At 34.7% G+C, this 144179-nt stretch overlaps 1 protein-coding gene across 1 annotated transcript; it reads left to right on the top strand.

Moving 5' to 3' along the window:
* The first annotated feature begins 49373 nt into the window (after positions 1–49373).
* On the top strand, positions 49374–100227 carry LOC149563650 (diacylglycerol O-acyltransferase 2D-like). The gene is made up of 9 exons (XM_089826811.1): positions 49374–49651; positions 50004–50078; positions 53086–53171; positions 83321–83427; positions 83611–83766; positions 84099–84185; positions 84360–84457; positions 99361–99448; positions 99560–100227. Exons 1-9 carry the CDS (start codon positions 49476–49478, stop codon positions 99659–99661), a joined length of 975 nt encoding a protein of 324 aa, XP_089682937.1. The 5' UTR covers positions 49374–49475; the 3' UTR covers positions 99662–100227.
* Positions 100228–144179: the final 43952 nt, after the last annotated feature.

Genomic DNA, 144179 nt, shown 5'->3' with positions numbered 1-144179 from the left:
CTAGTACAGGCTAGGATGGGAGTAGAGAGGATGCTTGATTGTGACCTTGCCTTGTTAGTATGCCTTGTTTGTAAGAAATGATACCGATGTTGCATAGAGTCAGTAGGGGGTGAAAGTTTAGAGAGACTACCAAGGTAACATTAGAGTTGGTTCATCTGATGACACTTGCCCACTTACATAGTATATTTTCTACGTGTCTTTATTTCCTCTAGGATTAGATGTTACTTGTGTCTTGGTACTCTTGAGATAGATTGCTATCATGTTTTCCTTGGCCTAGATTAATGTTATGACTTTTGGGATTGATATTTGTATGGGACTTGAGAGTATCTCCTTAGCATGGTGGGAGTGGGCTATTTAGGTTCCACAAGGTTAGGTGGTAGTGTTTCCTATACCATTGAGATCCAATAGTTGGGTGTCATTGCTAGATGTACTTGTGCAGTTGTTCCTTTTATTTTGATCTTGTGTTTATGTTCAATGGTTATATTCTATCCTACTCTACTTAATTATAATAGATCTTAAGAGATGTTGTATTTAATTATGATGTATATTATTTGAGTTTATCATCCCCTATGACTTGTACATCATATGATTATGCATTTTGGTTATAATGTCATTTGGTATCTTATGTAATTGTATATTATTTCATTGGATTCCTATTTATAGTTACTCTATGATGTGGATTTTGTTATGTATCAAATTCAGTATTGATAAAAACTTATGAATGTGATTCAACATCATGGAAGCCTTCAGAGATGTAATATGTTTATGGATTGTTTGTATGTGTGTGAGTTATTGCTTCCGCTATATTATCTCTTGTTGTTTTATTCTTTAAAAAAATGTTAGGAAAGCTTAGTGACATGTTAGGTTAATTTATTTTGGGTTCCCTAGTGGGGCATTAAAGTTGACCTAGGTTGACCTCTTCCCTGGTGATTTCAAAGCACAGGGCCTAAAAAGTCTTGGGGTTACAAATTATTAACTCTTACTCTCCAGTCAACTCTGTTATTTTTACACCAAAAATAGTATATAAGGAGGCTTGTAGGATTCATTTTGTAACCATTCTCTAATCATAAACTTTCATGCAAGCTATACTTACTCAAGGCATTCAAACATTCAAGAAAAGGAGTTTTCATCAAGCATTGAAGGATTCTTTGTGAGCATTTCCTCTTCAAGATCTAGCATATTGTTGGCCATCAAGGGAGGAGATCTACATTAAGGCATTCATCATCTTCTTCATTGATACACATTTACATAAATAGCTCCATGATGTGATTAAGGTAGATCCATTGCAACTTGTGGAGATATCCTACATTTACATACTAAATTTGACATCTACAACATACATCAAGGCAAAATCCTTATTGACAGGGGTTTATACAAGCAAGGTGAATACTTAAATTTATCTTGTTACATTCATTTTAATTTCTCAACTAAATTTTTTTCCCCCAATCTATGGCTTGACCAAGGAAAGACCTTATTCACCAAACAACAAAACTTTGCTTTGTGTGTGTAGGAGCAGGAGAGAGATATTGTGATTATAGATTTGGAAATAAGTCTCTGAAATATTTTCAAAAAATCTAGGTTGACCTTGTTATAATGTCATGGAAATGTGGTGATGTCACATGAATCATTCTAGAACAATCACCACCAAGTCAGCCTATTTTTCACTCAGTTGAAAAATCAATTTATGGGTTTTTCTAAGCTTTTCATTTTTTTTAGGGGTCTACAATCATATTTGCAATTACAAGTCTGGATCTACACTTTTTAGAGCTAAAATAAAATTTACTCTACACATTTCAAGGTGAGTCTTCTATCTTTTATTTTAATTCATAAATTTAGCATAAATTTGTATCTTAATTGGGGTGATTGTATACACTTGACATCTAGATCTACATAATTTAATCAATTGGTTCAATTTTGCATAGACATTATCACACATGGGAAAAAGAGAGTATTTCCTCATATTGCATTCCTTTTCACAATTTAAATTTAGTATTGATATCCCTACCTTTTGGGCCTTGATAATCTAATTTTGATTCACAAGGGAATCATATTTGGAGATTCTCCCTTTCCCTACACACACTCATATTTGAATGCTTAGTGGTGTAAAGTGGAGGCCTACATCCTATTAAAATGCATCCATTTCAACCCTAAATATATTAAAGACTAAAATGGTTATTAAACCTTGAAATTTTTTACCTAAGATTGTTACTCTTTTGCAACCAATTTAAGGGAGTGGGTTGTTGTATTTTTGTTTTTTATCGGTAAAAAGCCGAAGCCAAATTAATTATTATGATTTGTTGTATTTAATTATTATTTTTATTATTTATTAATCTTGAGTAGATTTGAACCCCAAGACCTCCAAATAAGAGTCTCATAATTTATTGTTGTCATGTATGATCTTGCCTTGAGGGAATGGGTTGTTACCAAACCCAAAATTGCTTGTTCAACCTCTTAAACTTTTTCGTAACACTTTCTCACCACAATCTTCCCATACCAATGATATTGAGGAAAAAGAAAAGGTATTAAACATTGAAAGTGAGTATTGGGAATAAAAAGGGCATACCCTTAGTGAGAAGTCAAAAAATATAGAAAATTGCAAGAGAAACTACTAATGGATGGAAAAGAAAAACTAGACTCCAACATTAAAAATTAGAAATGAAGTTCATCTTCTAGAATATAAGGGTCCTTAAACATCCCCAATAATAGTATTCTTTGAAGGACAGTATTAAGAATTTTTATGTGGTCATAGCTCCTGTTCAAATAACCAAAATGACTTCTTGAACCCTTTCTCTTCTTACAAAGAAAGTGTGGTATCAATCCTCATTCCTTATTAGTAATCATAATGTGGCCTCAAGTGGCATTATAATTATAGTAAATACCAAATGGGGTCAACAAAGTACTCCATACCCTCTCCCTAACCTTCTTAGTAGTTTCCATATCCGATGGTGTCCTGGAATAAAAAATAATCAATATTTATGCACCAAATACTCTTTTGGGAAGATTGATTCTTTGGAAGGATGTATCCTTCCTCATGTCCAATAACCCTAACTATTTTTTGATGATGGTTTGAAACTTTCATTTCCCCTATTTCCTTCTAAAAATATGTATGGGGCTATGGAATATTCAAATAACATGGTTAACTTATCTAAATTTATCAATAATACAGGGCTTTATGATTTGGATTCATTGGATTCCTCTTTCACATGGTAAATTTATGCTTAATAACTTAGAATATTTTTTCATCTCCACCAATCAAGATTTAGGTTGAAATAATGCATTCAGAAACCCTCCATGTATGCTCTCTGATCATAATCATTTTCTATTATATTGGATTAACATAACTCCCTTGAATTTGATCTCATTTAGGTATGAGGTCATGTGGTCATCACATATTGATTTATAAAGTTTCATTCAACACTAGTGAAACATGACTATAAATGGAACTTTTTATCAACAAGGTGTCTCAAAACCTGAATTTATCAAAAGCTAGGTAAAAATATGGACCAAAATTATCTTTTGGAATATATTTTTAAAAAGGTTACTTCTCAAAATTGGAAAGTTTTCCAAGATGTTATTACTAAAGGGGATCATTCTCTTCACCTTGAAGAAAAATGTTGGCATTGTACTATCTTAAAGTGGATGCATTTTATTTTGAGACCTTTTAGTCCCCCTTAGTTTTATTTTGGTCTCTTTTCTTTCTCCTCAATCCATCTCATGATTCTATATCATCTCTTTCCTTTCGATGTGGGCCTCTAATTATTTATTTGCCACTTTTTTTGTTATATCTTCTAGTAGGTCTTGTATCTCCACATTCCATTTGCACTCTCTCTAAGACTTCTGAAGGCCCTATTTATTCCCATCTCCAACAATAGGTCAACCTATTCTAGAATAGTTTGACCTAGTCTAGAAGAGGTAGACCAAGGTCAAACCCTTCCCTAGTAATTGCAGGGATCATGGCCCAAAGTGCCTCAGGGTTCCAATTATTAACTTTCCACTTCCCAATCAACCTATACTATTTTCTTGCCTAAAAAATACTATATAAGGAGGCTTTGGGGCTTCATTTTCACACCATGCATTCACAATAATTCCACAAGACATAAATTAATCAAGGGAAGGAGTTCAAGAAATAAATCAATCATCTTCAAGCATTCATAAAATCTAAGAATTTTCTCTTTGTATCGAGCTTCTTCCTTCAAGGTAGTAGTGGATTTTGGCTTCAAAAGAGGAGATACATCATTCCCAAATCATTCAATATTCTTCTATAATTCATCATGGAATGTCACATACATTCCTATTCATGAAGTTTTGAGTTCATTGACTTACCTTTTGGTTTCTTTGATTCAAGGCTATTACATTTACATACTTGATCACATATCAAATGAAATTACATCTTAAAAGGTAATTGTATCTTTCATTTGATATTATTTAGTCCTATTACATGTTAGGATTACATTTATATTCAAGGTTGGTTCCTTAATCTAGTTCATGACCAAGGAAATCCCTCATCTACAAAACAACAAAAACCTCTACTTTATGTGTGCAGGAGTAGGATAGAAAAATTGTGATTGCAAATCTAGAAATAACTCCCTAAAATCTTTCTAAAAAATCTAAGTCAACCTCATTAAAATTCCTTGAGAACATGATGAAATAATGGGATTTTTTATAGAATGATTACCACCAAGTCAACATGTTCTCTGCTCCTCAACCATTAAATCAATTTTTGGGTTTTTTTGGGTTTTTCATTATGTTTAGGGATCTATAGTTAGATTTTTAGTTATAGGTTTGGATTTGCACTTTTCAAGGAAAAAATGCATCTTCTTCTACATAATTCAAGGTGGGTCTTCTATCGCTCATTCCAATTCATAAATTTAGCATAATTATGTATCTTAATCGATCTAATGGTATACACTTAACATCTAGATTTACATTACTTAATCAATTAGGTCACTTTTTCATACATTATCACAAATGGGAAAAATAGAGTATTTCCCCATATTGCATTCCTTTCCATAATTTAAATTTAGTATTGGCATCCCTTCCATTAATTTGAGCCTTAATCTAATTTAGATTCAAGAAGTAATCATATTTGGAGATTCACCCTTATCCTACACACGCATTTTGAATATTTTAGCAAGTAAAGTGGAGGCCTATATAATATTTAAGTACTTCCATTTTACCACTAAATATTTTGGTGAACTTGACATCTTACCCTCTTTCATGGAGTTACAGCTTTCTTTCTTGTGATATCTCTTATTTGGCATCGATTCAACCTAAACATTTTGGTGAACATGACATGTGCCCCTTTCTTTTGGAGTTAGATTTTTTTGGCTATTTACCTTCTTTTGGTGAACCCAAAATGTCCCCCCTTCTTGTGTATTTTGGAGTTATATCCCTTAATTTATCTTATCCCCCTTTTACATTGGGTTTTTACCTTATTTTTGGGAGTTACATTTGATACACTTTCTAAACATCAAATTTCCTAAGATCCTTATGTGCATCATCCTTTTTATGGTCATTATTGTCATTGAGTTTATTTATCATGCATGTGATGTTTATGCAAGTTTCTCTCATTTCATACTATTCATGTCTTACATGATTTTTCTTGGATATGTTCTTTTAAGGATAACTAACACAAGTTATCCATATAAGGAATATTTTAAGGCAATCATTAGACTTTCATGTGGCTTATTCATTCATCTTTTAGATGGCTTAAGAGATTTCATTAGTAATGTTGCTAATCCTATTTCTAATCTTCCTAATGCTCAACCTACATTTCAAAAAATCCAAGGTGTGGTTCATGACCTCAATATTTATCAATCCTTAAATGGACCATATCCTTTATCACCTATATCTCAATCTCTTATCCATACCACCTCTCCTATAATTCCTTCTTACACTAAATTTTTCTGTAGCTTTCCTTAAAAAACTTTCTTTCCTTCCATCCTTCATCATACTTATACTCCAGGTTATAACATCAGCACTCGACAAGGTTATAAGGGTTTTGATATCAATGAGCATGGTATTAAGAAACCTATTAATCGTCCTACACATAAACATAAGTCAGGTGTTGACCACATATCCCCTTCTAGTGACTCTTCTTCTTTTCATCCTCCACCATGACCTCCTTTACACCTTCTTCCAATTCCAAATTTGTCTCCTACTGACACTAATGAAGCTTTAGCATTACTTGTTTATCGATACCTTTTACAAGATTCTACATTATAATACCAAGCATCCATTTTGAATGTTGTTTCTATATTTAAATGTCCTTATTGCTACACTTATGTACATTATCTTTGTGATTGTATAGAATTCATTATTTTTATTCATGATAAAAATTTAAAATGATTAACTTTCTTACCCACAAGATACTTATTCTCTTCTTCATAAAAATACTTAGCATTTACAATCCATATTGTGATTGATACCTATTAATTTTACATAATATGTTTAGAGGTGGTACAATAGGCCTTTCTCCTTGTTCACCTTCACTAGAGGAAAGGTTCACATTTCTTGGGATCTATTTTTCCTACTCAATAATTAGATATCCTTTCTTGCAAAGAGCATATTTGGTATTAGAATAGCCTAATATGTCACCCCTTTCCTTTTTATCCCTTTTGGAGTGTATTCTTTAAATATGTCTACACTTATTGGTTGTGTTACATTTTTATGTGCAACTTTATCTTTGTATTTTGCATATTATAAAGGATCTCTCCTAGGAGGATGTTCTTATCTTCTTTCCTAATGTTATCCTTTTATCACACATATAACATGCCTTTTCTTTATCCTTTCATTCATTTCTCTATAGATTTCATTATTTTATGGAATATTTTTATCTTCATATACAAAAAGCTTTGTTACATGCAAGAATATTGTGTGTCTATGCCTATAAAATATTATTTTACAACTTGGATTTTAATGCTTCTCATTTAATAATCATATATAGTTAACTTTATATGTGATATCTTTTATATCATCTCATGGTATTTGGAATTGCATATACTATGATGTTTATTACTTTAAAATTCTATGATATTTCTTATTGGATATGGGATGTTTATGTTTTGTGCATGGCTATTGGTTTTTTCTTATGACTCATCCTTATATCTTATGAAATATTGTTCCATAATCCTAGCATAGGATTTATATCTTGTCTCGTGTTTGGGGGGCAAGGCCATTTGTAAATTCTTTACATATATTGGTCTAAGGATCAACTTTCCTTAGTGTAATGGTTTTTTTTTATTATGTGACATTATTTTCCTATAAGGTATAATGTCTTGATTGTGACTCTTTCTTATGCAAGAAGTGTATTTCTTTCATCATCACCTCTTATTTATTTGAAAAACTATGTTCATTATAAACACTTTCCCTTACTTTGCACTTTATAGTTTTTCATCCTTCATTCAAGTATCCCTATTTCACCTATACAAAGGGGGTTGAATGGGTATATTATTGTTCTTCTCTTCCTCTTGTATTGAAGTTGTTATCTTTGTTCATGACACTCCTCTTGAAGATAGATTTCTTTCACACAAGATCTTTTCCTTTCAAGGGTCTCTTTTCATAAGATACATATCCTTTCATGATTATCTATTTTCTTAGCTGATAAGAGTCAATGCTATTTTCTAAGTTTGTGGCATACACTATTGATAGTGTATTACTCCATGTTGATAGAAGTAGTTATTCTCAATTCTTTTTCTTATGATTCCTATGGATACTTAGTCATCCCAAGGAAACACATTTCTAAATCTTGGGTATTAGTGATACTTCTCAATCCAAGAGAGACATGCATACATACACTTTCTAGTGATATTGAGAAATTGATCCACGAGTATAAACACATACACATACGTATTTATGCACAAGTCACTGACAAGGGCATGTGATTGACTATTGGGTACACAAACCCATTAGACCATTTGATCCTATTTTTTGTTGTATTTATAGGATTAACTATTGGGGGCACAAACATGCTAGGCCATTCGATCCTTCCTTTCTATGATACATGTTAAGGCACACAAATCATAGTAGGAAAGATACTCTCTCTCTCTCTCTCTCTCTCTCTCTCTCTCTCTCTATCTCTCTCTCTCTCTAGCTGATTTAGGCTTTAGTGCTAACTCCTTTTATGTCTTTTGAATTTGTTTCCTTTTTTTTTTTCTTTCTTTTTTTTTGTGCTCTTATGAATGGGAATGGAGTTAGAATCCTAGGTTTGGAAGATTATGTCCTCAAGATTACTGATGTTATATCTTGATGTGACACATTGTCCCTCTCTTCTTTTCTCCCTTTACTGAGAGTATGACTTGCATCATACTCCCACTAAAGTGGGAAAAAATGTATCATCTTAAAATGAAATCACTTTATTTTGAGATATTTAAGCCCCCCTTAGTGGTTTTAAATCTCTTCTATTTCTCCTCAATCCATTCCATGCTTCTATATAATCTCTCACCTTTTGATGTGGTCCTCTAAGTATTTCTTTGTCACCTTTTTAGTCATATCTTCTTGTAGGCCATGAATCTCCACATTTTATCTACACTCTCTCTGAGCTTTATGAAGGCCCTATTTTTTCCCCTCTCTAGGAGAAGTTTGAACTATTATAGAAGAGGTCAACCCAAGTTTACCTCTTCCCAGTGATTGTGGATCTTGAGGCCCAAAGTGCCTCGAGGTTCCAATTATTAACTCTTCACTTCCTAGTTGGCTTGTACTATTTTTTCACCCAAAAAATAGTATTTAAAGAGGCTTGGGGACTTCATTTCACATAATGCATAAAAAATACTTACATGTTACATCAATTAATAAAGGAAAGGAGTTCAAGCAAGCATCTTCAAGCATTCATCAAATCTAAGTATTTCCTTTTGTATCAAGCTTCTTCCTTCAATGTGGTATTGAAGTTTGGCTTCAAAAGAGGAGATCTATCATTCCCAAATCCTTAAATATTATTATATCATTCATCATGGTATGTAACATACATTCCTATTCATGAGATTTTGTATTCTTTGATTTCCCTTTTGGTTTCTTTGATTCAAGGCTATTACATTTACATACTTGATCACATATCAAATGCAATTTTATACTCAAAGGTAATAGTATATTTCATTTGATATTTTTTATTCTATTATAAGTTAGCATTTCCTTTATCAATTTGAATTCAAGGTTGATTCCTTACTCTAGGGCATGACCAAGGCAAGCCCTCATCCACCAAATAACAAAAACCTTTGTTTTATGTGTGCATGAACAGGATAGAAAATTGTGGTTGTAGATCTATAAATAAGTCTCCAAAAGATTTTCGAGGAATCTAGGTTGAGTTCACAATGCCCTAGGAACATGGTGACATCACATGAATTATTTTGGAATGATTACCATGAATTTTACTTATTCTCTGCTCGGCCAAAAAATCTATTTTTGGTTTTTTATGGGCTTTTCATTATATTCACGGATCTACAACCAGGTTTCAATTACAGGTTTGGATCTACACTTTTCAAGGAAAAAAAAAGCTTCTTCCACATAATTTAAGGTGATTTTTCCAGCTTTCATTCCAATTCATAAATTTATCATACTTATATATTTTAATTGGGCTAATTGTATACACTTAACATCTAGATATACATTACTTAATCAATTAGTTTAATTTTGCATACACATTATCACACATAGAATAAAGATAGGATTTCCTTATATTTCACTCCTTTCCACAATTCAAATTCAATATTGGCATCCCTTCCTTCATTTCGGCCTTTCTGGTCTCATTTAGATTCAAGAAGGAATCATATTTGGAGATTCTCTCTTACCCTGCACACACATTTTGAACATTTTAGAAAGTAAATTAGAGGCCAACATCCTATTAAAGTGCTTCCATTTGACCATAGGCATAACAAATAAAAGCTAAATCTTGAAAGAGGGGAAATTTATTGGAAGCAAAGTTCCCATGTTCAATAGTTGAGAGGAGATAGGAATGCATTTTTATTTCATACATTAGACACCACAAAAGAAACATGGTTCAATACTTATAGAGTATCCAAAATAAAGTGATGAGTGATAATGAGAAGACAAGATAGCTAGAAATGGATTTTTTGCAAGGGGACCTTTTGTGATAATTATCCTCATCTAAATGACAATGGGGAAGTGTTTCTAGGACCTATCCCTATGACTATCACCATTGAGGAAAATGAACAAATTATTTCCTAGGTTACTAGTAGTGAGGTCTAGACTGCTATTTTTTCAATGGGTGCCTGCAAAGCCCCTAGACTTGATGACTTCCCCCTTCTTTTGTAAATATTTTTATGACATAATTGGCTATAATATCACCTTCACCACAAAGGACTTCATTAGGACTATTAAGATGATAAGAAAAGTTAATAGTACTTATATATCCTTTGTTCCCAAGGTCCCATAGCCTAAAAATTTAACTAATTTCATTTGTATCAATATTTTCCATACCTTTTATAAAATATTTTCCAAGTGTTGATTAAAAGACTAAATTTTATTCCTTGAAGCTATTATTAGTGGTTAGAAAAAAGGGTTTGTTCCTAGTAGACAAATCCTTGATGTTGCTATCTCCACTCATGAACTAATTTACTCCATAGAAAAATTCAAAAGAGCCTAGTACGACCCTCAATCAGGATATTTCTAAGGTCTATGATAGGTTCAAGAATTTTTTCATGTTCAAGGTTTTGTCCAAAATTGGCTTTAAATATAGACTAATCAATCTCATCTAGGAGAGTATTAGCATAGTTAAATTCTCTATTCTCCACAATGGTTCTCCTCGGTGTTTGTTTGCTTCTAATAATGGGATCTGATAGGGGGACTCCCTTTACCTTTACCATTTTATCAAAATTGATAAATTCATTGGTAGAAACCTCTATAAGTTGGCTCAAGAGACAAGAATCCTTAGAGTTAGATTTGCTTCTACTCTACTCCTCTCCTTTCTTTAGTAATTTGTGGATGACACTATCCTTTTTGGAAGAATATTTTTTATTTAGCCTAGGTTATGGAATTCTTTTTTGGACTTAGTGAGTCAACTTGGCATGATTAATGATAAAAGGTGAAGACTAATGTCTGACATTATGACACTATGAGTACTTTACATTGATTGGAAACTGGTTAGAGAAGATGAAAAGGTTTTAAGTTAGTACAACCACTAGTATAAATATGCATCAGTAATGATGTGCAAAGGTGACTTAATCAAAGTCATGACAAGTAGACAAGTAAAGTGTACAACAAGTCGATGATCAAGCATATAGGATCCTTAGTGATGTGACAAAATAGAAGGACAACCTAAGGAAGTGATGTAATAGATTTCCTAGTTAGAAAAACCATAGGACAAAAGGATATAGACTTGGAATAGGGTGACTAATGGACGGGTAGGCCTATAAGTCTAGGTGCATATGTATATGTGTCACGTGTATACTATGACATGCTCATCAATTTACAATTTCAGTAGGATTTTTTAGTTGAGTATTGACAGCCAAATTTTATTTTTTTTAAAAGGAAGGATTTAAACACCTAATTAGTGGTGTGTTTTTGGTGTTTTGAGAGAGAATAGTTACTACAAGGGATAAGAGAATAAAACTAGTTGCAGAGAATAGATTCAAACAACAAAAAAGTCATGTGTACCAAGAGTGTTGTGGCAAATGTGGACAAGTGATACAAAGGGATCACAGGGTAAGCCAATATAGATAGAGAGAAACTCAGAGAATTTTCAAGTTATTTAAAGAATATCTACAAGGAAAGGTGTGCCACATTTTAGATCTAAACTTTAGTTTTATTTCTCATAATTGCAACTATTATAATACTTTAACTGGGAAAACTTGAGTGCGATTCTTCGTAAATCCTCTAGCAAGGTGTATCTCATAAAGAGATCTTAAATACTCTAATAATGTAGCCTTAATGAGCTTTTATAAGCCTAATAGATTATGTACATTCCTAATAAGATATGTTCTTAGAAAGAAATTTTTTAACCTTTAACAAGGCATCCTTTTATTTGCAAGGAAAGGCTAGTGAGTATATTACTCCTACTGTGGTTTTCACTCTCTCATCAAGGGTTTCCAAATAAAAGAATCTATGTGTCACTAATGTATGCATCTCTATGTGAGTTTGTATGCTTTTATTTTTCTACTTTCATCATTGTACTATTAGAAAAATAACTAGTATAGATAGATTATTTGGAGTGATAACTCAAGTGACCAATTTGAAAGCCTACACTAATTCATGCTCTCCCCATCTCAATATTGATTTTTGACAATAATTGGTATCAAGGATCAAGCCTTAACAACTTAGAAGATCAAATGGAAGCCTCTAGACTGCAAAAAAACTTGATGAAGCCTTTGACACTATTAAGGATTTGAAGGACAAATTAAAAGAATCACTAAGAAAGATAAATCTAGAGAAGCCATAACTCATCTCATGAAAGAAAATGAGAACTTAACCAATAACATGACATTGATAAAGAAGGACAAGAGGGAACAATGATTAGAATGAGTATAGTTCATTATGAGAAAGGCAAGGCCTTTTAGGAAAGAGATGAAGCTATTGAAGCACTAATAATAGCCCAAGAAACTAAAAAGCAAGTTGAAGAAGTGTTGAGGACAAAGGAAGTTGATATGACTCAAATGGAAGAAGAACATCATTTTATTAGACAAGAAAATAATTCCTTGTAGGTGCATAATCATGAAAACAAAGAATGGATTAAATTTTTCACTAAGGAAAGAAAGTAATTAGCTGAAAAAATGAACCAAATAATTGAAGAGATAAAGAACACAGATGAAAAAAAAATTAGAAAGATTGATGAACAAATCAAAGCTTAGAGGAAGACTGAGAAAACAATCGGTCTAGGATTTCAAATAATCAACAAAACTAAGAAAGGAAAATCTTATAGAATAAAATTTTTGGACTTCAAAAAGGAGAGAAGAATGTCACCATGAGGTAAGAAACCTAACAAACCTACTTTTTACTATTGTGGCAAAGTAGGACACATTGTAAATGTATTTTGGCATAGACAAGTTGCACCCAACACTCAATACATCTTCATGGGTTACTACAAGAACTACGATCGGTATGGTCATGACACAAAAGAGTGCAAGGCTCATCAAAATGAGAAAATGATAGAGAGGTATTATTACTATTGTTAAAAATATGGGCATAAAGAAAGAGAGTGTAAATCAAAGGTTCAACCAAATTAGTTGCCTTTAAAGGACTTTAGGACAAACTAGATGGAACAATTTTTTTACATGGGTTCGTTCCACATGTAGGAATTATGGTCATCTTGCATCTTACTAGAAGTTAGGGACTAGTCAAAGAAACTATACTAAACCATAGAGAGGTGCTAGTATATCTTGCTACTAATATCATAATATTAGGCATCTCGCTAGAGACTATTAGTCAAGAAAAAGATCAAACTTCTAATCCTTTGATAAGAAGGGGAAGATGAAGATCATTGACAAAGAACAAGTCAACAAGGGCTTTGTAAAGATTTGGAACAAGAAGAGTGTGGAGGCTAAAGAAGTTAAATCTATAGCAATTGTGATCTCATTGGTGAATGGTAAGACTTATGAATCAAACTTAGCTATCATAGCTTAATGGATTATGTAATCAAGGAAAATCTAACACCTATCTCCATATCTAAACCAGTAAAATACCTTCAGTGATGTCTAAAGGTAGTTGAGTGGTGATCATCAAAAAAACATGATTTACCTATGATAAAATAGGTAGTCATCAAAATCATGATGGTTGGTGACATGAAATAAGCATTAACTATATAGTGTGAGGGGTAGGTTAAAAGCTTAGTTACTATTGTAACCCTAACATTATTGTTTTACCCTATAAATAGGAACATCACAAGATTATTATTACTTTACAAAATTGAAATCTCTTGAGTTTTTATAACTACTTAATGTAGCTAATAAGTGTGATGTATGTATGAGAATGTTATGTGACTCTATTTAAGTGAAGTAAGTTAAACTAAGAATAGTGATGAAAAAAGGCAATTTGTGAATTTGTAGAATAAGCTATCAAGAATACAATTAACGAATTGTACAATGTGGAGTTAATTGGTAGAAGGAAATGTGAGACACTAGAATACACAACCATCATGATGAATGTTGATGATAAGAGTATTTTAGAAGCACACTCTGTGATCCTAAGTGATGTTCTCCTCATTGAGAACATAAGTGCATATCTAAAGGTGAAGATTAATGAGTTAGCTAAAAAGAAATTTTTGAACTATATCAAATGTTCTATTACGAAGGAGCCTTGAAGCCACAATTAAAAGAATTTGGAGACAACTACCCTACATCATGTAGTTGACATTCTTAATTCCTTTCATGATGACTAGGTCAGACTTGTGTTGATAAAGATGCACAATTAATACATATGGTTAGACAAACCCTACAAAAGTACAAAGGATGTGATCCAGAGGGTTATAGGATCCACAGGAACTAGAAGGGAGCTAACCATGAAGAAATTCTCACTAACAAAAGTAGAAAAGTTGACTAGATATCACCATGATGGACGTATGTGCTCGGTGAAGGACATCACCAATGTAGAGATGAGGTTCACAAAAAATGGTGATTGCCTACAAAATTTACTACTCAAGTAGGAGCAACAATGTTCCAAGTGGAGTTATGTATGGAGCACATCACATTATCAAAAATATTGCAACACTTGACCTAAGAAAGTGTTTGCAAACACAAATACAAGAAAACCTATGAAAAATCAAAAGGGAATACAATAAGAACATTCTAAAAGATGGTATTATACTTGTGTGTATTTTCTTTTATTTAAGGAAATAATTCCTTAGATTCAAGAAGTTTGAGTAGAAAAAATAGAGACATATTACTTTCCAATCACCAGGTTGTACAAAAACTTGGAAGGTGATGGAGATGAGTTGTTGGAAGAATAATTCAAAAAATTCCAGCAAGAGATGCAAAAAAGGGAGAGGATCCCATTTAGAATGGTAGAAGAGTACAAGAAGGAAGTATGCTTCCTTGCTAATACTTATGTATGATTCAATCGGTTTACCCACAAACCCATTTACTAATAGAGCTACCATATGAAGTTGAAAAAGTGTCAATAGGGCTTACATTGAAAATCTTTTTGTAATACCCATTGACCCAAAGGGAAAGACATCTGGAACAAGTGTAGTAATCAAAGAACAAGACAAGAAACAATAGAAGATAGTTTCAAAGAGAAAGAGATTGAAGGGGAATAAAAAAATCCATGTCTCCAAACAATATAAAAAAGAAAAAGATAAGGAGGTATAAGTAGAACTAACCAAGGAAACTAAGACTTTCCATCAACCCATGACTTAAGAGGAGATTGAATTTGAGTCCTCACTAGAACCTAACTTGGCAAGAGACTCCATCGGGAGGAGGAACTTGAGCATTGTCAAATCCCCAATGGTTGAGACTTGTAGAAGAAATAAGATTGAGAAGGAAGGAAATAAAGCTTCACCAACCTTGTAGGCATGTGTATTATCAAAATAAATTGAATTTGAGACCCTGAAATCATAGAAAGAAGGTAACAAGATTAATTTTAATGATGTATTAAATGACATCTTTCATAATGACAACTATGATACTTTGAAGAATAGGTTCTCGAAGTTCAATAAATCCAATAGGAATAAAGTAGTAAATTTTGTTTTGGTAAGTATGAGAACATGCAACATAATGCCATTAGATGTTAAACCATTTGTGCCCAAATACTTTGACATGATAATTGCAAAGAAATAGAAAGAAGGTATTGTTAAGTTAAGAAAATGATAAATAATTCATTACTTGAAATGGGATCAAAGTATACTCAGGAAGAAAAGGTGGCTCTAATTGTTGCATATAAGAAGACTTCAAGATGCTAGGTAATGTACCTATGGTCACCACTAGTGAAGAAAAGGAAGCATATGAGAATGATAAATATATATGATCAAATCTTATGACTAAACTGGAAGAGTACTTCAGGAAAAGGAAAGCATATCAAAAGAAAGAAGAACTAGACATAGGCAAAGGAAAAAGTGAAATGCCTGAAACAAAGGATCCTAAGAAACAAAGGAAGAGGGAACCTATAGGGACCCTAATGATGATGATATTGAAGAATTACCACAAATGGATAAACAATCAAATAAGTCAAGCACAAAGACCACTCATGGAGAGGTAGAAGAATATGAATAATCCATAGAACTAGTCAAGGAGAAGTCACCAATTAGATCAAAAGAAACCAAGGATGTAGAAGAAAAGGAAAAATCAACTAAGTTAAAGACCTACCAAGCAAAAGATGACACATATGTGAGAGAAAGTCTTCTAGTTATGATTAACATACCAGGGATGGACATAGGTCCATTTGATGAAATTGAATGATAAAGTAAATGACCTTCATACCATTCTCTAATTGGTGAGAATTTAGAATAAATAGAAAAATAAAAAGGATGGGTCCCTATGAGGGAAGTTATGCCCAAGAGACAATAGATGGATGAGAAAGAATCTACTCCAAAAGAAGAACCAACAAGGGAAGGGACCCTAGAAGTGGAGCAAGTAAGAGGACAAGAAGAAGTTACATCTTCTAAGAGAGACAAGACACTAGCAAAATATAGGTTATCTATAAGCATGTCAAAGGGATAGAGGAGAATTAAGAAGACTAACATAGTTAAAATAAAATTACACCTAGAAGAGTAATCTAATAGCCAAAAGAAGTAGAAGAGTGGACTGGAGTGACCAACTCTAGTATCATCATCCATGTTTGAGGATGAAGGAGAATCATATGAAGAAGATACCAAAGATGAAATTGAAAAGAAAGTCATCTTTGAGAAAATGAAGAAAATGGAAGCACATCTTGATGAATCATATCACAAGGAAATAAAAAAGTGCACATGGTTAGAAGAGAAATATCAAAGGCTCAACCTAGCCACTAAAATATATGAAAGGGAAAGTACATTACTTAAAGCTCATGATCTCATAAGTTAACTAACATCAAGAATCTCATATGATCCTAAAGTTGATCTAATAAATAAGATTAAGGTATTTATTGATCATCTCTATATGAAAAGGTAAAATATTTCACAAAGGTCATTGCACATGATATTCAATTGACAAGTCTCTAGAAATAGGAAAGTCTTGTTGAAGAAAAGAAAGGAAATTTGACAAAAACAAAGGATGAGATGTCATAAGCACTCTAGGAATTCACACCAATATTCCTTAAATTATGAAAATCAAGCACCCTTACAGGTGACATAGCACTACATAAGGAGAAATCTCAACAAGAGCTTCATGAAATCACTTAGACATGACCCAATAATAGGATCATCTCAAAAGAACATAGAAAAACTCCAAGAACCATTCATATGGTTAAATAGCTATAAGAAAAGGAAGATAAGAGATAAGTTTCACTATGGGAGCTATGTCATTTCTTATCACCATTGGTAGGAATAATCCAAGAATGCATAAAAGTTACAGAAGAACAAATTGAAAATCCACCAATAGACACTATGAAAAACTCAAAAAAGAGAGTAAGAGATTTATGAAGTGGGACACATGCTCTTAGAAATGTGAAGCAGTCATGGGAAACCTAGCTCAACACTAAAAGAGAGTGCTTCAAAGACATCTTTGAATTTTTTTGGCAACAAGGATACTCTTTGTCATTGAATGGAAATTAAAAGGGGAAGAATACTATAGAATGATATGATAGAAAGTGGGAGACTATTAGAGAAAGGGGGACATGACTAGTGTAAAAGGAAGAGATAAAAAGGGGGAGATGATTACTACTAGGAGGAGATTCTAGCGTTCGAGAATATCATTTCTAGGGGGATTCAAAATAGAGGAAAAGAATAAAACATTACAACAAGAGGAGTACAACATGAGGAAGACTAGACAAAGGAGACTATGACAAATAAGTCTCATTCATTTTGACTAAATCCACATTGGCTAGTTAGAATAAGAAAAATGATTAATAGAGGTTTGTAGTCAAAGTTTGATAAAGGTTTTTTCCTTAATGCCAAAGGGGGAGATTGTTGGACTTAGTAAGTCAACTTGGCATGTGACCAAGAAAAGGTGATGACTAATACCTAGCATCACAAGACTATGAATGTTGTCACTGATGGGCAATTGATTGGAGCATATGGAAATATTATAAGTTAGTGCAACCACTAGTAGAAGAATGTACTAGTTAATATGTACAAAGGTGACTTAGTTGAAGTCATGATAGGAAAACATGCTAAGTGTATAATGAATCAAGGGTCAAGAATGTTTGATCTTTAGTGATGTGACACAATAGAAGGATAGTCTGAGGAAGTCATGTGATAACTTTCCTAGTCAAAATGGCTATAGGACAGAAGGATAAAGGCTAGTCACATGGTGACTAGTAGACATACATGCTGACAAGGCTAGGTTCCTATGCATAGGTGTTATGGGCATACTATGACATGCTTATCTATAGGATTCAAATTTTGAATTCATAGTTTGAGTAGGATTTTTTACTTGAGTATTGGTGCCCAAATTTTACAAAAAATGAAGGAATTGAAAATTTAATGGTGTGTTTTGTTTGTATTTTGAGAGAGAGGAGTTTTTATAAGAGCTAAGAGAAGAAGAATAGTTGCAAAGAATAGATTTGAGCAATAGACAAGTCATGTATACCAACAGTGTAGTAGAAAGGATGGAAGAGTGATACAGAGGGATCACGGTGTTGGTCTCAAGTTGGTTTTGACAATTGAGTGTCAACACACTTAACCAATTCTTAAGTTGATGCCAAGTATAATATAGATGTCGAGCTACAATGTCTGTTGAGCCAAAGATCCAATAGGTGCCACGTGAGCTTCAGGTGCCAAGTGAAATTTAGGTGCCGAGAAAAGTATAGATGCTGAGCAAAACAAAATCACTATAGGAGTCAAGTGAGATAGAATTCCTACATATGTCAAGCATCAACAATTAGTAAGTTTCGAGTAACACAGAATCAACATATGAGTTTGTGCCTTCACAAACTCAAATGTAAACCATTTTTTGAGCTGACTTAGGATGAATCTCGATGGATCTTGAAGATAAGATCAAATATTTTGCATTACCTATGTAATCAGCATGCAGCCAATAAGAAAAATGGAGAAGGCATGCAACCAATAGGAAAAGTGAAAGAATTGAGTGGGAAACAAAGAATGAATATTGATCATAGATTCATACCTAACCCTAAGTCTTTGAAGCCTTTAAAAGGAGGATGAAACCCCATTGTATGCATGCATGAGTAAGAGATTATGGGAGAATGCTAGAAAAGTGCAAAGGGGTGTAAAGAGTTAGAAAGAACAGAACAACATTGTAGAATTCAATTGATCAAGAACAGAGTATCAAAGTTTTGAGAAGAGACATATCAAATCAAGCAAGGATCAAAACATATAGAGAAAAACAAGGATCTGGAACAACAATTAAGGATTGCAAGTCACCAAGTCAAGAATTTCTAATACTCTCTAGGAATTGTATTAGGAATGAAAATCCTATGATGATAGCTTGGTTTAATAGCCATGTTGTAAGCCTTTCAACAAGGTGATAAATTCTTTAACAGGGTAACATTCCAAGTGAGTGTTTGTAAATCCTTTAACCAGGTCACTTTTAATAGGGTGTAATGTCTTTAACAAGACAGGCCTTTCATAGGGCAGACCATTGGAAGTGGTTAAATTTTGTAACCTTTAACAGTTACATATTGTTGCAGTCATACTTTTTGGGTGTCATCCTCACCCTAGTTTTACCTTCTCATTTTGGAGGGTTTCTAAGTTACCAAAATCTTGTGTTATCTATTTTCATGCATGTCTTTACTTTTATGTTTATTAGATGAATTTGATGCATGTGAATGATTTCAGCTAAGAGGTCTTGAAAAGTTTAAAGCTTGTTACTTTTGATTCACCCCACCTCTCAGAAGTAAATCTTCCCACTTGTAAAATCTAACAATTGGTATCAGAGCCAAGTTCTCACAAGGAGGAGCCTTACAACTTGGAGAAAAGATCTAGAAATGGAAGTCTACAAATTTGGGAAGATCATAGAGAATTAGGCAATTGATATACAAATTTCTCTACACACTTTAGAAGAAGCAAAGGAGGAACTGAGGAAATCCTTAAAGAGAAGAAGAGAGATTTCCATAGTTGAGAATGATATACAATACAAGGAGATTGACACCTTGAAATTGTTTGAAAATGGAGATTCCAAAGAGTTTGATGTAGTAATAGTAGACCTAATGGAGAAGAATAGAGCTCAAGCAGAGGAAATCAGAAAACTCAAGATTGAACAAGAATCACAAGCCATAATGCTTTGTGAGATGACTGAACAGAAGAAAAGAGCCATTGAAGATAAGGCTATGTTAGAAGAAGACAAGAGAAACCTTGTCAACAGACTAGAAGAAAAATCAACTAAGCTTACAAGAATTTCAAACATGCAGCTAGACACCCTAAGTCAGATGATGAATGCACACCATAAACTGAATGTCAAGGACATTGAGATCTCTACATTGAAGATGAAAAATGACTTTAAAAGAGAGAAAGAAATTATAGAGAGCTTCAAAAAACCTAATGAGGCCATCAAGTACTTTGGGCAGCTACTGAAATCACCAAGGGTTAGCAATGATACTTTAGGACAAGGATGCACCAGCACTGAACAAGGAGAGTCATCCAAGACTGTAGAAGAAATGAGTAACAAAGATAAGAACACTAAACCTACTTGTCATTTATGTGGTAAAAAGGACATACCTCTAATGTATGAAGGAGCAAGAATGCTCATCAGCATGACAAACCTAAGAATGTGAGACATTTTCATAAGTGCAACAAGCAAGGACATCAAGCACATGATTGCAGGACTAGGACTATCAAAGCACCAAGATTTGAAGGTCACTGCTACAATTGCAAGAAGTATAGAGATTTTGAGTGCAGATCAAAATCTATGTGAACACCTAATCAGCCAACAAGGGAAAATAGCCATGGACATCACTACAATTAGGACTACAACACCAGGTACAACTATCATTATTGTTAGAAATATGGATACATTCCTAAAAATTCCATAAGGACACATTTTAGTGGAAACTACAGCAGATGGTTGAGTCAAACCACATGTTTCAGTTGTTTAAAGATTAGTCATATCAGCAAGAATTGCCCAACAAGGTCAAAGGCACTCAACTCAAAGAACAATGAAGGTAAAGAGAAGGTAGATGTTGAACACATCAAAGGAGAAATGAATAAGACATGGAAGAAGAAAGATGGGAGTAACACATCAAATGAAGGGATCACTTCACCTAAAAGGTTAAGTGGTCACACTTCATCAAACTAAGCAAAAAGAAGGCATGTGGAATTGATATACAAAGCTTCATCATACATCAGTTCCTACACAAGCAAGTACTGAAAAGAAGAGATCAACATGAATAAAGATGCAAAGTTAAAATTTCAAGATTTCATAAGTGTTGCCGAGTTGTTCTAAGATGTCGAGTAAAATTCTAGTACAAGCCGAGTTGGTAGTGGAAGCCGAGTAAAGAGAAATTTCAGTTGAAGCCAAGTGAGGGATACTCCTGTGGATGTCGAGTAGTGAAAAGGCAATGGAAGCTGAGTAATGTAGAAATGCTTAAGAAGCTGAGAGGATAGTTGTAAATGCACTAAGAATTAAATGCAATGAAAATAGGGTATATTATCACATTTTAAATCATTTTCTTCATCATGAACAAAGAGCAAAGATGAAGAAGAGTGCAGAACGAATTCAAAGCAAAGAATCCAACATTTGAGCCAATTTCAATAGTGATTCAGCAAAATTTCATTGAATTCAAGGTATTTACATTTGTGTCGAGTTATGCAATTTCACATTTTCTTCATGTTCAAATCCTAGATCACACAAATGGCTTCCAGCTCTAGGAAAACATAGGAGAAAGAATAATTTTAGGTTCAACTAGTGTCCAATCAAGTGAAACAACCAAATTTTTGGCCAATCCCTGAAGAGGCATATAAAAATGACCTAGCTAGAGCCCTATCTGTCATACCCCCTAAGGTAGTTATGGTCCAAGATGTTAGAAGATGTTACAATTGCAAAATTGGAGATATAGGAGATATGGAGATGAGGGAAGCTTATGAGAAATTATGTGAAAATGGAGTTTTAAAAGAAGAGTATCAAATTGTTGAGAACAAGGGTTTGACACATGCCCTAGAATTCCCCACAATTTTTGAAACTAAATGGATCAGGATAGTACTTAGCAAGATACATGATGAAAGTCTATGGTTGGAGGATGGTCCAATAAAAATTACAAAAAGGGTTGTACATAGAGTGACAATGTACCCAACCCTAGATCAGCCAAAGACCCTTAGGAGTGATTCTAAGGAAACAATTGAAAAGAACATTGGTGCCAAATGGAACAAGAGAGGAATGACAATAAACACTATTCAAGACCCTCTTGTTTACTTTGCTATTAGGACTACTGCACACAAATTCTACCAATCCAGTAAACTTAATAGTGTTCCTTGCATTGCAATGGATGTGGGTTACAAATTACTAAAAAAGGATCATACTTATGATCTTGCAAAACTGCAACTGCAACAAATCAATGAGAATTAAGCAACAATAAGAAGAACCAAGGGAGCACAATGCAAGTTTGGTGCTATTTTGATTTGTATATTCTTCTATGTACAGAATGAGTTTCCATCTTTTGGTAAAGTTTTTTGGAAAGAAAATAGGTCTATCATAGCTCAAGTTAATGAATATATAGAACAAATGGGAGCTAATTTTGAGACCCTTATGACTAGCTATTTTGAAGACTTCAAGAAGACCATGAAGCAAAGGCTAAGAATACAAGTTTCATTGGTAGAAAAGCATGCAAATGATACATGTTTTCTTGTAGATATCGATTATACATACATATAGGCTGCCATACCAAGAGTTAGATGGTTAAGACCTCTTGGTTATGAAATAAATATAGATGAGGCATCAGTAGCTATAACTGCACTACTAGCTAAGTGGACAAAAGTGCACCACATTTTGGAACCTATGATGTGGTAAGGTCAAAGGTGGATATGGAGTTGAAGATTGCCTCCACACGAAAGAAGAAGGATAAACTTGTAAAGAAGTTAAAGGCCAAATTTGGTGAGGGCACTATAGAAGAAGAAGAAGAAGAAGGTGAAGAAGCAGAAGATGATGAAGAAGAACACAAACAAGAAACACTTGCCTTGACCCAAGGCATGGGTGAGGATGTAGAACAAGAGGAAGGTGTCAAGTAGGAAGCACCTAGGGCTGAACCAAAGAAGAGAAAGGCACAAAAAAAGCCTATTGCATAGCCCAAGGGGAAGAAGAAAACAACAAAGCCAAGCCCAACGAAGCCAACTACAAGGGTAGATACCAAGGAACCAACACAAGTGGCAAAGGAACAAGGGAAGCAAAAATCCATGGAGTGAGGAGGGCCTATAGAACAAAAGAAAAGAAGAAAATATGTTGCACCCCCAGAGTCAGATGAAGAAAAGACGGTCTAAAAATGATCAATTCATATTGGTAAGACACTCTACCAAGTCTAATTTGGAAAGTATTTGTGATAACATTAGGGACAATGTAGATTTGAATGGATTAAAAGGAATTGGTTTTAATAAATTGTCAAGAGAAGAAAAAAACATAGTGGAAGAGTCTATCTACACTATGATGGCCAAGTTCAAGACCACCCCACTTGAACTTGACAATTCTATGCCTAAGGAGCTAAGCTCCATTGTAGAGAATAAATGGCATTACTGCCTTAATATGGAAAAAGAAATAAGGGAGTCTACATTGGCCCATGTAATGTTAGACCTTAAAAAAGGTCAAATAAGCAAGGCCAGTAAGAAACATTGGAGGAAATTTGCACCCAAATACAAAGCCTTTAGCATCTTACAAAATAAAATAGAGGATGTTGTAAAGAAATTCACACAAATATGAAAATTGATTTATGGATTGACTACTATCAAGGAAGGGTAGGAAGATCCCTTTGAGGGAAGAAATAATGAGGAAGAAGAGGAGAATGAAAAAGAGGAAGAAGGAGAGAAAGAAAAAGAAGAGAAAACAGTGGAGAAGACACAACAAGGTGAAGAGGAAACAGTTGAACAGAGTGTCCAAGACACCCAATTGCCACCACCAAGTGCTCCACATACAATACCTATAGAAATTGTAATTGTCAAAGATGTTCCTAACACCTCAGGTCAGAACATCAATCCATTGACTATAGAGGATCTCGAAAAGATCCTTCACCAAACAACATTGCATTCACAATTGTGCACGAATCCTATTTTGGTGAGTGTGGAAGAATTGCAAAAGGCTATAGTAGAGATTACTAGGGAGAAGGTGAACACACAAGAACCACCTTCACGACCTCCCATAGCTATAGAAGATCAACCAAAAGAGCAAGCAGCACAAGATACAACTGCTAAGGTTGATCCCATAGTAATAGCAACAACAACAACTGCCAAGGAGCAAGCAAAGGAGTAAACAGGACAAGATGTTCCTACATCACAAATCCAAGGTGTAACTCCTCAAATCATTATCATTGATCAAGGCAATAGAGAAGAAGAGAAGGAAGAGGAGAAAACCCCCAAGGAAAGAGAGCAGGAGGCAATATAGACACTGGTAAACTTGCCTACTATGGGGACTCCTACCAAGCAGTCGACCACTAATGCCACTACAAATTTCAGCACCAAGCTCGAGCTCCACCAAAGTAGCAAGGGTACTTCACTATGGAGATCCTACACTTGATGAGGAAATAATCATACCTAGTTATGACTACAAAACAATGAACTTGGCACATATAAATGAAGTGAAAGATGCACTAGAGAGAAAGAAGAAGCACGAGATACTCAGAAATGAGTATAGACAAAAGAAAACATTGGTAGAAATCAAAGACATATTCCTTGATGCATTTAGCTTGCTTGTACCTGATGAAAAAAAGCCCATCATGGAGCAATTGTCCAACATAGTGGACCAGGTACAAAATGAAGACCTTGATACAAATGTTAAATTATTAGAGTGGTCTGAAAAGAAATTTCAAATGAAAGTTAATGAAAAGATATCTAGTGAGATAGCATTGTCACAAGTTAAACTGGCCAAGAAAGTTGAGAAAGTGAAAATAGTACTTGAGAATATATTCTCATTGTACTCCAAATTGTGTGACTCATCATTTTTCACACAAGAAACTAGCCAGAGAATATTGAGCTTGGAATGCAATCTTAAATATCTAGCACACAACTACATAAAGATCCAGCTCAAAGTGAGAAGCATTTTGTAACAACACTTCACACTCAGGAAGAGTTAGCTATATTGATAGTAGAAGAGGCTAATGTTAAGGCCAAATTAATACAAATACAATCTGCTATTACCCCACACTTGGAAGTACTACATAAGGAGGTGGCCAATGCAGAATTTTTTTTAAAGAAAGATCCTAATCTTTCTACCCTAGAAGGCCTAATACATCTTGCAGCAAAGACAACCATCCAACACAAAGCATTGGAAATTGCCTTAGACAATTGGGATGCTTCTCTAAAGATGATAATGGAGGTAAATAAAACATTTTTGGCCAAATATTCTATTTATTCTTAGGACCCTTTAACATAAGTGTCAAAAAGGGAGAGATAATGCATTATGTAAATAAAAGGGGGAGATATTCATATAACACAATTTTGAAGAAGAAATAAGGGCATAAAGCCAATAGGATGCAAAACCTACAAGAAGATGTGAAAGGGGGAGCAGAAACAAAAGGGGAGTACAAACAAAACAAAAATAGGGTACACAAAAATGGAGGCAAAGGAATGATAAGGAAGATAATGAAATATCAGCATGAGATAAATTTAGCTTCATGGAATTTTGGTTACAAAAATGGCACATCAGCTCAGGGGGAGTTACAATTTTTTTAGGTATATAGTCTTCTACAAAATTTGGAACAATTTTTTGAAGTCTTGTACATATGTCGAACAAAATGTGTAGTATACTCATAGAGATCGGATTCATAATGCTTAGTTAAGTGTTTTTGCCACTCATGTCAAAGGGGGAGATTGTTGGTCTCAGGTTGGTTTTGACAATTGAGTGTCAATACACTTAACCAATTCTTAAGTTGATGTCAAGTATAATACAGATGTTGAGCTACAGTGTGTGTCGAGCCAGAGATCCAATAGGTGCCGAGTGAACTTTAGGTACCGAGTAAAGTTCAAGTGTTGAGTGATAAGTGATGCTGAGTCACTATAGGTGCCGAGAAAAGTATAGATGTTGAGCAAAATATAATCATTATAGGAGCCAAGTGAGACAGAATTCCTAGATGTGTCGAGCATTAGCAATTAGTAAGTGCTGAGTAACACAGAATCAGCATATGAGTTTGTGCCTTCACAAACTTAGATGTAAACCCTTTTTTGAGCCAACTTAGGATGAATCTCAAAGGATCTTTAAGATAAGATTGAATCTTTTGCATTACCTATGTAATCGGCATGCAGCCAATAAGAAAAATAGAGAAGGCATGCAACCAATAGGAAAAGTGAAAGAATTGAGCAGAAAATGAAGAATGAATATTGATCGTAGATTCATACCTAACCCTAAGTCTTTGAAGCCTTTAAAAGGAGTATGAAACCCCATTGCATGCATGCATGAGTAAGAGATTATGGGAGAATGCTAGCAAAGTGTAGAGGGATGTAAACACTTAGAAAGAACATAACAATATTGCAGAATTCGGTTGATCAAGAATAGAGTATCAAAGTTTTGAGAAGAGACATATCAGATCAAGCAAGGATCAAAGTAGACAGAGCAGAATGAGGATCTAGAATCAACAATTAAGGATTGCAAGTCATCAGGTGAAGACTTTCTAATACTCTCTAGCAATTGTATTAGGAATGAAAATCCTATGATGATAGGTTAGTTTAATAGCAGTGTTGTAAGCCTTTCAACAAGGTGCTAAATCCTTTAACAAGGTAACATTCCAAGTGAGTGTTTGTAAATCCTTTAACCAGGTCACTTTTAACAGGGTGTAAAGTCTTTAACAAGATAGGCCTTTCATAGGGTAGACCATTCGAAGTGGTTAAATTGTGTAACCTTGAACAGTTACATATTGTTGCAATGATACTTTGTGGGTGTCATCCCCATCCTAGTTTTACCTTCTCATTTTGGAGGGTTTTTGGGTTACCAAAATCTTGTGTTATCTATTTTCATGCATGTCTTTACTTTTATGTTTATCAGATGAATTAGATGCATGTGAATGATTTCAGCTAAGAGGTCTTGGAAAGGTTAAAGTTTGTTACTTCTAATTCACCACCCCCCCATCAAAAGTAAATCTTCTCACTTGTAAAATCTAACACATGAAGCAAGCCAATATAAATAGAGAGAAGATCAAATAATTTTCAAGGTATTTGAATAGAAGATTTAGGAAAGGTGTACCACATTTTAAATCTGAACTTTAGTTTTCTTTCTCATTATTGAAACTATGGTAATCCTTTAAGCAAGAAAGAATTGAGTGCAAATCTTTGTAAATCCTTTATCCAGGTGTCTCTCTGAAATAGAATTTAAATACTCTAACAATGGGGCCTTGATAAGTTTTTGTTATCCTAGCTGATTATGAACATTCCTAGCAGGATGTGCTCTCAAAAAGAATAGTTGTAGCCTTTAACAGGACACCTTTTTATGTGTAAGGAAGGGTTAGTGGGCTTATTACTCCCACTATGGTTTTCACTCGCTTATTGAGGGTTCCATATACAAAAATCCATGTGTCATTGATGTCTTTGTGCAAGTTTGTATGCTTTTATCTTGTTTCTTTCATCATTATGCTATTAGTAAAACAACTGGTATATATATTATTTGGAATAATAGCTCAAGTGATTGATTTTAAAGTTTGTGTTGATTCACTCCCCCGCCCCTCTCAGTACTAGTTTGGGACAACAATATTTTCTCACCCTCTATATTGATGTCTCTAAATAACATATCAATAATAGTAGTATATCTATCTACTTTTTCAATACTAAGGATGATTTAAGGATAGCATTATAAATATCCTTGGATGCCAATGTGATGAGCTTCTAGGGTTGTGCCTTGACCACCCCCTCACTATCAAGGATGTCACTGCCAATTTTATAATACCATCTTGGAGAGACTTAAAACAAAATGCTAGTTGGAAGGGAACAATTATGAGTAATTCTAGGAAAATTTGAATCCTAAAGGCTTCCCTCTAAGGTATACTAACCTACTTCCTTTGCAATTTCAAAATCTCTAGAGCTATGGTTCATAGGTTGGAAAGACTATAGTATTGTTTCCTTAAGTTAGGGACTAAGGAGAAGAATAGATTATCTCTTATTAGTTGGAGATGGTTTGTACGCCTAAAAAAATTAGAATTTTAAAGATGAAAAAAATTACAACTCTTAACAAGGCCCTAATTTATAAACTTGGTTACAAGTTAACAAAATATTGATTGGAACCATTTATGAAAGCTAAATACTTGAATAATGTGTGATTTCATAAACTTCTTACTACCCCAAGGATACTACAAAGTTCTATATTCTAGAAAAACATTATCACATGCAAAAATATTCTACAATAGGGTATGAAATGGAAAATTAGGGATGGAGAATACATCAAATTTTGGGAGGATGATAAGTTAGGTATTAGGAGTTTGGATTCTAATGGGAACTTCAAAGGACTCATGGGGTTGCCAAAATATCAATTGAGTCTTATATTAAGGACTCTTTTTTAATGTTAGGTGGAATGATTTTTCTCTTTTTTCTTGGAGATAATCCCCATCTTGGACATAAAATCACTTAATTACATGGGATAATCAATAGATCACATATCCCCTTATTTCCAAAAGTGATAATTTTTTTTTGGAAACTTGACTGTAAAGGTGTATTCATAGTTAGTTCTACATACAAACTAATATAAAAATATGTTGTCCCCTCTAACTATTGGGGGAAGTTCCAAAATAGCTCATTCTTAGCTCTAAACTCAACTTCTTCTGGCGGATTGTCATTCATAATAGGATCCTCACTCAATAAAACCTCATTCATATGGTATTATAGATCCTTGATAGATGTTAACATTGTAAGAAAGAGGAAGGGACTATACCTCACCTATTAATTACTACCATTAAGTTGTTAAACTTTGGAAGAATGTTTTAAACAATCTCATCTTGGATTGGGTTATGAATGCGGGTCTTCACTAGTTTATTGACGAATAATTTGGGTTCATTTCCAACCATTATGTCAATAAATTGTGGAATCTTATATCTCTCCATGCCTACTAGAGACTATGGAAGGAATGGATCAATATGGCTTTTAGGTCATATGAGAGTCTTATACATGTTTTGTTCAAGTCCTTTCTGAAGATTCTCTTTGACAATATTTCTATTTTGAAAATACATAAACCAAGTATCACATCCTTCCTCTTGGGATCTCATTATTTCCATGAATCATAAGTTTCCTAAAATTTATGCCATACTAGATAATTATTTAAAAAATCTCAAAAAACATACTAAAGGGAAACCTCTTGATAAGGGATGGGTCAAACTTAACCTTGATAGATCATTTATAAATGGTAGCTTCTAGGAGTGAAGTCATTCACAATCATGATGGTGTATTGATTGTGTCTTATAGTTATTTATTGTTGGATGTGTCTAGAAATCAAATTAAGTCTTTGGAACTCTTTTACAACATTAAAATTTATCTTTCCATTTGGGTTACAACTCTATTCGTAAAGGGTGACTCCAAACTTGCAGTGGATGCTATCAAAGGAAATTTAAAGATAATTTTTTCTTCAACTTCTATTTTGATTGACATTCAATGTTTGTTATTCAGGTTTGAAGAATTCTTTGTCCATCACATGTTTCAAATAAGGGAATGAGATGGAGGATTCCCTAGCTTCTTTTGGTCACCATACCGCTACCTGTAAATATTGGTGAAATGCAAAGGATCTTCCTCCATGATTTAGAATTATACTTGAAGATGATAAAACACATCATTTATCCCTATGATGTTTATCCATGTGTATAGTTTAAGAACTTTTTTTTATTTCTTACAACCTTAGGTGTAGGGTTATTAAGAGGTTTAAATTCAATTTTTTTATGGTGGGTTTTATCTTGGTAGGTATTTTGTATCTGTCCACTTGGAGGTGGCGAGTGGATGATGACATGTCTGTTGATGTGTCCATTTACTATTCTGTTGGCCATGTAATTATGTATTGGTAAAACAAGAATAATTTGTATTAACACCTTTGCATGAAATCAAGGCATTTGGATTTTGGTATTTATGAGCCTAATTATTTTATGATGTGTGAAGCCATTTTAATCTATAGAAAATTTGGTTTCCATTCCTGAAAGAAATAGAGTGGTATTAATAATATTTTGATATCATATAATAATTATGATATTTCTCAAACGTTCCTTTTATTAAATGTTTTCATTTAATTAGGATCTTTGCACTCTTTTCATTTATGAGTTTCTGCTATGTTCTTGACTAGTTATGCAATCATGGGTGGTGATAAGGTTTGTATTTAGAAAAACAAGCCTGATGTATTTAGTAATGAAATTATAGTATAGTACATTTGTAAGGAAGGTGGGACTCGCCAGTTATTGGAAAATATGATGAGATCCTTTGGGTGCAATTTTCCATTTCTTAGTATATAGGAGGGTCTTTGCAGGTGGCATTAGCTTCAAGGTTAATGGTGAGGTAATTACTTAGGAAAAAAGGATACCCACAACAAACATAAAATGGTGGAAGTGGAGAAGGTGGGACTCGCCAGTTATTGGAAAATATGATGAGATCCTTTGGGTGCAATTTTCCATTTCTTGGTATATAGGAGGGTCTTTGCAGGTGGCATTAGCTTCAAGGTTAATGGTGAGGTAATTACTTAGGAAAAAAGGATACCCACAACAAACATAAAATGGTGGAAGTGGAGAAAGGCCTTTAATATGGAAAGTATGAGCCAATCATTCAGACTAGATGATTATTGTGTTAAGATGCATGGAGGATAACAAAGGGATAAACTTTAGGTGCCTAGGGACTAGGCATGTCTCATGATTATGAAATAGTTCACCCTATATGGTTGTTTCAAGATTTTTCACTTCTACCACATGCCCACTTTTTTAATCACTTTTGTAATAGAAGCTTAATCTCTTTTATTTGTTTGTCTTTGATTCCCAAGAGAAAACTATGAAAGAGGTTGTTGATATTGCTAAGTGTCATGGTAAACAACCAATTCCCCTCCACCAAGGCCTCATTTTTTTCCTTCACCACTTTCATTTGACCTTATTCCCTCCCTACCAAATCTTTAGAAATGAATATCATCTTTCTCATCGCTCCCCTCCCTCTACTAGCATTTTGGACACACCTGGACCTAGTAGGAAACAAAGCTTTCATAATCCTGAAACAAAAACTAGCTCATACCACCTAAGCCTTGAAATCCCAACACACTTCAATTTGGTGGAATAAATTAAAATTGAGTCATCTAAGAAGAAAATAAATATCCCTATTCATTCTAAGGGAAACTTGAGGAACATAAAAACTAAATCCATTATCTAGGAATGTGAATCTGATGAGAAGTTAGTTTAGGATACCACTTAGAGGAATACTCATAGATGATCACTAGGTCTACTAAAAGGGGTAAATACAAACAAATTGAGGACTCTTATAGGAATGTTCATGAAGATATTTTTAATGATGATAATGAGGACAAGAATCTTAGTGAGAATAAGGAGAAGAAAAATCACAAGGGGGATATTGATATTTGGAGAAGGCCATTTACATTAAGGGTAGTGAAGATGACTCCTCTTTCAATGTTTCAAAGAGTGATTGTTCTAAGCCAATTGATACAAATAAAAATAAAATGATGGAGGAAATTATTGGTGGCACAAGGACCTATATTGACAATACCAATGGGACCTGTAAGGGTTGTGTTTCCTTAAAAGGAAACTTTGAAAATATGAGGACTAGGATGGTGGAGTTGGGTAGGAAGGCTACCCACATATCATGTTTAAGTTCAAGGGTTATGCATATATCTACTATATCTATGTGCATGTTGTATAATAATATGCTTGGTCCTAATACTAAAAAATAAAGGATCTATAAGGAGCTCTTTAAATCCCTTACTGGTGAATGGGATGGAGTTATTACCTAGTCTGGTGGACATAATAGCTAGTTTAATACTTTCCTTTCTAGTTTTTCTAAGATTTTGCAATGCCTCTTGTCCCTTATGGTTATACTTTAATATGTTGTTAAAGACTCAACAATTGTTAATGATTTGGGTCAAGACTTTAATGTTGATTATCTTAATTGTTCTTTATATTTATCATGTGACTAATTATATGGTTACTATAGTTACTAGAACTCTAAACTATCTCTATTTGGATACTTGTGCTTTGATTCTTAAGGTTTTTTTATAAATGTACTGTTAACATACTCCTCCTTTCTACTAAGCCTTTTTGGCTTGTCTGAATGGGCCAACACCATTGATTTTTCTTCTTATATTTATCAAAACATTATAAAAAATAAAATAAAACATAAATTTTTAAAAAAAACTTTATTTTACTTTATGAATGAATAAAATTAATAATTAATAACTAAAATATCTTATTAATAGTATTTTTTATATAATCATATTATTTAAATTCATAAAGATGGACTATAAATTATCTATACACAAACTTTACATTGTAGCTCATTTTATAATTAAAATATTTCTTAGTCATTAAACACATGACTAAATAGTTGAGATATTAATGAATATTTAGTTGTATTATATAAATGACCAAAAGAATTAGCATTAAATTTTTAAGTGATATATAGAAATATATTTTGTAAATGATGTTTTTGGTATAAAATTTTGGTTAGTGTTTAGGTATCTAACTATTAAGATTCAGTTTATGTTTGAGTGTTTATTCCCTATTATGAGTTGAATTTATTTTGTAGAATTGATATCTTTTTCTATAAAAATGATCCTTTGTCGTGAATCCTATTGAGATTGGTAGAACTAAATTGTCCACTTCTAAGTATCTAAGTTATCTCTCTGATATATTGAAGTTTTGACAAATGTTATTAGGAGTTTTCTAAGTGGAAATCTTTTTGCTATGTCAAACCTTTTGAATCCAATTTTAAATTACCAAATTAAAAATGCAAGAAACCATACAATGTGACCTAGTTTATCACTAATGCAAATATTAATGCAAGTGAATGATGTAGGTATATAAACATAAGCTAGTAGATAAGAAATCTTATATTCTTTATGCCTAAAGTTGAAAGAGTTTGTGTCCTTTAATACAACAAATACTAGCTCTCTCTTTTTCTTGATTTGTAAATCAACAAAAAGTAAGAAGAGATCGTTTCAGACCATATTTATATTTGCATTTCAAATTATTCATTTAATGTTGTACACATATTTGACCAATGGTACATAGAATTATAAACAAAATTCGTATGTTAAGATAGATAATTAAATTAGGTCTAAGTTAGCTACTAAAATTTACACAAATAATTTCTATTTGTAGACTTATTATTATATTAGGGATAACCGAGTCCACATATATTTTTTTTTTAAAGGGAAAAATGTAACTTATGTTATTTTAATCCTCATGTTTTCTCCTCACTTTGAATAGCCTTTGACATACTAATTTTAGGTGCATCTAGAATCAAGATGAAATAAAATATTCAGTCATAAAATGGATATATATGAGAATGGTCATTTTTCACATTTTGCGATTTTATCTTTAACAAAACTTAAATTTTTCTATCACAAACAATTATCAAGTATATCTTTATCCAACTAGGAATCAATGAAAGATGTTGCAAAGAACACATAATCACACGAAAATTGAATTCTGACATAGAAAACCCAATGTGGGGAAAACCATAATGAAAATCACACTCATTATATGAACAACTTGACTAATGGTTAGGCCATAAGCTAAGGATATCACTACACTTGATATGGACTTGCAACCTAAGGCATACAACCTTTTGTAATTATACAAAGGACTTGCAAGACATGGATGTATTATCCTAAGAGAATATACAATACTATAAAAGATACCAAAATAATTCATTGTATTCTAGAATGAATAGGGAATTGATTAATTGAAAAGATTTAGGATCCTCTGATCATGTTAAACATTTGCTACCACAAAAATTGTCCACTCTTAAGGATATTAACAATTATCACATATGTTCTTCCCTGTTGGTATTGCATTGACTTTACATTTAATCCACACTTAGTGCATTCACGACTTAAGCATCTTCCCACTTATATGTTAGTCTTATCACCAAAAACATCAACTAGGTTGATTAGAGTAAAGATAAACAAAATTTACAAAAATTCAACCAACATGAGCACATGCTCTCAATGTGGGCCATCCCATAAGATAAAGGGCAACCAAACATACAAATGCCTCCAAAATTTGAATTAATGAAATAAAATGCAATGCAAAATCCTTTATTAAAAAAATTATGCATAACATATAGCAAAATGATAAAACATGTTAACTAATCAACCCAAAAATATTATCTAATGCACATAGCTTAATGTGGATCTAAACACAAAATGGTAAGATCTATAGAAAAAAAATCTAAAATCTTCCTCCAAAACATGTCTAGACAAAAAAACTACCATTCAAACAAGACAATCTATTGATTTAGCTAGAGACTATTATATACAATCATGATGGATAATTTGAACTATGAACAAGAGGAAATAACTCATGTATGTAAGACATAGATACATAAAATTAGCTTATATCTTGCCTCCAAATGCACATATAGTTTATTTTAATGTATAGTGTTCCAAATGTTGAGAATCCTTGCAAAATAAATCTTAACACCTCTTATCCTATAGGTCAGAAGTGTTTATGTTCTCAATATATGTGATTGATGTGGGTTTCTCTTTAAACTAGTAGCACAATTTGTTTTCATGATTTTTTTATCCCATTTAGATTGGATTATTTATTTATTTATAGATTTGTAGGATGATTAATATTAATCCAATAAATAGATGGTTGAGATGATTAAGAGGGTTGAATAGTTTATAAACCTCTAACTGACAACTTGTAATTGGTGTATCAAGGGATGTTAGTTAACAAATTTGTGTTGGTTTGAATGGAAGATGAAGATTAAAAGTTATCAAATGTGTGAGGAGGACCATGGTGATGTTTGAATCAAGTGCATTAGACTAATCTCCAATATGTGTAATAATCACATAAGCATTCATAATCTGACTAATAAGGGATATCACACATTTCTAAAAGTCATGTAAAAATGGAAGATGGAGATCTTTTATGATAAATGTATGGCTATAATTTGATCAAATAAATTTTTAATAAGTGGGATGAATCTAGAAAATGATTAATATAAATTAAATATATAACCATTCCATCTCTCACAAACTTGAGCAATTTCTAAGATCTCATAGCGAGATGGAGGATATGAATGGAGTTTGTTATGTTAATCTCTCTCAAACTTGAGTAGTGTCTAAGATCTCATAGCGAGATGGAGGATATGAATGGAGTTCGTTATGTTAATATTATTAGTTGCTTGATGAATATTATACTATGATATTGCTACCAATACATAACTATGTAGTTTTTGAGTCAAACTCATTGACCCATGTTTCATGCGTGGTGATTCACATAAATCCATCTATCATGAGAATAAATGGAACAATTAGCACTCTAATCCTATTTATCAATTGATGAACTTAAGGGAATTTCTAATAAATGGTTCATAAGGCACAATTCTTGGTAAAGGTTTTACAAATAGGGTTTTAAGAAGAGTGGGTTCAAACATGGACGAAATTCTATAGTTAAGTGTGCTCAAGCAGGAGTAGTCCTAGAATGGGTGACCTATGAAGAAGTCCAGGTGCTTCACCTTTGTGAGCATTGAACCTAGATACAATGAGTGCTAATTGTTCTATTTATTCTCATGAGAGATGGATTTTTGTGAATTGCCACTTATGAAACATGAGTCAATGTGTTTGACTCAAAAACTATTTAGTTTAATCTTGGTAGCAATATCACAATTTGACTTCCTGTAGAAAATATCTCCTACTTATCAATTGATGAGTTTAAGGGGATTTATAATAAATGGTTCATAAGGCACAACGCTTGGTGAAGGTTTTTCAAATGGTATTGTAAGCATAGTAGGTTTAGCCATGGAGAAAACTCCATAGTTAAGCGTGCTCAAGCCGGAGTAGTATTGGGATGGGTGACCTCTTGAGAAGTCTTGATGCTTCACACCTGTGAGCATCTCCTAGATCGAATGAGTGTTAAGTATTCTATTTATTCTCATGAGAGATGAATTCATGTGAATCACCACTCATGAAACATGGGTCAATGAGTTCGAATAAAAAACTACACAGTTAAATCCTGGTAGCAATATCACAATTTGACTTGCTATGGAAAATATCTGCTACTTATAAATATTATACTTTACATAATCCCAAAAATAATATTTATAATTTATTTATGGCTAGTATTGGATGAGTACAAAAATATATAGTAAATAGAATCTTTATGTATTTGTGATGAAATTATGAGTATTTCTTATATTAATATTTATATGTTGTAGAGGCTTAACATTTAATTTATATTTGTGGATATGTGGATTGTGGATATGTGGATTGTGATTAGGCAAGTGATGTTGACCTCATAAACCCATGAGTATATATACTTTCATAACGTTTGAGAGTTTCATTAGCTAGATGAGTGCATGTTAGGTTGTGGTAAATTTTTGCAATATAAAAGTAGAGTATAGTATAACTGCTCATGCAATATCTTTCTTTGTAAGTCTAATCTTCTTCATTGGTTTTTTTAATAATAAATCAAGATTCTTTAAATTGTGGGGTTCATATCTTAAAAGGTTTTTTCCACGTAGACCATGTTTTATGGTCTTACCTATTTAATGTTTAGATATCTTTTTATTATATTTGTGTAAGGACCATTCTCTTAGAACCTTTATTCCTTTTAAAATGTCCCTAATATTATCCCAAAATAAGACTACACAATTAGTCATTGGTGATAGATAAAAATCTTCTAAGCATAGACGTGTGTACTGTATCATTTTGACAAGCATTAAAAATCTAATCACTAAAAAGACGTGTACTCAACAACCAGATGTAGATAGATGGAAGTATTTTTGTTGAGGCAATTGAAAAAGATAAATCTGCACCACATTATCTTAAGAAGCTTATGACTTAAACAAATGAAATGCAATATTAAATGAAGATAACAATCTCGAGGATGTCAAAAGAGATTGAATAAATTAAGAAAGATAAATAAATTCTTGAGAAAGCTTTGAAGGAAAATCATATAGATTCCACAAATTGAACATTCAAGTTGGTCATATGCAACTTGATCTTGATGAGACCAAGTAAACTGAACAAGAACTTGAGAAGGTGAATAAAATCCTAAGGAATGAACTTACACAACTAAATTCAAGGGTTAATTCATAATCATATTAAAAAACCTTGATGAACAATTGGAAAGGAAAAGACTAATTGATGATAAATAAACAAGGATTGAGATGTGATAAAAGAGAAAGTTCTAAAATTGTTGATGAAAGAGTGGCCAAGATTGAGAAACATCAAGAAGTATCTTAAAGGGAAAAAAATGGATATAGATTTAATGTAAGATGGTTCACAAGTAACAAATTTGGTCATAGGGAAAAATAATGCAAGGGAAATACTTCTACTACACTATTTATAGGATACTATTTTACATGTTGGCAATATAGATGCAAATATAATTAATGCAGATATAATGTTAGACCTAATGCAAGACCTATTGATGTAGGAGAATTTAGGGTGTAGGGGAAATCTTTCATCACCCAAAAATATTTTTTCTTGTCAATAAGGGCTATCATAGTGCATAGTTACTATTAATGGAATCTTACTATTCTTAGTGAGTTGGTTATTAGAGCTTAGAATGTTCTAATTTCTCCCTAGAGGTTAATTTTAGATATATCATCATGCCAATAAAGTTTCATTTCAAGATCAAGTCTATTTTTGAAGATATTGATTTTTTTGGTATTAACCATATGCTACAAAAACTTTGAACTTTATTGCATGTTAATGATAGTCTAGATCAAGTGAAGTATCCCTAAGTAGCTAGAATGACCAAAAAGTCTCTTAAGTGATTCACACATGTATAAAATGATTGGGGAGATGTCACAAATCTTACTAAAATCCATTAATTAGTAGCCTACCCACTTTACCTTTGAAAGTATCTTAATTTTCTTGCAAGGAGGGGAAAGAATCTCACCTAAAGACACTCACCATATGTATCCCCTTGAGTGTTTTAAATAGGATAATACAATATTGGAGGTCTCATTATGTATTATCATTTGACTATAATTAGCATTGCTCTTGCAAAATGCAAAAACATGGGTTCCCTCTAGGGTGTAACATGGCTGTGTGACCTAAGGGATATCAAGTCGAAATTTTTTATTTATGACTAAGCTAATTCCTTAGGGTAGAAAATAATTGTATTTTCTTTATTGCCACATAAAAATATGGGGTGACTTTAAAAGTTCATTTTTATAACACACACAAACAAAGTATCAATGTCATATCAAATATTTCCCAAAGTCGTAATTTCTTGTCTCGTACAAAGTTTCTTTATCCTTTGCACGACTATTTTTAGAGACATGTTTCAAGAATACCTATTATTCCCAAAAAAATGGATCAAGGTATACATGGTGTAGTTAATTATTTACATGTATATTAAAAATCAATTCTTGAAAATGAACAAATTGACCTAAAGACAAACCAAATAGCAAAACATCAATCTAACTTAGACAAAACCTGAAAATTCACTTGTCTTCCCAATCATCATTTGTGCTTTGACTTCATTATCTTTGCAGATTTTTGTCTGCATATGAGAAATTTTGTCTTCACATAAAATCGATGAGATTCAAGCTTTGCCAACATCTTGAATATATAGTTTTTCAATGGTCTTCAAAATTTGTTGTCCTTATTAGTCAGTTTGTTCCATCAAAAATAAAAATTCCTCTATGTTATGTCTGATTCTATGCAACATAAGAAGGTCAAGGTCTAACAACTTTTATCCTATGAAGAGAATAAAGTATTCAATCAAGATTTCAAGAAGAATCAACATCTTATGAAATCATTCTAATAAGAAATCCAATAACGTGATAAATATGAAAAAATCATCTTGAACAACAAGATTTCATGTTTATGAGAAAACATCACTTGAACCATGCCTTTGTCAACTTTGAAGCATACAAATATACATATCCTTTCTTTTGTCACCACCAACTTGCATTTTCATCATTTCATTTTAGTGGGTCACCCTTAGCCATTTAGTCATCATCCTAGATAGAATTATCTAGTAAAACCCTTGTAGCAATATCATACTTAGAGGATGACCACCAAGTATGATATACTTAGGGTGGTCATCCTCTAAGTATGATATTGCTACAAGGATATACTTAGAGGATGACCACCCTATTATAAGTTAATAATATTCATATAAATCTACACTAGGTGCCTATTCACTCCTTAATTATGCTAAGTCATCCTTTGGATCCTTAGGAAATTCCATCCCTATTACTTACATCCTCATCATATTTAGGTAAGTTCTTTATCATCCTTAGTCTTGTTGTGTATTAAAAAATCCTCCATACATCATAGAACTTGCATTTCATTCCATCGGGTATATAATCAAAGAAAATAAAGGATATGGGTCTTAATCTTACCACAAGTTCCTCAAGCACGACACTACATCCTAACAATGCTATTATCACCTTTGACCCCCAAAACCAAGCACATGTTGAAGAAGTGTACTAGGATGAAGTACCAACTACTAGAATTTTGGAAGCCTTGAAAAATCATCCAAGTGATGCACATATGGTCAGCACTATCATAGAAAACAATTATGACTCTATCATTGATAAATTTGCATGAGAAGGTACTTGCCTTATAAAGGGAACTTGGTCCTATAGGCCCAACACATCCTTTGTACATCACAATGGAGATATATCAACTAGTTATAGATGCCCACATAAGGTCCATCAAAATTGTTGCAACCATCCCCCAAATCATGCATCCTTCTAATACACAACCACTAGTCCATTCTAGACTACTACAAACACATTTTCTCACCCAAAGGGCTTCTTTGGGTAATCCACCATCCATGCCTTTAATGTCCCACAAAGGACCCTCATATAATCCTTTTTTTGTTATAGGAGATTTAATAGTTCCTCTCCCAACATAGGTGATTTTACCTCCATCACAATAATCTTTCTTAGAAGAACCCAACAAATAACAACCACATATCACCTCATAAATGCAGAAAGTACCTTAGTAAATGATGGGGATTCTCCATTCAAGTTCCATGGATCAACCACTTATCCTATAAACAATTACAACCACAACCCCAAAAAAATGACACACAAAAATTACTTTGAAACACACAAAAATGACAAATAAAGAGGGAGGAGGAGATCCCATTACACATATAAAAAAATTTGACATGTCTTGTCACGAGGTTGCTTATATCAAAATTGTCCTTGTGTACATCTTTCCAAATAGCTTAGGGGGAAGTACCTTAGAGTGGTTCTACAATATCCCATATGGAACCATCATTACCTTCACAAAGCTATCAAAAACATTTGTGTCGTGATACACACATTTGGTTGAAAATGATTTGTCACTTGTGGAGCTATGCCAAACTAAATAGAAGGGAGCTGAATTAATGGTAGAAAACCTTTACCACATGATTTTTGTACCACATTCCCAAGAAACATATCCCCAAGATATTCATTGACAACCTACACCCTAAGATGGTATATTACATGCACATGACTTTTTTATACACCTATAAGGACATCCAAGAAAAGGAATTCTTCATTGAGGGAGATCTCCTAGAGGATGAAACCATTAAACATTTTGGAATAAGAACAAGAATGACGCGACTAATGGAGCCACTAACACTAAACACATCTATATTATCATAGGAGGCCCTAAGATAGTTATACCAACTTATCAACAACCAACACCAACTTAGCATGATGAGATGAGAAGTGACATTAACATTATGAAGTTGGATTAGATGCAGGATATCATAAGGGAAATTGAACATCTTAGCAAGACTAATAGAGGTGAGATGACTTTAGGCTAGCATTTGGATAGGATCTTAGAGGTGATTGGGAATGCTAAATAAGTTAAGAACTTGATGAAGAAAGTCCCACCTCTTGAAGCCAAACATAGATCTATGGAGAAAACGGTGAAGGGATGCAGAAGAAGCTAGATATAATGGAGAACAGAGTTGACAGTGCTGAGAATGGGCTAAAGAATTTTGCAGATCAAAGCTACTCCATATTGAAAGCTATCATGAAGAATATCAAGAATTTGTTTGATAAGCTAGAGCAGGGAAGAAACCAAGGCACAAAGGATATGAAAGATAACGAAGGTCCTAACAAGTGTACAATGGAAATGAAAAGAAGACAAAGGTTATGGATGGAAAAGAGATTGATGAGCTAAGGACCTCTGCTATGAACATGGAGATCCTTGCTGATAAGGTTGTTGATCTCCTAAAGACCCTTTAGCTATCTTGGTGCTATCTTTTTCTGTCATTTTTCCTGTTTGATGTTTTAAGGTTTTTTCTTTAGCTTGTCTAGTTTTTGGGTGTTGAGGCATAGTTTCTCATGGGCTTTCAATGCTTATCTACTTGGTACTTTGTAAAAGGTTTCGGGTCCTTTCAAAACCTATTTTTACTTAATCAAAAGAACCAATGCCAACTTACCAACACTTACTGCTAGCTTATCAACCACCATCAACCAAAACAAATTGCATGTTTTTCCCTTAAGGACAATAAAAACAATGAGTCCAATATAATCAAAAGTGTACCTTCACCCCTCTTGGTAAATCTTTGGATGGAATATTTGACAAATTAGCCAAGGCCAACCTAAGTATGTACCCAAGGAATCAACCCTTTAATGAAAATCAACCCAAACCCATGCGGTATAAAGAAAATGAGTATTATAACTATCATCATGTTAAGAGGCACACCATTTTGAAATACATGAAGCTCAAATATTACATCCAAGATCTCATTAATAAAAAAGAAATCATTGTTGAACCTTGTATAAATTCCACCCAATATGAGCCTCCAAATATATCAAAATGTATTTCCTCAACACAACATTGTAAAAGGCTTTTCTTATCCTAATCTACCATGATAAAATCTATGAAAGAGAAAATAAGATAACCATGGTGATTGAAAAAATTGCATCATAGCCTAAATACACTACTATTTTATTTTTGGTTGCATCAATCAATTTGAACCCTTAATTTGTCAATGTAATCCAAGTCAAGGATGCAAATAGTCAATGCATAGACACTATTCATTGAGGAAGGAGATTTGTTGTTGTTCTTACTATTGCTTCCTCCCATAATGCACACCATAGCCTGTTGGAACATTTTAGGAATATTCTTATACAAATCTCCATCTTGGATCTCCTCTATACATCCCCTATCCATTAAGAGATCCTCAATGAGGCCCTATGAGAATCAAATGTCCCTAATAACATTGATCTAACACAATTCTAGGCCCTTTTTGGCCATCTATTATCATCTATCATTCAAACCTTCTCGTATGTCATCTATTGAGCTCGATCATAACCTCCCACTTTGTATTGTCGTTGTCACTAAGGACTTTACTGTCAAATGTGTCATAATAGATAATGGTTTGACCCTAAACCCCTTTTAGTTTTAAATTCATAAAAATATGGAATACATTAAATAAGATATAATGCAAGAGGTGATAATAATAAAAGCCTACTAAAATCTAGAACTTATGTTAGAGGGTACCATATCATTATCGATATAGTTGGGACTAACAATTCAATATACAGTCTACCATGTTATTGATCTTGACCTCCCTTATAATATCCTCCTTTTTCACTCTTCAATTAATTCCATGAAATTCATTCTCTTTACGTTTCATCAGTTTATTAAATTTCCACATCAAAGAACTGAAATCACCATCCACATTGATTGACAACCCTTTGCATATTTCCATGTGTTGAAAGCCCTATTTCCTAAATAATTGATATTGGAACTTTAGTTGTAATTTATTCTAAATCTCATTATAATCTAGACATAATCCTTGTATCCACCCTTTCCACCATGAAAATCAACAATAGGAGTTGTGGAGAGTACAATTCATTAGATATACTTGTAGTTGGAGCCCTCCTTTTGGATCCACACACCCAAAGGTGTTTTTCCCACAAAAATAGTCCACAACAATATGAGCCACAAAAAAAGGAAATGAGTTCCTTTATATTCTTATCCAACAATATTTTGAACAATCAAGAGATGGAACCCAATATCAAAAAATGGTTGTATAAAGATGACCCACCTAAAGATGATAAACTCCTTGATTACTTCAGAGAAAGATATCCTAAGTCACATAGATTAGACACAGAGTGATGGAATTACCAAGGATATGGAATTAGGGTCTTGGATTTGGGTTAATCCCGACAAGGGGCACTAATGTGCCTAAAGTTACCGTCTTGGATATCTAAGGTGAGGTCAAAGATATTCCTTAAGAGGATGCTATGAGATCTTATGATGATATATCCGATGATGAAACCTTTCCATGGAATTATATACATGTCCTTGCATCTAGTACAACCCTGCCAATTAGTCTATCCTAGCCAAATTCCTCCCTTTTCCTAGTCCAAATTGGCACATCATTGCCTAGGTCGACCCCTAGTTAGTCCCCAAATTCCCTAGCATGTATTTTCTAATACTGGTCCTTGGTCTTCTATCCAATGTGTGGAGACATTAATTAGGTTTTGTATATGTCAATTGATAGAAACACATATCTATAGAGATGTAAATCCACATATTGGGTCTTCGGTCAATCCTCTCCCCTCTTCATCATATCAGAGATAATAATTTATTGATACTATCTTTGTGACATCCCAATTTTGACCCAATTAAAAATGTTCATATAGCCATTGAGGTTCACATGAAGTTAGTTGACAGTTAAATTTGTTATAATCCGGGGAAATCGTAAGATGGTTAGTCATTATAATTCCATATGAAGATAACATGCTAATTAATTATTTATCAATTCATGGAATTGAAAAGGCAGTTAGCCTTTATGATCATTTATGATTAATAACTTGTTATGGTAATATGATTTAACTAAGGAGAATTTCTTTATAGGGAACACGTCTAAGAGGTGGAAGCATTGTCATAAAAGAATTGGGCACAGGAGCATCACCATCACTGGGCAAATGAGTATGAATTGTGAATCACCATGGTTGAGGACCTAGAGATTGCATAACTGGATACACACATTAGACACGCATGAGCTATTAAATAAACATTTAAAATATTAATCATTTAGCTTAATTAATGTGTACCTCAAATGGCTTTACATTGACTTTTCCACCATATCATTATAATACATATTTATGTACATACACAAATATAAATTAAAGGTGACATCATAGTATTATTTTTATAAAAGATTTTATCTATTTAATACGTACATTTAAATGCATGTACATGAAAACAAAATAAATCTTCTAAGATGAAACATGTATTTAGATATACATATTTAAAAGGTATGACCTTGGATAAACAATTACCATGTGCTATCTGTATAAGATATATTTACGTGCAAGTAAATAAATATGCTTATAATACTCTTTTGACTTATAACCTTCAAAATCTTTTCCTTATTTATTCAATTCTTTACTTGAAACCAAAATGTACACTTGGCATATTATATGAGCGTCCAAGAAGGCAAAACATTTCTTTAAGAGTTACGGCTTCTTGGAAGCCTTTGAGAAATCAAAAGCCTTTTATTATGGAAGTCGTGAGAGACCAACATGATATATAAGACCATTGAGTCTCATTCCACATATCCCTCTACAATTTTCCTTACATTTTTTCCCCTGCATATTTTTTCCCATGATTTTTCCATTTCATCTATACTTTTACTGAAATACGTGATTGGTAATCACACTAAGATTGTGTTTGGAGTTATTTTCGTAAAGGAGTTGGTTGATAGAGTCCATCCAGGACTCAAATTAATTTCTGAATTTACCAGGTTATGTGGTTGCCTCTCCATATCCAAATGATTATAATATGTTTCATTAGATACTGCTGCATTTGTAATTATAGTAGTAAGATACAGTTCTAGAATGTCATACATCATCCTTGTTATAATATCATCAGATAGTTCCTCTTTAGGAAAAAACTTCTTATGATGAGTCAAGATCAAATATCCATGTCATGATATCATATCTTTATTCTACCATTGAATGTCAAAATCAAATGTTATTTATTTTGCAAGTCTTAAGATTATATTTCTCAGGTCATAGAAATGTGATATGCTGAAAAACATGTAATATTCTTATATCAGCCGAGGACCAATAGAAAGAGCTAGTTACTCTAAGATTCAAACATCTGGGACTCACTTGGCTGTATAGCCAAGGAAAAGGGTGTTGAGGTGAGAGAGAGGAATCTACATTAGCATGAAAATAGAATCATATGTGATGTAACAATTATTTATTATTCATTTGATAGCTCATGCATGTCCAACACATTCTCTGTTGTCAAGTTGAGTGGTGTGATTAAGAACTAGGATGCTCAGTGGCTGACTAGGTGTTCCATGTCTATTCCAGGTAGGGAGGGCCTTTCTAAGAGAAAGTGTGGAGATAAGTTTGAGGTCCATGGTTGGGAGGTTGAGCCCCTAACAATGTTTCCCCTCTCCACAACATGTCAGGAAGTGCATTAGATAAAGATAAGTTGAGCATTCAAACCTTTATTGGTAACAAGTATTTTTACTTTTATGATATTTATACAAGTAGAAGATATGAGGGATATATATATATATATATATAGTTGACTTTAGTTATTTCCTTTAATGAAAGCAACCTTTCTCGTCAACGTAATTGGTAACCATTTAGATCGGTTGACCTTCCAACTGAATATGGAATATATCTATAGGATTGTTATTTTAGTCTTTCATTTATAAGAATAATGATTATGAGCATATCTTCTAATCTTATGTTATTGCCACATTTAGAAATAGGAAGAAAAGTAATGGAATAGAGGTATTTGATGCCCCAAATGATACAATGATATCTGATGTCCTAAACGATACAGTGGTATCTGACACCCCAAATGATACAGTGGTATCTGATGCCCTAAATGATCCAATGATAATATATGCCCTAATTGATACAGTGGTATGTGATGCCCTAAATGATCCAATTGTAATGGATGCCCTATTTAACACAATGGTATGTGATTCCCTAAATGATCTAATGATAATAGATGCCCTAATTGATACAATGGTATGTAATGCCCTAAATGATCTAATGATAATAGATGCCCTAATTGATATAGTGGTATTTGATGGCAATCGTCATTTGGTTTTGAGTGGTATTTATAGACTAACCTGGGTGTTTGTAGAAGCATCCCTAGTTTACTTTTGGTTTGAATTCCATGGTATGTAGATTTTAATTTCCATAATAAATTCATTGATGGTGTTTTCAATTTTGGTTATGAAATTTTGTTTAATTGATTATAACTGATAATCTCTTTTACATGAACATAACTGATATAAGTGTCTTCCTATGAATATGAAGTAATAATTGTTTATCTTTGATATGATAGTGGTTAGTTAAGACCCAGGAAAAGTGGTTGTTACAATCTCCAAATCACTATCTTTGATCCCCTAACCGACATCCCCATAAATGGCATTTGGCCAATTGACATCTTTGCCCCCAACACGATCAAACTCCATAAACTATCATTTGAAAGCATTAAATATAGAATTTAAAAACATCAAATGAAAATTGCAAGGCTAGTTTTTGAGACTCACGAGCGGTCCCATGTCGGCTGACCTCTAAAATGTCCTTACAAACTCGTCCAAATGGTTGCTTTCTCTCTCATTCATCATATTTCTATCATCTGCACTAAATCTTATATTGATCATGATGAAAAATGACACTTCCTAGGGCCCTACATACCTATTTATGGGTCCATCTAGGGGCCCATGTTTTCTCCTAGTTCTCTTTCTCTCTCTTGTTCTCTCTTATCACCCTAATGGTCACACAACTTTTCCTCTTTCCTCCCTTTCCTCTTTGATTCCTTCTTGTTTTCCTTTTTTGAGAAAATTTTACAAAAAATCCCCTTTGTGTTATTTTATCAAGGGGGCCCAACCTCCCCTATTGTTGCTTCAACGTGGCTCTTAGGCACCTAATTTCTTTTGGGGCATCTTATTTTCATTCTTTGACATGACACCACTTGCAACGTTGCATCAAAGAGGGGCAAAAAATAGACATCTTAAATTATTCTTATTAATTTAATTTATTATTAGTAATCCATGTATCATTATGATTAATCTTAATTAATTAATTTTCTCAATTGTATTCCTCTACCCATTTAATTAAATAAATAAGTTCTTCTCCTAAGATATTAAAATTTTGTTTAAATAAATCCCCCTCTACTGTGTTAAATTTATTTAATACATTCCCTCAATAAAATCCCCCTTTCAATAAAATTATATTTATTTAAATCCTCCATATTCTAATATTCTTCTTAACTTGATTAAATTAAATCTAATTTAATTTAATCCTAAACCTAACCTAGAAGCTTAACCTACACCCATCACTTCACTTGTCAAACCTACCCTTTTACTAATCACTCCACTAACCTCACTTAGAAAGCAATTCCATAATTTATTAGCACTAATAAGTTCCCAAGAAAGCCACCCAACTTCCTCGAATTCTCCAACTCCCTCCCTACATCTCTGGCCCCCACTCCTTTCTTTAATGTTGCTAACACATGTAAGCAACCTTGGGACCTTCAAATCTTAATTTCACTTTGTTGTCTTTTACATGGCCATCTCCTCTAGCCCATATGTCTCCTATGTGGATGCCACATAGGTGCTACCTCATCCAAGCCTCCAATCCTCATCCAAAAATCTACAAATATAGCCCTTGCCAAGAACAAAATAAATCAATTAGTATTGGATTATTATCATGCAAGTTTAACTTTGGAATTTTATAAGAATTTTAGTGTTCTTTATAGATAATCTTGTTCTTGTTTCACATCTTAGATCATATTATCATGTTGGTTAAATATGAATCTTTCTTAGCTTCTCATATGTATGTTTCTCATTGTTCATAAGCTTGAATATTCATCATAATCATTGTGGGAAGCTTAAGACTAGTTCCTCATACTAGTTCTTGAGTTCTTCCATCATCTGTTAGCTTGCATTTTGCATTTTCAATTATCATTAAATAAGAAATCACTTGGGGATTGCTCCTAAAACATGTTTGGAGTGTGTAGCCCCTATCCCTTGTGAATGGGACATCCTCCTTAAATCCCACAAGAGACTACCCTACTTGCAACTCCTCACATCCTTTATCAACAATAATCTTTTGTTATTGCAAGGTTGAGATTTTTTAACACTTCATTCTATGTAAGACCTCATGCGCTTCCTTGATTTGATCCAACTTAAATGGATTTTGTAATCCAATTATAAATGATAAAACTTGGAGTGTGTGGCTATAGATCCCCCGTGAGAGGGCCATCCTCCTTGGACCCTACTAGGGGACTACCCCACTTGCAAACCCTTACACTTAATTATCAATAATAGATTCTTGTAATTAAAAGTTCAAAATTTCTTAACACTTCATTCTATGAAAGACCTTGTGTATTTCATTGATTTGATCCCTCTCACATAGATTTTGTAATCCAATTCTAAATGATAAATATTGGATCAATTTTTTCGTTACTTTTATTTCACCAAGAAGGAAAACAATTTTATTAAAATTAACAATTTAACCAATATCATCCAAATCATGTTGATGGATTTTGCATCAACCAATGTATATTTCTTTAATTTCTTTAATGTATATTGGATCAAGAATAATTTAACTAGGACCACCTAAAGCATGTTGAAGGATTTTGCATAGAGAAAAATCCCTATAGCTTATGCCAAATGGAAAAAATCACAGGTATTTTTTCGTCTTCCTAAATTTTGTGGAGGACATTAATAAAATGAGTAAACTATTAATGGTATAATTCCAAATAAGAATTACATGATTTTCATTTTTCCCTTGTCAATTATTAGGCATTCAAATGCCTCGCTCGGAAGCTTCTTGTTTCCTCTGGATACTCCCACATGCCTCTGTACCTACGCAATCAAGCCAAGAAAGGCTATGTTTATGACGCCACTTATTAAAGAACAGAAAAAGGCGTCAATGATATCATGTACGATCACATCCGATAAAATGACACTTGCGTCTGTGACAATCGTTTCATCAGGCGGCTATGGCCGTCAGATTCGAGGATTGACAGAATATCCAGGTTTGCCGTTATGTGACGGCTGCTCAGTTCTTGCTTAGGCGGGGATTATTATAAGTGGTGGCGGTAAAAATAAGAACACTTATTCAACACTTAAATACATAAATTATATGCTTGCACACCATCGCGCTTGAGACGCCTTTGAAGTTCAGACATTGCTCTGATTTCATTCCAAAAGAGGAAGAGATGGCAGATGAGCAAAAGATGGAGAGACCCCAGCCGACAGTTATCTTTGGTTCAAATCAATATAAATCTTGTTTTCATTCTGCAGTGGCGATGATTTTATGGTTGGGAGCGATACATTTCAATGTAGTACTTGTTCTTCTTTCACTTGTGTTTCTCCCCAGTTCATGGACATTCCTGTAAGTTTTTGTTTTCATTTTATCCCAATACGTTACAACTTCTCCTCGATTTGATTTCGAAGTTTATTTGAAATATGTTTCACATTTTAATTTTATCTCTTTTAGTTTAATTTCAGTAGAAGCAATTGTAATTGCTTCTATTTGTTTCGAAATTTGTAGTTTAGCATATTCTCTCAGAATCTTGACATGGAAGTTGGCTCCTTTTTTCCCATTTGTTCTTGATGTATTTTTTCCGATTGATACGGAAGTTGGTTCTCCCTTTCTTTGTGCTCTCTATTTTCTTCTGTCTTTTCAAGAGTTTTGGTGTGATGATTGTTTGGATTCTACGCTGATATTTTTGAATTTTTTTCAGTGTTCTCGGGTTACTTATAATACTGATGATTATTCCAGTGAACCAGAGTAGCAAATGGGGGAATAGATTAGCCAGGTAACATCTCTGACCGATCGGCACTGTGAAATCTGAGAATTTTTTGGGATTGTATTTAATTTGCTTGCTTTTGTGTAATTTGGATCTTCGTCAAAGCCTTATTGGTGAAGAGGAACAATTGATTAGATTTGGTTTATTGGCTCACATCACGCCGTATGACTTCTGGAATTCCTCTTGTTTATGTCTTCTTGTTCTGTCATTAATTACAGAATTATATCTAAAACCAACTTTAATGCTGGATTGTATTTTTTAAGTATTCTTCTCAACATTGTGACACGGGAGTTTCTTCTAACATTGTGCCACGGGAGTTTCTGAGTGGCCTGGTAGTGTTAAATTCCCTTCTTGGAATCTTGCTCTCCTAATGAAAAAGAGAAAGAAATTATGAATAAGGTGCCATTTGTTGTAGCGATTTTAAGATTTTTTATTGTTACTCTTCTTGAGTCAATGAATATTGAAGATGCTTAATGTAGATATCATGTCTAAACTTGAATTTAGATGTCATTTACATCTAAACTTTTAACATTTGAATTTCTAATTATGTTTATATATAATCTTTATATCACTGTCCACCACTTTCACCGAAAAATGGATCTCCCAGATTGCGGTCTTGGTTCCCAAAATTCTGTTGAACACATGATTTAATTCATTCTAATATCTTTATTATTTTAATTTTAAGAGTGTAATATTGCCATCTCAATAGCAAAATCTCCACGTGGAAAAACCTTTTATTTTCTATGCAAGCCTAGAGATATAAGGCGGAAGCTTGTAAAGATTATGGACTGCTCTCCTACAGTGATAGCATTGGCCCCTTCTCCAGCCTGATAACACGGGTCTTGATTATGATTTGATGTTAAGACTCGAGAAGATAATCACATGACCCTGCTTAAAGCAGAAGGGGAGGCTTTTGAATTTCTTCAATCTTGTGTGTCAAGAAATAAATTGAAGGTCATAGCCAATGGTAGTTTCAGAATGTCTGTTTGCAAACATATGGTATTATGTGAAACTCCCACAGTACAGTCAAATAAGTTTTAACAGCCACTATTACTCATAGACAACAAATCCTACCGCAACCATCTCTCCTTGTAAAATTTTAAGGCATCAAGGAAAGCTCAGAGTCCTCTTACTTGGATATTAAATAAAATTCTGAAAATTTCTCTGTTGTATTCTTGTGCAGTTTGCATGCCAACCCTTACCATTGCATGGTTTAGAAACTTTGATGCAGTCTGATGAACTAAATATGCTAGGGAGTTGGTATTATGATTCCACTTACCCTCAAATTGGCTTCAATACAGTCAATGCCAGTGGATGTGAAGTTATGTGCTCTCCATAGATGGATAATGCCTAATGAAATGGCATTTCAGAATGTAACTTTTTATTTTGTTATCGGAACTGCTCTCATTCTTGGAGTTCTGTTTGAGATTTATTCCACAGGCAACTTTAGTATGATTCTAAAGATTCTCACCTTCTGAGAATTGGATGCCGGTTTGAGGAATATAAAGAGCTGATCGGCTAGCTATTATTCCAACTAAGTATGCTCATTCAGTGCAAAAATATCTCAAAATTAAACTGTAAATAAGTGGAAAAATAAACTTGTCACAGAGGGAAATTCCAAAGTTCATGTGTTTTGGTGCCATTTTTGTTTGTTTGTTACTCTAATACAACTAGTTGCTTTGTTGCATGTTGGCTGACTGCCAAGTTGGCTCAATTTTAATCCAAGAGAAGAGCACAAGGACCAGAAGGATTGGATTCAATACAATATGTTTGTCTGTTAATGCAATAGCATCTCTGATAGAATAAATTGTATTTCTGACTGTAATAGAATATGTAACTTACTTGCTCTCAGACTTGTATATTGCAGATCTTTAATTCAGGATTGTGTTCGTTGCTTGGAGAATCTTCTTACTTGAATAATAATGCAAACTTTTTCCTCAATAATCTGCAAGATAAACAGATTGCCAGGACTGCATATATGACTTGGATTGATATATGTTTGTTCCCATTGATGCATTACAATATTTATATATGATGAGGAGTCATGTCCCCATAGGGGCATGACTCTACATGGCCAAGGGCCACGTAGGATCATGACCCTACGGTGGCATAACTGCATCGTAACACAACTTAACAACAATGTTAATATTGGCGGCAGTAATCACGCCCAATACTCATATAACAATCAATGTTTAAATCCTGATATGAATCGGTGATCGCAGTATGATAACAAGCAAGGCCCGATCAGAATCGGTGGCAGAGATATTAATTCTACACACACATACATACATATATATATATATGTATGTATGTATGTGTATGTATATATATATGTATATATATATACACACATATACATATACACATCTACATACATATATACACACACATACATACATATATATACACATATACATACATATATGTATACATATATCTGTACATATATATATATATATATATGTACAGATATATGTATACATATATGTATGTATATGTGTATATATATGTATGTATGTGTGTGTGTGTGTGTGTGTGTATATATATGTTATCCTTTCTTTCGATAATCATAAGATCAGATTCAAATGTCCAGAATTACTTTGACTGAAGCTATACTTCAGCAAATGTGATCCTGTTAGTGATGGTCTAATGTGAGGATTTATCGGCAAAAAACATTACTCTAATTGATAATCTGGACTCCTGCTCAATAACTTTATATTACTATTCTGTTACAAGATAATTCTTTACCAAATTGTTCTTTGTTGGTCTGTTCTTGAGAATGCAATGGAAAACTCACTGTTGTTGCTGTTGGAATGATAAATTTAGCATCTTGTTTAAATTCTATCGCCAACAACCTCAGATGCCATGCTGACATCTAATATGAAATATGCACTTCTACCTTGCATGTATTATTGTTATTGTTGGTTTCATGGTGATGTTTTTTCGTCAGCACTCTTGTGAAGCTGATCTTCTCTATGTGGTTCTTAATTGTTTAATGTATGGATTAAACTGACAGATTTATATGCTACCATAGTGCTGGTTACTTTCCAGTTACTTTGATCGTGGAGGATATGAAGGCTTTTGATTCTAACCGAGCCTATGGTATGTGCCATGCTTATTCACGATGTTTATTGTGCTTCTAATTTTTTAGTGAAACTTTATCCAATTTGTCAATACCAACTTCAAAGGAAATTTTAATTACTAGCATTCAATTGATTGCTTGTTTATTACAAGAAAATTTGTAAAGGAAAATTTACCCGAATTGAATAGTAATAAATTTTTGTTTGAGGTAATGTTTCAGCTTCTATCTTTAAGCTGTATGGAGTGTTGGAAATATAGTTTACAATTTACATAATTGCCATTATTGCCATTTCAAAGTTCTTAATTTTTACATATGAATAATTTCAGTCTATATTGTGTAAAATCATTATCTTAAGAATTTTGATTGAATTGCCAGAAGCTTCTGAACAAGTTTATCCTAGTATCATTGAGATGCTGTAATTTAGAGGGGAATTATCTGCTATCTCTGGGATTTATTGTTATATATGAGCAGTAAGTTGAAATGCATAGACTTGAAAACCAACCTTCAACTTCTCTCAGGAAGGAAATCACATTCTCTCTTCATGGATGTGAAAAATTATTGTATGTTGTTGTCCAGCTCATATGCTTCTGAATGTATAGGAAGTACTCATCACATGCATACTGGCCTATAATATTATTAAAATTTGAAAAGCATTAAAAGGATGCTAGAGGAATAAGGGACCTCTAAGTTCTTGGGATAAATGATATGGGATATTCATATAATTTAATGGAGGATTATTCACCTTCTCTGGAATCTGCTATGGATTATGAATGCAGAAACCAATCTGCAACTAAAAATGTTTAGTACTTGTGGGACCTACTGAATTTGTCTCAGGCCCAGACACACATAGATCAGAGCAATTGCAAATGATCTGGACTGCTTCAGGCTCCAGAAACTCATGCAAAAACATATTTTCTGTTCGGTTCATGATGAGATTTACTATATTATTTTTGTATAAATCATATCTCAGTTATAATTTTATTTTCTACTTTTGCCTTGTTCTTGACTTTGTGAGCACTCCTGCTGTTTCTTTAAGTGCTTGCAAACGATTTCTAAGATATCTTGGCAAAGAACTAAAATGCAAATGCCTTCCTTCTTGACCTTTTGAATGCATACATATGATTTCTACATGTAGAATGTGCACCTACAGCCAGTGTACATTTTCACAAACATTTGGCATGCTTATTATGGATTTATTTAAAACTGAAAATGAATAGCTACAACAAAGGCATTTCATCTAGCAAATTAATATGCAAACGAATAACTCCTTAACAAACGCCAAGCCAAGTACAATGTGCCAAATTAAATGATGTTGATATACAACAAGAAACCTGAAAATTTAATTCTTTGCAACTGATGGAATTCTCCAGTTGCAATTGTAGCGCACTGGAAATAAAGTTTCCTAGATGTCAAGCTGAAACTAATGACAAGTGGTACCCTCAAATCAAAACATGCCTTCCCTTCTGCAAATGTCAGCCCTCAAATTATTATTACTGCCTGTAATTAATGAGTGCCATCCTACCAATGAAGCCGTGGCAGCCTTAATCTCCAAATGCAGCCTTTTTATACTGCTGCAATCTGCAATATAATTAATTTTATGACCTTGTAAAGATGTCTGAAATGAAATGGGGCTGCTAATTGTTGATCTCTCCAAACAATGATATCAATGCTGGGCTCTCAGGGAAGTCAACACCTGACACAATTAGTTGGGTGTTTCACCAATTCACTTTGCTATTAAAATGGGAAGAAATTACAAAGTTTCAAGCCTTAGACTCAAATCCTTGTCTCCAACATAACCAAACTCCAACATAACCAAATCAACAAAATATCAAATGCATTAAGAATGAATTAATCTTTGCAGTATTTATGATCTCCAAGGCAAATGGGCATATGCTCTTTTGTCGCAAAGTCTGAAGTATAATAATTTATTATATGTCCCTCCATTTGGTGCACAACAAAATAATATAACTTAATAAACAATTATGTCTCTAGCACTTACATTATTTCTCTTATGCACTTTATGATTTGACTTTAATCTTTAAATAATACTTTTTTATGATAAAGTCAAATAACATTTAATGATGTGCACTTTTAAATAATTGTTAATAAAGTATTACTTATTAATAAAATACGTTAACTCCAAAAATACTCATGATTTAGATGGACTCTCTGAATGAGGGAGTCAATCACTGCATGCTCTGTTTGTATGACTACCTTGCTAAAAATAGTGAAGACCCTTTTTTATCAACCTCAAACTTACTATAAATATTAAGTATATGAAACTAAGCCCAAACGAAGTCCAATCTGAGCCAAACGAAGCCTAAATTGGAACATACAAAATTTTGGAGAAGATGAGACCCTCTATCCACAATAATTAGCCTACGAGGGACTTGTTGATGTCAGTTTTGTACCACTACATAACATATAGTGATTGAATACTTGATATGGAATATCAAACACTCAATCCCTCTCTTGGAAAGTAAATAATCATGAAGACATGAGAAAAACTCCAATGTTCTTTACACTTGTGAATACTAACTTAGTTATATTAATGTGATTTGCTAGTTAATCACGTAGGTGGCCTTACGTTGTTCATTCAAGGATTGTCGAACTCTCGTTGTGATGATGATGATGTGTGGCCTTGTAAAGTATATGAGTGTCAAACGATGTTGATGGTGATGATGATGGGGGGTGTGTCTGCCAATGATGCTTTGATTTTCTAACTTTCTAAGAATGAACACCAACTACTCAACTACTTGCTGCTTTACCTCTACTCCTATGAATGGGAAGACTAGCAAATGGACGGGGATCGAATCTGATGAAAGCTTACTAGCGGCTCTACCTCCATAGATGCAATGATTCAAGGGAAAAACAACTAGATTACCACGCAAGGCTTCCTAACAAGACGCTAGGATGCTAGTGCCCTAGTTTATAGATCCCTATCAAATATCCACTAATATCACCATGCAACTATCCATCTATTCTTACTCTTAGTTAACAACTTTCTTGAAATGAAATCTACTTTAACAACTTCAATGAAATTTAGCTCTTAACTATTGGAAGTAGAAACCATGCAATAACACCAAGTGTTCTTAATCACCATGCAAGTCACAACAATGATAAAGAGAAGCAATTTTGGTATTATCTTAAGCAACAATTTTCTTCAACCCTTTACAAATGAGAGCAAATGGCCTTATATAAGGTTCAAAATTACAACTGACGGTAGAGATTAAGAGGCAAAATCAATGATCTAGATTGAATCCTAGAAACCCTAATCAGGGTTGCCACCCCATCGGCCAATGAGAAGACGTCACCTCATCGATGGACCAATGAAAAAAAAGAAAAAGTGGCAACCAATGAGAAGGCGCCAAAATAGTAGCCAATCAAAATCAGACACCTATCCTACCCAAAAGAAAGGAGAAATTGCCACTTGGGCTCACATCAAATGATTTTCTAATATAATTCTACTATTTTCCTTCATCTTCTTAGCCAAAGCAATGAACTTGGCTAGCTTGTTGTTGACTTCCTTCATGGGAGGGCAAGGCGTGTGCTTCATCTTGAGCTCAGCTGAATTCACCATGTTGCTTGCTGCTTGCAGTGTCTTCTCGTGATCCTTCTCATATTCTTTTGCATATCCGATAAAGGCATTGAGGGAGGCAAGGGTGCCCAAATGCTTCTTGATGGCAACCTTCCCTAACTCATCCAATCTCGATCCAAATTCTGTCTCATTGACATTCTCCTCTTTGATATCTTTAAAATCAAGTGCAACCCCAACATTGCTCATCACGGTTGAAATGGAAGTGTCAACGTTTGGGCTGTGCTGTGCAATCTCATTCCGTATCTCTTCAAGTATCCTCAATCTGATGGTCAAGGAAACAAACCAAGACTCCACCGTACTCATTCCTCCTCCATCTACCAACTTGGTTCTTTCCAAATATCTCTCCGGTAGCTCAATAAATGGCTGTAGCCTAGGAATGGCTAAGTCCTTGATTGGAAAGAAATCCTTCCACTCACCTTCAAATGTTCTGAATTTGTTTCTAATAGCCACCAATGATCTGAATGTTGAGATAAAGGAAGGCAAGAAATTTTGCCCATCTTGAATCATATCATGGATCCAATCCTTGACTTCGTGCAACTGGGCCGATATCTCTTCTATGTTGCTCCCGCTGTCTTGAGGAAGGGCTGCCTGATGCAACTGTTGGATAGGCTGGCAATCTCTCCAATACTTGTTTTTGGCCTCCAACTTTACAATCCTCTCATTTTCCTTCCTCAACCTTTCTCTAATTGAAACCATGCCTTCTTGGATCTCCTCATATTCCATGTCATCTGTGATTTTTCCCAAGTTATGCTCTACTATCTTATATTCCTGAACCACAATCTCATCCATTGCCTTGCTAACCTTTGGTATAGCAATTTGAACTTTTCGGTGACCATAATCGTCACTCTTGATTACCTTATCCACCATTTTTGCAATTTGTTTATGTTTATCGCTATCCTCTTTTTTCACTAACCCTTGAATATCTTCAACTGTTCGGATAGTCCCCACCTCGCCTCTTGGCATAAGCATTTGCCTTAACCATGGTTGTGCAGTGCATCTCCCCAAATCTGGATTTAGTTCGACTAGCAAAGCATTACCAATGGCCTCGGGCGCCTGGCTTATTTCCTTAATATCAATTGGCCTATCCTCTTCTTCACTTGTGACTATCACATCATCTACATGTTGGTTCTCCGAGAGAGGAGAGTCCTCAGTACTATTGCTGTAATTGCTTGATTCCGAATCAGAGCTCACCTCTACCGCGACCCCTTGTCCACTTGTATTATCCCCTTGGCCTTTAGCCTTAATTATGCTCTCCTTTGACGGTGTTGCATTCTATCTCTTTGCTAGAGTTTCCTGATGTTCTTTACTTTTCTCAACCTCAAAATTTCTCTTCTTGCTTTTAACTACTCTTTGCTATTGGCTACTGCCTTCACCTTTTTGCCCGATTGGCTCCGTTGGACCTTCCTCCTCCAGTTTCATCTTCTCATAAGTAAGGCATACCTTCCGACTTTGTAATTGCCTTAACTTCTCATTGTACCACAACTCGGTGTGTAAATCAACTGTCCTTGTAACTGCCTCTAAAGAAGGATCCTGATGATCATCCCAATCCACTGGACTCAACTTCGTTCCATCCATTGTATCATAATCTTCTCTTAGTACATTTTCATCATCTTCCAGTTGATCAAGAATATCAAGGCCTCTCCATTTGATTGCTCTCATCATGCTCACTAACAACCTTGAGAAAGCTAGCTTCCTCACATGAAAGCCCAAAAATCTTCTATAGTAGGAATATGTTTGAATGTGTTTTCGTGAGATGCCTTGATAAGACCGTTAGGATCGAATCCTTGTCTTGCTCTATACCATCCTAGATGATACCATTCCAACTCTTTCTCTGCAGCTGCAAAGGCAACAGGATTGGGGCAAGTATCATTGCCTATTCCAAATGAGAAGGTAATCCCTATCTCACCTTTAAGTTTCATCATTTTGTCATAATGCTCAAGTTGCCTAGCCAACTCCATCAAAACTACCTTGTTGGGTGGGTACCTTGGAAGTCTCTTGGGACAAACTGTACTTCCTGCTACTCTGATATAAGTAAATTGTAGAAATTGGATGAACCAACTCCCATACTTCTTAACTTTTGCTTCTGCTTCCAATGAGAGCCTTCTAGCAGGTGTCCCTTGCAATATCCTTACCGTCTTCATGGCAAAGGCATCATAAAACATCTTATAATCTTTGGTGTTGTGCAAATGAAGCTGTGGATAAAACTCATGCACCAAACATTGCCTCGACCCATTGCCAATCACTCCTAAGGCCTTAACTCTAGGATTTTCATATAGTCTTGTAATCAAATAGAAAATATAGGATCCCATATATAATTGCTTTTGATTTTGCATTGTCCTAAGTTGCAACTCTAAATTTTCACTTATAATGCTAGCCCAATCAAATCTTCTCTTTCCATTTTCAATTTCATCAGTAAAATAATACATCCAGTTCTTGAATTGCATAACTTGAGCTATGCCCATGATTCGGCTGAGAAGCACAATGAGGTCGCCATATTCCGATTTGAAATCTGACTTTGTGAGCTTTGATGACTTGGTAACTCCCTTCTTGCCTTCGTGTAACCAATTCTACTTTAAATGAATGAAGTAGGCCTCCCGGTTATCCTAAAATAACTTAGCCGCCTGATCCATCATTACCATTGTCATGCTTTTATACTGGGGAATATTAAATACTTCTTCGACCACTTGTCCGCCGTTGTTGGCTAACACTCTCTTCCCTTCATAAAAAATGATGGACTTAGTAACAATATCAAACCGGAATGCACACTCCATTACCAATTCTGAACAAGGTAAGGTAGGAGGGAAAGCCGCCGCATGTACGATTCCGCTCTTGTAGATCTTCTTTGCCATGGGGGACTGTCCTTCCTTCAATTTGTCCTTCAATTGTACCATGTCCAATTTACCGATATTGATATCACTTATTCGCCTCACTTTCGAGAAGAAGGTGGTCTTAGGCATAATGTCTTCTTTGTTTTTTTTGGTATTCGTTTCCTTTGGGTTCTTACTTGCACTAACATCTACCATCCTAAACACTTATTTCTGCCCCTTCGTTCTAAATGATATGGACTACACTTATCAATCTCCAACTTTCTTTGTATCGATGGAATTTAGCTTATTTCTATCTCTCCAAGTCCTATCTCTACACTTATCAATCTCCAAACTTATTTTCTAGGGATGAGACTACCACTTATTTCTGCCTTTTTGTTACCTTATGATGGACCTAAGTCACAAGGTTCGAGCTCGAGTTCGAGTTCGACAACTATGAAGTTCGGATCAAGTTCGGCAAGGTCCAAAAAAATTCGGAGGAAAATTCGACATTAAATTTATCTTAAATAAATATATAAATAAAACAAAAAAGTAATGTAATAATAAATAAAAATATAATATATTAATATTTTACCAATGAGAAGAAGGTTAATAAAAAAAATATAAAAATTTAATATTTTTCTAATAAAGAATATACATAATTATTTTACTATTAATAAATAAATAAAAATAGCATACATTATAATAATGTTATTAACTATTGAAACCTAAATTAAAATGAAATACATTAAACAATGTTACTAACTATTAGAAATGGTAGTCGAGATTTGCTAATAGTCGTTGTCGATGCCGCCGCTACTGGGAGATTGTCAGGATCTTACCTCTACAACCACCTTACTATCAGACGTTGAACATGGACGCTCTTCTTCAGACGCAAATAATCTCAGACGCTAAACGACCTACATAAATGACAATTGACGACTAGTTCGGATGCCTCTACTCTAGATGCAGATGTGCAAATGATTCTACTTCAAACACAAATGATGTCAAACACCAGATGCCTAATGATTTCCCATGCCACGACCTGCAATAGATGACGTAAATGATTTGCAAGCTGCGGTAGACAATTTGCCTTGCCGTCCTTCAGAAACAATCTTTAGAAGAAATAATTTTGAGCAAATAGAGCTTCATTTTAAAGTTTTTTTTTGGCCGAAAACCCTAAAAAATGACACCTATGAAATATGTTCTTTGCCAAAAGACAGTTAGAATGATTTCGTACAAATTTTCTGCCGAATTTAATGATTTTTTTTTTTTTTGAAGTTTGCCGAAATCCTCCATGAAGCCGAAAATTCGGCGAACCTTGTGACTTAGCGATGGACTACACTTATATCTCCCAACTTCAATCCTAGGGTGGTCTAGCTTATTTCTGCCTCTCCAAGTGTCCTATCATGAAATCTACACTTATATCTCCCAACTTTAGCCTATCCATGGAATGATGAAGTGGTGGATGATGAGTGCAAGAAGAATATAAGTAAAAGGAACCAAGCAAAAACAAAGAATAGAATCCGCTTTTACCAATCTTCACCTCTAAAAATGAATAGAATTTTACCTTCAATCTGCCTTTACCAATAATTGGGCCCTCTTCAAGTTTGGATCAAATCTCTGAAATTTCAATCCTCCTTGTAAATAATGATGCCCTAGCAGAAATCAGAATTTCGTCTTCCTTGAAATTGCCCAAACTTGCCAAAAATCAGACCTTAAATTACATTGCCCTTTACCAAATAAAATCGCCAAATTCTAGAAGGAGAAAATCGCTGCCAAAGATGGAGAAATCAGACCCAACAAAAATTGCCCAAGCTGGAAAAAAACCAGATTTGCTCCAAAAATCACCCTAGGGCAGAAATTCGCTCAAACAAGAAGGAGAAATCGCTGCCAAGAAATGGAAAATCTGCCCCAAAAAATCACCCAAGTCTAAAATTCGCTTCTAGAAGAAAATCGCACATCCAAGGAGGAGGAAAAAGGAATGAGAAAATAAGGGGAGGGGAAGCCCCTCTTATACCACACCTTTTGCCTCTCCAAGTGGGCCAACCTACCTGGAGGGAAAACAAAATTAAATTAGCCCCTTAATTAATGGCCCATATTTAAATGCAACATTGAATTTACTTAGCCCATAGTGAAATTGACCCATTTAATTGCTAGTTTTGATAAAAAATTGCAAAATAGAAACAAGGTAAGCCTAGAAGATCTCAAAATTTTCATTTAATAATGTTTTGGCAATTAAAATATCATTAAAATTGAATTTAGCAAGCCAAAATCAATTTTCAAATCCAAATTACCAATTTCTTTTAACATTTTAAAAATCCTCTAGGCAATATTTCAACCAAATTAATGAGATTTTGCAATTTAGTCCAATTTCAAATTTTGCAATACACTTTCAATTTTTTTAACAAAATAAATCCTTTTCTTGGCAATCGAAATTCAAACTCCAATTCGAATTTCACTATAAAAAATTTCTTTTTCACCAAAAATTTTAAGATTTTCCAAAACGACTAAATCTAAAGTTCATTTTGAAAATGCTCGAGCATATACAATTATTTCAAATTTTCAAAATCCATCTAAGTCCAAACTTTGCAAACTTATCCTGCCAGATATCGTTCTAACCATAAAAAAAAATGTTGTTTTTGAAACCTGTTTGGTCTCAGGATAAAATCACATGTTCCGGAAAATCAAGTTTTGCACTGGGTGAAAAATAAACCAAATCCCCTCCTGGCCCAAAGGCGTCCAAGGCATAAAGTTTTCAAATGAAATTATTTCTGGACGACTCCAAATTCGTCAAGGCAATCGAAAAAAAGGGGGTCCCCAAAAGTTTTGGGGCGATGATGTGAAAACCTCACAATAGGATTACGAGGGACACAATAATAGGCTAATCCCTCAAACTCTGATGCCTGTGAAAATAGGGAGAGTAGAGACCCTACACATCCAATGCACCGATACACATACCTATCATTAGGATGTAATAAATCATATAAACATATGGTCTTATCTTTTTTCATTTGTTATTCCTGTGTTTCTTTTGTAAGTATGACAGATTAATGATATTCACTCGTGTATATTCATGTCAGCTAGCTTTCAGATTTTGCTTTCTATTTTACACTTTTTGGTTGTGCTTGGCGTCATCAAGCCAACACACATCCTCATAACTGCAACATTGAGTTTTCTTCACTAATGTAAAGTTTTTGCAAACTGGTTTGGCAGTAATTCTCTTTATTTTCTCTTCTATTTTGACATGTGTTCCTCCTAATTTCTGCTTTGATTTCTGAGAGGAATATTAATCAGTATCAGAGCATGACAATCATGCCTCTTTCACACATCGGTTTCTAATTTTTCTTCTCAAATATATTGATCTGATTAATATCTAGGGATCTATATTGGAATGGCATGGCCGAATCTAGGCAATAATGAATATATTTTCTAAAATTTGTGTATTTGAAGGCCTTTTAGAGTAGGTTTCTTCTTTGAGATTTTTAGAGGCTGCTTAGGATAAAGCTTCCCATTGAGAAACTCAAATGAGGTCTCTTGAAGAACCTTCCAATTCGTCCAACTAGTTCAATTTTTGCCTGATTGGCTAGGAGTGATCGGCCCTGCCAAGTTGTGGCACTAAAATTAAGTAATTTGTATAACAATTTTTAATTTTGTAGTGAATTTATCCATTTCAACTTCCAAGGAAGACATGATATGACAAGTCTTTAGTTTTTCTTACTATTCTTAGTAATTTTTCTTGTTTGGCTAGGTAAAATTATAAGTTGGCTGAATTCGAAGCAATGCAATAGCATAGAAGGCATGCATCTCTTCCATTGATTTTGAATTTGTTTGTCTCAATTTCAAGAAACATATCTTGTTAAGTTTTAGTAATTGTCAATTCATATGTTCCTTGCTTTGTCAATCACATGTACAATACTTTTGGTTCCTCATTGGTGTTCTGCCATTTGACTTAACATATTTTGGATTAGTGGTAGTAGAGTTGTGCACTTCTATATGCCTATCACATGCAGTCAATAGATTAGAAACTCTGATTGAAGACAAGGGATCTATTAGAATACCTTCCTATAAAGCACAAATTACTACATATGGTTAAAGAACTAGTTGCCTCCAAAGATCACTTCAAGATGTTGATTGAATTGGAGACAATACACAAAGTTGACAAATTGGTTCTTGTAGCTCCTCTAGCGCAAACAAAGAGAATAAACAAAGAGGCCAAGTGGGGTCACACCCCTTTCAAGGTCCAAGTTTAAAATTTGAATTCCAACTTTTGAAAAAAAAAGTTGTCAACGATTTGATATCAAAGTGGGAAAAATATTTTTTGTAAACCACTTCTTAGATTATGATGAAACAACATTTGCCCTTCTCAAACTTGAGCTTCAAGTTCAACATTCATGGGAAGATGAATGGGTATTGTAACATAAATTTTTTGTATGTTAATGTTGTTTGAATGCTTAGTTGTGGTGTATAAAGTCTTATACCCCATTAGGAAAGTGAAAGATGGACCTTCAAGTACAATCCTTCAAAATGGCTCAAACTAGATCAACACAACTAAAGGAAGGGTGTTAGTGCCAAATCAAAGTCCATAATCAAGATCTATACTTAGAGGACACTTACTAACAAGATACTTTCCCTTGATTATAATGATGTAAACTGATTTGAATTAAGTTTTTATGAAGTGCAAGTAAATTGACTAATTGAGATGCAAACAATGAACAAACTTGTGTGGGAGCAAAGAGACATGCAATGATTAGATCTGAAGCATCAATATAGACTTTATGAAATGACACATGAAGCACAAAAGTCACCTTGAAGATCAAAGAGGACCCACTCAGATGTGGAAAACAACAATTAGAAGCTGTTGGGAATTGGAATTGTTATGGATTCGGGACTTGTATACTGAGATCTCTGGATTCTCCAAATTTGGAGGCCAAAGGATAGGGATGACTTCCCTAGTCCAAGTCAAGATGTGCTAGGCCATCCTACTTGTTGCACACAAAGTTCAGGGTTTCGGATATGAACCTGTAACTTGAAACCCTAGTTTGCAAATCTGAGTTATGTGGCTTCAAAACTTGTAAATCTACACTTGCAGGCAAGAAAAAGGTATTTTGTTGGGGGAAATGGCCCTGCCTTGGTCAAGCTTTGGTTGAGGAATCAATCTTAAAGAGATGAAGCATGTAAAAATAAAGACAAATGTAAGTATTTACCTTGCTTGTAAAACTTCTGTGGAAGGATTTGGATCCGTTCTCCACAAAGATGTATCAAAGCTTGTAAGAAGATGATGATGATGAATGATGTAGTATGTCTCCACAACTACAAATAGATCCACTTATACTAAATCATAGATCCATGAATGAAGATATGCTCTTGAAATGCTCCTTGAAAGCTTGCTTGAACGAACGATGCCTTGAATCAATCTTGGACTATAATAAATGCCCAATGAATGCATACAATAGCTTATGTGAATCATGGATGACCAAACAGAAGTGACTAAGCCTCCTTTTATAGTGATTTCAGATTCAAAATCTAAAGGGTTGATTGCACTAGGCGGGAAAACTAATTGAAAAACCCAAAAACAGGCTCAGGATCCAAGGAAAAACCCTTGGGTTAGGGGGTATCTTGAGGTTCTTGGGCCTTGGGATGACTTCCAGGGTATCAGGGATACAAAAAGGGTCACCAAAAATGGGGCAAAAACTCAATAACAAGAGAAATCAGAGCATAAGTGCATCCATGAATCAAGGAGATCATTAAAGGGAGGGCTAAAAGGTCTTACAAAGGAGGTGCTTCCATTTTTGGATGATATATTTAGCCCCCACTGTAGCAGGAGTATGGGCCAAACTCAAACGCTTGGTAAAGTAGATGAAAGAACAAGATAATCGTATCAAGACTAAGGATACAAGGAAACAATCAAGCCCCCATTTGACTTGCGTTCTTCTCGGGTCCAAAATCAAGACAAGAGAGATATCACTGACAAAAACCAAAAACCAAAAAGAGTGTGCTCAACTCACACAATAAGATTTGTATCTCTCACTGTGAATCATACCAAAGGCATGCTGTAACATAAGATGGAATTGATAGTCTAGCAAGTGTGTGTGGCATGCTAGTCAACCCATTAAAGATATTCCTTAAGAGACTCGTCTCCACAAGATGGGAAATCCAAAAGACAATCCAAGCATAAGGATGTGTGTATCCTTAAGCAACTAAAAGAAATACAAATAAAGGGATCAGGCTTCAAGGACTGCTAATAATCCAAAGAATAGTCGAAAAGTGCAGGGATCAGGACTTATAGACTACTAGTACTCAAATAAGGGATCCAAAAATGCAAGGGATCAGTCCTTATGGACTGTTAATAGTCCAATAAGGATCCAAATATGTCAATAATCATAATGCGTATGTACAAATGTGAACGGAGTGTATGCCCTCCACGTTAAAGCAATTGCTACTGCCTCAATGAGAGCAATGAATTTAACGAAAGCATATGTGGTGATCCCACTCCACAAAAGTGGAGATATAAACAATCCTTCTAATTACCGAACCATCATGATCAATCCACTATTTGGCAAGTTATTTGGTAGTTTGGTAGAACAAAAAATCAGCAACTGGGCTGAAACAGAAGGCAAACGTGCAAAAGGGCAAGCAGGCTTTAGACCAAAACACTCTACTATAGATCACGGCATCACTCTCAGGCATTTGATAGAGAAAGTTTGGGACACTCCGGGGAACGAGGCTTTTTGTTGTTTCGTGGACTTTAAAAAAGCTTTCGACACAGTGCCACGTAATAAATTATGGGATAGAATGGTAGAGCTGGATGTCCCTAAAGAACTTACGTCAGCGGTTTACAGATTATATGAGCAGGTCAAAGCTAAAATCAGAACGACAGAAGGGTTATCAGAAGATTTTGATAGCAACATCGGGGTTAAGCAAGGGTGTCCGCTTTCTCCCACACTATTCGGGCTTTATATTGACAAGTTAGAAGAGTGGATAAACAAGACCAATGGTGAGGGGGTGCAGCTGGCCCACTTCGTGATAAGATTGCTCTTATATGCAGATGATCTCATTATTCTTGCTAGAACAGCTACAGGTTTGAAAGAGCACTTGAAAGCACTAGAATTTTTTTGCCATGATGTAGGAATGCAAGTTAACACTAGCAAAACCAAAATTATGATCTTCTCACTAAAGAAGAATAGGGGCATACAAGACAAGTTTCTGTTTGAAAATAGTCCCCTTGAGATTGTGGAAGAGTACAAATACTTGGGCATCGATTTTCATAACAAACTCAACTGGGATACTTGTAGATCGAAAAGAATCCAAGGGGGCTGGAAGGCGTTGTACTCTTTACAAAACAAGTGCAGGAACGCAGAATTATGGGATTGGACGACCATGAAAACTCTGTTTGGTTTGCTGGTCACTCCGGTTATTCTATACGGATGTGAAGTGTGGGGCGGTAGTATGTCCAAACAGAAATGGCGGCAAGTAGAAAGAATTCAAAAACACTTTATCACATGCAATCTTAAAGTCAAGACCACAGTTCCGTATGAAATCCTTTTGGCGGAGGTGGGTTCCTTTCCATTAGAAGCCGTCGCATTGACCCGAATGCTAAGCTATTTAAAGAAAACTCAAGGTCTAGAAACACATCGCTGGCCCAAGTTGGTAATAGAGGAAAAACTTGTGAGGCGGAAAAGCACATGGATGAAACAAAATGACAAATGGATGCAAAAATGGGATATCAACATCCAAGCTTGCCCGGATAACATTAAAGAAATAAAAAAGTTTGTCAATGAAAAATTTCGCAATATTCTGTGGACAAGACACATAGGGAGGAAAAAATCTTATTACATTAAAGAATTTAATCCCACTTCTAGTCATGATGAAAAGGCCTATATAAGGGCACCTATTAACTGGAAAGCAAAAATGTTGATGGCACAAATTAGAACTAGTTCACATCAGCTGCGATGTGAAACTGGTAGATGGCAAGTTCCAAAGGAAGAGTGGGCAGACAGAACATGTTTATTTTGCAATATGGGAACAGTGGAGACAGAGCAACACTTTGTCATGGAATGCTTGGCTTACAACGACATCAGATCTGATTATACAAAAATTCTGCAGAACAAGGACTTCAACTATTTATTTGAGGAAGATCAAGTGAAGAGAACAGCGGAGTTGATTATCAAAATTCAGAGAAGAAGAAACAAGTTAACCAAAACTTTGCAACTGACTAGTTTGGCTCCTGACTCGGGAGGGCGATTGCATGGGTCCCATAGACTACTTTAGTCTCGTGGACGTCATTAAAATCTATCATATCATATCATATCCACTAGAGACGTTTCCACTATGAAATGCCCCCAAACAGGGACACATCAAGGGAAATAGGCATAGGGCCAAGAGAGAGCACAAGAGGGATCGAGCAACTTTGGGGTCAGTATGATCATATGTGAAATATTATATTATTACATTCCCTATTTTGCACAATTTTAAATATTCTATATAGCCAGTGAGACTTCATGCGAATTGATTTGATTGGTGAAAGTTGGTTATTCGTTATGGTTTAATGTGAAATTGGAGTATTGGTTATTCGTTATGTTTTCACGGAAGTAAGAAATCTTGGTTAATCGTTATGATGTCATATGAATTGGAAAAGGTTAGTTGACATGGGTATTTGATTTCATTAAAATGATTGGGGAATATGTTATTACCATGATAAACTTCTTTTACAGGAATGCGGCGAAGGGAGGAAACCATTGCTAGAAAAGTAAAGGGCGTGAGGGCACCACTTACTATTGAACTAATAGGTATGGGTTCTAAGTCACCTTAGTCTAGGGAAAATTCTAGGCAAGCAAGGGTTTACCAAGTGATCAACATAAGCTAACTGGGCAATACACCTAATAAGATAATAAAATAAGCAAGCTAAGAACAAATTGTTACCTTTATAATTTGGGATTATCTCAGAGCTTCCCATTGTGTTAAACACGTCTTAATATAACGACACCATGGTACCTATATATACTTGTACATACATATACACATATATATGTGTAATTGAATTAAGGTGTACAACGTATACGCCTACTTAAAATATGATGCATACACAAGATACATATGCTTGGAATGTTACACATGTATACGTGTATGTGCATATACAAGTATAGGTAGATATAAGATGATGTCCTTATATTAACACATTAAGAGTGAAGTTATCATTATAATTTTCTTTTCCAACCTTGACAACGATTTAAATATTATTTCATGTCATCGGCCTTTATAATTTCTAGTGGCCATATATATTTTTAATCTTCATCAGGCCTTTATAATACTTGTGCTACCATATGTATTTTTGGCCTTTTAATGGCTCTTGTTTGTAACTCATTTTGTTGCCACCTTTTCTCATCTTGCTCATAATTGAGCATGCATTTGAAACAATGAGACAAGCTCTTTATATATGATTGCATTTTGATACCAAGTGATTACACTGTATATCGAAGATTCCTCTCACATTTGCTATCAACAATATTCTATCTGCACGTTGCATTCCATTCAGTATTGCATTCACATTTCCTTTTGCAAATTTCATTAACATCTACAACAATGTTTACAAGTGTCGTATTTCATATTAAGGTTGCCGTCTATATTGGCTTGTTCTATTTGTGATTGGCACATATTATGTTGTGCATCAATACTTGAGAATTGCATTCATACAGTGCATAAATCTTTACTTGGAGACTGCATTCATATTGCTATGTTCTACAATTTCACCTACAGTGCTATGGGTCAATAACAGTCTTGCTTCTCAACTACCAGTGAGTGCTAGAAACTATGGGCAAGGAGCCGTACCAAGCCTTTCAGCTTCCCACTAGCACAAGGGAGTGATAATACCTTTACCAAACCGTGCATTCTTTCTGCATTTTTATTTTCAATTTGTTATATGATAAGGCTTTGGAATTTAGCCTGAAAATTTGAAATAAAATTGGAATTATAGATAGAACCTAGCCCCAAATGGACTATCTTTATTTACATAAGTCCGACTGTATAAAAACATGCATAAGAGTTTGAACTATCTATTACATACTGTAAGATTATTCTTTTGAGAACTTTGATTTAATTTGGAAGATCTCCAACCTAGTGCAACACTTATATAGGGGCATCTTCTATATGCTCCTAAGATAAGAGATGGCACTCTCAGAGTGAGTCAAGAAAACAGTTTATGAAGTATCATGAATCTTTTCTATAAATGTTGCCATAGGCCCAGGTTAGGCATAAAGTATTTGGCTTTGATTATTTAATGATTTAGACAACCACACTATGATTCATTAAGGATGACCAACAAGGTCGAGATGAAGAGTGTGGGCTGATAACAAATGAATAGTGGGTTATCAGTGCATGATAGGAGAAAGAATTCAATAACAATCAAGCAATTAATGAACATAAGTAAAACCTAATAATCTGGGTCAGCTCAAGGTGATCAAAGGGTATAATTCTTGTTGTCAAGTTGATGGTGGGTGATCGGGTAGCTTGCAATTGGATAGATGGGCTGATGGGAAGGACTCCATAGCTTAACCAGTTGTATAATTGACACTATTGCACCAGGATGCTCAGTAGTAGGACAAGAGTGTCCCATGCCTAATCCTGGGTAGGGAGGGCCTTTCTTAGTTGAGATTGTATGGGGACACTTAAGGGTTTGCGATTGAGAGGTAAGCCCTTGACAATGCTTCCCCTCACCACCAGATTCCAGGACTTGCACAAGTCAAAGTTATGATCTACATTCCAGTTATATTCTTCAATTGGGTATTTTACTTGGGGATATGTTTAGATAGTTGATATTGTTATAATCATTCAAGTAGTTAATTAGTTATTCTCCTTTCAACTATCGAGGATTCAGTTAATCTATTATAATTGTTGATCTCTTTCACATGAACATGTATAATAGCTGTTATAATTGCCTTCTCATGCTCATGAATATGAAAAAGTAGCTGTGTTCAATGTTATTATAGTTTTTAGTTAAGGCTGGGAAGAACGAGATGTTACATATATCAAATATGAAATGTCATCATTCTCCAATGGAAGTAGAACTAGAACACAACACAGAAAGACACGTAATAGTTACGAAGATGTCTTTCTGGGATAACATCATGGAGACCAAAAAGAATTCGGTGCTACCATGTTGCAACATCCCAAGCGAACTACACAAAGGCATATTGACGAACAATACCACATGTACAACACAATCTATAACGATATATGGAAGAATATAGGTACAAATAGAAGAATGATTACAACATGTTTGATTGCTTTATCACCTTGTTGCTCCATATGATTACAACATGTTCGATTACTTTATCACCTTGTGCCAATGGAGCAACAAGGATCGTGTAAAGTAATCTAGACAAAACATATAACAAACAACACATCACGGGGGAAGACATTACAAAAGGAAAACACATAAAGGCCACCGTGCAAGAGAAGCTAGTCAAGTGTATTGCTTGTCCCCTACCTTGGTCTATAGCATGTGGGGAAGGTGAGAAACTCGCAAGAGGAGCAGCATCAAGCATGACAGAAGCAACAATAGCTAGTTCCAAACAAGGAACACGCTGAGAAGATGGATCACCGTGTTCGAGACTAGGAGTGAGTGCTAGTTGTTGAGAAAGCATTTATGGTAAATCATGATCAAGATAAATCATCAAAATCAGTAGCACGTATATCATTGTTAATATCAATAACATCATCAAGAGTATTGTCTTCATCTAAATTAATCATAATAGAATCCAAGACACAAATTTTATCATCACCAATTTCAGTCATAGGTTGATAAAAAATAGGCAAAGCAGGAGATATATGAGATGATGAAACATGTTGAGAATCATGAGTGCGAGATTTTGCTCTACCTTGGCATTTTTTTAGATGTTCACGAGCACATCTGTGATGTTTATCTTTGGAGGATATTTGAGATGGGTGAGGATCAACTACCATAGGCTCTTGAGCTCCTTCTGATGAAGGAATAGAAAGGAATAATAGGAGGCTGCAGGGTTTGAATAAGAGTAGGCAATGGAGATGTTGACAAAGGAGGAAGCAACAGGTTCAAATGAAAACCACCCTTAGCCCAACTAAGTTTACAAATCTTTTGGACCTTAAAAGCTTGATAAGAGCGAAAGAAATGATTAGGATGCGGTGGTGCCGAGCTAGTGATAGAAGGCCAAAGGAAATCAACAATAGCAGAATTACAAGGCCTAGAGGGATGATAAAGGCTATGGTTAATGGTTTTGATCTCTCCATCACGAGGAAATTTAATACATTTATGCACATGAGAAGCAATAACTTGCATAGAAGAAAGTCAAGGAATACCAAGCTTAACTTGAAATTGATCATAAGTAGGAATAACCACAATGTAGTATCCACAACTTTACCACAAAGAACAGGAAGAGATATATTGCCATGAGGATGATATAGAAAACCATTGCAAGTTTGAATCCACACATTAGATAAATCATAAACATCGTAATGCAAATGTTTACTAAAGAGATGTTCTATAGTTATAACAGATACCATAGGGAAGGGTCAACTAAAACACCACGGGAAGGGATATGAGCTACCCTAGCAGAAATGTAAAGAAGATCATCAAGTGCTTTAATCGTCTTAGTATGATCAAAGGTAATACAAAGTTTTGATTGAGGTTGAGATTGAAATTTAGGTGTAGGATGAGGTGTATGTTCGGGTTGGACATGTTCAACATGGTTGACAACTTTATTGGTTTCTTCAACATTAGCATCATAACTAATTTTTTTTGTGGCGAAGAAGGTTGAGTAATAGTATTGGTAGAGTGAGATGGTGACGTATTGGTGTAATTTGCAAATTCTAATTGGGAGGCGCTACAAATTTGTTCCCCTAAGTAATAGAAACCTCAACAAATATAGCTTTAGAATCAATAAGATCTTGGATAGCATTCTTTAAAGAAGAACATCTTTCAGTGTCATGATTGGTTTGGTAGTGATAGTGACAATAAGCATTAGCATCATAAGACTTAGGAAGTGGTTTACTAGTGTCCAATGGTCTAATAGTGGGAAGCTTAATAGTGTTAGCATTGAGCAATGATGTCATTGCATTATGCAAAGAATTAGATAAAGGAGTATAAGCATGATTAGGTCTAAAAAAAAGGACAACAGAGACACACCTTTAGACGTGGCTATCACTTGATCATCTATTGCATTAGATGATATGTTGATTTTAATGTAATTGTTAAGCTTTTGTAACTTATGTGGATGAGATGCGTCATCACTTTTACCAATGCTAACAGGAGCCATTGGAGTGTTGCTCTCAAACTGGCTCAATTATAGTTGATAATGATGAAACACTGCACATAATTATGAAAAAGAAGTATATTCAGTAAGAAGAATCTTATCTCTAATGCCCTTTTGCAAATTACAAATAATGATACATTGTATATCTACATTAGGCACAAGATAAGAAATTTGAGAATGCAAGTGTTTAAATCTACCAATGAAATTACTAATCCTTTCTTTAACTCCTTGTTTACAATGCATTAAGTCAGTCAAAGAAATTTGAGGACCAATATTGTTTTGAAATTGTTGGATGAAAGCATTGGCAAGTTTTTGAAAGGAATCAATGGAATAAGGAGGCAAGGAACAATACCATTGCAAGGCTTTGTCTCAAAAGGTTTTAGAAACTAACTTAGCCATGGAGCTAGAATTGTAAGCAATATCACTACACAAGGTTTGAAAAGTTTTCACGAGTGACAGGATCACCCTTAGCATTGTAAGTGTTAAGATGGGGAATCTCGAAGTTAGGAGGTATAGTAGCATGAATGATTCTAAGGATAAAGGACCAGCAATGCCACATGTAGGAATGTTATACGTGGTTTGAGAGAAAGAAGCAAGTTGTTGTTGCAAGGCTGAAGCTATTTGAACAAGACTATTAATGGTTGGATTGGTAGAGGAGTCACATTGGATGTGTTATGAAAGTTATGGGAAATAGAAGGAATGCTAGATGAGGCATGAATCATAGTGGAAGTGGTTGGAGGAGGATTAGAATATGTAAAGGGAACAACATTGTAAGAAGACATCGATGAAGGTAATGAAACACTTAGGACACTCGTAGGGAGAGTGGGATTAGGAAGACTTATGGGAGTTGTTTGAACAAGGCTATTAAGGATTAGATTGGTAGAGGAGACAATAGGAAGATACACATTGGATGTGCTGGGCAAATTATGGGACATAGAAGGAATGTTAGATGAGGCATGAAGCATAGTGGAAGTGGTTGGAGGAGTATTAGAATATGTAAAGGGAACAACATTGTAAGAAGGCATAGATGAAGGTAAGGAATCACTTGGGACACTCGTAGGGAGAGAGGGATTAGGAAGACTTGTGGAGGTAGGATTGGAAGATTGGAGAGAAGTAGTGACAACAGGTGGCACATAAGTAGGAATACTAGGAAATGAAGTGGGAATTGGGAGGGAATGCTGAACACTCATAGGAGGGAGAATGTATCCGATCTCTTGAGTACTATTCATTAAGGGTTTGACATTGGAATCAACTATTAAAGTTGTAGCTTCAGTTGGATTGATTTGATCTGATATACATTAGTGTTATTGGTAATCATCATTTCCTATATATAATTATCCATATAAATTATATATATATATATATATATATATATATATTGTTATATTGTTATACATATTATATTATATATATGGTTATTTATATTACTATAGAGATATGTCTCTTCATGAGACATGTCTCATCCTCTCTTATTTATAAGCCTTCATTCGCATTTGGAACACAATCAATAAAAAATGGCATTGTTTGTACATTTGCAGCGATCCTAGAAAAAATAATATAGTATTAGAGCTAGACTATGAATGTAAATCAAACAATCAAATATATGGTAGAAAGATTTTGTGTCTGTGATGAAAGATATAGATTTAGCATAAAAATAAATAAAAAGTGACAATGGCTATCAATCATAGTATGCGATTTGATAGCAGAAAGGAAAATATAAGACTAGACTTAATCAACGATAGTGGACGAGCATGGACATGGATTAAACTGGTAACGAGAGAATTGATCATAGTTATGCTTTCAATATACATAGTCAATCCTGAACACGGCATCATACTTGGGAGAAGACCTTCAGACTTTACACATCTTGGTCAGGAGAGAGAGCACAGTGGCAGGTGAATATAGAATAGGAATACAGATCTGTGATGATACATTTATAAACTTATCAAATGGGGAGAATCCAAGAGATATAGACTCGGTGATCACAAAAGAAACATTGCTGTAGACCCAGTGGGAAGTCACAGACAGATTCCAGTCACATTGGTCTTCAGATATAATCAACACTTCATGCAATCAATGTATAACTGTAAATCCATCAAGCACTATCCAGAAATGATAGGACGAACAATGAAAAATATCAAACACGATTAGAATGAAGAGACATCCAGAGCATTTAATTCGAACCACCTTCAGTATGGGATAATCCAGCATATCACCTTCAGCACCTGACATATATTAGACATGAACAAGGCATAGAAAAATATACAGAAACGTAGTTGAAATTGAAAACCATCCAATCACAAGTAAGGGAGTCAAAACAAACAGCAGTAGGTTGGTTGATTGCAGAAAATAGATGCAAATACTTCAGATATAGATCATTGAGTGGTCATCAAAAGATTATACTAACTGGAACAAATTTACCCAAATCAATCATCCCTAGTTCACCGTGGAAATGGTATAATAATCATAGTCTCATCACCAAATAACTTGGCGTCACTTGCAGATTTCAGATGTTGAATTAAGGCACACAAAGGAAGTTTAAGAAAACCAAACCATTATAGAGGATGCTTGGAGGAGATATGGGATGTTAGAAACTCAAAGGGAAGTGAGCATTGGACCCCACAGACAGCCTGGTCATGAGCATTCAAGTTGTAAATGATCATAATATGACATGTACAATCTATGCGTGAACAAACATGATAAAATAGAACCGCAATTGATGATTTCTATACAGTCATCAAATAGCATGAAAGAAATGGAAGAAATATAATACTGTGCCAAAGACAAGTGGACAATATTATGAAGAAAGCGGGAAACAAAGATCAATGCAATTATACAGTAGCAAATAGAATTTAGGGGATATAAACAGTCAGCACAACTAAGGCAATTCATCCAATAGGCAGTCAGCATTAAAGCCTCTTCGATAAAACAATAAACACATTTGGTGGACAGCCTTTATAATCTATGGTTAGCGATCTTGACTTAGAGGTAGTAATCCCATGCAGTTGAGCGGTATTATGAATACTAGGCCACTCTTGCATGTCCACCAACATGTCAGCCAAGAATTGAAGATCAATATGAAATGAGAGATTGGAAGACCGAAAGTCTGAGAACGCTGAATGGAATGAGTAATTCTATCCAGAAAATAAGACTTTAAGGATTATAATAGTGATGATTAATCTTACACCCACTTAATGCATAACAATTTCACAAAGGGTGAATGTAAGAAAGATTATGGTTGTAATAATAATCAATATGTACATCTGGAGCTTAATAGTCATGAATAAACTTTTTCATATGATTCAAAAGAATAAACTTTTATATAAAATCTAAGTGATGTAGAGGACTATACAAGAGTGAATTAAATCAAAAGTGAGGGTGAAGGTTATAAGGAAACTTAATAAGAGGATAGAGAGATACAATCATCAGTAGATGGAAATATATCAAGCAGATTTGTTTATAGTTTCATAAACTATGGTAGAATCTTGATGAGGAGGAACTCTCTTATTCAAATGTGGCTTTACATCCACGTGTCTTAAGATAAATTGCAGTCCTACTACTCCTTAAATAATGGAATTCAAGTTGTTTTATAAACATCGGATAAAACAAGGAACATTTTTTATCATATTGTCAAATTTCAATTATAATCAGTTGGAATAGGTGGATGTGTAAGACAAAAATGTCCTCTACTACAGTCGAACTATCTTCTTAAATATGCAGCAATAAATAGATTTCCAACTATATTGGGTGAAATATCCTGCCAACATTGTGTGTGGATGTTTGTCTCTAAAGATGGCATCTGCAAAATTGAAGATTAAAATGCTCTGGGACAAATTTCTTTACTTCTGTGCATGTGGACTTCAAAGTTTGGCATTTAATGATCATAATGTGATTGGCAGTAGCTTCTCACTAGCTGTATGAATCTATGGAGTGAATCAACTCGAATGAACAGAGGAGTGGATGACTCGAAAAGTAGAGGGGAATTACTGCTTCCAGAATTGTTATACATTTAAGTTACATCAAGTCTATAAAGATGAGCACCACAAATATAATTTTAAAAAAAATGAACTATGAAGGCAATGCTAATGACTGCAAAGCATTTCATATGCTGGAAATCAATGGAGAAGCAGTGATGCATAAAAGGAGTGGTAATTTTACTTTGTGGGGGGGGTGGATAATTCCCTTAACCAATGTTTCATTCCCCATGGGAGGCATTTTTTATGTGATGAGCCTTTATTGGATTCATTAATATCAAGGATGTTGATGTACAGATAAATATTTATTATTTTTAAGTATTACATTTATTAACTCATTATAGTCTCCTTGTCAGTTGCATTTGTTATATGTACTACATGAGTTGTTTTCCTTGATCTTTTCCTTTGTATCAGAAGTTGATCTTGCAAGAAAAGAAGAATGGTAGATTAGATAGCTTATGACAGTAGTTTCAAAGAAGTTGTGATCAGACTAGATAAAGTGAGGCGCTTGAAGCAAATATCTTTGATGATTGAGATTATGAGCATCCTTCTACATTAAGAGGGAGTATGACATTTCTTCAAAGGCAACGCATGAGCTTAGAAGATTAATACTCAGAGGGAGTCTAGAAATACATGTGTGCGATGACATGATTTTGATGGGCCTACTCTTGAGTGTATCATCAGGAAGTATTGACTTATCACTAGAAAATCCGAAGATTGATATCGAATTTAGAGTGAGTTTGACTAGAATCCTTGGTGGAAGAGAGCCTTAAAGGGAGTTACTACTAGGCCTGACTTTCTCGGATCATTGTTTAGAGGGAGAATTTTGAAGTGCAATACTTTGTGAATAATATCTTCTCTATGAGGAGAAATTCTAAGTGAAATTCCTTGTAATGCATTCTTCTCTATGAGAGAATTGAGGTGAAAGCCTTTGCACCACTCTTTGACTTGGTTCATGGTGGTTACTATTTCACATATGATATGTAATGAAAGGTGACAATCTTTCATTGACATATATAAATAGAAGGTAACTATTGTAAGGTGACGATCGTATAAATGGTAGACCTGTTATCACGACAGACTTTATTAAGTTGTTGTCCTAGAGTGTTGGAAGTTATGATAATGAACGTATCAACCAGGAGGTAACCATTGTAAGGTGATGACCTTATCAATACTTAGACCTATCTCCTGGATATGCTACATTAACTTGTAGCACCTAAATGTGTTGGATATCTAGGAGCAAGTGTTATCACGGTTCTTTGGGCCGGATTTTGCCGAACACTATGATAACCAACTCATCATGGTTCTTTGGGCTAGATTTTGCCGGACACCATGATAACCAACCTGTTATGGTTCTTTGGGCCAGATCTTTCCAGATACCATGATATAGTTACTATTATAGACCACACTTAAGGTGGTGTTTAACTTTTAAGCTATGTTAAAGTTATGGAAATTGTTTCAATTGTGTTATGAAAGGTGTGAACTTTAGTCTCATAGTGAATTGAATATCATACTGAGATGATATCTCTTTATATACTTGAGAGCATAATGTGTTCTACAATTCCTCCCTAGCTAAGAGTTGTAGCTTTAGTCAGATTGATTCGATTTGATATACATTATTGTTATTGGTAATCATCATTTCCTATATATACTTATCCATGTTAATAATATATCTATATATATATATTGTCTTAGTTGCCGATTCATGACACAAATCCGATTCGAGTACGTGAATTAGATCTGTGGATTCGGGATATTTTTTTCCAATTATGATTCGTGGAAGATTCGTTCATATATATATATATATATATATATATATATATATATATATATATATGCATTATAAATACTAAAAAATAAGAGAAATATACATAATTCTAAAACTAAATTATTTCATAGTATGAATCTATAATTCTAGTATGCATCTATGAATCTAGTATACTTGATCAATGATAATTAATCTATTTTCACGATTATAAAGAAAATCAACACATTCACATTGAATTACTGAAAGTGAAAGTTTGTAACATTCAAAATATAGATTATTAAACTTAAAGTTTGTAACATGATTTACTCATAAAAGAGTCAAGAGTCAAGACTAAAGTTTTTGATTTAATCATCAAAAGGATTTTCAAGAAAATCCACATCAAAGGGGTACTGATGAGCTACAAGTGTTGCATCTGTATCAGTAGAGGAACCCAAACCACTAGTAGTAGAGGGGATTGTTAACTCATAATCCTCCTCCTCATCATCCACATCAATCAAAGTGGATCTAGCAAGATCCTGGATGGTCATATCTAAATTAGGAGTCTCGGGTGCTACATCCCAAAGCTTTTTGGGCCCCTTCTTGTACTTAGGCTCCTTCCGTGACAACAAACACAAATTGTTGTGAATGAACACAAGGTCTTTTGATTTTTTTGGAGCCAACCGGTTGTGTTTGACTGAGTGGATAAAGGAGTAAGTACTCTAGTTCCGCTCAGCTGCAGAAGAGCTAACAACCTAAAGAGAAATTAAAAATTATCAATACAACAATCAAGATAAATAAATTAAATAATAAATTCAAGGAATTGAGAGTGTTAACCTTAAGCTTAATTTTACAAATTTACTTGGGATAGGACCTTTACGGCAAGAGGTTGGAGGTACATGAAGGCTTGCCCATGAAGGTACCACCATTTGATGGCACCCATCCTGCTTTGGTCTGCTATGGGAATAGGGTGGAAATCCTCACCTGAGTTGAAGGCAACAAATTCACTCCTCACAATTGCCCTAATCTCTAGATTTTGGAATATCTTAGCTAGTGCCCTCTTATACCCATCTGCAACCTCTACATCTCTAAATGGTGGCACTCTACCTAGAAGGCGAAGTACATCTGCACTATAGTACGTGGGGATAACAAAAGACAATTGAACACTATCAAATATCAATAGCACAAACATTGGATAAAATAAGCACAAGCATTTGATAAGAACTACAGTACCTCGGGGATAGAGCATATGCAAGGAGGTGCAAAGGTGTGGTCATCTTGTTCCATCGATGATGAACAATTTTTTCCATCTTCTTGTAAAGGGTGTCCTCAGGATCATTCTCCCTCCTCTGTATGACCTAGGATATGAGATATGAATAATAAATATAATTAGTGAATATGTCAATTTAAACTTTAGAATCTAGACATCTCTCAAATAAAAAACTGTTGTAAAAGAGCGTAGAACTTACCATTTTAATTTTTTCTAGTGTAGTGTCCATGGAATCATAAATATCCCCAAGGCATGGCTCTGTCTGCAAAGCGAAGCATTGCCATTATTGGATTGGTGATTTCCAACACATAACTCACAAGATCCCACCAATCCTCATCTAGTATCATTCTTCTCACATTTAAGGCCCTTGCTGTATTGGAATTCTTCCAAACGCCCCATTAGAGGCTAATGACCATATGTTCCAATGCTTCTTTTACCTTCACAAGTCTTCTCAAGACGATTGTGTGAGAGGCAAATCGGGTTTCAGCAACCTAAGAACATGTTAAACTCAAGTTAGTAATACATTTCAAAATTAAAACATGTTAATGTAAACAACAACAAAAATTATGGAATCCAATAATATTCAATTATACAGTAAATATACAAATTTACCTTCAATAATTCCAAGTCCAAGAAACTCCTAAAAATTGCTTGTGACATGTGGTGATTTGTTACAAACATTTGAATCTCTTCAGCTTCCTCATATATCCGTTTCACCCAATCTATTTTGGTGCCAATTGCTTTCATCACTAAATTGAGAGAGTGGACGGTGCATGGTGTCCAAAAGATATGATCATATCTAGACTCTACAATTATCCCTACAGCCTTGCAAACTTTTGCATTGTCTGTGACCACTTGGACAACATTATCGGAACCCACTGACTCTATGGCATTAATGAGAATGCGTGAAATAAATTTTGCATCTTTCACTTGCCCTTTACAATCAACTACCTTCAAGAATATTGCCCCCTCAGGGCATACAACAATAACATTGATCAATGGACGGTTTCTACAATCTTTCCACCCATCCGAAATAATAGACACACCCGATTGAACCCAAAAATCTCTTATTGGTTGAAGTTGAGCCTCTACAAATTTCCTCTCATCATGTAATATGGTAGTGCACAACTTCTCATAACAAGGCAGTTTGTAACCATGGGGTGCATCATTTATTGCTTCCATCATCTCACTAAAATAAGGTGATCTCACAAAATTAAATGAAACACCATTTGCAATTAAACAACGTCCAATTTTGTGATCAGCAATGTCTCTCTTTTCATTTTGGAATGCCCTATCTAGTGGGCCTCTCTTGCGGGTGACTGGAGATGGGTCTTCATCTTCATCATTTGTAGTTGGCATAGGCAAAAAAGGGTGCGTTCTTGTGTTTGTTTGATTGGATGATGGTGTTGGTGTATTTGTTCTTTTGGAAGCACCATGCTTTGCTTTTGCAACTGCTCTATTAGCATCATCTTGCTCTTTTGCTAACGTTTCTATTTGTGTAGCTGGTAATCCTTTCTTATCACTAGCCTAATACGTGTTAATTCCTTCCCCTGCAGGGCCAAAAAAACTGTAGTTTCACTTGGGAATAGGAGCTTCTATGTTGTATGTTGCAATAATTACATTTCTATATGTATGCCCCACCCCTAGGACATTGTGTGACTCTTGTTGTGTGTCTCCATATAGGAGACCCCTTATCAATTTTGAAGCTTGGTGATGCAACCTCACCCCCACCCACTGAGTCTTGACTACTCATTATTCTATTCTTGCAATCTAGAAAAAAAATGAAAGAAAACCATGCTTCACACTTACACAAAAACTTGAAAATTTAGAAAACTAAAAATAAATCAATAATCTATGAAAGAACTCAAGAATATGGTTGAAATGCATACCTTAAACACTTCTTGCAAGGTATTTGGAGCTCTACAACAAATCTCCTTCGAATCCAAGCACTTTATTTCAAACTAACAAGTATGAGAAAGCAAAATGAGAGAGCAAAATAGAGAGCAAAATAGAGAGTAAATGAATTTGCATTATTACTTAGAGGTTGTTTTTAGGGTTTAGGGCCTTTAAGAAAAAAAAAAACATTAAAAAACTAAAATGGGCCCACTTTTTTGCATTTTTTCTTGGGCTCTGCTGCAAATTCACGCAGATCCGCACGTGGATCCTTGAGGATTCAATTGTTATACATATTATATTATACATATGGTTATTTATATTACTAATATATTAATATGTTATCTAGTGATGATTAATCGCAGAGACATGTCTCATCCTCTCTTATTTATAAGCCTTCATTTGCATTTGGAACACAATCAATAAAAAATGGCATTGTTAGTACATTTGCAGCGATCCTAGAATAATAACATCAACAAGGTGGGAAATGCTACGCAAAAGGTCAATGCCATATTCAGCTTTTTGAATAAGTTTCCTCACAACTTCTATAGTAGAAATGACCTTTAGAGCGTGATTCTCTTGCACTAGCCAATTTTCCATTTTCTCCAATTCATCGGTAAGCTTTTGTACTTGAGGAGGAGGAACATGTAATGACTCATCATTGTCATGGGAAGAATGAGAGGAACTCTGTTCTATGCCAGGATTAGGGTCAGTAGGATGACTCCTTCAAATCGGTATGCTACCTTCAAATCGGTATGCTATAGGAGGGACTCAAAGTGGTAAAGCTCATGCACAATGCAAAAGATCACAATGCATACACATGATGAAAATTTAAAGTAATGCTAAAGCTAATGAAATAAATGCAAGATCTACCAAACTAAGAAGGAAGAAATCCAAGATCTAAAAGTGCATACAATGATGTAATGTAAAAGCAATCTAACACCAAGATTCAAGATGGAGGGTAAGATATCGGGTTCACTAAAATGTAACATAAAAATTTAATGTTTGGATGTTTATGAATGTTTAGTTGTTTATAAAAATTTGATGTTTGGATGTTTATGAATGCTTAATGTTTGGTTTCTGGTGCAGATTTTTTTTCTTGGAGCAGGGGACAGCAGTGGGAACAGCTATATGAAAATAGGGAAAATTTTAAATATATGAGGAATTTTTTAATAATTATATAACAACATGAATAAGTCTTTCACTGGGACGTCAAGGTTGTTGACATGGGGTTTTGGGTTCATTAGTACAAGAACAATGACACATAATATCATATAAACAGCTTTGGTTAAAACATAGTATGAACTTTGGTTATGCACCCTGGTCAGACCTGCAGGCTTCGTGGACCAGGACCTGTCCGGGTTTGAAATTGGTACTGGGGGCGACAGTGGCTGAACCCTGCAACTTAGCTAATAACAGGAACATGCCATCGAGATTTTCTTTCTTGGCTATACTGGTTGTTCACTGGAAATAGGGAGATGATATTTGTTAATTCACCTCTACATACATAGTAGAGTTTGTGTTGTAGATTTCTTTTTCAATTTTGTAATAGATAGATGCATTTTGGTATTTTTTAATATTGGATCTTGATTTTCTGCAGTGCTTGCTGTAGAACCACATTCAGTTTTACCTATTGGCATTGTAGCCCTGTGCAATCACACAGGTTATATGCCCCTTCCTAAGATGAAAGCTCTTGCAAGTAGTGCTGTAAGTACTGCCACTAACATGACCATATGCAGCTGAAACATTTTTATTATATTTTGACCAATTTTTGAAACATTATTTGCTAATGTTTGTCTCTGTAAGCAAGCAGTAAGACTAAGTATAGATTCCATTGTTAAGAACATTTATTATCTACTACATTCATGTGATTTAAACCCATTTGGCTAGGTGTTCTACACTCCGCTGCTAAGACATATATGGTCTTGGCTGGGACTGGTACCTGCTACCCGGAAGAACTTTGTTAAATATCTGAATTCTGGTTATAGTTGCATTGTTGTTCCTGGTGGTGTTCGAGAAATATTTTATATGCAGCATGGTACTGAGGTTTGTTCTTATCTGATTTCCTTGGTTGAAGAACTTTCACATTACTGTAGTGATTTAAGTATGTAAGTAACCATGTAATTGAGAATGCATATGTGAAAGTATTGTAGTAGGCAATTAGTACATCAAAACGGGACGTCCAGAGGGAGGCATTGGCTTCAAAAGAAATGTTTCTCAGATAATTGTCTTGTTGGTCAGAAATGTTTTTGTAGCAAATGTTTAACTTAAAGGTCTAGTCATGAGGTGAATACATGGTCATCAAGGAAAGAGTAAACTGACATGAATTGTCTTGTTGAATTTGGATTTGGGCATTAAAACATTACTGTTTTCTGCAGGTTGCTTTTCTGAAAAAGAGGCATGGATTTGTTCGTGTGGCTTTTGAGACAGGCTGCCCATTGGTTCCTGTCTTTTGCTTTGGTCAGGTTGGTAGGAGGAGTTAAACCTTTAATCATCAAATGCTTCCTAAAAAATCTTACATAGATTTTATTTATTAGATTGTCTTTAGTAATATATTGATATTTTAAATTTTGTTCATTAGAAGGTCTTTCACTTTTAGTTTTTTCTAACATGTCTTGTTTGCTTGGATTGTTGCCCAGACTGAAGTTTATCGATGGTGGAAACCAAAAGGAAAATTATACAACCATTTGGCACGAGCTCTACGGTTTACGCCATTGGTATTCTGGGGAACATTTGGGTATTTATAGCAATCCTCATTAGTAGATAATATTTTTGGTTGACTATAATATTTCCCAATTAATTTTGTTGTATTTATCAGCCATTCTTCTATTATGTTACTGGTTGTTTTGCTTGTTCCAATTGATGTTTAGAGTCCCAGACTATATTGCTACCTATTTACTCTCCATGTTAAATTTTGAACCAGGATGTATAATAAGACAATGAACTGAAATGCAAAACACAAAGAACAAAGGACACAAAGACTTATCCTAGCAAAAAAACCCTCCACTTGAGGATTAAAAACCTAGCCCACAAAAATGATGATACCTTTATTGAGTTCTCAAAACCAAATGCAAAAATTTCTCGCTTATGATTGAAGACTCAATCAAAAAGCCTTTTGTCTTTTCAGATTGAACACTTTGTCTATAGATATCAGAATGAATAACAGTCTCTAATATCTCATAGGACCAATTACTAATGTAAAAGTCTCACAAAATAAGCATGATGATCTTACACTGATCACATATACAATTACAATATATTCCTCTCAGCAATTACATGCTCAAAACAGCTGAATACATTACACAGAATTCCAATAATACAATGCAACAGAACAACGATTTCATAAGAGTATTTTGTTTGTATGTCCATTGCTTGGACCAACCACACTGCAATGTAACTGATTAGTCCCTTACGGAAGGGCAAAATATGACAGTTACAAAACACAAATGAGATCCACATAGCACTGGCAGCAAATGCTAACATCAACTGACCACACCTCCATAACCATGAACTGATGAATACAACACATGGCGAGTTGATGATGCCAAGTTACGTATATCCAGCAGTTACAAAGGTAAACAAATATATATGAAATAAAGAAGAAAACCGTTGCCAGCTGGAAAGAATCACAACAGTCATAACCATGAGTCACTTCATGATGCCAACACATTATGTGTGTTGAATCTATGACGTGCTATCTCAATTGTGAAAAGGATATAATACAAGAATGATGTATCTGAAAAGAAACTGATCACACTAAAATGGATCAACAAAGATATGTGAAGTCATATGACATCTCAGCTGGACAGAGATGTTAAGAGAAGGCAGCTGGAACATCTTTGATAGAAAACATAAACTATTCTGTTCCATACACATGAATGGTGACATATTCAAACAGAGAGAAATAGACCAGAATTCATAGAACATTTTGATAAAGATGAAGAATACTGAAGATTCAATCACAGGTATGAATAATATATCTCGCTGCTACCAGAACTTCAACACTCTACACTTAAAACAATACATGAGAGAGTTATTTTGGATGTCTAAAATAAGGTAGATATATGAATAGGCCAGTTCTATCATACGGTGTCGTGCTCCTTAACATTGTGAGTGTTTCATGTTAATTTTTTTTGCATGATCTTAGTTTCTTTCAATCATTATTCATATCTTCAATTCTCTCTTTCAGTTTTTAGTCATGTAGGTATCCCTGCAAAGTTTTTTCTGCAATCAAGTTTGAGTTAGTAACTTAGTAGCCATGAGTCGGGCCCATGACTGTCTTGCTAATCAAAGTCAGTCAATTATCTGCTAGTCAAAACTCATTAAGTTTGTCTTTTTTAAGGTCTAGATTGTCCAGTAAGAGTGATTTGTAGATAACTTACAGAGGAGAGATGATGAATGAAGATGATCAGATTCGTGGTAGTTGAATGACACTAGCATAAAGTGGGAAAGATACAGTGTTGAAGCCTTGAATGAGTGTCATCAAGGAAGAATTTTCCCATGCAAAGCCTTGTGGTAGTGTGAGCACAAGGGAAAATGAATTCACAAAGTCAAGTGCAACTTCCTAGTGTCATAGTCATGACAAGGTCATGCTTCAATCTGAAGCCAGCAAAAATGAATGCAAGCTAAACAACTACGAAAAATCTGGCAATGCCAAGTGGATTCTGCCAATGTGAAAAGAGCTAAGTAAGATAACTATCATGCTGCACTTTTCCAGTGGCTAAGCCAGCACAAAATAGCTCCTTAGGTGGCACAGAGAGTTTTGTGCCAATGAAGGAAAACAGTTAAGAGTGCAACATTTTAGAAAGACTTAGATACATAAGAATGCCACAGAATCACAAGTGGTAGCTTTGATATGAAAATGTGACCAGCATCCCACAGTTCCAGCATAACAAAGACAAATTCATGGCCTAAACCATGACAAACGTGCTATTGAGTCATGCCCAGTAAAGACAGCTAGAAAATGTGAAGAGGTTCATACTTTTCTTAACGCATAGCCATACAAAAATCATGACAATAACCAGATAACAACTCTGTAGGTTGTGACAAGGTAGAGGATCCATAATGTGATAAAACTTAAAACTTAAGTAGCTATGATCTTAGTTTGATCATGATGTATTAGGTTTTTTTCTTGGCTTTGGAAGAACTGCACATCTATGGCTAAACCAATGCAATAGATGGCACCATTAGACTACGAGTACATTACAATGTTTCAACCTCTGAACTCAATTGGCCTAGTTTAAAGTTGCCACTAGGATTTTCACAAGATCAATATGCTCACTAATTGATTGGGTTTTCTTTTGTGTCATATGTTTCTGGTATATAATTGTTGTTAATAGAGAGGTTTTCAGCTTCAGAGCATCCGTATTGACATCTAAAAGGCAAGAAGTGTCTGTGAAGTTATGACTATTTGAGAAATTTAGTGGGCTATATGTTGGTTAAGTAAAAGGACTCTGTTATACCCAGATATGAAGACAAATAACAGACAGTTGGGTAAGTTATTGATTAACTTCCCTTCAAATTTCAATTAAGATACAGCTCCCTTCTATGATACAATTTTGATTTTTGAATTTTAATGAGTGAGGTATAGTTTTAACCAGAAAGTTGGAAAGGCAAACTAACATCTGTACAGAGCCATGATACAAATGTGATCAATGGATTTTAAATAGAAAGATAATTTTTTAAAATGCCTCTAACTCGGAAGTTAGACACTTAAAAATACTTTTTGAAGAGAAAATACCACTAGCACCTCAACACAAATATTGGAATACCGCTGATAGATAGATAACTTCAGATTTAGATTTCAATTTCAGTATAATCCAGAAGGAAATGAGTGCCATATGGTTGAATATCACACATACAAAGAAAAGTGATATCTAGACATTTACCCGACCTTAGACTTAGACATAAATACCAAGTGTCACATTCAATATCAAATGCATACAACAACATATTTCCTTCAGGAACATTCAAAATTTTATTGATCTTTTCTTTGATCATGTCTCTCTCTTGCACTTCAATGCAATGGGAATAAAAAAATCGGACACTGCAATAATTCCTTTAATTACATATTTATAATTGTCCAAAGTCTAACTGCTAGTAAGTTCTTGACAATTAATTCTTTAAATGAATCATTTAAAATAAATTTTAAATATTAATGAACTTTATAAATTTTGACTTTGAAAAAAAAGACCCAGGCAAGTAATGTTTGTGGAGGCTGGTTTTTGGGGCCCATGTTTGACTTATCCACTGGAAACTGCTGTGCCACTGCCACACATGCCTCGTAGTTTTTCAGTGGCTAAGTCACTGCTGGGATCTCAGTATGTTGTTGTTAAACATTAACATTCTAAGCTTCCAGAGAGCTTTGTTTGTACGAACTCTATCCATTTTGACAATGTAGCTTGCTGGATGATTGTCATACCAGACTGGCACTGAATCTATTCTTGCCAACTTCTTCAGATTATCCTCGCTGAAAGCCTTTTCATCTGAAAGTGCATTGATAACTTTTTTGGAATCCATCTATCAGCTCTCAAGAATTGTCTTTTTTGAGTTTGTTGATGATTTGTAGGTTCAGTTGGATAAAATCATATGTCACAAATCATTGCAGATGTATATGAGTAGATATAAGATCTAATAAAGAATGATTCCTTATTTATATTTATATATACATAAATACTTACGTATTGTTGAAGAAATTAATATTCAATTTTGATACAGGAAATTATATACATATATATATATATATATATATATATATATACATATATATATATATATATACATATATATATATATATATACATATATATATATATATATATACATATATATATTTATATATATATAATTATAATTATAATTATTAATTATATTAATTTGAATTTGACCAATTACAAATCGCTGTAATTGTGTGTGTTAATTAATACCGACTAAATTCAATTTGGACATAGGAATGAGGAGACATGTTCTTCTGTGGACATGTCTCTAAAACCTTTTACTCCTATATTTATACACTGTCCAAGGCATGGTCGAAAAACGACGAGCACATAATTATCAGAGTCTTCCAAGTATTGACCGCAGCAGCATTTACATTTATAATAAATATTTCTCTTTGCAAGGTACAGTCCGCACCCATGAAATCATATCAGACGAATAGTTAAAAGGAAACAAATAATTCTGAGAGAACAATTTCTGGAAAATAATTAACAGGAATTATCAAATAGAAATAAGATTCACCTTATGAAATCTGTATCCAGTTTTTAACATGGTATCAGAACAGGTGTGAGAGAAGATCAGATCAGATTTTCTACATTGAGGAAATTACCATACTACTCTTGGAAAAATATTGCATTTGATAAGATGGTGAATCAAATTAGACTCAAAGACAGACTTGAAGGTGCCTCAAATTTTGAAGCTTGGAAATTACGAATGATGCTCACGTTGAAAGAGCATGAGTTAAAAACGATAGTAGAGAATGCAGTTCTTGAACCTAGTGAGAAAGATGAAAAGATTCAATGGGAAAAGAACAACACCAAAGCAATGACACTATTGGTAGACGGAGTGAAAGACCACATATTGCCTATTATCATAAAATTAGACTCGTTGTATGCTATGTTCAAAGCTCTAGAAGACATGTTCGAGATCGATAACACTAGTAAACTTCTTTGTAACATACCAATTTCCCACCCTTTTAAAAACATTGATAAATTACAACAATTTGCATTACTTTCCATATTCATCTGAAAAGATATAGTTACAACGACTACTTTTCATAATCAATTGAAAGAGTTTAACAGCTATAATGGAAGTAACTGATTTCTATTTAAGTAAAAAGGAAATAACTGAATTAACTATTTAAGGAAAAGGAAGTGACTGAATTAATTGCTGAAACTGAAAGTACATAAAGGTAAAATACCCGCAATAGGAAGATGGAATGCATGCAAAACTGAATGTATTTGTACAAGCCTTGGCATCTGGTGGAGAGGAGAAGCATCGTCAAGGGCTTGACCTGCCAACTGCGGACCCTTAGTATCTCCACACGATCTCAACTGAGAAAGACCCTCCCTACCCAGGAATAGGCTCGGGACATCTTGTCTTGCCACTGAGCATCTTGATGTTAGAGTGCCGGCTAGACAACCAGCTAGGCTATGGATACCTTCCATCAACCTATTTGCCAACTCCTAGCAATCCTGATCTCTAGTGATCACACCAACAAGCATGCCACTAAACCTACTCTGACCAAAGATTTTTATGTACATAATGTGCTCGATCACCCACTGCTCAACTTGACAACAATAGTAACACCATTTGATCACCATGAATGAATTAGTTAAGATTGTTTATTTAAGCTTATTAATTGTTTATTTGCTTCCTATTTCCTTCTCTTATCTTGCAGGTATTACCCACTATTCATTTGTTATAAAACCACACTCTTCATCTTGACCTTGCTGGTCTTCCTGGATGAATCCCAGTGTGGTTGCTTATAACATTGATCAATCTTGTTTTACCACAGTTTGAACTCTCTGCCTGATCTGGGCTTACAACAACCATTTATAAGTAATTCTTTAAGTATTCATAACAATTGCTTGACTCTATAAGAGTGCCTTCCCTTATCTCAAAGGCATACAGAAAAATGCCCCTGTATAAGTCTACACGGGATTGGGAATCCTTTTAATCTAAAACAAAGTTCTGGAAAAAAAAAACGTCCTCGAAGAAGTAGCGGATAATTCAGACTTCTTATACATGATGTTACTAAGTCAGACTTAGGAGAACATGGCAGTTCATTTGGAGCCAAGCTCTAATCACATTATCAAAAATTCCATTAACCTCCAGCCAAGATTTCAGAGCCTTATCATATCAAAATTGGAAACCAGCAAATGCTGAAGAATGCACGACTTGGTGAAAGTTCTACACCGTTTTTTTATCCTCCCTAGCTAAGAGGGAGTGTTGATGATTTGTAGCTTCAGTCAGATAAAATCATATGTTACGAATCATTGTGGATATATATGAGTATATATAAGATATAATAAAGAGTGATTCTTTATTTATATTTATATATACATAAAAACATATATACAATATATTTATAAATGACCATGTTACCCCAAGTTGCCAAGATGACAGGTTTGTGGGACAATTTGTTTTTCTCGGAGTAAGGGATGATAGTGGGAACAACTATATAAAATAGGGAAAATTTTAAATATATAGGGAAATTTTAAATATTCATATAAAAACATGAATAAACCATGGTTATATGAATTATAGAACCTTAACATATAATGTTTGTGTTAAATAATATTTCTTTAGAGTTCACATGAGAGTGGAAATCAGACAAATTATCAGAACTGAAACATTAATTTTATGGGACAACCAAAGGAAAGGGTTTTGGAAGTTTTTCGTGTTTTTGGAATGTACCAGAAATGGGGACGGGTCAAATTTTGTTGGATACACGTCCCCGGGTAACACAGTTAAATGGAGAATTTTGAATATAAATACTTATGTATTGTTGAAGAAATTAATATAAAATTTATATATATATATATATTTGAATTTGACCTATTATAAATCAGTGTAATTGCGTTGGTTAATAAATATCGACTTAAGTTGATTTGGACATAGGAATGAGGAGAGATGTCCACGGAGGAACATGCCTCCATGATACATGGAGACATGTCCTCCTTGGACATGTCTCCAAAGCCTCTCACTCCTATATTTATATGCTGTCCAAGGCATGGTTGAAAAACAACGAACAAATAATTATCAGCGTCTTCAAGCATCTACCGCAGCAGCATTTACATTTATAATATAATATCTCTTTGTGAGGTTATGTCCATACCCATGAAATCATATCAGACGGATAGTTAAAAGGAAACAAATAATTCTGGGAGAATTATTTCTGGAAAATAATTAACAGCAATTATCAAATAGAAATAAGATTCACCTTATAAAATCTGATCCAATTTTTTACAGACACCCTATGTTTGTGAATTCATTGGTGATGTCAGCTTGTATGAGATTACATTCCTTAAGCGATTCACATTGTTCTTTGATGTTTTGCATAAGGAAATAATCTCTCCATCTTATGCTCTCTCTACATCACTCAACTTGTATCACTTGTATTTTGAACAATATTCTCTCTTGTAGCTTTATCAAGACCTATATCCACAATCTCTTGGAGATACTGTTCTGGCTGAACTGTTCTTTTAGAAATGATATCTGGTCGACAACCAGGATTGAATAACTGGTTACCAAAATATTACATGCCTGCATCTTGATATTGACCAGTTTCTCCCTTGCAGCTTCCACCTTTTTATTTCTTGGTTCCTCAGCCACAATTGTTTGCTTTTGGATGATGCGTGTATGCACATTAAAATGGCTTTAGTAACATTTTTCTTTGTTGAGACTTGCTGGTGCATTTACCTAACCCACATTCAGGATTTGGATGAGCAAGCTTACTTGTTGAGAGACTTGTTTTGGTTCATTATATTCCTTAGATGCACAGTTTCCCACAAATATTTTGTTTTATACTCTTTGATAAACTTCTCAAGGACCGTGTACTGACATCATAACATATAGACAGACAGCTTTAGTAGTTAGACCTTTTAATTAACCATTTGCTTCGAAACCTTGTCTGACCAACTTTTCCATTCATGGAAGGCAATGTTTGGATTACATTGTTATTATAATTGTCCATGGTTGGTGATTTCAGCAATTTTAAAAATGTTGAATCTAGAGTTTAGATCACCATATACAGGCTTTGCATTATAAAGGAAGAAATTACTGATATTCTTTTCTTTGAATTTGCACTGGCCATAGTTCCCTCAAGGGATCCCAAAGGTTCTAAGATAAAGAAGGCAAGCTGTGAACAAAGGCCTCAAAGATTCAAGAGTAGGAGATCCATGAACATTGTACACCATATCTTAGGAGCTCCTAATGTGGTATATTGAGATCTCTTCTATACATCTTGATTCTACTTATAACCACTTCTCTACATGTTTTAAATCCACATGGAAGTAAATGCATTGACATCTTGATCGAGGCAAGTATTTGTTTGCCTTCTTTTTATTTGTTTCTCTTTAGTGCTTTGTTACTGTATTACTTGTGATTTTGCATGTTATTACTTTGTGGTGTTTGACCAGTTTTCGAAGATGGCATGCTTTATACCTTGTTGATAGATTAGTGATGCCACCTAAGTGGCCAATTTGTTTTTCAAAAAGTGGTAAGATTTAATGGGGCTACAGCTTGTCATTTTCTCAGACCAAGAGACAAAGTTTGAAGGACATCATGGAATAAGCTAGGCACCAAGCCTTAGTTCAGATTACCATGCCACCTACAGATGGAGGTGGTTAATAGGAGCCTTGGAAATCTATTATGATGTTTAGATGTAGAAAAGCTAGGCCTTTGGGATTCAGTCTTGGTGGAAGAAAAAATTGTATATAACAATTCAATGAATTCAAGGACTAGAAAGAGTCCATTCTAGATTATTTTTGGAAGGATCCTTAAGGGAGTCGCTGAGTTGTACGATGTATTGAAGGATTAGTAAGGTGGAAAAGATGAAGAATTCACAGAATATATGTGAGAAGTGCATAAACTAGCCTAGAGGCAATTGGAGAAGAGTGATGCGCGGTATAAAGAGTGCGTAGATGAGGGAAGGTGATATAGAATTTCAAACTGGAGATTAAGTGCTAGCACAGTCGCACAAGTAAACTTTTCCCAAGGCGATGTGAAACAAATTGAAGGGGAAGAAAACAAGGCTATGTAGAGTTTTGCACAAACTTGCAAAGAATGCATATGAGATATAATTGCTTGAAGGAATTGGCATATAACTGATATTTAATGTGTGGACTTGTATGCCTATGAGATGAAGGGAGGGGAGAATCAGATTTACACAAGGATAGGTACGGGATAGTTGTTGGAGGAATGATATGATAGAGAAGTTGTGCAAGGAGATACTAGCTCAAGGGTTTGCAAGGAATGATATATAAAGAAGGTGTTGGCAGTGGGTCAGCGTCCCTCTATGGATTCTCAACATGGTTTAACAACCTCCTATGTCTTCTGTAAGTCTAGTGGTTGTACCAAGCATTAACAGGTAGATCTTTTGGTGCAACGACAAGCCTAACAGTTAACAAGTGATATTAGAGCTTGGTCATGGGTTCGAATCCTTGTAGGCTACGGTGAGTAATGCTGGGAGGAGGAGACTGTTTCAAAGGTATTCACATAAAGTTGAGTGACAACTCTGTAAGTTTGTAAACTTCATATACTATTTGTATATTCATTAAAAGAATGACATTTGAATGTTGATAGAATCCATTGACATTGTCCTCCTTGCTATGTGTGTGGTAGCATAATTTTTTTGGAAAGGTTGGCTTCCGTAATAGGAACACTCTGATTCCATCTACATCAGATTCTCATTTGTATTGGTCTTCATAAAAATTCCTTCATCATCTTCACCAACAGTATTTTCAATAATATTTTAAAAATTTTTGAGAGTATAATCCTGAGCTTTTTACTGTTGATCATGTCACAAATACATCCATCTAGTCTTTGGTAATTGCTTGGATTTCTCCAAGTGTGTGATTGGAAGTTCTCTAAGTCTGTGATTGGAAGCTCTTTATTCTTTTACGACCTTTTACGGTAAACCTTTTCACGAAAGAAAACCAATTCTGATCACCTTGAGTTTCAGAAAAATATGTCGCGTGCCAGTCCTCCAAAGTTCAAAAGAAGATAACTAAAGCAACCGTATTGTTGTTGTCAACACTGACACAATGTTTTTGCATTCAAGTGGCCCTGATATGATATATTATCGATGTTTTGACTTTGACTCAAGGCTTAAAGGTTGTGTTCATTTTATCCTACTTCAAGATTATGGCAGTCTTTGGATTCTTCTTTAGATTTTTTTCTACCTGCACCCAGATTAACACAATGGATAAATGTTGGGTCATCAAAATTTGCATATTGTCCATATGCTTATCCATTATGGAGAAACGAGCTTTAGATTTAAATCCTGGTCTTTTGTTTTATTTTATAAAATCATTACAACACCCACACTCAAGACTGATTTGTCCTTCTAGTTTCAATATGTTCTCATAAAGGATCACTGTTTGCATTCTCTTTGAGGACATGCACAGTAGCCTTTAGGATTGATGGAGGAAACAACTTATAGCATAAGTTGGGTTTGGCTAGATCACCCACCTAAATAAATAATTGAATGATCATGGTGGATGGTTCCTGGTATAAAAGAAACTTAAAGAGGAGAACTTTGAAAATGCTCAGTGAAGATGCCAAAACCCATTAATAATCATGTATTCTGTAGTTATGTTATGGAGAAAAAGGCATACTAGTCTTCGATTGGTGCAGCCATCTGATTTGAATTTCCACAAGTGAGAATTTGCATTTTCTCTATTTTTGGCTTGCTCATAGGGTTAAACTGTAGTCTAAGATGAACCAAGTCGGAACTTAATCGGAGCCATAGAAGAGGAAGTTGCATAGCTTAAAACCCCAACTGGCACAAAGGCTGATGTGAGAAGCCCTTGTTACATACATGGAGTACTCAAGCATGCCTCCTCTTTTTGGTCAAGAAGAGGATCCCAAGGCACTCTTTTGACCAGAGGGCTTAAATACTGGTAGCATACTATTGACAGTCAGTCTTGGTCAGTCTTACATATGTTACTCAGTTGAACTCTTCTTATCGATACCAAGAGTCCATAAGTTCCATTGGACTGTAAAGTTTTTAGATAATGCACTAGTATTAGATATTTAGATGAATGTTTGCATATGAAAACCCTTTGTTACCTTTGGAGATTGCATCAATTTATGTAGATGTTTCTGCATGGTGAAGCAAAGGTTGGTTTTGGAATTCTAATATCCAAAGATTCCAAACATCATCCATTGTTATCATTGTCCTCAGGAAGTAGCTTAGACTCTTTAGACCCTTACCTTTTGGCCTTTTGTCTTTATTTGAAGTTCAATCCAGTTTAGCTCGAGCTCCAATTGCTTTGTGCAAGACTATTCATGCTTCGAAGGAAAATAATTGATTAAGTCTAGGAAAACTTATGTAAGTCCCTTTGTGGGTTACCAAAAATATTACATCAAATTCAACTGAGTTATATATCCTACTCAAAGTCGCTAGTTTGCAGTGTAAACTTGGGGTTGCCTTATTTAGTCACACATTGTCATATTGTTTAGCATTTGAGGTTTCCTTGTTCAAGAGAGGATAGAATACTTGGTATTTTATTTTGTGTTGAGAAGTGTCACAAAGCACTCATCAAGTACCCCTGAATTAAGTAGGCCACCCCAAGGGATGGATTGTCAAGGTGGGATGTCTTGCCTCTTTTGGGCTAAGTGGTGAGTTGTCTTGGTTAGATGATGCACGCTTTTAGGCTTAAGTGGGCTAAATAGTCTTCCTCAGTGACTTGGGTTCACTTATATTAATTAGGCTGCCCCAAGAGATGGAATGATCAAGGTGAATGTTCCTGCCGCTTTTGGGTCCAGGGGCAGGTCCAGGGGCAAGTCATCTTGGATAGACGCTAGGTGCATTTGGGCTTAATTGGGATCGACAGTAACCAAGGAGGATTTACGATTTTCCTCTGCAAACCCTGCTATGGTTGATTTAGGGAAATGGAACCCATGGCACTTAATTTCTAAGATCAACAAGTTGCATGGTTTACCTAAGTAGGTTAAGATGATAATGGATACATATGTATTTATTTGTTGTTGAATCCCTAACCCTATTAGAAATGAATAATCTTATGAGTTGTATTTCAAATATTATCTAACATGGTTGTAGGACACAGACCAGATGTATGTTTATTACTATATTACATTCCTTATTTCAATTGAATTTTTGATTTTAGGACAAGATCTAGGATCATCTCAAATGGGAATACATAGATTTTATTTTTGAAGACCATATGAAATTGTAACAGTATTAGGAAATGAGATTTAACATTCTCTTTGACCCGACACCAATCTGACCTCTTTCTAGAGGAAAACTGAATTATTCTTATTAAACATACTGTAAAGTTTCTGCAAATTCTGAAGTGAATCAAACTTAAATTGTACCTTTCTAGGTCTGCTGTAGATAATCTTCAATAAAGAGTCTTGTTTGGATGAAATAATATAATTCTGGAAATGCGTATAATTCCTGCAATTTGTCATGGGGCAGTATTGATTTAAGGAGCAGACTTCAATGTGTTGTGTGTCCTTAAACTTCAGTCACACCCACCTCTTATACCATGACCAAAGGGCATGTCCCTTAAAGGGACATGACCCTCTCTAGGTCGGCCCACACTTCATTTATAGAAATCAGCACTCAAAGGAGATAACAAATGAATTAACTAACATAACTAAATAGTTACAGTTAGTGCATAACAAAGTTATTACCAAGGATTGCCGCACATTCTATTGCCAAGTGTAATGTATTTAATGCCTTTAGAATAGTATACAAGGAGAGGAGTAATGTGCGGTCTGCACACTCAGACCAGTATGAATATTAAAGTTAGAAGTTTAACACATACAGCAGATCCTATTTTGAATTCTTCACTCACAATATGATTCTCCATTGAATTGATTTAATTTTTAAATTTTGAAACAGTCCATATTACAAGTATGAATAAACTTATACATTCCTCTTTTTCTGATATCATGTTGCATTTGTTTAACTTTATTTAATTCTTCATATTTTCTCTAGAGAAGTTATTTGTGTGAATGTAATAGAGTCGGTGTGCTAAAAAGTAGATTTACTCAGCAATATCTTTTGGCATCATTATATTTCTATTCCTATGTCAAATGTGGGTTCCAAATTATACCATAATTATGTTGCTTGATTTATCACCTTGCATGCATAATGAATCTGAATATCCAATAAGAAAGAAATTGAAGAAAATCTGGTCCTAGAAGTGAACAGAAACAATAAATCAAAGAGAGAATGAGTCTATGGATCATTTGAGGCATCACTTATAATCATGCAATAGCAGGCTGCAGACATATGGTTTACTTCACTAAAAGTAGATGACAGCCCGGGTGAATTAATCATGTGGAGAGTAAGTTTATGCATTGTTGGTTGGGAACCTGTAAGGTATTTCCATAGCACACTTTATTTTTTATCATATTTATCTGTTTGGCAATATTAATTGGCATTTAACATTTCTAAGATGAATCCTTTCATTTACCTGTTGGATAACATCTTCATTAAGGGAGGATAATAAGCAATTCAATTAGCTGTTAAAAGTTACCATCGGGTGTAATTTCATTACCAATTAATAAGAAATGGCTTTTTGTTGTTATTAGGTCTCCAGTTCCCATGAGATTGTTGTATACTGTAACATAGAGATAGCTTGTGCTTCCCATTGTCTGGTCTTCATCAATTTCATGGTTTGGCAGATAATATATCTTTTCTGTATCAATTTTTTATTAATCTCATTAAATGCCAATTTGGTTATATTTTCTTATAAATTGAAGCTACTAACAACACCTGATACATTTGATGTAGGTTATCTAGTGTAATTAAATTAATTTAGGTACCCTTCATCTGACCTTCAGTAGCTACCAGCTGATTTGAGTATCCTCAAGCTCTGTCAGATGATTTGTAAATTGTAACAAATCTCTCTCTTATTAGTTTTAAGCTGTATAATTTGGATCATTAAATAAAGTGTGTCATACAGGTTTTTCAATATCAAAGCCATATTGTATCATAGGTAATTGATAACTGTGGAACTTCTCCCAGACTTTCCTCCTCTTTAGCTCTTCTGTAATTTCACAGCCATGAACTTTCTTATTTTAAATCTGCTGGTTAATCATTTTGACTGTCCAGTTTATATGAATCAAACGAAATTCCTTAACCTTGCATATAACATATTATGCTGCTATGTTTGCTTCATCTTAAGCATCTTCTAACAAGGTATAGATTTGATCGTTTAAAACTTGGCCAAAGTGACATTTTTGTCCAATGAAACACAAGGTACAACCAAATCAAATATATTATGTGTGTGAAATCAATATCAAAACAAGTTTTGATTTGAAGTCCTAGAGGTCGTCCAAGACAATTACGCAAACTATTTTTGCATTGTAAAAACATTTGTTGTAATTTGTGACTAGGGCCCATATATATAATAAACTAAACTGAATGTTCCCTTTCTGTTGAATTTCCATTTTTTATTATTTCATTATTAACTATTGTTAAAATTATATTTGCGGACTGCAGCTTAACTCCAATTGTTGAAAACCATTATTTATTTCGAATGCTTTCATGTGTTTGAAATGGGGTGGCTAGCAAAGCTTGTTCAACCTTGAAGGAAACTTTGTGGTTGAGCACAATCTCCAGGGAAATCACGTTTCTTCACCTCTGTTAGCATCAGCTAGATGCAATGAGCACTAAGTGTTCCATTTCATTCTCATGAGAGATGGGTTCCTATGCAGTACTACTCATGAAAAGTGGATCAAGGAGTTTGACCCAAAAACTACACAATTGAATCCTGATAGCAATATCACAATCTAAAGACAGATTGAGCTATCAAATGCCACCCTATGGTTTTAATTGAATTGAGAACTGCTTTGTAGTCATTTTCATAGGAAGTGATAAGCTAAGATCTTTGATTTAATATGACCATGTTTAATTGAACTGTTGATTTATGTTTTGTACAGGACACCAATTCCTTATCGTCGGCCAATGCAAATTGTTGTAGGGAAACCAATTGAGGTTGAAAAAAATTCACAACCTTCAAGTGAACAGGTAAGCTGGGAATTGTCAGTAACTTAGCCACCTTGAAAAGCAAAAGGAAGCTTTATTTTATTTATTTAGATTCTAAATAAATAAGTACTTGTGATACATTTTATTGGACAGGTGGCTGAGATTCACACAAGGTTTGTGTCAGAGCTTCAAGATCTTTTTGAAAGGCATAAAGTGGATGCAGGGTATAAAGATACACATCTTCAGGTTCTTTGAGTCTCACAAGTGCTGAGATGCAGGGAACAAGTGGTTGATTTTATAATGAAGTAGCGTGCTTTCTTGATCCATTTCTCTGTTTCTCAATGTTTATACAAAATTTCAGTTTACTTGGACGTGTTGTAATGAAAATGTACATTCATTCTTTATGAAATAGTGGTGCAGTGTAGTAGTTGTGGCTTGAGTTTATGATTATGAAGATATGATACAACTCATTTCCATAGCTCTTGTAAGCTGCACAAAGTAGCTTTAACTGTTTTACTACAAATAGTCATATAGCACCCAGGTGGGCAATATTGAATTTCAGAGATACATTTTGAAACTGGATTTGAGTCCTTTCAAGATCATTGAAGATTCAAACTTGGCAGCACTATATATGTGGTGAACATATCCTGGATGGTCTTGAAAGTGTTTCCATATTGATGGTTTGTTATGTAAGTAGTAGCTATCTAAAGCAGCTGGAACAAAAGGCTAATGGAATAGAAACCAGAAAGTTATAACAGTCACATGAATTTTTATTCTAAGCAGTTGATAAATGATAATTTGTTGTTTTCATTTTGATTTAATTGAAAGTTGTCTAAAATGGAATCAGTTTTAGGATTATTCAATATTTGTCTGATGGGTAGTGTTTTTCTGTTGCTAAAGATATGGCTCAGTGATCCATCCTGCTGAAAAATTGTCGGTTGAGATGTCATAACTACTAACCAAACAGAGAATATAAAAATCTTGAGACTTTGACATTCAAATTTAGCACCAGCTTTTTGGCCAATGGTAATATTTTTCTCTCTCAGCTGCAGGCATATTTCAAGTGTACAAGAGTCAGCAAAAAACTGTTATTTCATCTTTTATCTCACATGTTTTTTTCATTGCTAGCCTCCTTAGTTTGATCCAGACATGAAAAGACCCACCGACTGAAAATGAGGACATTTTTTCTCCCCTGGAGTCCTTTCCTGTATTTCATTTCTAGTTTTAATTTTTTGGCCTAAGAGCAAGCTCTTCTGCTTGGGATAGTACTCTAATATTAGCTATAGTTCCAGGGGAGGAAAGAATGAGGAAAGCGTATTATGCAAGTTTCACACTAATTGGCTGCTAGATTTGGCACTTTAGTTCTTGGCTTTCTAATAGTTTGCTATGAGATATCGAATCTCTGAATTTCCATCTTCATTTCTTAAATGTTAATTGTTTATTTTATATACTGCATTGCCCCTTTTTGATTGCAACAATTATTTCTCCTCTTCTGCCTAAAGTTCATTGTATTTGTTTATCTAAAAGAGGAATAAAAAGTTATCCAGTAAAAAGATAAGTACAAAGCAAGAAGGGCCAACTGCCCACCAACTGATATCATGACTGCTGTATTATTTGTACTGTCCCGATTGAGCTAAAACATTAATTGAGTAGAATTAAACAATCGAAACACCCAAGACTCATAGGGCCCCAAGATCTAAATCCCTCTGGGTATAGGTCGACCAAGCTGACCTATACTTGAGGGTGTCCCAATAAAAGGGATCCTCAAGGTCTCTAAGAAAGTGTAGAAAGATCTAGGAAATATAAACACCACTAGAAGATATGATAAAATAGCACCTAAAGGGCCATGTCAGCAAGTGAGAGATCATCTAGAAATTTGGACAAGATTGGAAGAAGAAAGAGAGATTAAAACACCACTATGGAAGGATATGTGGTCTTAAAATGAAGTGTGCTTTCATTTTAAGATGGTACATTTAACCACCACTTTAGCAGGTCTATGAATTACAAAAACAATAAAAGAAGGATTAAATGGTCTGTAGCAGTTTTGTGTGTTTGGTAGTGAATCATGTGTGCTTGTCGATGACTTTTGCATGTATGTGTATGTGTGCGTACACCTGTGGATCAATTCCTTGGTATCGTCAAGGAGTGTAAATATGTCTGTGCTCTCTTTGGATGGACAAGGGTCTGATATCCACAGAGATAAATGTGTGTGTGTGTGTGTGTGTGTTTTAATAGGTCTCCTTGGGGTGGAGAATTATCATTGATACCCATTAGGGAGTGACATGATGCAATGTAAAGTAAAAAAAAAAGTAAACTATAGTACAAGAAGGGAGTATATATGCCCCCCTTTTTATGATAACTTTGTAGCTATAGAAATCATAAGGACGAGAATCAAGGATAATCACTTCTAGCAAAAAGGATGTTTCCTTTAAGTGATAACATATGCCACAAACTTAGCGAAGAGTGTTGGCTCTTAAGATAATAAAATAAATAAATTATGAAAGAATATGTGAATTATGAGAAGAGACCCTTGAAAGCAAGAGATCTTGTTAGCAAGGTATCTACCTTCAAGAGGAGTATCTAAACAAAGATAACATATTCAAGACAAAAGAGGGGAAGAAAAACAAGAATGCATCATTCAGCCTCCTATGTCTAGGTGAAATAGGGATCTTTGGATGAAGGATGACAAACTTTTAAAGCACATTGCAAGGAAAAGTATTTATAATGAACATATTTTTGCAAATAAAGAAGAGGTGACGATCAAGGACATTCACCTCTTATAAGAGAGAATTTTGATGAAGATAACAATTCCTTATAGTAAAAGATTGTTACATGATAAACAAATGCCATTGTATTAAGGAAAGTCAATCCTTAGACAAAAAGATAAATATTGTACAAGCTACCTTGCCACCCAAGTAGAGCAGCAAGAAATTGAAAATTTTCGAATGAGAAGACCATAGTGGATTATAAAACAAAATGTTGCATGATATAAAGGCAAATTGTAAGAAACGACCATAATCTAGCTTTCCACAAAACAAAACAACCTGTATCGAACAAGATATGAAATAATGCAATACCATAGAGAGAAATCAAGATACATCATAGGATAAGCAATTCTAAACAACATAGTGTTAGAAAAGATATTGTATATGAAGTGATTTAAAGATGCTATAAATGATTAGTAAATGATAAACACTCAACTCAAAGATATGGAAAGAGTTGTTAGGCATCAACAATCATGTCTTACATGAAACAAAACCTTACATGTCTAAAAAGAAGAATGTATCAAATAATAATGCAAATCTATAGAGAAATGAAAGAAGAGAAAATGATAATATGTTATGCCTACTTAGTTCTCATGAGAGAGACAACAAAGAGATAACATATCCTTGAAAGACAAAAGAGAGGATCCGTTTATGATAGATCCCCAAACAAAGATATGGTTGCACGTAGAAAAAAAATAACACACTTGTAAGGAAGAAAAAGAGAGAGGAATACCATATTAAGCACCCTAAAACATGTCTCTTAGATACCAAATGTGCACTTACTAAAAAAATAAATTAAAATATAGAGAAACATGTTACAAAGAGCAAAAATAGATCCCAATGAAAGATTAACCTTGCCCCCTAGTTAAGATGAACAAGCAGAAAGACTTAATTGTACCACTCTTAAACATATATGTAGAATAACAAAGAGTGCCCCCAATAGGGAGTAGCAATGCAAGTAATTTAATGAAGAAAGAATAAAATATCTTGTGTATAAGAAATCTTACCATTTTCAACTTTATCATGAACATATAAAGCAAATTCAAAACAATCACAAAGTAAATGATCATAATTGTGGTAGAAAGAACATCAAAGTCCAACAATACCATTCTTTTCATAAGGTTGATGCCTTAGCTTAGGTGTAGTCAAAAGGTAGCAATACACTTAGACTTTTAGTGTTAATGTTTACCAAGTGTCATTAGGAGATAAGGATGAGTTGGAAGAAGAAGATCGATAGGTCATAGAGGAGGAAATGGAGGAGGAATATTGGGAGGGGAAACATGACCAAGGACCCTCTTATATTGGTGCTAAGGAAGGTGAATGAGAATCCCAATACCATGTTCATTGATACCAAGACCTAAACCCTTATAATCATGTCTGTAATAATATTATATCCCATGGTATAAGTTGTGTAGAGGGTAGATGGAGAAAATGATTTGTCTTGAGGTTGATGGGTATATATAGTGTAAGAAGGAATGGGACGAGGAATTTTATGTATAAGAGAGTGATTGGTATTTGTGGGAGATAGTGGAGGAGATGGATAATGCACCATACTTCGAAGGTGTTGGAAGGTGGGAGAGGTATGAGAATATTGATCATGGGTAGTATTCAACATAGGATTAGGAACATCACTAACTAAATCTCTAATGCCATCTAAAAGATGAATAAGAAATCCACATAAAAGCCTAATAATGGCATTGAATTATGCTTTATTGAGAAACCTTGTATTAGTTAACCTCATAAAACCATATGCAAGGAAAGTAGGTGGAGACATGAACATTATGAAATGAAATAAACTTGCATAAACATCTAAGTATGATAAAGAGATGCAAGAACACAAGTGACCATAAAAATGATTATGAACCATGCTAGCTTAGAGAATGCCATTTTAAAATAAGTAAGCTCTCAAGAGAGCAAAGATCCATCTCCAAGATGAAAGAAAGATTCATAAGATGCCAGGTTCACCAAAATGTTTACAAGAAAATGCCATTAATGAATTTAACATTGTAAGCCAGATGATAAAAAATCATTAACAACATACTTTCACACTAGGCCATTCAATACAAGAGAAAGAGGGGCTTCCAAACATAACTCCCAATATAATTCAAGTATGACTAACAAAATCCAAATAATATGAATGGGTGATGTTGATACATATTAGCTTTGGTTAGATGCAAGGATGATTGCTTATATTGATTATATATGTGCATGTATGTATGAATGTCAACTCATTATGAGTTGACATACGTGCACATATACATAGTTCTTGTGCTTAATAAGAATTATCATTTCATATAGCTTGAAGACAAAGCAATCATTCTCAAGTAATGATCTAATATATGTGCATAGAATCAATCAAGCAAATGATCAAACATTCTAATATTGGAACATGATTAGGATCAAGCAAATGATCCATTCACTTTCTATGCAGGTTGATGATTTGCAATAATAAAATTGGTTAAGTATTAACTACCCTAATCTGGGTTATAATTAAGTTTGTTTGTTTAAATGAAGAGCCATGCCATGCACAGACATGGCTCCACATTGCTAAGACATGTCCTTTCATGACATGTCTCATAGAGGCAATACTTGTACCAATACCTTATGGCCAAGGGAGATATCAAAATCAATAGATATTCTCTCTTTTGGAGTTCAATACTTGCAGACTTGGAGATATATAACTTTCTTAGATTTAAATAAGTATTCCATAGTTTCTACTATACCAATTCCTTCAAGAATAAAGTCTGATCATAACCTGCAACAAATTAGAAGAAATTAGTGCATTCAAATATGCAAACTACTAAACATATACCACTCTGATAAGAAGTTTAATATACATTTTAATGATATCAAAGCCTTGTTAAGGAAGATCAAAATTAAATTTGAGATATCGGATTACTCACCTTGATAGTGTAGTCACATTCCATTCTTCAAAATGTCAAACATGATCAAATTTGAGGATAGCTTTGAAGGTGCAAACAAATTCACATCATGGAAATTAAGGATTATGATGATACTAAAAGAGAATAAGTTGGACCAATTTGTGAAAAATAAGAACACAGACCTGAGAATGAACCAAAAAAATCTCAACGGATTGAGGATAATGAAAAGGCCATGAAACTAATAATAGATGTAGTTAGGGATCACATAGTATCTGTTTTGGCAAAATAGGAAACTACATACCTTATGTTCAAATCCCCTAGATCACATTTGAAATAAATAATACTAGAAGAACCTTTACACTAGAGGCAAATGAATCACATAAGCATGGAAAAATGAGAATCCATCAATACATTCTTCATGATATTAACTTAGTTAAGGGATCAATAGTCAACAATTGGGTATGAAATTGATAGCAAAGAGTTATCTCTAATAGCTTTAGGTGGCCTATCAAATTCATGGGAGTCATTCATTCAAGGAATAAGTGCAAGATCAAAACTTCCAAAATTGGATTATTTAAGATATGTCTGCCTACAAGAATAAGCTAGACAATTGTCAAAAGGAAACAAACAAAAACTCACAGATGAGGATATTCATGTCCTAAACACAAACTCTCATAAGAAAGACAAGAAGAAGAATTTCAAAAGAAAAATAAATATTCATGGAAAAGGTTCATCCAAATAGAGGAAAGACGTTTCTCAAGTTCAATGTTTTAGATGCAATCAATATGGACACTATGTTCTCAAATGTCCTGACACGACAAAGAAACAAACATCTTTTGGCTAAGGTTGGAAAAACAAATACGGAAGATGATTTTGAGAAGTTTGTATTCTACTCAACACTATCAAATCATGTATTGAACAAATTTAACATTTGGGTGATCGATAATGGGTCATTGAGACACATCACATGATTTAGAGAACACCTTGACACTATGGTGGAAGAAATTGATGAAGAAGTAACCATAGGGGATGATTATGCACATCCAGTAAAAGGGGCGAGAACTTGTACCATTAAATTGGAATCATGTATCTCTATTCATCTGATTGATGTACTATTTGTATCGAGAATTAAGAGAAATCTAGTATCCATATCTTCCCTAGAAGACAATGGTTATAGGGTCACCTTCATGGATGCGAAGATTTTGACATGGCCAAAGAACTCTACATAGAAGAAGGCTAAAACCATAGGTATAAGGCAAGGATACATATATAAACTCTGCACTGAGACAAAACAAATCCTCATCCATGAGATGTTTGACTCCAATTTGATCTAACATTGAAGATTAGGGCATATTCACTCTCGCGCCCTAAACTCCATGAAAAAATTGGTAATAGGATTGCCTAAGCTAAATCGAACTCATAGTGGAACATGCAACGGGTATGCCTTCGGGAAAAATACTAAGGGAACTTTTCAAAATAGTTTGAGCAGAACCAAAAATATTTTGGAATTAACACACTTTGACTTATATGAACCCATTTCTACCCTTTTTGTGAAAGGGTTCCTATATTATGCAATCCTTGTAAACGAATTCTCTAGAAACATGTGGATCCATTTCCTTAAGTGTAAAGAGTCAGAAGAGATCCTTAAAAGGTTTAAAGAGTTCAAAACCCTAACAAAAAAATCTTATGGAAAAAAAATTACAACTTTGAGAATAGACAATGGGAAAGAATATACCTCTGAAATATTTAAAGAATTTTGTCTTAATGTCAAGATTAAGAGGGAGTTGACTACACCCTACAGTCCTCAAAAAATGGTGTAATTGAGAGGAAAAATATAACTGTTGTGGAGGCTGCAAAACCAATGATGTATGACAAAAACATAAATACCTCAATTTGGGCAAAAGCATCTAAGACAACTGTTTATATCCAAAACATATGTCCCCATCACACCTTGATAACAAAACTCTTCAAGATGCTTTTACTAACATAAATCCTAACATAAGCCAACTACAGATATTTGGTTGTCCTGTTTATGTTCATGTCCCTAAGGAGAAAAGGTCAAAATTAGAACCTTCTAGGAAGAAAGGAATTTTTGCAGGCTACGGTGAAACATCAAAAGCCTATAGATATACATCTGTTTATGTTCATGTACGTAAGAAGAAAAGGTCAAAATTAGAACCTTCTAGGAAGAAAGGAATTTTTGCAGGCTACAGTGAAACATTAAAAGCCTATAGATATACATACCATGACAAAGGAAAATAGAACTAAGTAGAGATGTCATCTTTGAGGAAGACATTACCTTCAAAAGGGCAAAGAACTCAAATGAGTTATAAATTTAGGATTCACCGAAAACATGGAGGAATACCCTAACCCCGAGCTTTAGGGGGAGTACCCAAAAGAAACTTTAAATGAAAACCAAATTGATCTTGATGATCAGAAAGAGAGTCAAGAGGAAACTCAAAACAACAATAATAAGAAAAGACCACTTTGGGCTAGAAAATTGATTTAGGAAGCTAAAAATTTTGCAACATCCAAAGAGAATTTTAGAGAAAGTTAGAGACGTAATAGATTCTCAAGCTATGTTACCTTTGTACACACAAAAACATGCACTTCTCTAAGTCCTATTCGAGAGATCTCATGGTTTGAGAGCCCCAAATATCGACCCAGAGCTCACTAGTCATGATGTGCAAATGACTGAAAAATAGGAGTGAAATGACTCTCAACTGAGAACAAGAATGCAACCCCTTGCAAGTACACCATGAAATGGGAGATTCCAAGGCAAGAGAAAGGATGCTAGTGTTGAAGAACCAATATGAGATGCTATGAAAAATGCAACTAAACTATATGAAATGCAAGACATGTAAATTAACTAGTAAGATGAGAGTGTTACAATCCTTCTAATTAAGTTAGATGTGCTACTCTATTGCATAAAATAAACTATACTAATGCAATATGATATTAAGATACAATTCTATGCAAGTATGAGAATGAAGCCACAAGATCTTCCAAAGCGACAAGAGTACCTATAGAAAAACCTACAATATAACACTAACGCAAAAGAGTGGATCCAAGATGAGGAGAGAGATCTCCCTTATAAAGAAGTATGAGCAATGGAGATCATGAAGCAAGAGGATCTAATCAAGGGTGGGGAGTTGACTTTTGCATTATCCATGTGCACAATCATTTCCACCAATCATAAAGAGTTGACTTTTGTTCCATATGAGACAAAAGACTTTTCTTTTATTTTTAAAGTGGGAAAATGCTTTTATGTGTGCAACTTAGGATAACGGATGAATGGGGTCTTTTATTTAATTAAAGGGGGGACAAGTTCTTTTTAATTACATAAGAACTTAGGATATAATGGTCAATCTATGGGATAAAAATCAAATAAATTGATTTTTTGAGGATTTGATCAAAATAAGTGATTAAATAATTTTAGCAAAAATGCTAAGAAGAGGGCTAATAGTCTAGATGACCATTTTTGGGTGATTACATTTTCCCCTCTTTGACTAATGTATGATTAATCTAGGAACACATTACATCAAAGAATGAAGAATCCAAGAAAGCAGCAAAGCGATCTGACTCCAAAGAACAAAGTGTAGATGGAGATAGAAGATCCTAAATATACAGTCTGTTAGCGACAGTATTGAATACTAGGAGAGAGAGAGCGAGAGAGAGAGAGAGAGAGAGAGAGAGAGAGAGAGAGAGAGAGAGAGAGAGAGAGAGAGAGGAGTGCTAATATATCGAGCAAAGTAAGAAGATAGATCAAGAGAAAATGGAAAGATCAAGCATATGCTCCTAAGAAATATATAACCATGGTAGAAAGCAATTTGTAGCAATGATAGAGCATTCTTGGCCCCTTGGGATTGACATTGAAATGAGGTAGAGGAGATGCATAAATGAAAAAAAAATGATCAAATCGAGATAAATAAAGGTCCATGATGACATATAAGTGATTAAAACCCAAGAGTGACCACTAAGCAGGGATAGCATGCCCCAGTTTGACTAATTTTGACCAAGGAAGATAAAGCATTAAAATTATGTCAAAAAAAGAATAGTGGAAGGGAAGTGAAATGGAATGAGAAAGAAGCAATGAAGAGAGTATAAATGATGAAGGAATGAGGAAATGATGATGCCCCATCAAGGTTTAAAGCTTGGGCCTTAAAAGGTCAGCCAACTGCATAGAAGAAGGAAGAAATTTGAAAATCCAAATTTGACCATCAAGATGAACCCAAATTTTGATTTCGATCTTGAAAATGGATCCAAGATGTCAAAATTAGGTAGAGGTGCAATTTGTTTCACAAAATTCTAAGAATTTGAAAAATTAGGTCAAAATGCTATATAAAGGATCCAAAAGGGTAGATAGATGTGATGATAGGAAAACAAAGGGGCAAGTGAATGATAGATTTGATCAAGAAGAAGTAAGAGAAGATGAATGCAATTAACTGACATGTCTGTAAAAGATAAAGAGAGAGCTCTCTCAACATACAGTATGCAAAAGCTAAACTAGAATGAGTCCTAAAATGCAAACTAGTATGCAAAAGTGCGATTTGCAAGAGATACATAAGTAGACTCTAATTTTCATCAGCGAGCTTTATTAAGGACATCAGAAGATCATTCAATCATCACTAATATAACTATGAGGATATGAATATGATCTATATCAGATAGGTATGTGGGAACACAACCTATGCATCAAAGACATATATTTCAAGATGACTAATGCAGTTAGGTTCCCCAAGTTTCGTATAGAAATATTACACTTGTATCAAGGCATGAGTGCTAGGATAACCCCTAAGTGTGGTCTTGCAAAAATAGACAAGGATGATACGTTGTAGATCCAAAATGTCAAGTAGGACAAGAACAAATGCTCAGGACACTTTAGGTCAAAAAGTATACCCACAAGCAAAAAACAAGTAAAACATGCCCCATGCCCCCAGTCTTCTAGTCCATGACATCCTTGAGAGACTATTAGGGAGGGAACACTTAGGAAAGAAAAACCATCATAGATAGCACACAAAGAAAAAAGATAAAGTCAATCAAATCTCAACAAGTTCGATGTTCAAGTGCGTGTGTGTAAGTCACATGACTGTTTCCTTATGACTTGAATTTTTCGGTGAGAAATATTGCAACATCCTAGACTCTAGCTAAGGTATTCGAAAAGTGTTGAAAAAAACTCGATGTCAAGGGAAGTGTTGAGAAACACTATTGAGCAAGTTTCCAAATAAATAACTATGCACAAAGAAGCTCTGATGGGCCAACAATTTATGCTTCCTAGACCTAGACGAGAGTCGCTTCCAATGAGGCAAGGTAAATGAAGTGAATGAGCACAAAGGAGGACTAATAGACATAGGTGCAAGGGTCTCAAGTAGCACCTATTTACAAGTTTTCACCACTTGGCAACATTGACCAACTCTTAAGAAAGATCACATCATTTCATCCCAATGTTTAGCAAGGTGTAGGACATAATGGAACAACAAGATAATGGATAAGTAGAGATGGATAGGCAAGGAATATGAAGCGAGTGAAAGCGATCCTCAAGGATTGACTTCTCAAGAGTAAGCAAGCTAGAGAAAGAGTAAAAATAGCCAAATAAGAATATTTTGGATCAACCAAGAAAATGAAGAAAGGAGATAACATGTAGGATAAGAAATTAAAGCTAATAAGCAAGATAAAATATGGGATAAGCAATGGAAACCAATAAGCGAGATATCATGAAAGTGTGTAGTCTAAAAGAGTAGGCATGTAAAGAGGCTTCTAAGAACCATGTTTTTGTTTATGTGATCAAGAGCAAGGGGTCAATTGGATAGGATAGTGATATGATAGAGAAATAAGAACGAAGGTCAATATGTAGGCTATGAGTGGATAAGAAAGCACAATACGGAAGCTAATAGATAAGATAGCGAATACGTAAGGATAACTTAAGATTGTCAAAATCAAAGAGAGAAGAGGGGGTACATGGAAGATTGAAGAATTACACATGACACCTATTTGCCATGTTTTTATCATGGTACCTATCCAAAGTGCCACAAGAAGTAGGTTTCACCATAGGGTGAATTTATTTCTCTTTACTTTTGCTACTAAGGTGCCAGTCACCAGGTTTTCACCTCTCTTTTTTTAATGTATATTTTTTTATTTTTTTATTTTTAGAAAGAGCTCAAGCTATTTAAATTTGGATAGTGCTCCTATAGGAAGGGTAAGGCATGATAAGCCAATACCATAGAAAGGTATGCTCAAAGATGTTGATAGGGTGATAGAAGAGAGATGGTGGTAGAAAAATAATATGGAGGATATGAGTTCATACCTTGGAAAGCTGGAAGGGATATGGATAGTAGGTAAGTGTAGGCTTGAAAATAGTGCATAAGGGTAGGTGAAAAAGTGGTAGAGATCAACATTGACAGACACCTTGAAGGGTGATGGAGTGACAAAGGGAGCATGGAGGAAATAGTTTGAGGTTTAGACGTATGAGGTAGCAGAGTAATGTTGGAGGAAGATGCAGTAGAAGGTTTTGAAATCTTCTTAGCAAGATGTTTGGAAGAAAATGGAGTGGAAGCCAATGGAAGCATGAATGCCAACTTTGTTTTATTTTCAATATCCAAGTCTTTCAAAAGAGACTTGGGAACCATATAGCTTTTGAGTTTTCTTTTCCTTGGGATTATTTACAATGCATTTCTTCAACAATGGATTTAGGAACCCATACTTTCTTTGATTTCACTTTTTGAATAGTGGACCTTTGTGATCTCTTGAATAATTGTTCTTTCTTTGTATTTACATGTGAATTAGATAGGACATAGTGATCTTCATTTGTAAATGAATTCTTGTGTTTGTTCTTAAGTTGATCATCCAAATTGCTTCCAAAAGACTTGGGATTTGTGGATGAATAAGGTTGATACAGATGGTTCATATGGATAGATGGATGGAAATTCGTCAAGGATGAGTGTCTTTGTTGATCTTGAAGCATAATGGGAGAGCTAGGAGTGGAAAATGTAGGAGATGAAGGAACATAAGGCCCCAATATGGAAGGAAGGTTTGAAGGTTTTAGCTTTGATGGATAAGGACCAAGGATAGATTTAGGAGATGAAAAGGGATAATGAATAGGGATATCAACATATTTAGAGTAAGCAACATGGCCAAGGCCATCGATAGACTCATGAGAAGTTGTGATAGGAGAAACACCTTTGATAGGAGCATTTGAAGCTTGAGAATAGTTCTGAAGTGGATATGGAGAAGTGGAACATGAGGGGACGCTTTGATCTTAACATATTTATTTAGATAGCATAGGCATATAAATTTTCTCATGACTTTCAGTAAGCTCAACGAAAAGAGTGAAAGTGATATCATCATCATACTTAGGAGGTGGGTAAGATATAGGATATGGAAGAGTGACATCTTGAAGGAGATGAAAGGGTGCTTGATCTTGATTTTTTTTTATATAGGTTTAGCTTTTTGAGAGTCCTCTTGAAATGGAGCCACTTCTAAGGACATGAGAGAATATGAGGTTTGTATGATAGAACCTTGAAGAGGTAATGAAGGACTAGTTGAAGTAGGAATAGTAGGCATAGTAGTGCATGGAGGTTGAGGATCTTTATGTTGGATACAATTGTTCAATTGTGTGTTTTCTTTGATGTCACACAAATGTCATATCAATCATCAGATAGTGTCTACCGAGCTCAGAAGGTCAGCGAGGCAAAGGATAGTGTCTATTGAGCTCAGAAGGCCATCAAGGCAAAGGATAGTGTCTACTAAGCTCAGAAGGTCAGCTAGACAAAGGAAAATGTTTATCGAGCTTTCAAGGTAATCAAAGAAATTTAGTTCTTACTGAGCTCACTCGGTAATCAAAGAAAATGTGATAGAAACAGTTCTTACCGAGTTCACTCGGTCATCAAAGGTAATTTGGAAGAAGCAGTTCTTACCAAACTCACTCGATCATCAAAGGTAATTTGGAAGAAGCAATTCTTACTGAGGGATTCAATCCTTACTGAGAAAACTCGGCAGCCAAAGGATTTTAAGGATATTGCAATGTTAACCGAGTCAAGAAGGTTAACTCAAGAAATTTCCAAAAGTAGTATTTACCGAGCAGTGTCGACCAATAAAGGATTTTATTATTTTATGAGATAACATTTATTTGTTCAGAGTAATATCTGTAGCCAACTGATATACAGTTTATTGGTAAATATAACATGTAATTGGGCTGACTTGACAATCTGAATGGTATAAATAAGAGGTCAAGTTGCGAATTCTAAAATGAATGAAGTGAAAGAATGTGGAATTAATGTGATATGAAGATTGATTATTGTGGAAGTAGATTTGAAGGATGATCAGAGATCATTGAGGAGTAGCAGAGCCATATTTGATCAAGGAGGATCTAATGATGCTGAACAGAGACCTGTAACCAGAAAATTCAGTTGCATCTTGTTCAGGTCAATTCATTGTTGCTTTCTAACTATTGTAGCAGTGATTTCAAATCTCTTTACAGAGTTGGTTTAACAACCATTTTGTAAATCCTCTAACAAGGTGACAGTTTAGTTGAATTTTTCTAAAGACCTCTAGCAAGGCTACTCCTAACAGGGTGATTAAATCCTCTGATAGGGTCACACCTAACAGTGTGTATTGTAACCTTTAACAGGGTTGGCTCCTAATAGGGCTCACTTCAAAAGAGTGAAAAATTGGTGACTAGTTACTTGGTGGTTTTTCCCATATTGGATTTCCATGTTAAATCTGGTGTCTCTTGTGTTCACTTTATTTTCAGCTACATGCATGAATGCTTGAAAAGAAAGTAATAGTTTAATTTACTGAGTTACATCATTTTTTTACCGAGTACAAGTAGTAACTAGATCTTTAAGACATCTAAGGGATCTATTGCGATTAATTTTTGTTAGTAATTGATTCACCCCCCCTCTTAGTTACTCTATCTTTAATTCCAACAATTGGTATCAGAGCTATTAGTGCTTATAGGAAAAGATTTCAAGAATCTAAGCTAAAGATCAGGATGTCTTACAAAAGAGAAATTCCAAGACTTAACAGGGACAACTTCTTAGCATGGCAAGGATTGATGAGGCTTCATTTGTCTTCTATTGGTGATACAGGGCTGAAGTACCTTGATGAAAAATATGAAGAACCTTTTGGTACATTATCTGTCAATGATATTGCTGAAAAGAAGACTCACAATAACATGATGATAGATATAGCATCTGCTCTGAGTTATGAAGAATTTGATGACATCAAGGATTGCAAAATTTCCTTTGAAATGTGGAACAAGCTTAAAGAAATCTATGGAGGAGATGATAATGTGAGAAGAGCCAAAGCAGAAAGTTTGAGAGGACAATTTGATCAAATGAGGATGAGAGAGGATGAAAACATTGCAAAGTATGTTGAAAGAGTTAAAGCATGTGTTATTGCAATCAAAGCATTTGGAGGAGATATCAGTGAGGAGATAATTATAAGTAAAGTTCTTAGAACTCTACTTCCCATTTATGCAATTAGAGTCTCTGCAATTCAAGAAAGGAGATGTGAGGAAAATCATAAAATAAATTTAGAGGCCATAGTTGGAAGATTAACTGCATTTGAGCTAGACAACTATGACAATTATGTTCTAGCTGCCAAGAACATTGAATCAGCATTTGAAGCCAAGCTTTCACTCAAAGAAAAAGGGAAAAAGATGAAGGATCCACAATCAGACAATGATGAAGAATTAGAACAAAGTTTAGACAATGATCTTGAAGTGGTTGAAGCTCTACTAGCAAGAAAATATTCAAGAGGCAAAGGGAAATACAAAGGTAAGGTTTCTCTAATTTGTTTCTCTTGTGAAGAAATTGGACATATTGCTGATAGGTGCCCAAATAAACAAAAAAAAGATGAGAAGAAAGGTCACAAGTACAATGGAAAGAAAGACTTCAAATCATTCAAGGATAAAGGCAAGAAAACATGTTTTATGGAAAAAGATTTTAATGATTCTGATGATGAAGAAGAAGATGAAATTGTCTACATTGCTGTAAAAGATGAATCTGATAATGATGAGGAAATGACACTAATTTCTCATATGAGCAGAAATGATACATGGATCATAGATAGTGGTTGCTCTCATCACATGACTGGTGATAAAACTAAATTTGAATACTTTGAAGATTATGATGGTGGCAGTGTAAGATTTGGTAACAATGAACCTTGTTGTATAAGACGAAAAGGAAAAATCTCACTAATCAAGGAACTTGTTTGTGATAATGCATACTGTGTAGAAGGACTAAAGCACAATTTGTTGAGTGTGGCACAACTACTCAATGATGGATTCAAAGTACAATTTATGCATGGAAAAGAAAGATTGCTGGATTGCAAAGGAAAGCTGATTGGATCAGGCACTCAAACAAAAGGTAACTTATTTTATCTTGAACTTGGTGAATGTTCATGTTTCATTGCTCAAATTGAAGAAAGTTGGTTATGGCATAGGAGGTTGTGTCCTGTAAACTTTGACAACTTAATAAAAATCTGTAAATTCAAGAATGTAAGAGGCATTCCTTACATAAATAAACCTGAGGTTGGTCTATGCAAGAATTGTCAAATTGGTAAAATGGGAAAGCCTAGTTTTAAAACCAAGAATTATCAAACTGAAGAAGTTCTAGAAATCGTGCATACTGATTTGTGTGGACCTAATGGCATTGAAAGTTATACTAGTGAAAAATTCTTCATTCTGTTTGTTGATGATTATTCAAGAATGATGACTGTCATGTACCCAAAAGAGAAATTAGAAGCATTTGAAAAGTTCAAATGGTATTTGGTCAGAGTAGAAAAGGAAACAGGCAAAAGAATGAAATGCTTAAGGTCTAATAGAGGTGGTGAATTCATTTCACATGAGTTCAATAACTTTTGCATTGAAAGGGAAATCAAAAGACAGGTTTCAACACCTAGAACTCTTGAACAAAATGGAATAGTAGAAAGAAGGAATAGATTTATAATAGATTGTGCAAGAACCTTAATGATTGAGAAAGACATTGCTATCAAATAATGGAAGGAAGCTATTAGCACTACAGTTCATACCTTGAACCGAGTACAGCTGAAAAAGGACTCATTCAAAACACGCTACGAGTTGTGGTATGGCTACAAACCCAATGTAAGTTATCTAAAAGTATTTGGAAGCAAATGTTACATTTTGAAAGAATCTAAAAAAGGTAAATTTGATGTAAAAAGTGATGAAGGAATATTTTTGGGATACTCTTGCAAAAGCAAAGCATATAGATGTTTGAACTTATCTACTCACAAAGTTATAAAAAGTGCACATGTGAAAGTTGATGAGTTTGTAGAAAGAATAGAAGAAGAAAGCAAAAAGGAACTTGAAGACTACAGAAGATTTGTTTACATTGAACCTGATACAATGCCAAGTATACCTATTATTCAGGAATCTTCAACTCCAGAGTCTTCAGTTACCGAGTCACAGGAAGTTCAAACTGAGTTAATGCCTCTCGAGCTGCAAGAACCCGAGTTGCAAATAGAAGCTACCGAGTTAGCATCTACCAAACCTGAGCAACCAGAATCAAAACCAGAAGTTGAGACACATAAGGATAACAATGCAAGTCATTCAAAAGGCAAGGAGCCCGTGTTAGCCAAGTATGTTAGAAAGCATCATGCACTAGATCAGATCAATGGTGATAAATCAAAAAGAACAATGACAAGAAGTAAGTTGAAAGGCACTTGTTTACTTGCTGATTTTGAACCTAGAAATGTCAAAGATGCACTAGACAATGAAAGTTGGATTGAAGCTATGAATGAAGAAATAGAACAGATAGAGAAAAAAAAACATGAACTCTTGTACCTAGACCCAAAGACAAGAATGTGATTGGAACAAAGTGGGTATTCAGAAACAAACTAAATGAAGATGGTAAGGTATCAAGGAACAAAGCTAGACTAGTATGCAAGGGATACTCTCAAGAAGAAGGTGTAGACTATGGAGAAACTTTTGCTCCTGTTGCAAGATTGGAAGGTGTCAGAATCTTACTTTCATATGCTACATTCAAAGGATACAAAGTTTATCAGATGGATGTCAAGTCAGCATTTCTCAATGGCATATTAGAGGAAGAGGTTTACATTGAGTAGCCTGAAGGTTTTGTTGATCTAGGAAAGAAGGAAATGGTCTACAAATTGCATAAAGCATTATATGGTCTAAAACAAGCCCCTAGAGCATGGTATGAAATATTGCATAACTATCTTATTCAGATTGATTTTCAAAGAACTAATGACAACATCAGTTTGTACATAAAGGAAGGACCAAATAATAAGATTGTTTTGACATAAATATTTGTAGATGATACTGTGCTCACATGAAATGATGATCTTTGCAAAGAATTTTTAGAACAAATGAACAAGGAATTTTAAATGTCAATGTTTGGTGAAATAAAATTCTTTGTTGGTCTTCAAATTCAACAGAATAAGAATGACATCTACATCACTCAATCTAAATACATCAAAGAGATACTAAAAAAGTTTGGTATGGAAGATTGCAAACCAATTGGGACTCCTATGTGTACTGGATTAAAACTTACCAAGGATGATGAATCAAAGGAAGTGGATCAGACATTGTATAGATCTATGATTGGAAAGTTGCAATATGTAGTGCACACAAGACCAGACATTGCCCTTGTAGTAGGGATTGTAGCAATATTTGCAGCAAAATCAAAAGAAAATCACATGATGGAAATCAAAAGGATCATGACATACTTAAAAGGAACTGAAGATTATGGATTATGGTATAAACTTGGAGGAAAATTGAATTTAAAGGTGTTCACTGATGCAGATTGGGCAGGAAATATTGATGACATAAAGAGCACAAGCGGAGGAGCTTTCTTTCTTGGAAAAAGGTTGGTTTCTTGGACAAGCAAAAAGTAGAATTGTACATCTCAATCCACAACAGAGGCTGAATATGTTGTAGCAGTAGTAAATTGCTCAAACATTGCGTGGTTTAAAAAATTATTGAAAGATATGAAGCAAGAAATCATAGAACCAGTTGTTATGTTTTGTAATAACACAAGTGCAATTAACATCTCCAAGAATCCAGTGATGCATTCAAAAACCAAGCATATTGCTATAAAATATCACTTTGTTAGAGAATTGGTGCAAGAAAAAGAAATAAGATTGGAATATGTGCATACAAAGGAACAAATTGCTGACATATTCACAAAGCCTTTACCTAAGGATGCATTCTTGCATCTAAGAGGTAAGTTAGGGGTCATTCCCCTATCTGAAGCTCACTAAAATACAATTTTAGTGATGCATCAACAAGAACAAAATCAAAAATCTATCAGTTGATGCAACAAACCAATGAAGATATTGCATATGAATCAATACATCAGGTACAATGTTATTCAGTTATTTTGAGTTGTCTTTGGCATGTGTTGTCAAAGAGGGAGAATATACTGTCATATCTTTCTGAAATTTGCAAATAATAAGAATTTTTGTAAGAGGGAGAGATTATTATGAAAGAGGTGGTTTTGTATTCTTTCATTAAAAGAGTTGTTTTCAAATTTTATTTTACTATGACATGTTGTGTTGCCATCAATGCCAAAGAGGGAGATTGTTGGATAAATTTTTTCAATTGTGTGTTGTCTTTGATGTCACACAAATGTCATATCAATCATTAGATAGTGTCTACCAAGCTCAGAAGGTCAACGAGGCAAAGGATAGTGTCTACCGAGCTCAAAAGGTCAATAAGGCAAATGATAGTGTTTACCGAGCTCAGAAGGTTAACTGGACAAAGGACAATGTTTACCAAGATTTCAAGGTAATCAAAAAAATTTAGTTCTTACTGAGCTCACTCGGTAATCAAAAAAAATGTGATAGATATAGTTCTTACCAAGTTCACTCGATCATCAAAGGTAATTTGGAAGAAGCAGTTCTTACCGAGGGATTTAGTTCTTACTGAGCAAACTCGGTAGCCAAAGTATTTTAAGGATATTACAATGTTAATCGAGTCAAGAAGGTTAACTTAGGAAATTTTCAGAAGCAGTATTTACCAAGTAGGGTCGGCCAGTAAAAGATTTCATTATTTTATGAGATTACATTTATTTGTTCAGAGTAATATCGGTAGCCAACTGATGTATGGTTTATTGGTAAATGTAACATGTAATTGGGCTGACTTGACAATTTGAATGGTATAAATAAGAGATCAAATTGCAAATTCTAAAATGAATGAAGTGAAAGAATGTGGAATTAATATGATATGAAGACTGATTATTGTGGAAGCAGATTTGAATGATGATTAGAGATCATTGAGGAGCAGTAGAGCCATATTTGATCAAGGAGGATCTAATGATGCTAAACAGAGACCTGTAACCAACAAATTCAGTTGCATCTTGTTCAGGCCAATTCATTGTTTCTTTCTAACCATTGTAGCAGTGATTTCAAATCTCTTAACAGAGTTGGTTTAACAGCCATTTTGTAAATCCTCTAACAAGGTGACAGTTCAGTTGAATTGTTTTAAAGACCTCTAGCAAGGCCACTCCTAACAGGGTGATTAAATCCTCTAACAGGGTCACACCTAATAGTGTGTATTGTAACCTTTAACATGGTTGGCTCCTAACAAGACTCACTTCAGAAGAGTGAAAAATTGATGACTAGTTACTTGGTGGTTTTTTCCATATTGGGTTTCCACGTTAAATCTAGTGTCTCTTGTGTTCACTTTATTTTCAGTTACATGCATGAATGCTTGAAAAGAAAGTAATAGTTTAATTTATCGAGTTACAACATTTGTTTACCGGGTACAAGCAGTAACTAGATCTTTAAGACATCTAAGGGATCTGTTGAGATTAATTTTTGTTATTAACTGATTCACCCCCCCTCTCAGTTACTCTATCTTTAATTCCAACAATTGGTATCAGAGCTATTGGTTCTTACAGGAAAAGATTTCAAGGATCTAAGCTAAAGATGAGGATGTCTTACAAAAGGGAAATTCCAAGACTTAACAGGGACAACTTCTTGGCATGGCAAGGATTGATGAGGCTTCATCTAGCTTCTATTGGTGATATAGGGCTGAAGTACCTTGATGGAAAATATGAAGAACCTTATGGTACATTATCTATCAATGGTATTGCTGAAAAGAAGACTCACAATAACATGATGATAGATATAGCATTTGCTCTGAGTTATGAGGAATTTGATGACATCAAGGATTGCAAAACTGCCTTTGAAATGTGGAACAAGCTGAAAGAAATCTATGGAGGAGATGATAATGTGAGAAGATCCAAAGCAGAAAGTTTGAGAGGACAATTTGATCAAATGAGAATGAGAGAAGATGAAAACATTGCAAAGTATGTTGAAAGAGTTAAAGCATGTGTTAGTGCAATCAAAGCATCTGGAGGAGATATCAGTGAGGAGACAGTTATAAGTAAAGTTCTTAGAACTCTACTTCCCATTTATGCAATCAAAGTCTCTGTAATTCAAGAAAGGAGATGTGAGGAAAACCATAAAATAAATTTAGAGGCCATAGTTGGAAGATTGACTGCATTTGAGCTAGACAACTATGAAAATTATGTTCCAGCTGCCAAGAACATTGAATCAACATTTGAAGCCAAGCTTTCACTCAAAGAAAAAGGGAAAAAGATGAAGGATCCACAATCAGAGAGTGATGAAGAACCAGAACAAAGTTCAGACAGTGATCTTGTAGTGGTTGAAGCTCTACTGGCAAGAAAATATTCAAGAGGCAAAGGGAAATACAAAGGTAAGGTTTCTCTAATCTATTTATCTTGTGAAGAAATTGGACATATTGCTGCTAGGTGCCCAAATAAACAAAACAAAGATGAGAAGAAAGGTCACAAGTACAATGGCAAGAAAGACTTGAAATCATTCAATGATAAAGGTAAGAAAACATGTTTTATGGCAAAAGATTCTAATGATTCTGATGATGAAGAAGAAGATGAAATTGTCTATATTTCTGTAAAAGATGAATCTGATAATGATGAGGAAATGGCACTAATTTCTCATATGAGTAGAAATGATACCTGGATCATAGATAGTGGTTGTTCTCATCACATGACTGGTGATAAAACTAAATTTGAATACTTTGAAGACTATGATGGTGGCAGTGTAAGATTTGGTAACAATGAACCTTGTTGTATAAGAGGAAAATGAAGAATCTCACTGACCAAGGAACTTGTTTGTGATAATGCATACTGGGTAGAAGGACTAAAGCACAATTTTTTGAGTGTGGCACAACTACTCAATAATGATAACCACTAAGTAATCTTATTTATTCACACCACTAAGTAATCTTATTTATTCATCTTCTAGGAAATAATTAATTAAATATTTTATATTTAATTAATTAATTGTCATCCCCTAGTTAATTAATTCATTTAATTAACTACAGTCCAATTGATTAAATCAAATGATAACCCAAAATCAACTTATCAATTAAATACCTATTCCTATATTAAATTAAATAAATGCAAAAATCTATTTAATTTATCCCACATCCCAATTTATTAAATAAAACATTTAATAAATAAATCCCAAAAGCCTAAACCAACCCATTCACCCATACTAATCTTGCTTAGCCAACTAACTAACAAATCCCATCAATGCTAAGCCACTTATCTCCTAATACCCTCCTAAGCACGTGCACAAATTTAAGCAAGGGTTAAGACTTTCTAACCCAAGCCAAAGTCAAAAGTCTTCCCTCACCCTCTTACATTCCTACCCAAGAACATTAATGACTTACATGACTTAAATGTCCTTAAATGCCTCTTACATTCCTCTTCCACACTCCTCCCTCATAACTCCCTTTGACCCTTCACTTTGACCATCTAATCCCCTTGTGACACTTGTCACAAGGATAAAGCTTTGAAGAGGCACAATCCATGTGCTTCCCCCTCCTTGCATCCTAGCCTTTCCTCAAAAATATTCCATCCTTGCATCATGGCCCTCCATCTCACTACCCCTTATCATGTAAATTGGACCCTCCCCCTCTCACAAATATTCAACTTCCATGCAAACTTATAATGTCCCTTTGAAGAAAAAAATCACTAAACCACACCCTTACCATATAGGAATCCTCACTCACACCATACACCATATTTCACTCATTTGAAGACTCTTATCCATTGAAATCTTGAAATACACTTGATCACACATACATCCATACTTAGACATATCGATAACATCAAGGTCATACTTGGGGAACTTACCATTCTTGGTTTTCCTGCCTCAACAATGTTTCCTTTGTCTTATCATAAGTATTGCTAATTTACTTAGTTTATTAATGCTATATTAATTCTTAATGTTCTTTGCACATTAGTTTAATAGCTCCATATTTTGGCACACCTAGTGGGACATTGCATTCGAATTATTTTTATCATTTATTACACTTGTGCTTACTAATCAAACTAACTAACAAGGTGTGCTCTTTGTTTTTCATGTTAGGGGTTTGATCTTGTTTGTAGGTGTATTAGTCTCAATCCAAGCAACGTGCTCCTAGCCAAATAATCCATTTTCCAAATGTAAAATTGAACAAAATTTAAATTTTGCAAACCCGCAGCTATAAGTTTGCAGGAAGAAATTCACGGGTTTACAAACCTGCGATCATGGGATCGTGTTTATCACAACTCCTACCTACCATGTGGCTATTAAGCCCTTCCCCTTCATTCCTGCTCTTCCATATACTTGCAAGAATGCTTGTCATTGATAGCAAGTCCGTTGGTAAAACTTGTGAGATCGCTTGACCATAAATTTTCAACCCTGAAATCTTGTTACAAAATTTCACCTTCAAACCCACAGATACACTTTTCAGCGGAAACATCTTTCATACTAGCAGGATCACCCTGTCATGGGTTCACACTGGAAGTTTATTTCCCGTGGCCCATTTTCTCTTTGTTTTTCATCAGATTCTATACCACGGTCCTGTGTTGTTTGATTGCATTCCCGTGTTGCAAGATCTCATGTTGGCTCCTGCGGGTTTGTTGGTTTTCATTACCAATTTATGTTTTTATTCTTATAGCAGAATAACTTGTAGGCATGTCTTTGGATTCTAATCTTTAACTGTTTTTGCAGGTTTACTTAGTGTTTGTTGCAAAAAATCCAATCTTGAATGCCTTAAGAACAAAATTAACATGCTCCTAATGAAATGAATGGTTAAGTAATTAAAATCCATTCTTGAATGCCTTAAGGAAAAATTAACATGTTTTAATGGAATGAATGTTTAATTAGTTGAAAAAATAAAATCTAGAGAGCCAAGTATTAAAAAAAATCAATGCAATAAACTTTTAGTTTCAGTGTTAATGAACATTTTGGATAAAACACTTCAAACCTTGAGGCTAAAAACAAAACTCACACAATCTTGAATGCCTTAAAGAAAAATCTCTCTTATTCCCATCCTTTTCAAAGCTTTCATGTGAATGACCTTCTTATGTGGACTCAATTTATTATGTTGACCATCGTTGTAAGTTGGAATGAACCTTTTGTGTGTTAATCACAAGTGTCTTCAAGTAGTCAATAGGATAGATACATTAAAAGCTTCACAAATAGAATGAATTAAGTGCCTTGTGTGTCTTGAGTTGTGCCTTTTAGAACATCTTTGACTTCTCTATTTCATGCAAACTAGGATCATTTAAATATGTGATGCATGTACTGAAATTTGTTAGCAAGATCATCCACAACAACCTAGGGGTGCTTCTAGAGAGTTCATCATCCTCTGGAAAGTGCATCCCCTTTGGATAGAAGCTCAAACCGGTAAATAATCTAGCCAATATATAAATGAGAGGAAGGGTAAACCTTCTTTCTCCACTAGGAAAGTTCAGGTGGTGTATTTTTGGGGGTATCCTGAGGTAGGAAAACTTTCCCATGATTTCAACATGTGAAGAATAGATTCTTAAGTGGATCACATACATAAAAACCAAGTGGCTAACTCCATAAACCTAATTATGAACCAATTTAGTAGCTACCCTTTATCCTTTGTCTATTACTCATGTTGCAAGAGAATATAAAGCTTCTCTGAAGTTACTTGACATATGTGTTTTCCTTGGTAGAGTTATAAGGCTACTTGGGTTTCATTTCCAAGAGTCATTGTCCCCACACAAGGGGGGCTTCTATTTGTCATACCTTGAAGGATCATTGACATGCGATTTTTTCAATCGCCTCTTGTATCAACTCACCTCTTCTATTTGAGGGAAATATCATACTAGATCTAGAAAACATTAAGATGGGTTCCTCTCGGTAGGCCTAATGAGTAATACATTGAAACCAAATTAATCTTAGGGATAAAAAGTGTGCTTGAATTGTCTTATTTATGTAAGTAACCCCGTGAAAAATATTTATAGAACATACACATTTATCGTTACTATCTAATCCTTTTGCTAAAGAGATCACATGTCTATCTCTCTCAAAGTTTCTTTGTCTTTTGAGAGATTGTTTGCTCACAAAACACCATATCTAGTTATCAAAAAGAGTCTTATCCTTGTTATCTCAAAATAGTTGTTAGAAAGTATATTTGCAACAACCCTAAATCTAGTTGGTTTTACTTCACCTTTTCCAAAAATGAAAGTCATTACACCATCCTTTGATAAAAGTCACTATTCCTTACCAAGAGAAACTTGTCTTTTCCATCTCAAAAATAGTTATTAGAAGTCTATTCACAAAAACCCTAAAGCTAGTTTGTCCTACTTTATTCCTTATCTTCAAACTAATCCTTTGGTAAACACCATTTCTTTCCTACTTAGACCTATTTTTTCTATCCAAAAGATCCATGTTGTCCAACCTAAAGTGAAAGGTATACTTAGCATAGTCACTACCTTAACCAACAGTTGTGATAAACCTATTAAGAATACCTTATGTCAGACCAACCCAAAACCAAGTTCAAAAAGGTCAAGCTTTCACAAACAATAGCTTATAGAGAGATAGAAGCAGAATGGAAAAAGCACACACCTAATCCAGGACTTGTCAAACTAGATTAGATTGAGAAAGAAGGTGTTGAAGTCAGCTTCCTAAAAATCGAGTGGGATCACAAAATTCAGAAATTTATCCTATGATGTGAAGTCAATAAAAGCCTTATCAACTATACTAGTTGCTATACCCATTTTGATTAGGGTCTTTTTCTTCTTCCACACACACTTTGCACTTATCATATCATAAATTAGGTGTCTATCATAGATTTAGGTCTTCATGTAGGTCCTTATCCTACTTAGGAATTTTTTAGATCCATCATCTTTAGATCATGCTTTAGAAATCCAACCCCATCCGCATCACAAAAACATCGATCAAAATCCTACATTATCTCCATCATACTTAAACATTTTATATCACTTTGTTGAGAATTGTATATCCTACATCCTAGATCCATCATAGTATTTTAGTTATCCCTCAAACTAAGCACTATTTAAAGGGAAAATTATCTTTGTCTTGTGTGTCCCTCATCAGCTTGAGAAAAAGGTTGGGCTCCACACTTGATCATCATTTTTCTTCCACAAGGTCACACGTCTACCTTAGAGTTGACATCACCACCACATCTCAAACTTACAAATAGGGAGAAACATCCTCTCTATTACTTTGGCATCACACACTCATCTTTAGGTTTCCTAAGTATCATATCATTAGGTATAAGATCCTTCTTGCACATCATATCATACATCTTTGTGCATCCTAGAATATCCCTACATCATATTTGTTATATCCTTAGAGCATTTTTGAAAAATCATCCACTCATCTATCCTTGAATTTATTATCCTACCATCTTGCACTTCATCCTTAGGCAAATCATCATTTCATGCCACCTACCACATGTCTCACTAAGAATAAAAGGAAGAAGAAATACATGGATCTTAATCTTAGTGGTAGTTCAATTAGAGCATAGTCGTACCCAACAGTATCAACAATCACACATGATACACCACCATAGAATCTAGAAGAGTTAGGTCTCTCACTAGACATAAATGCCTTTATGAATCAACTAGGACATGCGACCATTGTTAATGCCATCATAGATAGAAATAGGGAAACCATCATGGCAAGCTTCCTGAGAGACAATTTTTGTGTCTTTGGCTTTGGGAGGCCACCACCTTTAGACATATTTGATCTTGCCCATTCCTTATTTGGAAGGCTATCACCCTCCACTAGAACATTTGATCTAAGTGATCCCTTTTTCATACCAGAATGGGGAGATCAAATGATACAACCAAAACCTACAAATCCAAATATACCATCAACCCAACTCGGTGCTCCAATTCCACAAAGCAATCAACTCACCATAGCACGATCATTGGTCCATACAATATCCCAACATAACACTACTACACTTTCCACATCTATAAACACCACCACTGTCACTAATCCATCTACTTCTATCCCATTCAGTAGTACCACATCCTCCACTTCCACTACATATGCATCTACTAGCACTACAGTCCATCCCTCTCAGTAGCACAACCAATCAAAACCTCATTAAACCACATGGATGCCATCCTTGGGGTCAATCAATCTACCTTTTATCCCACCCACTATCAGTAGTAACCCATTTTCTACTAGTCATAACACTACCACCTCATTTCTACTAGGTCCTTGGAATTTCATGCAATCATAGGGTCCACCTACCAACCTTTTCACTAACAATCCATTCATGGATAATTTCCAACCATTGCTACCATTTTTTGTCAACCCTACACCTACCATCACAAATTATTTTGGCATGCCACCTCTAGGAAGAAACCAAACCAGGCCATGCTAGTCAGTGCCAACAATAGATGCATTTCCTTATACTAATTATTTGGCTCCATACAACTCCCATTGCCACCTCAGCCAAGCACTCAATCCCAAACTATTGCACCACTATATTCACCACCTCCACCCTTCCAAGAACTCCTACTACAGTCATTGCATGTCTAAACCCCCATACAAAATCCTCTGACTGGACAATAGTTTCACATCTCCCCTTCACCACAACATTTGCCCTATCTAACCTACATCTGAAAAGCACAACAATATGTCCAACCACCATTCCAACAACCCATAACTCTCATACCAGTAGTAGCACAATTCACATTTAATCCACCACAGTATATGAACCAATGTCACCTACCTTCACTTGCACAATTAGATACATACCCTCCACCGGGGGCACTAAGATTGGGAGCACCAAGCATAACTCCTATGAACCCTAAATGGGAAGAAATGAAAAGTTCCCTAATAGCACTCAAGGATGGAAACAAGTCTAAGACCTTCAAGTTAAAAAATGACTATCCATATCCATTTGAAAAGACTATAACAATGATGTCCTTCCCTAAACACTTTGAGATCCCAAAATTTGATAAATTTAGGAGGAAAGGTGATCCAGTCACACATGTCAAATAGTTTTATATGCACTACGAAGAAGTGTCTTACAATGACATATTGCTCATGTGGCTTTTTCCCAAAAGTCTAGGAGCCCCTACTCTTGAATGGTTCTGTCACATACTCCAGGGCACAATTATTACCTTTACTGATCTTTTGGAAGCCTTTTGGCCCAATATGCTCACCTAGTTGAGACTGAGTTATCTGTAGTGGATCAAGTTCATACCAAACAAAAAGGAGGAGAAATCCTTGTAGATTACTTACATTGATGGAAAACTCTCACAACTTAGATCTCATGCACCATACCTAAACATCACCTTATCAAGATGTTCATTAAAAATGTACATTCTAGTCTTGCACACCACATGGTTATGAATTGCTTGCAAACATACAAGAAATCAAGGAAAAGGGAATGAGCCTCGAGCAAGAACTCATTAAAGATGGTGTCATCAACATTTACAAAGAAAACACCTAAGACTGAGGGCAATACAATGACAAACCATGATATTGGAACAAAAATAAAAACATGGTCATCGATGGTGCCATCGAAACACAACAAGTTCATGTTGTCAGAGCAACACCTAGTGTACCTAATCCCCCTTATCTACAAATGCCACAAAAACAACAACTCGCTTATCAATAGAGTGCATACCAACAAGCATACCAATAGCCCCCATAACAACACTCCCAACACAATCCACAAGCACAAAATCTTCTAAATTAGATGAACATCATTACTATCGTAGTTGGGTCAAGGTTGCACGTCCAGAGGCAATCCTGAGTGTACACCCCTTTGGGGGAACCACTTGATCTCATCTTTGAAAAGTTGGCTAAAAGTAATCTTATTTGACACCCATAGACTCAACCATTAGAAAACAATCAATCAAGGGCATCCTAGTATAAAGAAAATGAGTTCTGCAAATTTCATTGTGTTAAAGGGCACCCCACCCTCAAGTATGCATCTCAAGAACTTTGTGAAAGTTCTCATCAATAAAAAGGAAATCATAGTGGAGGCACAAACCTACTCAAATGCAGGGTTATTGATAACACTACTACTACTAACAACACCAACAAACCAAACAATTATTAAACCAAACAAGGTGACAACTACAATAAATCATAGAACTATACATTGACCTACTTGGACTATGGAAATCTGATCAGATGCATATCTTAGATAGAACCTTTTGTAAATGTAATAAATATCAAAGGTCCAAACAATCAATGTGCAGTTACGACAAGGACTTGACTCAACATAGCTGAACCATTTGCTCCTATCCCAATAGCCCCATCGTATAATATCTTGGAACACCTTGGGAACATGCTAGCCCAAATCTCCATTCTAGATCTTTTGTGCACTAGTCCACTTTAAAAAGAAATCCTTGATAGTACGCTTCATGAGTCTCATGTTCCCACTGATATCAACACCACCAAATTCTAAAATTTGGTAGGACATCTCTCTACCTCATACACCTTGTCCTTCAAAGCTTTTGACATCCTAGCTATTGAGTCAAATTACATTCTCCCATTCTGCATAGTCGTCATGGTCTCTGACTTTTTTGTCAAAAGGGTCATGATAGATAATGGATTGACCTTAAATCTCTATACGTTAAAGTTCATCAAACAAGCAGAATATCATAAATGAAGTCATCACCATCAAAGCCTATGCCAAGTTGAAGCAAACCACTGAAGGAACTATTTTTCTACCTATGAAAGTTGGCCCCGCCACTCAAGAGACAGTTTTTCATGTAGTTGATCTTAACCTACCATTCAACATTCTTCTTGGCTAACTGTGGATCCATGCTATGAAGGATGTTCCATCCACATATCATTAGTGCATCAAATTTTTGCATCATGGCACTGAGATAACCATTCACACTGATCTTGAACCCTTTTCTTATTGCAATGTGGTCGACGCCTCATATGATAACCATTACCCCAAAATCGAGATTGACAACACCATGGCCAGTTCCTCTGGTACTTGCCATGATCCAGATACCATACTAGCCTCCTCTCTTTCCATGGTCAAGATCAACTACCAAGGTTGTGGAAAATACAACCTTTTAGATGCCTTTATTGTTGGTGTTCTACCACTTGATCCACAAAATCAGGGGCACCTAACCTTTCAAGGGCCAAATCTAGACATGACTCCTTAGATCAAACAACTTGGACCCACTTCATTTGTTGCAAATTACATACTCAATGGAGAGGAAACCACCCCTTATATTAGTACACAACTATATAGAGAACCACCTCCAAAAGGTAAAGATCTCATTGACTACTTCAAACAAAAATACCCACACTCACATCACCTTGCTACCAAATTGTGGGATTATCAAAGAGGTGACCTAGGCCATGAAGAATCAAGCATTAGAAACCCTATAGAAGCATACAAGGAAGAGAAAAAGAAATGTCTTGGCTATGGACTACCTACAATTGGGGGCACCACAAAAGATGGTCATGCCTTTTTAAATATCCAGAATAATCTCATTAAGGTTGAAGACATCCTTGAGGAAGTCGAAAAGAAATCCTACGATGATATTTTCTTTGACGAGCTTATGTTAGGAGTCTCTAAGCTTTATGAGCTATCTATTAACCTCATACACCTCCCTCTCACTCATCCTAAACTCATCAATTTGGTCTAACCAAGTATTATTCATGTTGAAAATTTTCCTATGGAGCATGCACTCCTTAGGTTCATGGGAGCTAAGACACCATATAAAAATCAACCACCATAATCAGCTTATGTCTACAAGTTGGATCCCAAAGGTTACTTTGGGGAGGAGGAAATCTCTAGTCACAAAAATGATCAAAAGAAAGAAAACAAAAAGAAAAAAAGCATAGAAAAAGTATATCATGGTGAAAATTCTTCTAGAGCACCATCAGATCACTCAAAAAATGAAATAAAAATAAATGACATATTCGATGATGAAAAAACTTTAGAGGCACCTAAAGATGGAGATTTCATCCTTCCCCCATAAAATCAGAGGCCTGTAGTATCATCCATCCTAACAGAGGACACTAGACCAGTCAATATCAGTCTAATAGAGATAACAAAGATCATATACATTGCAACATCTTTACCACCAAAACAAGCGGGCCTTCTCATTGAGGTACTCTGGGTAAATATAGGATGCTTCACATGGTTGTATCAAGACATGCCAAGACTTGATCCTAAGTTAGTTGTGCATCACTTGGCTATAGATCCAAAGGTTAAACCAGTCAAGAAGAAACTCTAAAAGATGCATCCCAAAGTTGCTCTACTAGTCAAAGTGGAGCTAGAAAATATGTTAGATGTGAAGATCATTCAACCCATTAACTATTTTGATTGGATTGCTAACATGGTACCAATCACCAAGCCTTTAGGTGATATAAGGATCTGCACTAACTTTAGGGACCTCAATAAAGCTTTTCCAAAAGATTATTTCCCTTTACCAAATATTGACATGATTGTCAACCTCAAAATAGGCCACAAACTCCTATCTCTCATGGATGATTTCTCTAGGTATAATTAGATTCAGTCAGCAGAAGTAGACCAACATAAGACAACATTCACTACTCCTTGGGGAACTTTTTTCTGTAACATGATGCCATTTAGGTTAAAGAATGTAGGGGAAACCTATCAACAAGCTATGATGGTCATCTTCCATGATCTCATCCAAAAAACCCTTGAGGATTATGTGGATGGAATCTTGGTCAAATCTCTCAATGCCCTTGATCACTTATCCCACCTTGAGGAAGTGTTTGATTGGCTGTCCAAATACTGTCTCATGTTGAACCCCAAGAAATGTGTCTTTGTTATCACATCTAGCAAGCTCCTATGTTTTATTGTATCATGACATGGTATCAAGATTGTTCCTTAGGTCAAATCCATCATGGATATGTTTCCTCCCAAAACACTGCAACAACTTTGCTATCTTCAAGGCAAGTTGCAACCAGTCAAGATTTATCTCACAACTTGTAGATAAAGTCAACCATTCACAATTTTCTAAAAAAGGATCATAATTTTAGATGGGATCCTATTTGCTAATGCAGCTTTGAACTGATGAAGTAATGCTTGGCCAACCCATCTATCTTGGTTCTGCCAGTTGCTGGTTGACCATTAATATTGTACATAACAACTACCTCAACAACACTCTGTGTACCTCTAGCACAACTTGATGACAAAGGAAAAGAAAGGGCTATTTACTACATTAGTCACACCCTAGTTAGTTACAAGGTTAACTACATGCCTATGGAAAAAGATTTCTTAGCTGTGGTCTTTGTCACTTAGTAGCTCCGTCACTACATGTTGAGTCATATTGTGCACCTTATCTCTAAGATTGATCCTTTGAAATATATATTTTCACACATAGTACTCATAGGCTGCCTAGCCAAATGTGTCATGGTTCTTAGTGAATTCAACATCCAATATGTCGAGAGAAAGGAAATCCAAGGACAAGATATAGCAGATCATTTGGTTGATTCACCCTTAGTCGTTAATCACCCTCTCATTATGGAGTTTCTAGATGAACATCTCTTCAAGATAGAGGAACAACCGTCATGTAAGCTATACTTTGATGGATCTTATACATCCCATGGATCTAGAGCAGGCATATTGTTGGTCACCCCTCAAGGCGACTACATTCCTAAATCCTTTAAACTGTAGTTCCAATGCACCAACAACATCTCAGAGTATGAAGCTCTTATTGTAAGACTCAAGATAACTGTTGAATGGAACATCATAGAGCTACAGGTCTTTGGAGACTCATAACTAATTATCAAGAAAGTCCTTGATGAGTACTATAAAATGTATGATAAACCTCAACCCTACAAAGAATTGGTTGATTAGTTGAAACATCATTTTATTTAAATCTAATTCACACAGGTGCCAAGGTTACAAAACAAGGCTGTAGATGCCATGACCACTATTGGTTCACTCTTGGAGATCCCTCAGGAAGCCATACAATATGAATTCTTAGTTGAGAAGCTATACAAGCTTGCATACAAGAACAATGAATTGACACAAGTGTGCATCTTGGTTGGTCCCTAATCCTCATGGTACCATGAAATTCCCACTTATCTTAAAAATGGTATCGCATCTCCTCATCTCACAAGAACCTAATGCTAAAACCTTATTCATAGAGAATCTTGTTACACTATCATAGCTAACACCTATGTCATCGAGGTTATCATGATACTCTCTCTCAGTGTTTGGACCAAAACAAGGCTGCAAAGGCTCTCAAAGAGGTACACACCAAAATTTGTGATGCTCACACAAGTAGTATAGTCCTAGCCAAAAAAATACTCAAAGCTAGATACTATTGGTCTACCATAGAAGATGATGCTTGTGACTTTGTCAAAATGTGTTTACCTTATCAACAACATGCAAATTTAATATGAGCTCCAGCTCAAGATCTTCAACCCATTGCACCACCATGGCCATTGACATGCTGGGGGTTCGACCTTGTTGGTGTTATTGCACCTCTATCTTTAGAAGGCCACAAATGGATAATTACAACAACATATTACTTCACCAAGTGGGTAGAAGTAGTCCCACTTGTCACTACCACATGAGTTCACAAGTGTCCAAGTTTATCCTCTATCACATTATATGCCACTTTGGTATCCCCACTACCATTTTCTAAGACCATGGAGGTAATTTTGAAAACCTCAATATGGAAGAATTGTGCACCTCCCTCCACATTCATCACCATTTTTCGATCTCATACTTCCCACAAGGTAACAATTAGGTTGAGACAACTAACAAAACCCTACTCAAAATCCTCAAGAAAGTTGTCAATGATTCTGGCTATGATTGACATTTACAAATTAATACCACCTTATGAGCTTACCACACCTCATTCCGTACATCCATAGGCACAAATCCACACTCTTTGGTCTATGGTATCAAAGTAGTGATACCTATTGAAGTTTAACTCCCATCCTTGCACATATCTTTGTGACGGAAAATATCAAATGCAAACTACAGAGTAGCCAAACTTACACAACTAGATCTACTTGATGAAAAATGACAATAGGTCTATGAACATCTCACAATCTATCAAAATTACCTCAAGTGCAACTTCAACAAAAGGTTCACCCATGATAGTTTCAAGAAGGTGACATGGCCCTCAAAGAAAATATGAAAGTGCAGGAAGACTAAGAATAGAAGGGCAAGTTTGAACCCACATGGCTTGGTCGATATATTGTCACAACATCTTTTGGCTTTGGAGTTTATTAGCTATCAACCCTAGAAGGTGAAATACTAAATGATCCCACCAACATCATTCATATCAAGAAGTTCTATGCGTAAGCTCCTCAATGTGTCATGCTAGTCTTATGTAAAAACCAAAAAAAAACTAAAAAATCCAAAAAAGAAAAGGAAAATAGTAAAAAGAAGTAAGCGTCCAATGGTGAAAACTTGTAAATTCAAGCACCTTGGCCTTCACATTATCTATTAGCAGTCTACATCCGTTCACTATCTCCCTCCATATCTCATAGCCCATCTTCCCATTTTTCCAAGGTGTTCCAAAGATCCTACTACCACCCTACCACTATTACTATCCCCATCCCTGAGCTTGGAAACTATTGGCAAAAAATGCCCTCCCACCAAGGATTGATTTGAAAATATTTAAACCCACCTAATGATCACAAGATTCAATTTCATATTATATTTCAAATCTCGAAGCCGTGACAAGATGGTATGGTCCCAATCTTATGATAACTCATGTATCAAAGGATCATCAGGTGAATCAAGCAGTGATAAGATGCTACGAGGCTCCTTTTGGTTGAGAGTTCAGGTTGTTGTGACATCAAAGATAGTCAAGATATTGTAAGACAAAGAAAGGTCTTGCTCGATGTTAGGACAGTAAGTGATCGTAAGATCATAGGTGCCGCAAGGATGTGTTCTGATGCCACGAGGGCTAATGACCACAAAATCATGGTTTTGACTTCCTAGGTTGCCAATTCTATGAAGGGGAAGGTTGGTCATATAATCTTAGAGTTGTAAGGTCACAAGCACAAGCGAGGATGCCTCCTAAGGTCACAACAAAAGATAGTCAAACTGTGATCGTAGGATCACAAGGGTTAATGCCATGACTATTGATATCATGATGGACTATGATCAAAAGATATAAAGGTCAAATCAACCATGCCTGTGACATCACAAGGAAAGAATAATGGTACTAGGACCTTATGCCAGGGGTGTTAACGACTATCATTCTATCTTTAGATTATAGGATCTTGTTACTATCAAAGGATTGTAAAGAGAATGAAGGATGGATTTGATGCTATGAGGTATTGGTGATCGTAAGATCATACAAATTAGGGTTATAAACAAAAGGTGATATAAAGGGTTTTGACCACATTTGAAATTTTTAGGATTGTGATTTTAGTGTTGAACAAAACATATAAAGAGTTTCACTAGCCAAGCTAGACAAAGAGGAACTCCTAGCCAATTAGGTAGTAGGAAAGGTACATAGTGACAGTTGAATACGATTGACCTATGCTTTCCATATAAATTGGCAAGTTGATATGAGGGAAGCAACTCTTTGGTGATAGATCCAATCTTTTTGATCTCCTGCAACCACTTTCATCATTCCCTACGCTTGATAAATGCAAAAGAACACTCCATTGTTGCTTGTTGATCCATCTACTAAGTCAGAAGGTTAATGGCTGCCATTCTTGTCCTCTTAGAGATTTTTTGGTGGATAATTGATCTTCTTGAGTTTGGATTTGAGTTGTGATAAGATCTTTTCTAGTTTTTGCAGTAATTATTCTCTATAAATTTGAATGTAGCGGTTGAATTTTATGTTAGGGTGTAAGCTATCTGAGTTATTCTTACACTATAAAAGAAGATGTTGTACTCTTTCTTAGGGTGGAATCTCCTCTTTTTCTCTAGTATTGCCTTAGCATGCTTCTATAAATTCCCTCTTTGCCTCTAAATTATAAGACATCCTATCTTATCTCCTTCAGGCACTGATACATTATGTAAGCTTTGTCTGCCTCTTTTCGATGTATAGTGGATATCTATAATCTAAATTTTTGTACCTCTTTTGGCCTATGAATGATAAGTGAAGCTTTTTTCCTTGTGTCACTCATTTGGTCGTCTAGTCTGTATGTAGCTAATAGATTAAAGCAAGTTTGATTTTGTATATCTTTGGATTGTCATGATAATTATACTGTGCATGTATGGGTAGAGATTGGTCTAAACACCCTATTTTGGTGCATCACCTCCTTATAATAGATTAGGTATTTACCATCATGTATTCCTTATCCCTTTTCTCTTCAAGAGTAGTTTAAGTGCATCCTAATAGTAGAAGAAGCCAGTTCATAGTTCAAGTCCCATAGCTTGGAGGTTTTTTCCATGTTTCACAAGGTTGTCCTTAGGTAAAAACTTTGGACAAGGGTGCAAGATTTTGTGACAATAGTTTTTGGCACACCCAGTGGGACCATACATGAAAACATTTAAATTTCACTAGTGTCAAAGAGAGATTCCATGTTCATGCTGAGGAGATAGTACCACCTTTAGTATAAAGCCTTTAGGAGGCTCATTTGTTAAAAAGTACTTGGCGACTCCAAGCTTCAAGCACAATCTAGTTTCAAACCAAAGTTGGTGTGATTCATGCCTAAGACACACACAAGGGCATCTTCCAAAGGTAGTTTCCAATACCAAGAGATTTATTTTACTAATCCAAGAAGAAAGGCTAGGGTATCTCTATCACTAGTTAGGAGTGCAACATCAACACATACCCCTGTAAGATCCATCTCAACTCCTCTTGTTGTTAGATCTCAACCTAGAATACCATATGCTTATATCAATAAATAATTTTCTTATATGGCTAAAGCTCATGCTTTCACCACCTTAAATGGTGGAAGTCCCCTCCTATTATCCTAAAGGCATGACACACCAGTATCAAATCTTAAAAGTATACCTGAGTTTATTGGTGAAACCTCCATTTCCCTTGTCGAGCATATTCAAGAGGTGTCTAACATATGCAATATTCATAGCATCATTGAGGATGATGTAGTAGCAAGGTTTCTAGCCACATCCTTGAAAGGGAAGGCACTACAATGGTACAGAGGTTTGCCTCATAACTCTATTGATGATTGGGATGGGTTAGGAGTAGCCCTATGCAAGCATTTTGAGGAAAAAAGTGATCACCTATCACTTTAGAAAAACTGAAAACTATAAATAGGGTACCTTATGAATGTATGAATAATTTCAATTTTAGATTTTAGAAGACATGGGACAGAATATCCACTGCAGTGAAGCCCTCTCCTGGTAATGCATTCTTGCATTACCTCAGAGCCTTCAATAGTGATATTTCTACCACTCTAAAATCTATGGGAAGGGACACTCTACCAAATTCTTATGAGGTTTCCATAGGAGAAAAAAATATTTTGAAACAAGGAGGGAAGTTAGCTTCAAGGACCCCAATGCCTTTCTTCCCTGACATATCCAATTATCATCCTATTGTAGCCCCTATTCATACTTCCTCTACAAGTTAGCCACTTATTGTGGTCCCAATAGTCTCCACATCCTCTAATGGAGTTGATAGGATGAGGCCATGATGTAGACATTGATGCAGAATGTGGATAAGAGGATGCAAGATTAAGAAAAGAAGATGGAGGACAATAGTGCAAAAAATGGGAAATGAGTTGGTAACTATGAAGAGGTAGCAAGCTCAAAATAATAGGCCTTTCCAACTCTAGATTCAAGGTCCCATTCATGGTAGGTCCCCAAATCAGATCCATGCCCCCTACAATCAGAATAGACCTATCGATCACCCCCAGACTTCAAAAACCAACCTAAATAGGGTCTTAAACCCTCATAACAATCTTGCCCAAGATCAAGATTTTTTCCCTTCTTGTAACTACTCCTATGGATATTGCATGTGTTAGAAGGAAGAATCTTGGCATTAATTCTACCAGAGTGAGCAATTTCCCAGTAATAAAATGCTAATCAACCTACTGATGATTTACAGTAGGATGGTTCTTTCATGAACCATTTGGTGGAAGAGCATTGTAATGTAAACCAAGATTCATGTGCTTACAATACCAGGAACAAGAGAAGAGTTTTGGAAGAGGTTACTCCTCCTCCTAATCAGGCTTCAACATCAAGTGTAGTGCCACATGTACAAATAGTTACCCAAAAATATAGTGCTAAGCAACCTGCTAATGTCCCTCAGCATCAAAGGCAAGATGAAAGCAGAGAAGATGTGAATAACCCTCAAGCTATTCCATCTCAAACTTCTACATATAGGGCTTCTTCCAAGGCATCTAATGCATCTTTTAGTGTGGTAAATCAAATGAGGAAGACAAATGTGAAAATTTCTATGTGGGATGTTGTTGCTACTATACCATTACAAAAGAAGCTACTATAGTAGGAGTTGGAAAGCATTGAACTCAGAGATTAGTTGCCTAGCATGGAGAATGTTGTGAGTTTGGTACAACCATAAAAAGAGGTAGAAATAAGTAAAAAGGTTAGACCTCCTCCATTTTATGTTTCTCTGATTATAGGAGATAAGCTAGTGCACAAATACATGATTGATTCAGGGGCTAGTAGTTCAGTAATGCCCAAATGTGTTACTGATATTTTAGAAGTGAAATATGAACCCATTGTTAAGGATGTATTGTAGTTAGATGGTGGTACTATCAAGACTATGGAAATCCTTAGAAATGTTGAAATGGCCTTCCATGCATGCCCTGGATGTACAATAGTTCAAGATATATCAATTGTTGAAGTTAAACCATACTTTGCAATTTGTCTTTCAAGAGATTTTACTGCCCAAATAGGTGGTTACATATCCTTTGATTGGTCATATATGTTTTTTAGAACTAGATATGGAACCAAAGCTTCAATTAGAGAAGAACCATTAACCCTCCATCATATTGAGCCCTACATGCCTAATCTCATCAATATGAACTACACAATCCTAGAGATAGATGAGAATGATATAGAAAATGAGCCTACCACTTCCCTAGTAGAGATACCCGATTCCCTCTTAGATGAATGGGCTAATGCATATTAGTTTGATCATATATAAGAAACCTTGGAGACAAGCTTGGGCACTTATTGTATATCAGAAAAGGATGTTCTTTTTCCCAACTTAATTAAAATCAAAGAAGACATATGTGGGACATGGGGTATGTATTTTGACGGATCTAGGAATAAAAATGGATCAAGGGCTGGTGTGATGCTAGTTTCTCCTAAACTAGAAATGTACTACTTCTCATTTAGGCTTGAATTCAATTGTACCAATAGTGTGGCCAAGTATGAGGTATTGATTTAGGGTCTTTTACTTGCTCAAAAAAGAGGAATTCAAGAATTCAGTGTATATGGAGATAGTGAGTTGGTGATTATCAAGTGAGAAATGAAAATATCACTAAGAATGGTTTGCTCAGGTCTGATAAACATAGAGTATATGATTTTCTTGAAAGTTTCAATGCGTTTAATATTTAGAGCATCCCTAGGAAAAGAAATAGACAATGCTAACAGACTTGTGGTAGTGCATGCATCTTATGATGTCCTAAGGAGCATTGAATATGAGAAGCATCAGAAGATTAAAGTGGTGGTTAGACCTACTATCCCAAATAATAATATCAATTGACAAGTCTTTGAATTTGATGCACAAATTATGGCTTTCTTGCAGAACAAAGTAGACTTCTCAGATAGAAATCAACTGAGATTGCATGACTAGTATGGTGATAAAATCATCAACCTCAACTCAAATAAGTTTCCTAAGGGTCTTATCACCTTAGAGAGCATCTTCAATCTTGATGATCAAGCAAGGGATATTGGCATGAATCTTGCTGCAAACAAAGGCGATCATATGCCAGTTGTAGTTGCTGATAGAAAGATGCTAAACATGGGGAAGGTATGTTCTGAAACTAAGAAAGCAAGTTTTTTTCATCTATGTCAAGAATTTAATGATGTATTTTCTTGGACATATGATGATTTAAAGGGTTTTGAACCTAGTCTATTTCAACATACTATAGATCTAGTTGATAATGTCAAGCCTATCAAGCAAAAGCAGAGACCAATAAATCCCAAGATTGAGCCACTAATTAGAAATGAGCTATCCAAATTAGTTGAGGATAGTATCATTTTCCTCTTGGGTGGCAAACCTTGTCCCTATTAGGAAAAAGAATGGAGAAATTAGCCTATGTGTAGATTTTAGGGATCTTAATCAAGCCTCCCTTAAAGACCATCATCCTCTCCCTTCCATGGAATAGATATTGTCTAAGGTTAGTGGTTTAGAGAGATTCTCCTTCTTGGATGGTTTCTCAGGTTATAACAAAGTGTTGGTCAAAAAGGTTGAAATATATAAGACTAATTTCACCACCAAATGGGGCACCTATGCCTATAGTAAAATGTCTTTTGGGCTAACAAATGCAAGTGCCACATCTCAAAAAGCAATGGAGATGGCCTTCAAAAACATGATTGAAAGGTTTGTGTTGGTCTACCTTGATGATATCGCAATATATTCAAAAGATGTAGTAGAGCATTTTGGTCATCTCAAAAAAGTTTTTATAACATGTAGAAAGTATGTAGTATCTTTGAATCCAAGAAAATGTGTCTTTGGTTATGCTTTAAAAGAATATGGTCTTTGTATGGATAAACTGTGGCACAAATATTAAGGATAATTGATAAGGTTAAGAGCCAGTTCATCAAACATTTAAATATCAATCCGGGTCGTAAAATCATGAAAGGTATAGTGGTTGTTAGCATAAGGGATGAAGGTAGCATGCAAAGTGGGAATGGATGCAACTAGATAACATAGATCAAAACCTACAACAAACCAAAATAGAACTGGCAATAGAAACTGTCACTTCTTAGCGACAAGAGCTAAAATGAAATTGTTAAAGAAAAACTATTCTAAGAATCTAAAAGCATAAAATTTTAATCTAGAACACAATACTACAAAAATTAAACATAAAACCACACAAATCTGAATTCATAATTAAATCTAAAACAAACATGAATCAATTAAAATATTAAAACCAATATAATAATTCTACGTATGAAATTACAATAACAATATGTAGAGAATAAAAATACACATATTAAACAAATCACAAATAAAATTATATAAATTGAAGTACATAAACTATATACTAATTCTATGTATGAAATCAAATAAAAATAGTAACACATGGAAAATAAAAGCACACAAACATTCTAAACTAAATCACTAGTCATCCCAAGAAGTGGATCCTGCCTCCTTAGTATGTCTGGTGATGAAATGTGAACAAATTTATACTCTCCCTTAATTAGAATAATGATATATTATTCATCCATAAATAATGTTGAACTCACACATAATTCTGCTACAGGAAGATCTATGTGCAGAAGTTTTTTTATGATATAAAAATATGCTCTCAAAAGCTACAATAGAGCTGAAATATATAGCTCAATATTACAACAATAGCTAGCTAAAATAAGATGGATTGGTTTAGCCATCTTAACAATATTATGATGTTCATTTTAGTACTCATATTATAATGATTTAGTTACAACAACAAGCTCAAATAAGAAGCACGTTGTTTTCTACCTCCATAAAATAGAAAATTATCCATGGGTTTAAAATGGTTGGTAGAAAATTGGTTTATGAATCAACCAATCATATGAATCTATGAAATAGGTATCTAGAAGAGTTGATAGGTGTCAAGAAGTCTTTTCAAGTGATAGGAATTCTAACAGGTGATAGGTAGTCTGTCAGGTGACAGGAAGTCTGACAGATGACAGGAAGTTCTGCAGAATTCTTGACTATGACAGGAAGTTCTATAGAATTCTTGACTATGATAGGAAGTTCTATAGAATTCTATACTGCAATAGGAAGATCTGCACCCACAAATCATAATGTTGCAAACTATATATTCCATGACATAAATTATTTTGATTAGTAAAAATAATCAATATATAATTTCCATAATTTAATCCCAAAATGATTATAAATAGTACATATATATATATATATTTAACCACATGCAACATAAGGTGGTAAAATATGATAAAACAAAATAGAAATAAGGTATGTGAATGAGTATGAAGGTATATAAAATGGATTAAAAGATTGTATAAAATGAGTCATAATTGACTCATCATTCCCCCCAACTTAGCATATTTCACATCTTCGTGTAATTAGTAATGATCAAGATGCCTTTAGTTTGAACTATAAACATTTTGGAATGTACGTCCTAGGCTTGCTTCATTACCCTTAGCTACAATAGCTCATGCATCACCATATTTGAGTTTTTTTGAGCTTCTTATGACAAGCTTCAATGCTTCATTTTTAAAAAATTATTTTTTGCCAATATAGCTAGCTCCTGCAATTTTTCATTTTTATTGTTTTCATTTTTTTCCTTTTTTTAAAAAATAATTTTTCATAGCATCATGTTTCAAATGCTCATATAGAGGAGGTGTCATGAGAAAATTATATCACTATGCACAAGATAACTTGGAATGGGTGAAATGGTTATGCAACATAAATGATTAGCACGGGTGAAATAATAGAGTTTATGTAAGATGGAATGAGAAATCTGAAGTAGGAAATAATGGGTTTGAAGATGGAATGAGGAATAATAAATTATAGTGGATGAAAATATATGTAATAAGCATGGTGTACCTCCCCCCAAATTAAATGGCTAACTATCCTCGGGAAATAGGGAGAGGCTGGGTATGAGTGTTGCCTAATAACCAATATAATATAAGTAATATTAAAGATATTAAGAGATAAAATAATAGAAAATAAAATTGATTATTTTACCAACATGCATGGTCATGGATGCCAAGGTATGGAAGCCAAAAGATCACTGCAACTTTGAAGCTAGAACAAAGAAGGAACCATAAATGCTGACAAGAATTGTCACTGCATAAAATATCACCATCTAGAGGAAGCAATATAGATCATACTAAAGGGAGCTTGACCATTTTCCATAGCACCTCAACTAAATTTTTAGTACTTAGGATAGGTGATTAAAATCATGGTGATCACTAAAAACTAAAGCACAACCATACAATGAAGCAACAAGAGATGCAAGAAATATTGAGAGAGAAAGAACCAAAGAAGTAACTGGGTTTCCTAGAAAATGGTGAGCTCAACCAAATTATTGTATTCTTTCCTTTTTCTTTTTCTTTTTCAAAATTTTCTCAATTTTTTTAAATTTTTGATAATGACAAATGATCGTTGGCGAGCCAATTTTCAATTACTCAATGCTTAATGGTGTTGTAAAAAATAAATTTCACCACTAAGAATTTATTTTGCAGTTAACATCCATTGGAAACCAATTTTCAAATATTAATTGGCCAACAATGCCTGAAGGTTTTTATTGCACTTTTAAAATTTTTCTTTAATTTTTCTTTTAATATTTTTTCATTTTTTGAATAACTGCATAGAATGACCAAAGAAATAAAAATCATTATATGGATAATGAAGAATGATATCGTTAAAAACCTAATTTCTTTCCATGTCCTAATAAAAGGCACCATTGAAACTGGATTGGATAATGAACTCAAAATGATGACCAAGAATTAACCTGAGAAGGATAACCCCTTTCCCACAGAACCAATATTGATCCATGTATTACATGCCAATAATTATGGAATCTTCTTATAGAACTTTGGAACATGCATTGGCACACTTGGCTAAAAGAATTACTTATAATGACAATAGTTCTCAAAAGACATGATATTGCTCTATGATGAGAAAACATGACCACCTACCATGAAGTTTTATTATCCAATCCTTTTGAAGATATTCATTGCATGAAATAAACACCTTCATTACCAAAGACTAGGTGGCAGCATGAAAAACCAAATGTAATCACCAATGTGTCCATAAAACTAGAGGTAGAATGCATGTAGTGATCTGTAATACGCCCAAGATCCTTATGTATGTCTTCAAGTTGTCTCTGGATGTGTAGCTCTATAAAATAGTACTAAAAGATTCAAGAATCTCATAGACCAAGTTATTGATTGGTGAGCTCATAGAACCAAAGAAGAGAACTCTCATCTATGATTGGTGAACAACTTGAATATGCCAATTGATATCAGTGCAAAGGTATCATCCCATCACAATAAGAGACTTGTAACCATATTCTCAAGACCAAGCATATCAATATAGTAAAGAAATATCATCCATTCAATAACTCTAGCATTAAGTAGGAAATCTATTTTTTCAAATGATAGGTAGAGTTATTAATATGAATATATACTTGATAAAAATGGATGAATAAAAATAACTTCTTGTGTAAATATAATATGAAGGAAAATCAACACAAGAACACATATCTTGAATTGGTGAGATCTCACATGTGGAGGTTTAGTAGAAGGTCCAATGAAACAATTGATTGAGGTTTATTGTAAATACCCCAAGTACCACAAAATTAGAGGGATTTTCCCCCAAACTTAACTTAATGCTTATGGGGTCATGAGAACATTAAGATAATCCAAAAAATGAAGTAATGTGAATAACACATTTATGTATTTCTTGAGCTTTATTCAATTGATAAATCAATCAATTATTTCAAGAATTCAAAAACATTCCAAAAGAACAAGCATTCAAATCATCCAAGGAATCAAGAAAGTGATTTAGCACCTATTATTTATGAATGATCATCTATGTAAAGAATAAAAAATGAGGAATAATGATCATCCATTTGCAAAACATGTTATTTGGTCATTAATGCATTCAAATCCTTCATGTTTTTTTAAAAATCAGTTTGACCCAAATCAATAAGTGTGAGGAATATGCATTTTTATCATAGGCCTCCCAAGATCTATATAGTTGAATATTAAAACATTATTAGAGAATAGATCAAGATGTAAGATATCATTTTTCATCACAC

The sequence above is a fragment of the Cupressus sempervirens genome, chromosome 4, assembly GCF_028749045.1.
Source record: "Cupressus sempervirens isolate cs-2001-9-10 chromosome 4, ASM2874904v1, whole genome shotgun sequence".
Taxonomy (NCBI): Eukaryota; Viridiplantae; Streptophyta; class Pinopsida; order Cupressales; family Cupressaceae; genus Cupressus; species Cupressus sempervirens.
Note: the sequence above shows the minus strand (reverse complement) of the source record. Positions and strands in the feature narration are given on the sequence as shown.

What these genes read in the sequence shown, in the direction of transcription:
- LOC149563650 (XM_089826811.1), top strand. Translation starts at nt 49,476, where the DNA reads ATGGCAGATGAGCAAAAGATGGAGAGACCCCAGCCGACAGTTATCTTT. An exon ending in CTGTCTTTTGCTTTGGTCAG is followed by an intron (nt 84,186 to 84,359) that starts GTTGGTAGGAGG and finishes ATTGTTGCCCAG; the next exon opens with ACTGAAGTTTATCGATGGTG. An exon ending in CACAACCTTCAAGTGAACAG is followed by an intron (nt 99,449 to 99,559) that starts GTAAGCTGGGAA and finishes TTTATTGGACAG; the next exon opens with GTGGCTGAGATTCACACAAG.